Below are 117,001 nucleotides of genomic sequence, written 5' to 3' on the forward strand. Positions count from 1 at the left end.
AAACACAAGTGGGCTTCGCTGGTGGCGCACCTGCACCTTGCCTTGGTGGTGTACCAGAGCAGCCCTGATCCTGGATGTATGCTCCTAGGGTCATAATATCAAGCACCAGAAGCCTTCCACAGCCTGTTTGGAATAGATAACTATCCCCTGGGTGTCAATTTCTCATCCGAAGGCAGCCCAGATATTTGAGCAGTGTGCACAAGGGCCTGCATAGAGCAGGAGAAACATACCAGTTGGAGGAAATCAACAAATCTCCTTTCTACTAACCACTGTCAGGGGCAGGTCTTCTGGTTTGAAAGGTCACTAACAATTCCCTTTAAAAAACGAAACTTACCGTGTCACAAACTATGGTGGAGGTGTCAAACTTTTAACAGTATTTCCTGGGCAATTACTGGATGGGATGGGATCAGATCTGCTGCTACCTTTGAGGGAGACTAGAGAAGGGGCAGAGAAATACACTTGACTGGAAAGAAAAGGGATATGCCATGCCCCTTAACATAATAGGTAGGTGCTCAAAAAATGTTAGTAGTTGACAATTTTAAAGTAGAAAAATGGAAAGTCCGAATTCTACTTGGATTAATTTTGCGTTAGCAACATCCTCCCAGCCCTTTCCTTTATCTCCAAAGGGCGGGGCGGGAATCAAGTTCTTAACCAGTGGGTCTTTCATAGATAAGAAAAAAACAAAAACAAAACACACATAGAAGAACCAGAAAAATCTTTTATAAACTTTAAAAGACTGGCCTTTGGAATTTTTTTCCCTCCCAGCCTGGTAGAATTCCTCTGAGGTGGTATATAAGTAGCTCAGGGCCCTGAGAGAGCTGCTCCCTTGTGTCAGAAAAGAGGTTTTTAGGGCCAAGAGCAGACTGTCTCCATAATTAAGAATAGTAAAAGCTGAAGTTCCTTAAAGGAACAGCATAAGAAGTTCTCAAACTACAAGGTACATCAGACTCCCCTGGAGGGTTTGTTTAAATGCAGAATGCAGGGTCCTTCCCCCCAGAGTTTCTGATTCTATAGGTCTCAGGTGGGGCCCAAGAATCTGCATTTCTGCCACATTCCCAGATGACTGTCATGGTTCTAGTCCCTGAATCATACTTTGAGACCGCCCCCGCCGCGGGTCCCAGCAGCTCGGGCGGCAAGAGGAGCGGCAGCGGCCAGGCAGCCCAGCCCAGCTTCGCGAAGGCTCTCGGCACGCCGCGGCACGCCCGCCCCGCCGCCACGATGCCCAAGAGGAAGGTCAGCTCGGCCGAGGGGGCGGCGAAGGAGGAGCCCAAGAGGAGATCGGTGAGGTTGTCAGCTAATCCGGCTCCTGCAAAAGTGGAAACGAAGCCAAAAAAGGCGGCAGGAAAGGACAAATCTTCCGACAAAAAAAGTGCAAACAAAAGGGAAAAGGGGAGCAAAGGGAAAACAGACTGAAGTGGCCAACTAAGAGACTAAAGAGTTACCTGCAGAAAATGGAGAAACTAAAAATGAGGAGAGCCCAGCTTCTGATGAAGCAGGAGAGAATGAAGCCAAGTCTGATTAATATCACACACCTGGTCCTATCAGTGGTCCCTGTTTCCCTTCTTGTACAATCCAGAGGAATATTTTTATCAACTATTTTGTAAATGCAAGTTTTTTAGTAGCTCTAGAAACATTTTTAAAAAGGAAGGAATCCCACCTCATCCCATTTTTTAAGTGTAAATGCTTTTTTTTAAGAGGTGAAATCATTTGCTGGCTGTTTATTTTTTGGTACAACCAGAAAATAGTGGGATATTGAATATGGGAGGCTTTGATTCTCTTGGGTGTAGCTTTTATATCCTATAATACAAAGCATACTAAATGGCAGTTTGGAGTCAGTTGTGCATTTAATGTCTTAAACACTTTAAATTACTTCTCTTCCCACGTTGTTTTTGGTAGAATTGTTTCCTAAAGCAAACCACTCACCCCTTGATCTTGGCTCTCCTGGGCAGAATTTTGTGCACTCTGTAACATCTTTGGTTGTGGTAGTCCAGTTCTTCTAGTAACTGTTAATGTGCTGTGAACGACTGACAATTTGAGTATGTAGTGTATGTGATTATTAAATTGTGAATTAGTGGGACTTACGATGTAACAGCATATCAATATTTGAAGATATTGGTACTTGATATCCTGTGAAGGAAAATTTGCCCCCAAATTTTAAGCTGGAAAGTCACTGGAATAACTGTTCAGAAAAGAATCACAACTACATGATTTTTTAGGTTTTTGGTACGTATGTTGAGAAGTTGACAAGTTGACAAGTTGACAAGTTGAAATGTCTGTGTACTGATCCTCAAAACAACCAATAAAATCTCAATTATGAAAGAAAAAAAAAGAATCATACTTTGAGAACCAACGGTATAAATACATGGGATTTAGAGTCACAAATATTTGGCAAGACACACCTTTCTGAGCATCCATCCACAAATCATGAAATGCCAGCAGCTTCTGCCACCTGAGAGGCATAGATTCTGACTTCAGCAGTTATCAACACAGCACAGATCCTAATGCTGAACAGGGACACTCCATTTTGGACACATCTATTTCCTCATCTGTAAAATGGGTACAAACCTACCTTCAGAGGCTTGTGATAAGGTTTAATAAAGTACACATAGCAGTTGCCAGATTCAATACTTGTCACTACCCTCTACTGCCCTTTATAGAATTACTAATATCCTAACATCTATTGGAATCTTTTCATGAGAACTACAGAGTAAGTTAAAGTCAATAATGAGACAGAGATGTGAATTTAAACAGCCATGCCCTTGCCAAAAGCATGCTAGGAAAATTCCATGTTCTGATTCCTCTCCTCTAGGACTGTCAATGGCAGGATACCAGCTCTGGTCACCATGGACCCCACCGGATGCGGGCTTCCAATGGCTGCAGCATACAACACCTACACCTTCTTCCAAGCACCCCTTTAGGGCTTCCCCCTGTTTCCCCCACACCCCTCTAATCTTGAAGTGCAGCTGTGCTTTCAAGAGGTCTCTCTAGTTCTAGACAGTCCATTCCTGGAGCCTGGGGTGAGTCCCAAGTTGCCCTGCCACACGTCAGAGCTCCGAACCATGAACAACAAGAAAGGGCTGGTCAGGAAGCTTCAGCCTGTCTGTCTCAATGGAGTGGATTCTGTCTTTGGCAGGGTCATCACGGCTCAGCCGCCAAAGTGGACTGGGACCTTCAGAGTTTCAGACAAGTCAGCCGTTTGCAAAATCATCAGCCGGGAGCACCAGGGGCCCACTGGACTTAAGGAAGCCTCAGATTCAGATGACAGTGACCATGTGCAAATAGATGCTGTGCTCCATCCTCTTGCTGTATGCGACATACAATAAGTGCACCTTTGCCTTGCAACACTCCAAGTAAAGTGTCCCCATCTGATCCCCATTCCTCACACCACGCCTTTTGCTATGTGCCTGAAGCTTACATAGACCTTTCTGTGTAAAGGAAACTGTGTTTGCCCCAGCCATCTTGCTTTTCAGGCAAACAGTGACAATTCAGGAGCCCCCCTCCTCTCTTCCTGTCCAAAAATAGGCCAGTGACAGAGCAAGGGAGAACATTTCTATTGTAAAGCTGAACAACCATTTAGAGTCAAACTAGCATTGACATGTACATGTAATAAAGAACCATTAAACAAACCATATAAACCAATGAGCCTACCGTGAAGTCTTTTCAACACTGAAGACCACAATGAGTTGGGGAAACAAAGAGTGTCAAGGAAGGAGATTATGGATTTTTATGTACATGAGGATGAAGGGGTCAAAAATCTGTATGTGGGTCAACAATTAATTTAAAAAAACAAAAACAAATAACCTCCCCCACCATAAAACGAACAAAAAAACCTAACCAGCCACACCCTAATACTACCAGAGAGTACAAAAGTGGGTACAAATATAACAAATATTAATTAATATTTACAGCCTGGCAAAAAAGAACTTGGTAGCAGCACTGAAACTGGGCTTTCTGGCAGAAGACATGAGAGTTCTCCATTTTAGCTGAAATGTACTCCTAATGTTCTATTTTTAATAAACTATAAGTAATTTTGTAGCATTGTTCTAACTAGATTATAGGTATAACTCAGAATAATGTGGAAATAAAATAAAAATTATATATGCAAAGTTAACATGAATTTGATGCTGCCTTTTTCTCCTTTATCATATCTACATGACCACCAAAAATTTAAAAAGCAGCCAAACATTCGACTTTCTTTGGGCATTAAAAGAAATTCGTCACTCCTCCAAAAAAGATCACAAAATATCTTCGCATCTCAAATAATAGGGTCCTTGTAATAGGGAACAAATGATTGTAATTGGTAGAACTGATGTGTTGTACCAGTCTCCATTATTTCTCTGCACAAACACCAATTCAGTTCCATTTATGAAGGAAATTCGAAAATAGGAATGAGGTAGCTGAGGCAGAACTTAAAACAGAATTTATTTGTAAGACTGGTACAAGCCTAAATTCTAGAATAAATCCAGAGTTTCAAAACTAGCTCCTGAAGCTCAGAGTCACAGCACTGCCCTGAATTCAGGAGGCTAGCACAGCACTGCCATGTTTGCCTAAATTGGTAAGTAACACTACATTCGAATTCTGAGCCACGGTCTTTGATGTTAGTAGACAACCTGTGAAATCCACAATTAAGTTGATTCAATAAAGCCCCTTCTTTAAGGACAAAATAGGATGCTTCCTGTTAGAAAGGCAGACAGCAGATTTGAAACCCTGAACACAAAATGGTAAGTAGCTGGCAGAGATGGGGAGGGAGTATCATTCTGTGGTCTAATCAGAGTCATCATCACTCTCTTGCTCCTTTTCTCCATCACTTGCTTCATCTTCTTCACCGTCCTAAGAGGCAAAGGATGATTAAGTATTTTAGGTCATCCGGGCGACGCCATGACTTGCAACACTGCTCCCACAGCATATATGACTGTATTGTATCGTTGTTAAAAACAATGATAGGTTTTAAACCATTCTTTTGAGAATGAATCAGAGGCTCCCCCATTCTTGTATCATGGCCTCTAAGCCAAGACGATGGAGGGAGCCATTCTGATACTGACTTATGCCATTCTGCAACCCAACCAAATATGCATGATTTGTAAATAAGCCACGGCCCTCCAGCTCCACTGCATGTGTGTGACATAGGAACAAAATGGGCATTCAATATAGAATAAAATGTTTGTTAAATTCAAAATCCAATAGGAATCCAGAGTAAAATTCTCTCTGGTTTGTAAAATCTCATCTGGGAGGCTTGCTTATGACAAAGCACCAAACTAATAGGATACTGTCTGCCTCAAAACTATTTTATGGGGACTTCCCTGGTGGCGCAGTGGTTAAGAATCCACCTGCCAATGCAGGGGAGACGGGTTCGAGCCCTAGTCAGGGAAGATCCCACATGCCGCGGAGCAACTAAGCCCCGTGCCACAACTACTGAAGCCCGTGCTCTGCAACAAACAGAAGCCACCGCAATGAGAAGCCCGTGCACCACAACGAAGAGTAGGCCCCGCTCGCCGCAACTAGCGAAAGCCCGCATGCAGCAACAAAGACCCAACGCAGCCAAAAATAAATAAATAAATAAATTTATAGGGAAAAAAAGAAAGCCATAAAACTTTTTTATCAGAACAAGGTGGAGATATTCTATACAAGTAAAACAGAGGACCATGTAATAAAAGAATTTTTCATACTAAGTAGTCCTTACGCATCAGCCTCAAATTGCATTACAAACTGTATCCACAGCAGGGGTTCTTAAATCTCAGCTTCTCTGTATCTATAACCCACCTGAATTGTAACAAACGTTAATAAATATATACATTTTTCTTTAGCTCTCTTTAAAGTCTCAAAAGCATTGGTAGTAGCCCAAAAGAGCATAAGGACTCCTACTCTTACTTTAGTCCTCAGTGGTAGCAGCTTTTGATTCTGTGCTTTAGCTTTCACATTTCTATTTTAGATATTCAAACAACATGTTTAAATGGTTTAACTCATTCTTCTCAACACTTAGAGAACACTTTGACCTCTTCTTATCTCCCCTCTAAAATGGTTTCAGATATGAATTCAGGAGGCTATAATGGAAGGGAACTTTCAACTCTATTACATATGCTACAAACAACTCCAGATACTCAAGTTGTGATTAAAATATTGAGTGATTATAATATCGTGTGGGTTTTTTTCTGGCCCCCACAGAATTCACATCAGCACAGAAGCTTTTCTGGAGGGAATGGAGATGGGCATAGAAGTATCTGATTATAAAATCAAGCAGGGAAAATTCTGCACTCTCTACCATCAATGCCACTCTGGTGCCTTTTACAGACATACCTCTGTTCCTTTGCTCTTAGAGACCTGGGATGACGTATCATCCTCACTCTCATCTGCTGTGCTCTCCTGGGAATTCTGGGATATAATCTCTTCACCCTGAATGTGAATGGGCCAGGACAAACAGTGGGTTATAATGATCACATATGGGGTCTCAAGGGGAGAAAGGCTTAGTTTATAGACAAAGCAAAGAAAGATATTCAGTCATTCAAATATGGTCAAACACGGACACCAACCTGTGATCCAGCATCTAGAGAAGTGATAATCAACCCAAGATTTCTAAGATGCTTGTGGCTCTGATACAATATGTAGTTTTAAAGGTTCATCTTTGTATTCTAATATCATACTAGTTTTACAAGGCCAGACTGTATTGGTGACTCTTTCAGGTAATGCTGAATATGGTTCTAAAGTTTCCCAAATACCTTAAGGTATGTGAGCATGAACACCAACACACCAATCACAAATGGCCATGTAGAGGCTAAAGGATGGTACACTAAAATGGTTTAAGAACATCAAATCTGGATCAGGACTGTTTGGACTCAAACCCTTGCTCCACTCACTTATGGCTGAATGATAAGTTTACTTAACTTTGCTGAGCTTCAATTTTCTCATGGAAGCAAGAGATTGAAGTGAAGAAAGGAAGCTAATTCTCTGGGGAGCTATTCTTTTCATACATAAGATTTTTTCTTTTCTTTTCTTTTTTTTTTTTGCGGTACGCGGGCCTCTCACTGTTGTGGCCTCTCCCGCTGCGGAGCACAGGCTCTGGACGCGCAGGCTCAGCGGCCATGGCTCCACGGCATGTGGGATCCGCCTGGACCGGGGCACGAACCCGTGTCCCCTGCATCGGCAGGCAGACTCTCAACCACTGTGCCACCAGGGAAGCCCAGATTTTTTTTTTTTGTCGTATATAAGATTTTAAGACTCAGATGTTGTAAGCATGAATGAGGAGGGCTTGCACTGTATTTGAAAAATGCTATAACTCCAAAGTAGTAGTATAAGCAAAACAAGATTTCAGCCAGTCAGTCAGACAATTGAAAGAACTAAGAAATGCTCATTTGTTAAAATTAGCCAGAGAATAATTTCAGGAACAAGACAGACTGGTTTTAGGGGAAAAAAACCAAAATAACTAAACAAAGTTTTATATACAAAGATATTCTAAATCTACCCACATCAGGGCTTAAAGGTATCCCTCTAGCTATGGAAGGAGGTTTTCCTGATCTGCTCCTGTATGTCTGAGGCCTTGTTGATATCAATGGTATGTTTTAGTGCCTTCGCTGCCTGGGATGAGGAGTGCAACCTGCAACCAGGGCCCAAAGGCAATGTACCCTAATGTTAAGAGCTAAACAGTCACAGATTTGAGAAAAGCAGTTTTGAGTATTGAGAGAGTGGGGCTTAGGTGACCTTCCTTAGATACTTTCCAATGCTCTCACAAAGAAAGGAAGTAGGAGATTACTACTGGCGGGCTCCCAGGCTTACCTGCAAGTCCCGGTTTTTGAGATTGCCCAGCCAAAAAGCCTCTCGGCAATTGTTGAGGATGAGCATGGCTTTCACTCTGCAAACTAACAGCTCCAGGGTCTTTTTGAGCAAAGGCACATGCTTGGTGAGTTTCGTGTCCTGGTGAATCTGAATGGAAACAAATGCATCCAACTCATCTGGGTTTATCATCATGCTTTCACATTTCCTATACAGAAACTTTTGAATTCCTGACACCTTGAACACTGAACAAGACCATATGCCCTGCCAGTACAGGCCAGAGACATGTTCCATCAAAGAGCAGTAGTCCGGCAGAGTATTCCGAAGAGAATGGCAGCTGTCCTTCAAGCTAAAAGAGCCTAGAAGACATACCACCAACACTTCACGGTTCCTCTTCATAACCTCTTATTGATCAATTATCAGTGAATTTACGTAAAATATTCTTGAATGTATATTCTACTGATATTAAACAACAGAGAGTATCCCTGTTTAGCTGAGGGAGTCCTTATAAAATTCCACTGTTCAGCACCTTAAAAAGTTAGAACCAGGGTAGGAAATGAACAACAGGAACTGGGCTTGCCGGTGACTGCAGCACTCCATGGCTCTGTGTTCCTTCACACAAAAAATGACTGGCTCAACTCCAGGCTTCAAGTGGAAAAGTCCTTTAATGCTAAAATGTTCTCACAAGAGACAGATGTGTTCCTTGACAAGTAAGTAGTACAGCTGAAAAGCTCTAAAAACAGCTGCTTTTAGAACTACCTCTTGTCTCCAGCAGAGTCATCACTTACATAATATTCCTCCTGCCCAGAGTACTTTGTAGCAGTTACACATTCACCAACATTCTCTCACCAAAGAAGCGCTCCTGGAGGAAACAGGGCTATGGAGTTTGAGTCAAATTTCAGATGCAGAAATTCCCCTCTAGATGATTACCCAATCTCTGCCAGCAACTGAGGATTTGACCACTCTGAATAAACTGCCTTTGGACAGACATAGTCCCAGAAATAAAGGCTCAAGAGGGGTAAAAAAGGAAGAAGGCACTGGAGCCCACAGATCTCCAAAATCACAACCACAGATTAAACCAACAGGTGGGTTGGTGGTGTGACCTGCTTTCCATCTTACCTTGGAATGCCCACACAGGTGATGAAGCAGCCTTGTATTCAACTGGAAGGTTTCCAGTAAACTCAGAACATCTTCCTATAACCAACAACATTCGTAAGTGCCATATGAAACGTTCTCATTTCATTTTATATGCAAGATATTCTTGCAACCAAGGGTTCCAAAGAGGATCAAGCCTGCGGGTTCCAGCTGTATATGGATAATCATCTCTTCTTTTTTTAAAATTGAGGTATAGTTGATTTACAATATGTTTCAGGTGTACAACATAGTGATTCACAATTTTTCAAGATTATGCTAGACAATTATCTTAATTTGGCCCTCAAATAGGAGGAGGAGTGATCACTGGCTATCCTCCCCTTTATCTTTCTGAGTTATGAGGGACCAACCAAATATTGTGAGAGTGTTTTGCAAAGTTCAACTTGCTAAGTATGTGTAAGAAGTAATCATCTCTGTTTCTGTTCTTTTTATTTTTAAATTAAAATTTTTGGCTGCACTGTGGGGCACGCGGGACCTTAGTTCCCCGACCAGGGATGGAACCCGCACCCCTTACAGTGGAAGCGTGAAGTCTTCACCACTGGACTGCCAGGGGAGCCGCTGTTTCTATTCTTATTTCACTACTCTAGTCTTGGATCCCACTTGGGTAAAAAACTCTCAAGACTCCGTTATAACAAGAGTTTAAGACACAAATGAGGTTTTTTTCGTTCGTCTGTTTTGTTTTTAAATTCCCAAGACCAGAATTAGAGAAGCACACAGGAATAAGCAAATGACACACTAATATGTGAGGTCCTGGGACTGCAGTAGCACAATAAAATCAAGCTAAAAAGAACAACCATCCTCAAGTCTGTAGGAGAAGTAGGAAGGCGGACGTACTATGGAACATTCAGTCCTACATGGGCATCTCTGGGGATAGGTGAAGTGGCCAGAAGTACCTAAGCAGATCTGTGGCCCAGAACCTGGGCAAGGGGACCACCCCCATGCCAGCCCAGGAATCGCCGTGGACATATCTTCTGAACAACTGTACAGGGCATATTTTTGCTCTCTGTTCTCAGTTCTTACCCGATGTTTTCTAAAACTGAAGTCTAGGAGAGGCATACACTGCTTCAGAAATGCTTCCACAAAGAGACGCCCGTACTGAAGAAGAGAAGAGACACACTGGTGATGACCTCTAGCTGAGGTCTTTTACCTGAAAGGCCCCTGCCTCAGGCAGCATAACATTTCCCAGACCAGGGGGTTTATTTTCTTATTTTTATATATAAAAAATAAATTGGAAAGGGTCCAAAAGGTTAATTTGGAGAATGTAGCTTAATGCAAAAGCTAAATGGGCCTGCTAACTAAGCCCCAGAATTAGGCAGACTTACCTACCCCAGACACAGTCAATGCACAGGGGTGTTGCTCAGCTTGAGAATGAGGGCACAGAGGAACAGAGGGGAACCCCAGCTCCCTGAGGACACCTTACTCTCAAGAGGAAAGAACTGCGTAGAGCTGAGAAAGCACATGACCACTTGCCCAATTTACCAATCAGGTAAATGACTCCCCCTTCTCACCCATCTCCCATAATGGCACCAGGGTGGAGTGAGTGAAGAGGAAGAGAGAAGCCAGGAGATAATGAGAATGGGGCACCATCCACAAGAAGGAACTGTCAAGAGTGGGCTTGGAAGCATTCTCCCTATAGTGTTCTTTAGCTCTTAAGTTATCAAAGATTTGATGGGTTTACCATCAAATCTATGGCTAATCTGGGATATCCCCCGGCAGAGGAGTTCAGCAGATACCAGAACACCAGCTCCCACATTGATAAGGCCATACATGGGCTTTAAAAAGAGCAATCACCCACTCCTCCTTCCTTTCTATTGCCTGGGAAGGAATGGCAGGGAGTGACTACTGCTCCTGAAGCCACTAATCCTATTTCTAAGACTAAGTTTTCAAACTCATAGTAAAATTGGTTTCTCTTGTCATCCAACTAGTATGGGAAAACATATCCATGGTCTTTTCTAGACTACCTGATAGCACAGATTCTGGAGACTGGCTTTTGGGCAAGGTATTAAGCAATTCCACTCAGTTAACTCACAGGAAGGATAAACACTAAAGAGGGCCGGTCTCACCTTCAAACATACATGCAGAACAGGACGGCTGTCAAACACCTGTAGAGATGAAGGACAAGAAACCAAAGCTGAAGCCTGCTCCTCTGAGCACCCCAGCCTCCTCCCCACCATGCAAAGCACAGCTCTGAGTGTTGCAGAGACGTCTAAAATGAAGAAGGCAGGCCAATATGTCAACAAGTCAATTACAAAGCAGAACGAAGGAATCTCTGTAACTGAAGTTCAAGAAAAGGAAGAGGGGAGCTGAGAGGAACAAGGAATTGATTCCAACTGGGAATGTTAAGAAGATGGCATTGCAGAGGCCCCAAACCTTGATCTGAAGCCTGAAGAAAGAGTAGATGAGGCAGAAAGGAGAGAGAGCAACATTCTAAGCTGGAGGAACAGTCTGAGCAAAATCATGGAGTGGGGGGGAGCACAGAGTATGTGTGAGGGATAAAGAAGGCACTCAGGTGGGAAGACGGACACAGTGGGGAATGTGCTCAGACCCACGGCGGGGTGGTGGTGGCGATGACACGGGGAAGGACCCATTAAATAGTAAGTGCTGTGGCACAGATGGGAAGGAGGAAGGCAGAGAAGGAAAAGACACTGCTCAGGAAGAGGGGAAGGGGTTATCCAGGGTGGGTGGGGCATAGGGAGGAAGATGGGGGAAGCAGATCCCCAAGGGAGGCTGGGGAGAGTCCAGTTTGGAAGCCAGGCCCCTTGGTGGTTCCTGCAATTAGCCAGTGAGATGAGATAAGGAGCTTCCATGCTCACCTTTATCAGGTTGATGAGGATACTGAAGTCTCGAACAGCCATGTTCCAGTAGAGGAGCTTCTCTTCATGAATCTAGAGGCAGCCAAATATACACACACCTCTGAATCACAGCCAAATACTTCTCTTACTGTACTCCTACTAATATATGGTTCTTGAACTACACAGTTATACAGAGCTTTAAGCCAATTATCCTCCTACAGAAATGTGGCAACCAGTGCACCCACAAGATGGTTCTGAGGCCTGCATGTATGTGGTAACATTAGGGTATCTTATAGAGACTTTCTAATAAGAGGACCTCTCTTCAATAATTTCCAAGTAGGAAAAAGCCTCTGCAACATACCTCTGGGCCATCAGCTCCCTGTGGCTTCTCTGATTCCCTAGGCAAGCCCTATCTCCCAGCAGGCTAGCTCGGTTCTGGTTAGCAGGCTACCAAGGCCCAGGCTACCACAGCATCTCAAACAGGCTTGCTCACCTCATGCCAGATCACAAGTTGCAGCCCGGTATATGAGGCTGCAACCAAAGATATTTTTTTCCAGACTAGGTCTATGGAGTCCCAAGTCCCCTGGGAAGTAGCCAGGGAAAACAGAGCCCAATCCTCACTTCCAACCAGAGGGAAAGGAAATTAAACCAGAAGCTCTTTGAAAAAAAAATCCTGGATCTTAGTAACTCGAAGGAAATAGCTTAGGAGAAAATTCTGGACCCAAGGAGTAGAAGAATCAGCAGCTTCCAAGTAATCCAGAGTCTACTTCTTGGGGTGGGAATATCTGACTTACCTGCTCCGAGTCTGCTGCTGTTCCAGCCTGAAGACCTTTCACTGTCTTCTCTAGTTCAGCCATCATCACATGGAAGAAAATGACAAACGTGTGCCTAGAAGAGAAAAGGATGATGCCCACACAATGATGCACTGCTCAGAAACAAAGTCCTGGGAAGAAGCCAGGGAACCAAAAGTTATTTCCCTCCCCACCTCTCTGAATGTTCTTTCACTAGGGTCCACCCTAAGAGGACGTGAGAGTGGGAAGGATTTAGAAATGAGCCGAGAAGATGACCTGTAAAATCAGAGGATTAAGTTCATGAAGGGTGAGTGTAGTGGTAAAGAGCAGGAAAGTAGTGGTGAGAAGATCTGAGTTTAAGTTCCTAGTTCCATATTCACTTTATTGCCTGTATCAATTGAGCTAGCCCCCTAACACTCATTTTTCTCATCAGTGAAACAGGGGTAATGATACCTACCTCACAGATTCATCAAAAGGATCAAGTGAGATAAACGATGTAAGAGTGTGTTATAAACTGTGAAGACCATACGAGTGTCAGATAACCACTGATATTATGAGACACAAAACCCATTAAGTGAGACATATATGATTAGATACAACAATCACTGTATCCTTCTAAAGATGGCTAAAATACTGGAAAAGTAATTTCACATTTAAAGGATGAAAGCACTGATAGAAGTCTGGTGATTAAATATCCAGTGCCGCTGAAGACTGTAACTACTGAAAATTCATTCCTCAGTAAGGTCCTTTCACATGGGCTGGCTAAGAGCTGCTTGGAGAGAATGCACAGTAGACACTGTGTGTGTTGAATGAATGATTGTACCTATCCTCTGTATCAGAACTAGATGAAGAGTAAGGTAGTTATTTGGAAACTACATACATTAGACAGTGTGATTCTAACTTAGGGAGAGAACAAGAGGAGAGTACTCCCTTACCTGGTCAGTGTAGGGAATGTGGAGGAAGATGCCTCTTTAGGAGAGCTGATCAGCTCCGGGACACCAACACCAGCGATCTCCTCTATGGCCTTCAGAACACTGTCTGTGTGCTCCAGGTAGATGCTGCATTGACAGCCATAGGAGTATGAATGCATGTTACAGAATTCCTAAATCAAGATTTCTTTCTTGAGACATTACCAGGTACTAAGCTTTAAAACAACTATTAGCATTTATTTTACTTTATTTTTTTTTATTTTTTGGCTGCACCACGTGGCTTGTGGGATCTTAGTTCCCCAACCAGGGACTGAACCTGGGGCCATAGCAGTGAAAGCGCCAAGTCTTAACCACTGGACCGCCAGGGAACTCCCAATACTTATTTTTAATAAGGATTCCAAATACTTGTCAGGAGGTAAAGGAAATGATGTCTCAGTTGGAAATACAGTTAGACACCTTGAAAGTGATGGCTGTGTCTTGGATATGGTAGGCAATAATAAATATCTGACTCACTGGTTAACAAGGCAGGATACAACAGCAGACTCCCCCACTTCCTCTATGATTTGATTTAATAAAGAACTAGCTGACAGTATAAAACAGAACAAGAAGATCTGACAATCCACATATTCCAAATTATGTTAATTTCAAACCTACTTCACTGCTTCCAAGTTACCCCTAACCAAGGTAATTTCTCAGTTTTTGACCAGACAAGGGATCTGAACAGTGGCAAAATGGAAGGCTATTTGGCTTGTGGACAGAAACTGAGCCTCTCACCTAAGCAAAGCCTGGAGCTGGTCATTAGGAATGCCGCTCTTCTCTTTCTCCCCACTTGGCCACACCCGGAAAAGGAACTGTCTGGCCAGGGAAGCTGTTGGAGAAACAAGGCAAAGATATCTCATTCATGGAAAATGAACTTCACTCTTGTTTTGCAGGCTTTTGGGGATGATTACTGACCAAAGGGATTATTCCTTTATATTTACTATGACGTTCCTGGGCTAACAGACAATTTGAAAAAAAGCTGTCATGAATTCCTGCTCTACTGGTTCTTCTACCAGAAATAAACCCATTTCTCTAAGACTCAACATGTCGCACCCTCTTACCCTGTCTTGACACAAACGTGAACCACACAGACACACAGAGAAAAGGAATGCTGCTGGGCAGTGGGAAGTCCATCTCAGCTCCTCCTTGGCAGGCCAACAAGCAGTGGCTGCTTCCTAGATTCATACCAAACCCTCCCCTTTTAAACAACAGGGAATAATAAAGGTTTGTTTTGCATGTTCTCCTTGCTTTCTGTCTGTGCTGCCAATTAAGTTGTATCAGTGAGATGCATTCCAAGAGCTATGTCAAAAGATAGTTAAAGAAAAAGATCAGGGGGACTTCCCTGGTGGTCCAGCAATTAAGAATCCGTCTTGCAATGCAGAGGACGCCAGTTCGATCCCTGGTCGGGGAACTAAGATCCCACATGCCACGTGGCAACTAAGCCCGCACACCACAACTAGAGAAAAGCCCTCGCGCCACAACTAGATAGAAGCCCGTGCGCTGCAACGAAAGATCCTGCGTGCCACAACTAAGACCCGACGCAGCCAAAAATAAATAAATAAAAATTTTTAAAAAATAAAAGAAGGAAAGAAAGAAAGAAAAAGATCAGGGATGGGGCCAAACCTTTCTTTACACTTAATTCTTATTTCTCCTCTCTCTCCCATTTTATTAACTTCACGGTTTATGTCTTTCAGTCAAATGTCTCAGATACTTAAGGGGAAAAAAAAAAAAAAAAGAAGGACACAAACAAAAGCCAAACAAAATCTAGCCAACTGAACTAACCACACTCAGTCCAGTCAATGTCAGCAGACATCAGACATAGCTCCTTCTGGAAAAATGTCCTTCTTGGTATAGCAAGAGAGCACATCCAGAGTTATGGACAGATTTGCTTATATAAATTTACAAGGTCCTAGGAAGCCCTAAGTTTACAAGTCTATTCATGAAAGAAAAAAGAGGATATGGCCCATCACCAATTTTTCCTTTGTTCTGAGTAGGAGCTGTAGATTTCTCCAAAATGACCATCAAAAGTCTGATGAGATAAAGAGCACACTGGAAACTGGGAATGCTGAGATGGAAATTCTGCAAGTAATGGAAGCTCTGGCTGTAAGGAGACAAGAAAAAAAATAAAAAACAACACCACAAGTATTACAGATGTGTCTAAATCCATGAGTTATCCAAGTCCGCTTAAATGCTTGATAGTCTAATCAGAATCCTCCTCATTTGCAGGGGCTTTAGTAGAACCTTCTTTCAAGACCTTACAGAGACTATAACTTTGTATAAAGAAAGTTAGGGCATGGAGGCCAGAGCTCAGCGGATGGAATGATGGCCTTGAAGAGGTCATATATGCCAAGATACCCAAATGCTAGCATAGGCCATGCTGACTATATTATTCTCAGTGTAGAATAAATTACTTGCTCTTTAAGGCATTATGCAACACACTGAGAATAATGTTTAAGTTCTGGGTTCATAGGGACAAAGTGAAAGGAAATGATAAGGCAGAGAAAGCAGAGCTTCTAATAAATGTACAATAAATGGCTAGCTTTCAATGCTCTGAAGTAATGGCAGATGTGAGTCACAATTAATCCAAAACTGTAGGTGAAATAAAACTAGAGTCAACTCCTGATTGATTGGTGGAAAGGAATTCAAACAAATTTAAAAGTACTGTATTGAAAATGAAATAAGGCTCTATAGGCAGGAATGACAAGCATTGACTGTGGACCCAGTGATGGCCTAGGCTATCAGGGGAGGTAAGGGAAAGACCAAGGTGCTCTGGTTGAAGCTGGGGTAGAGGCTGGAAGCTGTGCCCCTTAGAGCTCCTTCTTACCTCCTGTGCCCTTGGCCTAGGATCCTTTTCTTCCAAGATGAGGGAAATGGACAGGTAATCAGTGGTAACTAACTGCTACCTAATTACCCAACCCTACTAGGAGACAGAGTAGGTCCCTGGATAATCAAGAGCTGACTACAGATGGCCAGTGCTTTCATCAACATTACCTGAAAAGGCGAACTTTACAGGATGAAGGGTGCATAAAGATTTAGTTTGATTAATTCAACAGTTTCTAATGCTTCAGGATATATCTGAATACACACATGAGAAAGCTCACAAAAATGAGGAAAAGTCACTGAAAATACCAAGTTATCTCCAAGAAATCTTGCCAATCTTATTCTTAGGAGTTTCTTGGGACAACACTCAGGGATATGTGGTCTGACCCACCTAAGCAGCTCCTCCAAAGCTTGGTCAGGCTCTCCTGGCTTCAGTCGGTTAGCAAGGACCTCAAGGGCTGAGTATAGTAAATTAATATTTTCAGGTTGAAAAAATCCGTTCCTAAGGGAAAGTCAAGGAAAGGTAGTTTAGCTCAGTTTCAGGAAGATTACGTGGACAGCAGTTGAGGATCCTGGCCTCCAGTCTGTACCATCGATAAAACAGAAGAAAAAGGAGAACTGAAGTACTGAAAGTACTCAAGTGCTAAATTCAGTCACTGCTGTATCAGACTAGAAGCTGAAGCGTATCTGAAAACGTCTTTCCTTAAGGACCTAACAGTCCTCCTAGGATTATTTTCAAGGCAAACAAAGCTCTCCTTCATTCTTTACATTTTAGAGATAACTATCAGTCTTCTCTAAAAAAACAGGAATAACTTTGTGAAATTGCTTAAATCCATGTCTAATCCATAGTAGATGTTCAGCAAAGAACTTATTCCTTCTTCTGTATTAAGTCAAGTCTTGACAATTCTATCTTCAGATTATCTTTCCTATTGTCCCTTCCTTTCCAAGCCAGGGCCATCACTCTAGGCCAGGCCCTTATCATCATCCCATGCACAGATCACGTCAACTTTTTTTTTTTTTTTTGGTGGTACGCGGGCCTCCCACCGCCGCGGCCCCTCCCGTCGCGGAGCACAGGCTCCGGACGCGCAGGCCCAGTGGCCACGGCTCACGGGCCCAGCTGCTCCGCGGCACACGGGATCCTCCCGGACCGGGGCACGAACCCGCGCCCCCTGCATCGGCAGGCGAACCCCCAACCACTGCGCCACCAGGGAAGCCCATGTCAACATCTTTTGACTGGTCTTTTTGATTGCCTTTCCAATCCCTTTGTCCTGCATGCTGCTGCCAAAAGGATTTTCGTAAAACACTGCTTTCACTATATCATGGCTGTGATCATAAAACTCCAAAATTGCTTCCCTGGACAACATTCAAATTCTTCTGCCTGACCTTCAAGGCCCAGCACAATCTGACCCCCTCGATCTTTCACTCCTCTAGAAACATTTCCACATCACCAGTGGTAGCCTCTTTTCCTTTCCACAAATGAATTCTGAGGGCCTCTTATGGGCTGCAGGTTTTTCAGGGGGGGAGGTGGGGGGTGGGGATGGCTTTATTAAAGTATAATTGACATACAATAAAATGCATGTATTTAAAATGCTGAATTTGATCAGCTGACTTATATATAAACCCATGAAACCACCATGGCACTGAAAATAATAAACATATCTATTACCCCCCAAAGTTTCCTCGTATTCCTTTGTAATCCATCCCTCCTTCCATCCTCCCGCCCAATGCGAGGCAACCACTGAACTGTTTTCTGTCACTAAAAAATTATATGCTTCTTCTAGAATTTTATATAAATAGAATCAAATACTACATACTCTTACGGTCTTGGTTTTTCTTCACGATAATTCTTTTTTCATCCATGTTGTTGCAATGTAGTATTCTACCACATCAACATACCACAATTTGTTTATCTGTTAACTATTCGATGGACATTTGAATTGTTTCCAATTTGGGGCTATTACAAATAAAGCTGTAATAAACATTCATTCACAAGCCTTTGTGTAGACACATGTTTTCATTTCTCTCGGATAAATACTAGGAATGAAATGGCTGGGTTGTATGGTAGGTGTATATCTAACTTTTTAAGGAACTGCCAAACAGTTTTCAAAAGTGGGTGCACCATTGTACAGCTGCACCAGCAGCATGTGAGAGCTCCAGTTACTCTACATCCTCGCCAACGCTTGGCGAGGTAAACCTTTTTAATTTAGCCATTCTGTGATTTTTACTTGCATTTCCTTAACAACTAATACTGCTGAATATCTTCGCATGTGTTTATTTGCCATCCATTTATCTCCTTGTTTCAGCATCTGTTCAAATCCTTTGTCAGGCACTGTTTTTAAGTACTGAGGATATGACAATGGCTGGTCTCTGCCTTCATGGAGCTCACAGTCCAGCAGGGAAGACAGATCAACAAGTAATTATAATAAAATGTGATCAGTTTTATCGTAAGAGTATTAGCAAAGAAGTGGGGATAAGAGAGGCAGAAAGGAGACTTACCTGGCCTAGGGGGTCAAGGAAGATGCCCCTGAGGAAGTACAGTTTAAATCCAGATCTCAGGGATGATTTAGAAAAGACTGGGGATCAAGGAGGGTGAGGATCCTGGTAGAAGGATGGGTATGTGTGGAGCCTTCCAGGTAAAAGCTATACAGGGTGCTGAAATTAATTCAGTACAGCTGGAGGGCAGAGTGCAAGACAGTGAGTAGAATAGCAGGAGTCAGATAATAAAAGGCCTTAGAAGCTGGGTAAAAGAGTTTGAACTCAAGAGAAATCTAACGGCAATCAGAAGCCAAAGTTGCGCTAGGATAAGATCGGGTTTGTGTTGGGAAGATCGCTTTAACTGCTGCGTGAAGAAGGGACCGAAAGAGGACAGCTGGAGGCAGACAGACCAACTGTGAAACTAATCCAGTCCTGGTGACAGACGACAGAAGTCTGGAAGCAGTGGAGGAGGAGAGAACAGGTGGTCATTTAGGTGTTATCTAGAAGACAAACTCAGCAGGATTCTGTGATCAGATGTGGGAGAGAGAAAGGGTAGACAGTAGAGGAAGGAACAAAGAATAACTCCTGGTTTCTGGCTCAACAACTGGTGGCGCCATCTATCTGGCCAGGGAAAGCCGAAGGAGATGTGGGAAGGAAGAAACACTTGTTTTGGATGTGATGAGTCTGAGGTGTCAATGACATATCTATAACGGGGTGCTGAGTAGGCAGTTGGAGATAAATGCCTGCAGCTCAGAAGTTAAATTTTAGCACGAATTTAAGCTTGGGTGAGACTGCCCAGGAAACCTGTATAATGAGAACAGAGAGGCCAGGACCCAGCCCTGAGGAACAAAACCATTTAAAGGACACACCTCCCTCGTTTCTACTTTTGTCCATGCCATGCTTTCCAGTTTCTTCCTTTACCTCCCAAAAAGCCATCTACCCTCCAAGGGCCCCGTGAAGTCCCATGATTTCATGAAGGCACCCCTAAACACCCCAGCTTACACAGCCTTCAGCTCTTTACCTCATAATCTGGAATTTATCTATAACTTGTTTAATAACAACTTCTTAACTGACAGTCTCTCTGGTGCTATTAGGGAAAGGTTGCCACAGCAAACTCACTAAGAATCAGACGGCCAGATTTGTTACAGGTTAGCCAAAAGCAAGTCATCTGATTTTCAGATGAGTTAATAATAGTGACTCCATAAGACACAGAGCATGCAAAACCAAATGAAATGATGCAGACAAAACCACTACAGAAAGAATAAGCATCATATTTACATAAAATTTTGGAGCCCTTTCCTTCTTTTCTATACCTCAGTGCCTTGGTGACTGTCAAGCAGAAGCAAGGACATACTTGATTATCTCTACCTACTGTACTTGCCACATACTCACCAAGCAAAAAGTCCATGTAAAATCTGCAGTAGCCTCTGATAGCAGGAAGACATTATGTCGTACTCCTGACCTTTAATTCCTGGTCCATCAACTACATCATGATTCTTAGCAGATAAGCACTACAAGGGAAAAATGCTTTTAAGACTGTTGCTTCAGCAATTGCCCTCATTCTCCTTCAATATTTCTCAGCCAAAAATGAAATCTCTTGTTCATTAAGCGATTTCTAAGTCTCTATAATGATAAGATAGGCTTCTGACCTGAAAATAGTTGTGAATGTTCTCCAGATGGTTACACATGGGGCTCAGCAGTTGAACAACACTATGAGCGATTTCTGAGGCAGATCTCTGGTGGAGATGTGAGAATCCAATATTCCGGTTTCCTTTGCTCTATAATAAATTCAGAGTTACGAGGGAAGGAACTGTTGGATAGCTTCTCTGAAACTAAGAGTTTATTATAGAGTTTAATCAAACCTTGTGCTACCGGGTAGAATGGACAGAAGAAATTAGGGATATATTTTGACAGAGGGAACTCACTCAATCTTCAAATAACCAAGAGATTGGCTTTTAGAGAGTACAGACAGTGTTTGAGAAGTATAGACCCAAAATTACTAATGAGATAAAACTCACACGAAAATAGAAATCATTTAGGCTGATAAGAATGTACAGCAAATACTAAGTATAAGAAGAAAGGATCAAGTAACTAGATATACTAATTTTAAATGTTTACACCTAAAACTTACACATTTTGTCGTTTGTGTCATCCCACTGCTTCCCCAGAGGCTACATGCATTGGTCCATTACATACACACTCGAGATTCTGGACTTCTCTAGACAGCTGACTACTATGCTGAGGCTTGGGCAAGGGCTTAGTTCGGGAGGGTGTTAAAACCAAAACCCAAGCAAAGAACAGGATTCAGGAATGCTCAGAGCATTTAGAAATACATTTTCTGTTTTGGGTGGCTTTTCTGTTTTCTCTGTTTCAGAGTTCCTTTCTAAAGCAAAATGAACGTGGGCTGGCAATGGGGCTACCACCATGCTACCCAAAAACAATACCAGAGAAAGTGACAACTTACTCACTACTAAGACCTCCTTGTTTCCAAATCCAGAGGCCAGGGCCTGTGCTCCTGCCTGTACTAACCTTGAGGAAGGGGACTCTCCTGGTCACAGAAGGTGTTAGCATGTTCTCCAGCTTCTGGGCAAGATCTTCCAGCAAGAAAAGCAGCTCAGGGGGCTGAAGCTGCACAACTTCTGTAGCCTATCACAAAGAGGAAGGAAAGAGTAATTCCCAGCATGTCCTAGCCATCTTTCTGGGGGACACATTTCATGTTTACTCTTTACAATGGGAGAAGAATCTGACCATTACCAAAAAAGGGGGAAATTCTGCCCCACCTCATATAAATGGCTGTAGTACTCTGTCAACAAATCAAAAAGTCATGCACTTCTTAAGTAAAACAAAATTTAAAATTATTAAATGGGAATGAGGCAGTATAGTTTTAGAAGACACACTTTTGCTCTAGAAATAAATGCCTCTGGTGTATCCTTCCACCTATGGACCCGTGATGCATTTCCTAAGTAACTTGGGATAAAAAAAATGACTAATTAAAGGGAATTTTGCTTTTCTCTGTTCATTAAGTAATTCTTTCATATTTTCTTCCACCTAATGTTTTGCTACTATTAATTCTGGGCAGGATCCTTATAACCATATTACACTACCATAAGTAGAATGGGTCAAGCAGTCTCACTTCAAACTTTTCACTCAACATACAGCTATGGAGAATCTCCAAGTACAGGCTGACGCAGAAAGACTGAAAAAAAAAAAAACACTCCATTTTGAAGGAGCTTACATTCTTGAAAAATCTATGGTAAAAATCCATGCATTTTCTCAAAAAAATTTTTTTAACCTGGAAAAACTCTACTCTCTGGTGAAATCCCATACCAAAAGGTACCTTCTCTGTGTAAATGTCTTCTACTTCCAACTTCATTATAAGTACCATTCTCTCCTCAGTTTCACTGGTACTTGGTTCAGACCATCAATATACAATGTACTGCTAGTTGTCTCCTTCCTTTATTAGATTATAAGCTAGCTGAAGGCAAGCATCATGCTTACGTAATACTGAATTGCCAATATCTAGATTTGCATCAAAAACAAAAAAGGCCTCAACAAACACTCATGGACACTGAACAAATGTCACAAAAAAGTGAAAAGAGCATTGTGTAACTATAAATCACAACAGTGTTGCTCCACAAAAGTAATCTAAATAGGTTATTATTAGTAACGTAAAGTAAGGATCACATCATTAGCATGATCTTTTGTAATACCTAATGCACTATAAAAAAAACTTAGACTTATAAACATCAAGATGATGAGGATGATTATTCATCCACACTTGCACATATAAAGGCTTTGGAAGCCAGAGTCCAACTTCTCCCAGGGTCATGGTTTTCTTTTGGAAAAAGGAATAGAGCTGAGGAACTTTCTGAAATAAGATTAAGTTCTGGGATCTCAGCTCTGTCACTTACTTCAGTGTGCATTTCAGTATCTAGGATGAACTTGGTCACGAGCCCACAATGCAGAATAGAGAAGACCTCAAGGTCCAGTTCTCGGAAAAAAGCGTGGTAATTCTGTAATGATACTGATGTCTTTTCTTCTTTCCCTCTGAACTCCTGGGAGGAAAGTACCAGAAACCAATAGAATAAGGCTTCTATATTAATCTAACTTTAAATGAAGATTTCAAAATGCAATTGTGCATTTATTTTATGTAAAAAGTTACAGTTCATCACATCCTTTTACCAACTTCCTTTTACCAAAGTCCCTAAATATTCCTGAAACAGATCACGTATTGTAATATTGGGATATAGGTCACACATCGATACTCAGCTGGTTTCCACTTAGGGATGAATATAGACAAATCAAGGCACTATGGTGTGGTACAGAAAACTATGAGCTTAGGGGCCAGGAAGATTTGGCTTCAAATCCTTGCTCAAGCACTTATTAACTGTGTAACTTTACACAGGTCACCTATCCTCTCTGGATCTTAGTTTCCTCGTCTATTAAATGTAAATATCAATACTAAGCTTGAGTTTTTAGGAAGATTAGAGGAGTTACACATAAATTCTCAATAAACAGTACCTAAAAAACAGAAATAATTGGGATCCATGTGGTTTAGGCAATTTCACAAACCTACCCTGTGGGTGGTACAATTACAGGAAAAGGACCTACTGTTTATTAAGTATCTGTATTAAGAAACTGTACTAATGGGCTTCCCTGGTGGCGCAGTGGTTGAGAGTCTGCCTGCCGATGCAGGGAAAACGGGTTCGTGCCCTGGTCCGGGAAGATCCCACATGCCGCAAAGCGGCTGCGCCCATGAGCCATGGCCGCTGAGCCTGAGCGTCCAGAGCCTGTGCTCCGCAACAGGAGAGGCCACAACAGTGAGAGGCCCGCGTACCGCAAAAAAAAAAAAAAGAAACTGTACTAAGCATTTCATGTTATCTAAATTCATTGAGAAAGAGATAATCTGGGATCCGAAGAGGAAAGAGGCTAAAAGAAGTATATCTTGTACTACATACAAAGAATTTGCTAATTGCTACAAGTGAGAATTCAAAGTACTCCTGGGATGCAAAAAAGGGAGTAATACAATCAAGAAAATAATTAGAAAAACAGTGTGTGGTAGTGATAAATGTTTGGAGTCTAACCCAAACTCTGCTACTGAGAGGGTCACTCCAAGGCCTAAGAGAGTTTGTTCGTCTCTCTTTTCCCTAATCCTTCTCTCTGTAAAATGCATAGGATAATGCTGGCCCTTTGTTAATCTCACCGGGCTGTCACACACCTTGATAGATACCAGTCATTCCAATACCTTTTCCAGCTGGCTCCTATCAGATGGTGCAGGGTCGCATTCTGAATTATCCTCCTTTGAAAGTGGGTCAGGGGAGGATGTTTTGTTGCCATCTGCTTTTCGCTTCCTTCCTCCTTGTATTTCAAGAAGAGAAAAGTGACTCAAATAATCAATAATCATGTTTACTAAATATCACTGCCTTCAAGAAACAACCTGCTGAAGACTACCTAGAGACAGGAGGTAATTTTATAACCCTAAATTATAGTTCATTGATAACCATGCCAAAGAAGGGTTCAATTATATAATCTCTCCAATTACTGATGCCTTGATGCGCATAACCTCTAAGTAAATTCAGCATGGCACATAGGGAGACACAGAATAAGAAGAAAAGAGCATACTCACCTAAATTTCCTTGTATTCTGATTTTTGCTGAAACAGCAGTACTGGTATGAGGTGTTACTTCTGAAGTTTCCAAGTCAAAGTTTGCAAGGGGAGGAACATAGTCTGGAGTGACTGAAACAAACAGCAGGAAGCTCAATGAATACCAACCATATACCACTATTAGACTTGAATTCTAATCACCCGATTAGCTAAAAACTAGTTTCCAGAACTGCCAAGCATGGCTGACTGCCTGTAAGATGCATTCAGGTCATCTGACGTTAATCATTTTGGCATAGTAAAATAGCCAAAGATAACTTACAGGAATATCATATTAATTGATTATGATCAATCAACATAAAACCATTATACCAATATAAAACATCCAAGCAGATAAGAACTAAAAATAAATTAACTTACATTTAAAATCTAAAGATATTAGCAATATCTGGTCACATAGCAGTTTGTTTTACACACAATTATTTAGATGAGAGCCTGAGGGAGGCTCCATGTTTTCCCCAGAGAATCAAGCTAGCACTTTATTTTTATTTATTTATTAATTATTTTTGGCTGCGCCGAGTCTTAGTTGCAGCAAGCAGACCTCCTAGTTGTGTCATGTGGGCTTCTTAGTTGCAGTATGCATGTAGGATCTAGTTCCCCGACCAGGGGTCAAATCTGGGCCCCCTGCATTGGGAGCAGGGAGTCTTACCCACTGGACCACCAGGGAAGTCCCAAAGCTAGCACTCTAAAATGACAAGTTTTCTTAATGGCCAGAAGGTATTAAGAGGCCTCTCAGCTGTATTCCTGGTTCATAATGATGTTCAAGAAGGCAAAGGGCACTGGAAGTTTGACATCCAAAGAAGCAATGTAATGTACAAAAAGCCCAACCAATGTTTTATATCTTGTATTAAACACCAAGGTTTCCTGGAGATAACAATGGGAGGAAAATGGATGTATTCTTTTTTTTTTTTAATTTTCTTTCTTTCTTTCTTTATTTTTGGCTGTGTCGGGTCTTTGTTGCTGCACGCGGGCTTTCTCTAGTTGCGGTGAGCGGGGGCTACTTTTCGTTGCGGTGCATGGGCTTCTCATTGTGGTGGCTTCTCTTGTTGCAGAGCATGGGCTCTAGGCATGGGCTTCAGTAGGTGTGGCATGCAGGCTCAGCAGTTGTGGCTCGAGGGCTCTAGAGCACAGGCTCAGTAGTTGTGGCACACGGGCTTAGCTGTTCCGCGGCATGTGGGATCTTCCCGGACCAGGGCTCGAACCCGTGTCCCCTGCGTTGGCAGGCGGATTCTTAACCACTGCACCACCAGGGAAGTCTGATGTACTCATTTTTTAAAATTTTTGTTGAGCAACCATTTTCTTGTCCCACGAGTCGGGGGCAGCTATCGTTGAGTCTGGCTTAAAAGCTAACTCTGCTATCTCCTCACCACTGCCCAGCAGGGCTGCAATAGAGGACCCTTCCCTCACCTGCTAAGTGCTTTTCCAGGAGTTGCTGCAGCTCTACAATGTGCTTTAACCGGGTGAGCACCTTCACTTTCATCTCGGGTAATGTTTGCCGACAGAAGGCATTTACAACCTGTGGAAGTAAAAATTATATTCTCACACTGTGAACTATTCAGATTTTAACCTTGTTTGCGTTATTCAGCGAGAGCTAAAAGAGTTGTTTGGTGACAGCATCTGTGAGTCTAGTGAGAAATGTCAGTGTTCTCAGCAAGGGGCTGTAAAGAAAAAGCTCTGGGCCAATAGAGGAGATCTAACTTCTAATCCTGGTTCTACTTATTTCTAGTTAAGTAATAAGGTGGAACAACACAATAGCTAGAAAGTATACACCTCGGTGAAACAGATCCTAGTCTGCTACTTACTAGTTGTGTGACCTTGGCCAAGTCTTTAACCTTTCTGAGCTTTTATTTCTTCAGCTATAAAACTGGAATGCAGTCATATGGATTAAGTGTGAATAAAGAAACTAGCCCAGCATTTGGCACATGTGTTTGATAAATTTTAATGACTTTGAACTCTCTGTACCTGCAATTCCATATGTGTAAAACGAGGATAATAATATCCATCCCGCCTACATCATAATATAGTTGTCAGGATAAGAAGAGATATTTCAAGTGAATAAACATTCTCAGAAATAATATGCATGAGAAAGGAAGTGTGATATAGATGTAAGATGTTACCATCATTTTCTGCATTTCATTTTCATTATATTTCATTATGATTGTGCATTTCATTAAGCACAAACATACTGTAAAGGAAAGTGAAAACTATCATTCACTTGATCTCACTAAATCGAAACATTAAGTGCATAGTGATGTAAGGAGGAACAGTATTTTCACAGTGGTGAAGGTGAAGTTATTCCAGGCAGAAGTAGATTACCATGAAAAGGCTTGGAGGTAGTAAAGCATGGGCAACAGTAAGTGAATTCTAAGTATTTTGATTTCGCTGCATCAGGAGGCGCATATGATTAGGGAAGGGTAGGATACAACCTCTGCAGAAACACACAGGGGTTAGTGGTTGGTGAAGAATTTTTAAGGAGCCTCGTGGAACCAAGGAAACTGTTTCCTTTCAAGAGAAACTACAGACAGTAAGTGAATTGTCCTAGTAACTCTGCTCACCTCTCGGAACCAGTTGAGAGTAAGAAATATAAGTGAACATATGAATGAACGCTCTTTAACAGACATGGACTCCAGTCTCTCTCCAGGCTCCAGGTCAGTGAGGAATATAGGACAGTCTGAAAGAGAAGGACAAACATTTCTAATCCCCTTTAGTTCAAGTCAACAGAACATGGATGCTGCCCCTAGAGCTAGCTCTCCTTCTACTTAGTTTCCCCTTTAACTAGTATTTGAAGGTCAAGCTTTGATTAGTCTCAAAAATACTTCCATATCATGCAGCAGTCAATAAATATAATCTAAAATTCTCTGTGAAGTTAAAAAATTCCTTCCCCCACACACATGTACCAGTCTGCCCCTTCCCTAAGTTTACCAAAGAAAGGTTACAAAGAAGAAAGGATCTGATAACTTCATCCTATACCTAATAAACCATCAATCTCCTCCAAGTTTCCATTATGTTGTCTGTCCACACAAAGTCTCAGTAACCTGAAGTAGGGAGCCAGGCACAACGGAGAAACCAATCTGGGAAGGAAAAATCCATTTTTAGACCACGGTTTATAGACACATTAGTCCATGTTTATAGGGAGCCCAACCTTATAATTAAGGAGGTTTGCCCAAAATAAATGTCTACTTTTAAGAACATATAACAAGGAATGTAATGGATGCTCACCAAATAAATAATGAACTGAATTGGAGGAAGACAGAGGTAAGTAGACTGAATGCCCATGTGTTAGGAGGAAGTGGAGATAAGACGGAAGGAGGGTGTTAAGAGTGGCAGAGATAGACAAACACGTACATGGGTGGGAAAAAGGAACAGAAACAAAAGCAGCCTCACAGAATATCTGTTGGCTGTCATGACTCAATGCAAATCCCAAACCCAGGGTCTGGGAGAAAACAAGGAGTCTGCCCCATTCTTAGGAGCCCATCCATATACCACCTGTCTTGGGAGAAATCCTTTTCAATCAAGTTCTCAAGAGACTGCATGAACTGCGGCATTCCCCATGAACATTCAAAATACCAACAGAGGTTTTAGAGAAGAAAAAGTGTACTGACTTTTGGTCTGACTCCTGCGAAGTCAGTCTACCCCCATCTTTCACAAAGTCCCGAGAGAACAACAGTGGCAGGAGGTTGATGGCAATCCCATCACAACTATCATAGTCTTCTAGTCCGTAGAGAGCTTTCACAGGAAATGGATAGTCACTGTGGAGAGAACCCAGAATCTGATACCGCAATTCAAGGGTATGGCAAGTCTATGGGAGAAACCACTAGAACAAACTAATCTCCTCTGTTATGAGGAGAAGTGAGAAAGAGGACAAAGAACAAGTGGGGAATCTTTTAGCAATCCTGGAGCTGGGGGTGCCGGGGTACTGGGGTTGGGAGGAGGGAAGTTGTGGGAGTGGACTAGACTTGGCTGAGGTCAAGACATTCTGAGGTTTGCACCAGCAACTGACATAACTGACATAATTTCTTGACCAGTACAACCATGTCAGTGGGTAAACGGTACTTACCCTTCTGGAACAACACAGATGTCCACCACAAAGGCATCCTGGAAATCATTAAAGATGGTCTGCCCAGCCCATTCCTTTAGGAAACAAACAAAAAAGGCTGGGTAGACCAGGGTATATGTGCTATAAAGCCCTAAATAAACTATTAACCTTTCTAAAGCTTCAGTTTCCTCATTTCTGAAAAGAAAATAACAATAATACATACCTCATCATTCTGATGTGGAATAGACATAATACATGAAAAATGCTTAACACAGTGCTTGGCACAGAATAGATGGTGGCTTTCAACAACATCATTAACCACATGTTCATCATCCTCATCCCTTATTTTTATTATATGAAGGAGGCCTCAGAGGAGAGGCCTGGGGCCGAGTGAGTCAGAACAGCCTTCCCAATTAGAATATGGGAGAGCTCACAGGAAGATCTTTTTATTTTTGCAGCACAACAGAGGGAAGGGTTTGAAGAATGTATAGTAAAGCAGCCCTCATGCTTCATTGCTTTAAGAAAAGATACTTGGACATACCAGCACTTGTGGAGCCAGCTTTCTGCCTTGGATCAGGTTGGCAAATTCATCATAATAAAGTGCAGAGGCCTGAGGAGACTGCTCACTGCAGGAATGAACCAACTGTAGCAAGGAGGTTACCTGGAGCAGTCGAAGAGAAAGAACGGTCCAGCCCTTGGGATGCCAGTGCTTCCTAATTAAACACCATTCACCCCATTCAGTAGTAAGTTTTTCCCTTTCCGATTTCACTGGCAAAGCTCTTATCGCCACCTCTCACCTGAGGTTTTTCCTAAGCCTCCTGACCAATCCATCTCTTTTGAATCTCATCTCTTTTCCAATCCATCATACACATGAAACTGATTAATTTCTCTAAAGCGAAGCTTGGATTATGCCATTTCTATGCTAAGAAACCCTTACGGACTACCTCTGTGGAAAAATTAAATCAAAATGTCTTGATTCACATTCAGAGCTCTCTGTTTTCTATCTCCAAACTAGCTTTAGCTCCAACTCTCCAATTACACACTTACTTGTCCCTATGCTCCAGTCAATCTGCTACTCTCAAACATGACCCACCTTTTTTGCTCTCTAGGAATTTACAATTTAATTAGGAAGATTAGACAGATACAGAACTAAAATACAACCCAAGCCAGTGGATTCTAAAGGACAAAAGAGTGGTACAAATTACAAAAGCTATGAGTTCAGGAAAACATATTTTGAAAAAAAAAGCCTTCTTCCTGGCAAGGTGACAGTGACCAGAAGCAATTCCTCAGTTACTCATAAACATATCCAACTACACGACAAGAACTTACCTGTGTACACTGTTCACTGCTGAGGTCTCCTCTCCCTGGGGTCAAACTGGAAGATCTACTTCTAAAAACATTATTTTAGACCCATTTTTGTAATATTTTGTAACAACTGGCAATAAATTTAAGAAATGTGCCTTCCTTGGGATTGGGGTGGAGATAAAAGTGCACGAAAGCACAGACAAGTTTGTTTGTTTTTAAAATATTTATTTATTTAGCTGCACTGGGTCTTTGATGCAGCATGCGGGATCTGGTTCCCTGAGCAGGGATGGAACCCAGGCCCCCTACATTGGGAGCATGGAGTCTTAACCACTGGACCACCAAGCCAGTCCCCAAGTATTTATTTAGACCATACAAAATGTGGATTAGAGCAAACAATGGTTATCTTAGATTTTTTTAAGGATACATTAAATTAGTAAAAATCATAGGGGCAAGTACTCGGCATTGTTCTATTTAATGCTCTCAACAACTCTATGAAGTAAATACTATTAATATCTTTATTTCACAGATGTGAGAATACAAAGGTACAGAGAGGTAAAGTAACTTACCCAAGATCATTCAACTAATAAATAACGGAACCAGTATTTCACCCCAGGCAAGCAGTATGGCTCCAGAGAATGAACTTTTAACCAGTATACTATGCAGCCTCTACGGATTACTAATGATGACTCTAAGGATGTTTCCTGAGGTGCCAGAAATTCATGACAAATCATTTCCAAGAAGCATGAACTAAATTCCAATCTCATTTTGCAATGGTAACAGCTTATCAAGCCCCAAGCTTCTTTTAGGTGTTACAATTGTGGCATCAAAGTGCAAAGGGGAAAAAAGCCACAGGAGGACTTTATTTATATCAAACATGGTGTTCCAGACAGGAATAACACAGCAGTGGAGAAACCTGTATTGTCTAGTGCCCAGGATTGGAGCAGATGCAGAAGAATGCATCCCAGGGAGATCAGGGTTTCCCTTTTTTAGAAACACTTCTAGAACTTAATTTCTTAGCAATCCCTAGTTTTAAACCATCAGAATGTAATGACTGTTATTGCAATTCTGTAAAAATTATATGTAGTATATACAGTCAAGATTAGAAGGAACATAGGGGACTTCCCTGGTGGTCCAGTGATTAAGAATCTGTCTTCCAATGCAGGGGACGGGGTTCGATTCCTGGTTGGGGAACTAGCATCCCAAATGCCGCAGGGCAACTAAGCCCGTGCGCTCTAGAGCCCATGCGCCACAACCAGAGAGCCCACATGCTGCAACTACTGAGCACGCACACTCTGGAGCCTGTGCACCACACTAGAGAGTCCGCACACTCCGTAGCCCACGCACCACAACTATAGAGAGGCCCACGCGCCACAACGAAGAGTTCACACACCGCAATGAAAGATCCCACGCGCTGCAACGAAAGATCCCACATGCTGCAACATGGAAAAGTGGCAACAAACATTTGCTCACTTCTCTTATTATGGTTTTAATGTCTTCTGTTACAATGATGTCTACACAATGTAACAATTTATTTTTTAAGACAGCAACTTGATTAATTGACCATGAGCCACAGAAATCAGAATTTCCATGCATACCTGTCTGCTGCTATGATGCCAGCCATAGTGACAGCACCAATAATACCAGTGAGCTTGTACTTGAACATGGTGCTAGAGAGCTGTTTTCGTATCACCAGGTGCATGTCATCCTACAAGGAAACAATGATAAAGATGAAGATGTTGGAATGGTACAGCAAAAGAGCCTACGAATATTAGAGCCAAAAACCCTAGAATAGCAAGGGTTCTATCATTTACTAACTGTGTGGTCTTTGGTGAGTCATTTCATCTTTCTGAGTCTCAATTTTTTTCATCTATAAAATGGGAAAGGTTTTTCAAGGATCAGAGACAAATTATGAAAAATTCCAAGAACAGGGCCCAACATATGGTAGACATTCAATAATAACAGCTATTATTGTTACCGTTGTGATAGTTGCTTGATATAGATAATGTAAATTATCATAATGTTGTTGGCTGATCAGGTAGAAGTAATCAAACAGAAAAAAGTACTTAGGAATAAATTTAACCAAGGAGGCAAAAGACTTATACATTAAAAACTGCATAACAGGGCTTCCCTGGTGGCGCGGTGGTTGAGAGTCCGCCTGCCGATGCAGGGGACACAGGTTCGTGCCCCAGTCCGGGAAGATCCCACATGCCGCGGAGCGGCTGGGCCCGTGAGTCGTGGCCGCTGAGCCTGCGCATCCGTAGCCTGTGCTCCGCAACGGCAGAGGTCACAACAGTGAGAGGCCCGCATACCGCAAAAAAAAAAACAACTGCATAACACTGCTGAAAGAAATTAAAGAAGACCTAAATAAATGGAAAGATATCCCATGTTCATGGAATGGAAGACTGAACATTGTTAAGATGATAATATGCTCATTCAATGTAATCCTTATTAAAATACCAATGGCATTTTTTACAGAAATAGAAAAACCCATACTAAAATTCATATGGAATTTCAAGAGACCCCTAATAGCCAAAACTATCTCGAGGGACTTCCCTGGTGGTGCAGTGGTTAAGAATCCACCTGCCAGTGCAGGGGACATGGGTTTGATCCCTGGCCTGGGAAGATCCCACATGCCGTGGAGCAACTAAGCCCATGCACCACAACTACTGAGCCTGTGCTCCAGAGCCTGCAAGCCACAACTACTGAAGCCCACACACCTAGAGCCACAGTAAGAGAAGCCACCGCAATGAGAAGCCCGCACACCACAACAAAGAGTAGCCCCCACTCGCTGCAACTAGAGAAAGCTCTCACGCAGCAACAAAGACCCAACGCAGCCAAAAAATAAATACAAAAACTAGAATTAAAAAAAAAAAAAACCAATGTTGAAAAAGAACAAATTTGGAGGACTCACACTTCCCAATTTCAAAAGTACTACAAAGTTACAGTAATCAAAAGTGTGCTACCGGCATAAGGACACACATTTAGGCCAACAGTCCTAGAAATAAACCCTCACACATACGGCCAATTGATTGTCCACAAAGGTGCCCAGACCACTCAATGGAAAAAGAGTCTTTTCAACAAAAGGTACTAGAAAAAACTGGATACCCACACACACGAAAATGAAGTTGAGGGACTTCCCTGGTGGACCGGTGGGTAAGACTCTGCGTTCCCAATGCAGGGGGCCCAGGTTCGATCCCTGGTCAGGGAACTGGATCCCGTATGCATGCCGCAACTAGTAGTTCGTATGCTGAAACTAAGAGTCCTCATGCTGCAACTGAGAAGTCCTCATGCTGCAACTAAGAAGTCCACATGCCACAACTAAGGATCCCGCACGCTGCGATGAGGATCCCGTGTGCCGCAACTAAGACCCGGCACAACCAAAATAAATAAATAAATAAAATAAAAACTAGCTTGTTTAAAAAAAAATGAAGTTGAACCCTTATCTTACACCATATTTAAAAATTAACTCAAAGTGAATCAATGATTTAAATTTAAGAGCTAAAACTAAAACTCTGAGAAGAAATCATAGGGGAGATTTTTCATGACTTCAAATTTGGCAATTTTTTTAAAGTATGACACCAAAAATACCACTAACAAAAGAAAAAAAAATAGATTGGTTGGACTTCATCAAAACTACGTTAAAGAACACTATCAAGATTAAAAGACAATCCACAGAACGGGAGGAAAAAATCTGCAAATCATATATCTGATTAGGGATTAATATTCAGAGTATATAAAGAACTCCTATACGTCAACAACAACAAAAAATAATCCATTTAAAAAGTGAGGGGCTTCTCTGGTGGCGCAGTGGTTGAGAGTCTGCCTGCTGATGCAGGGGACACGGGTTCGTGCCCCAGTCCGGGAAGGTCCCACATGCCGCGGAGTGGCTAGGCTCATGAGCCACCGTTGAGCCTGCGCGTCCGGAGCCTGTGCTCCACAACAGGAGAGGCCAGAACAGTGAAAGGCCCACTTATCGCAAAAAAAAAAAAAAAAAAAAAGTGAGAAAAAAAAAAGTGAGCAAAGGACTTGAATAGACTTTTTCCAAAGAAGATATACAAGGACCAATAAGCACACAACAAGATGCTCAACATCATTAGTCATCTGGGAAATGGAAATCAAAACCACAATGAGATACCACTTTTCAAAAGGTAGGATAGTTAAACATAAAAAATAGAAAATAAGTGTTGGTGAGGATATGGAAAAATTGGAACCCTCTACTGTTCATGGGAATGTAAAATGGTGCACCCACTGTGGAAAACAGTTTAGTGGTTCCTCAAAATGTTAAACACAGAATCATTACATGACTCAGAAATTCCACTTCTAGGTATGTACCCAAGAGAAGTGAAAACAGGGACTCAAAGAGATACCTGTACATCAATGTTCATAGCAGCATTATTCAAAATAGCCAAAAGATGGAAAAAAAGCCAATATCCATCAATGGGTGAATGGATAAACTACTTGCAGTCTATACATACAATGGAACACTATCAGCCATAAAAAGGAATAAAGTCCTGAGATATCCTACAACGTGGAGGAACCGTGAACACATTATGCTAAGTGAAAAAAGCCAGACACAAAAGGATAAATATTGTACGACTCTATTTAAATGAAGTACCTAGATGATGCAAATTCATAGAAGTATATTAGAGGTTACCAGGGTGTAGAGAAAGGGAATGGGGAGTTATTGCTTAATGGGGACAGAGTTTCTGTTCGGGATGATGAAAAAGTTCTGGAGATGGATAATGCTGGTGGTTGCACAACACTGTCAATGTACTTAATGTCACTGAGTTGTACACTTAACATTGGTTAAAATAGTAAAACTTATCTTACGTATATTTTACCACAATTAAAAAATAAAATAGGGCTTCCCTGGTGGCACAGTGGTTAAGAAACCACCTGCCAAGGCAGGGGACACAGGTTTGAGCCCTGGTCCAGGAAGATCCCACATGCCGTGGAGCAACTAAGCCCGTGCACCACAACTACTAAGCCCATGTGCCACAACTACTGAAGCCCGTGCGACTAGAGCCCGTGCTCCACAACAAGAGAAGCCACTGCCCTGAGAAGCCCGTGCACTGCAACGAAGAGTAGCCCCCGCTTGCCACAACTAGAGAAAGCCTGCACGCAGCAACGAAGACCCAACGCAGCCATAAATAAATAAATTAATTAAAATAAAATAAAATAATGATGTAGTTCTATTATTACTGACATGAAGAAATCGTCAAACTGTACTGCTAAATGAAACAAGCAAGACACAGAACAAGAGGGTAAGGTGTGGAATATAGGTATACAAGTAAATACAAATTTGTTAATTCTCAGAACATCTCAGAAAGCCATAAGCTAATAACAGCGATTGCCTTTAGAGAACCAGATGCCTAGAGGACTGAGAGCGAGGAGACATCTTTCACTACCTTTCTATACCTTCTGAATTTTGTACCATGCGTGTATATTACCCAGCCAATTAATTTTAGTTAAAAAAAAAAGTATTGGTTGTTCAAAGTCACAGGCCAGTATGGATTACTGCCACAAGGTGGCACTAAAGATATAAAAGAGCTATGAGTTATGATTCCAACCTAATCTTTAGTTCTTTTGCCTGGCTTTTTCAATGATGCCCACAAATGAGAGCAGGCCCAGATGGAGTTCACATTAGATGGAGATGTTCCTTAGGGAACAAGGGAATTCCCTGTGTCCCCGTGGCACTCAGTACAGTACCTGAGTGGCTTTTCTTACTCAGTTTCATAATTAGCTGATTACAGACTCATTTTCACCCTAACAGACTAAGTTCCTTGAGGGCAGGAGGTCTAATATATACCTATCATCTCAGTGCTTGGCACACAGTAGACACCTAATGTTTGTAGTAAGAAAAGAATAAACAAATGCTAGGACTACAGCTATGTACTCTATTCCTACCACTACACAGGCTGCAGTAATTTTCAGCAAATTTCAATTGAAGAGGTTTAAAAGATTCTTTCTCAACACACTGCCTCTTACCTGGATGTGACTGCTGGCTTCATGCTGTTTGCTAAATGCCAGTGTGCTGAGAATATAGAAGAGTTTTCGTATTTGCTGGGGTGACATATTATCCAGATAGTCTAGTATGCCCTGGGACAAAAAAATGCCAATGATGAGATTAGCAAGTAACATTTTTTTCCTTTAAATAAAAAAATTAAAATCCTCATAAGAGGCACACACAGATAGCCAAGCATCTGTTCCACAAAAGCTCCAGTTCTCTAAAACTATGCTCAGAGCCCAAAGGGTTGATGTTCTGCTTAGTCATGCTAACATACCTCCTCCTAGTTCCCCTTTTCTTTTTTCTTTTTTTTTTTTTTTTTGCAGTACACAGGTCTCTCACTGTTGTGGCCTCTCCCGTTGTGGAGCACAGGCTCCGGACGCGCAGGCTCAGCGGCCATGGCTCACGGACCCAGCCGCTCAGAGGCATGTGGGATCTTCCCGGACCGGGGCACGAACCCGTGTCCCCTGCATCGGCAGGTGGACTCTCAACCACTGCACCACCAGGGAAGCCCCTCCTCCTATTCTTTTTCTCCACACTTCTCTTTTTCTTAGTGAAAACAATATTCTGCCAAAAGTTATGTCTCTGACCTTATTTCTCAGCTTCTACTCCATGAATTACTTATTCATCCTCTACAGATACGGAAAGAGTCACAGGGGAACTACTTACTTTTTGACCTTGGGTAAAGCCTCAGTTTTCTCATCTGTAAAATGGGGATAACAGGGCCTACATAGTTATCTTTCAAAGCCCAGACTTGATTATGTCAAACCCTCATTATAAACCTGTAACAAGGGACTTCCCTGGTGGGGCAGTGGTTAAGAATTCGCCTGTCAATGCAGGGGACACGGGTTCGATCCCTGGTCCGGGAAGATCCCACATGCCACAGAGCAACTAAGCCTGTGCGCCACAGCTACTGAGCCTGCGCTCTAGAGCCCACGAGCCACAACTACTGAAGTCCGCACGCCTAGAGCCCGTGCTCCGCAACAAGAGAAGCCACCACAATGAGAAGCCCACACACAGCAATGAAGAGTAGAGAAAGCCCACGTGCAGCAACGAAGACCCAACGCACTAAAAATAAAAAAATGAATTAAAAAAAAAACACAAAAACTTGTAACAAGCTCCCTCTTGTCCATAAAATACAGTTGCAACTCTTTAGCATAGTATTTAAGATCCTTCATAATCTGGCCCTGTCCTATGTCCGCATCTCCCATCAGCGCTCACCTTATCCTATCCGCCAACCATGCTAATCTACCTGTCATCCCTCAGGCACACCATGGACGTGGGTGGTGCCAATTTGCTTCTGTTCAAACTGTTCTCTGCCTAGATGTACTTCCCTTACTTTTTCTTGTCAAATCTCTATCCTTCAAGAATCACTCCAATGTTATTTCTTCTTTAAAGACTTCTCCAGTTAATTATTCCTGCTCTGGTATATCTACAGCACGTTATTAGAGAATTCATCATGTATTTATAGTGACTTACTTATGTGTCTTACTTTCTATCATCAAAGGCAAAGACTAACTTTTATATCCACAGCACCCAGAATAGAGCCTGGCACATGGTTAGGTAAAAACAAGTATTCACTGAATGAATTCATACAAAGATAGATGAGTTATTTTTTCTATTATTTGCCCCATCACCCTCACCTCCATTATCACCTGCTTCTACCAATTACAGTGCTCAATATCTAGAGTACAAAATAAATTGCTGTTAACTAACATAGATATCAGGTACCTCTCAAATATATGCAAGAAAAAAAAATGATTCAGTATGTCAGTGGTAGGACTAAATACCTTCACAAAGACAGCATTCAGCCTCATAGCAGATGGGTTTAGAACTACCAAATCTAGGAGGACATCCAATGCAGTATCAACTTCAGCTTCGTTCCCACTGCAGATATGGGTCACCAGGGCACCAATCACTTCCTATACAGAGAAGAGTCAACAGGACAGTGTGAAGCTAAAATATGGTATGGTCATCTAAAGAGGTTCATGCCAGAGGCCATTCCAATCTCAACTTGGTTAAAATCCCAACCCACCCAATCCCATCATCTAATTCTATTAACTAGTTTTCATTAATGTTAGATTCAGGAGGTTTAGGATTATGTCACTCTAACAACACTACCATCCAGTCTTCACTTATTTCCCATAATTTACCAGTGAGCACTGTCTAAACCCTCCTGATTTTGCTCCCTGGCGTAGTCTTTTTCTTTTTCTCATATGGGTTAAATATTACCCATTAAGTTGTGGTTGTACTTAATCTATTGAAATTTACTGAAAAGGTAGCACTCAAGGAGCTAAAGGTTTTTACAAGTTAGACTTGTATGTTTCAAGTAAACATGGGTAATGATGTTGTCTCTACAACATTAAGATGATTCCCCCCAAAAGTTTTAGATGTCATTCTCCCTTTCCTTTATACTGCTGCTCCACACTGAGTCACATGGTTTTCTCGAGTGCAGTAGCTATCTCATGCCAGCTGAGTCTGTAGTTCTGTTTTAAATTTAAAAAATTTTGTCTTCATTTTTAAAAGTTCCATTCAAATGTGCTTTAATGTTGTTAATAAAGGTATAGCATACATAAACAATACAAAATAAGACACTTTGTTTTCATAATCACTTTCCGTAAGTACAGCCCTCCCTGACTGGATATGTGCTACTAAATTTGGCGTCCCGTGTTCATGGGAACAGGGTTAGGCCCTCAGGCATTTCTCCTTCATTTCTTTTCCACCACACTTTTTTCTAGAGAACAACTCCAGGATCAATTGGCAGTTGATTATTTAGAGCTAAGTTTAAAACTGCCATTACTGTACTCTGAAAATTGCACGATAACCCCAGCCCTTTAAGCCAATGTTTGTTTGAAGTTGACTGGAGCTGGACCTTATTTTAGACTCAGAGAATTTTAAAGCTCAAAACACAGAGTTAGATCCTCAAGTCCAATCTCATTTTGAGACTAGGACTAGAATTAAGTTTTCCCAACTCCCAGTTCAGAGTTCTTTCTCCTTCAATGTCTTCCAAACAAGAAGAAATAAAAACATAAGATCACATGCAAGTCACCTGGAATTGCATTTCTTTCCTTTTCCCTGTTCCCTCCTTCCCAAAATAAACATTTCAACATACCTGCTGGCAGTAAGTGTCAAAAAAGTTAAATGCATATTTGTATAGGAGACTGCCAAACAAAATTATGCTCTGGTCTAGGGAGTGCAACAAACTCTGCGCCAGTGACAAAATGGATGGACAAATATCCTTAAGAACCTTGAGGAGGGAAGAGTAGAGAGAAATGAAGCTGTGGGAGAAACTTAGTTATCACAGCATCTAGAGTTGCTATTGCTAACCCTATTAAGATGTCAGAGTTCTCCCCAATTCTCATTTTAACTTAAGGAACTTTAATCTTTGTTTTACTCAGAATAATCCTTCACCATTCTGAGTTTCTCTCAGGATCAGTGAGATTCAACGTACGGGTAAGAATTGACCTGTAAGCTCAAGGAAGTTAAACCACAAGCCTAATAGCTGGTAATCTGCTCCTATCTGCCCAGTTTGGAACTAGAATCCATATCTTCTAAATCCCAATATCCTCACTTAATCATACTGCCTCCCTGGGGATATAGCAGGTCTCCTCTGCCTTGGTTATGATTTGAAATCAGTCTATAAGGTTCAATGCTAATTAAACTGATTTCTTTTAAAGAACATCAAGAGGAGAACTGATCATGTCCTACCAAGAAGGTAGTATAGGTGGACATTAATGGAACCAGAATAAATAATGAGTTGTTATGTCCAGTTTCTTTACTGATATCATCACAATTAAAACAAAATCTTAAATTAAGCACTGAAATGGGTATAATGCTTTACTGAGGAAAATGCAATAAAAATTATATATGGTTTCTGCCCTATGCAAAATTATAGCCCAAAACATGTATCATAGCAGAAATAAGCACAGAAAGAACTGTAAGATAAAATAATACAAACTTTAAATCCATTCCTAAATATAAAGTCTATTTATGTATGTATGTATGTATGTATGTACGTATCTATGGCTGCATTGGGTCTTTGTTGCTGCGCACAGGCTTTCTCTAGTTGCAGCGAGCGGAGGCTACTCTTTGTTGTGGTGTACAGGCTGCTCATTGTGGTGGCTTCTCTTGCTGTGGAGCTCGGGCTTTAGGCGCGAGGGCTTCAGTAGCTGTGGCTTGCTGGTTCTAGAGCACAAGCTCCATAGTTGTGGCGCACGGGCTTAGTTGCTCCGTGGCATGTGGGATCTTCCTGGACCAGGGCTCGAATCCATGTCCCCTGCATTGGCAAGTGGATCCTTAACCACTGTGCCACCAGGGAAACCCATAAATATAACGTCTTAAGACGCAGCTACATATTCTCATTAGTTCCTAAGTCAGGTCCTAAACCTCTGGTTCACCCAGTTTTCTAAGAAGCTATATACACTATTAATATCCTGAATATTCACCTGGAAAACACCATTCCTAGATTATAAAATTCCAATTCAAATGGTTTATATTTCAACAGGAATGATCATCTCAGGGTCATAGTGTTGAATGGCTAAACAGTGATGGTTCAATAGATACAAAATTACATCTCTATTAGCATTCCTCTGATCCTGTTATACTCAGGGGTTTTTAGAAACTACTTAAAAAAGGATACAGAAGGCAAGTTTATCAAAGTTGCAGATCATAGACAGCTAGACAATTAAAATGATTAACATAAAATTAAGATTCAAAAGTCTCAATGGGCTTGAACAATGGGCTGAAACTAAGATGACGTTTTATAAGGGAGCTGTAAAGTTTTCTATTCTAGGTTAAAAATAAAGTTATATAAATATGTCATTAGAAGACCTGAATTGCAATATTTCCTATAAAAAAAGAATTCGGGGTTTGAGTCTAGTAAGTTCAACATAAACCAATTTTGTGACTTTTTTGCTAAAAAGATGAAAACCGATCTTAGTTTGATTTGATTAACATTATAATGTCTCAATCAAGGTAAGTAATAATCCTACTATGTTTTGAAATATACTGAGCTCCCTGCCAAACATCTACACCCAGCAAAGCTGGTGGTGTCATCATTCCCACACTGGGTAGGAAAGGTTAAAACGACCTCTCTAAAACTTTAAGACTGATGCTGTCTTATTCTGACACTTACCAAGTAATGAATATAGAATGTACTCTGTAGCAGCTGTTCTTGAAAGCAGCCTGATCGAATCTTATTTCTTAGCACCCTCTCAATGCACTTCTTTGTCTGAGTGTTGGTACTATAGATGATGAAAAGCATTGCCAGGTCAAGAACCTGTTGTCAATAAATATGCAACAACATGAAAACAGTTTAATAAATCAGTACATTTACTACAACAAAACAGCAGCTCTCAACTTTTTCCCATTAAAACAAAGAATACTCATTTGCTCAACATACTCTCATGGGAGTACCTATGTTTTTATAAAACCCAGAAATATTTTTCAGAGCAATAAAGTGCCACAACTATTAACCACTGGTACCTTTTAAAAAAATATTGGAATACAAGCAAAAGTAGTATTATTACAGAAATAACTTTGAATAGCTTCACATTTATTATGGAAAAAAAGATTAAGTCACTTGCCAACTTCACTATAAATTTTCATTATTATTAGGAAAATTACTTTGTGAAAAGTTGGAGAGTCTGTAAATGTCTGTCAATATGAAAAAGGTTATAAAAATTATGATGGTCATTTTCAGCATATTATATGGCCATTAAAAATGAGATAGGGGACTTCCCTGGTGGCGCAGTGGTTAAGAATCAGCCTGCCAATGCAGGGGACACGGGTTTGAGCCCTGGTCTGGTAAGATCCCACATGCTGCAGAGCAACTAAGCCCGTGCACCACAACTACTGAAGCCCTCACGCCTAGAACCTATGCTCCGCAACAAGAGAAGCCACCGTCATGAGAAGCCCATGCACCACAACAAAGACCCATCGCAGGCAAAAATAAATAAATAAATAAATAAATTTATTTATTTAAAAAAAAGAGAGAGAGAGAGAGAGAGATAGGCTAGAGACTTCCCTGGTGGTCCAGCGGTTAAGACTCCATGCTTCCAATGCAGGGGGCGTGGGTTTGACCCCTGGTAAGGAAACAGATCTTACATGCCATGTGGTGTGCCCCCCAAAAATATTTTTTTAATTAAACAATAAAAAAAATTTTTAAAAATGAGATAGGATATATTTTTTGACAGACATTCACGACATATTGTGAAGCAAAAGAAAGCAACCTGCAATAATCATAGTAATTCTATTTTTGTAAAAACAATATACAAGTACAAATATGTATAAAAGTGAGTGTGCCTGCACTTGCACACACATACAACTTGTATATGAATAGGAAAAAAATCTGGAAGAATGATTATCCATGAAGAGTGGCACAGAGAGTGGAGGTAAACTTTATTTTACACATATTTAGATTACTTGTGGGGTTTTTTCCTCCGCAATTAGCTTGTATTACCTATGTTTAAAAAAAAAAAAAAGAGGGACTTCCCTGGCTGTCCAGTGGTTAAGAATCTGCCGTCCAACGCAGGGGATGCAGGTTCGATCTGTGGTCGGGGAGCTAAGATCCCATATGCCACAGGGCAACTAAGCCCGCGTGCCGCCAAGTACTGAGCCCAATGCGCTCTAGAGCCCATGCACCACAACTACTGAGCCTGCACACCACAACCAGAGAGCCCAAGGGCTGCAACTACTGAGCCTGTGTGCTAAAACTAGAGAGAAGACCGCACAACGCAACAAAAGATTCCACATGCTGCAACTAAGACCTGACATAGCCAAATAAATAAATAAAGAGTTACAGCTGCCAAGTAACAGAAAAATATTTTTTAAAAAAGAGAGATGGGCTTCCCTGGTGGCACAGTGGTTGAGAGTCCGCCTGCCGTGCCCCGGTCCGGGAAGATCCCACATGCCCGTGAGCCATGGCCGCTGAGCCTGCGCGTCCAGAGCCTGTGCTCCGCGACAGGAGAGGCCACAACAGTGAGAGGCCCGCGTACCGCAAAAAAAAAAAAAAGAGAGAGAGAGAGAGACAGAGAGAGAGACAGAAAGACAGAGAAGTTAAAAAGTCAAGCAAGACAAAAAAGAAAAACACAAATTACTTGGAACTCACACAACTCAAAAGGAAAAAAACAAACAATCCAATTAAAAGATGGACAGGGAATCTGAATAGAAATTTTTCCAAAGAAGACATACAGATAGCCAACCTCCATGTAACGATGCTCAACATAACTAATCATCAGGGAAACGTAAATCAAAACCACAATGAGATATCACTTCGCACCTGTTAGAACAGCTATCATCAAAAGGACAAAAAATAACATATGTTGGCAAGGATGTAGAGAAGAGGGAACCCTTGTGCACTGTTGGTGGAAATGTAAATTGATGCAACCACTACGGAAAACGGTATGGTGGTTCCTCAAAAAAATAAAAATAGAACTACTATAGATCCAGCAATTCCACTTCTGGCTACGTATCTGAAGAAAACAAAAAACACTAATTCACAAAGATATCTGCACCCCATGTTCATTAGAACATTATTTACAATAGCCAAGACATGGAAACAACCCAAGTGTCCATTGATGGAATGGATAAAGAAAATGTGATATAAACACACACACTCTCTCTAGAATATTATTCAACCATAAAAAAGAACGAATCTTGCTATTGGCAACAACATGTATGAACACTGAAGGCATTATGCTAAGTGAAATAAGTCAGACAGAGAAAGACAAATAGTGTATGATTTCAATTATATGTGGAATCTAAAAACTAAAACAAAAATGAACTCACAAATACAGAGAACAGATTGGTGGCTGCCAGAGGTAGGGGTAGGGAGTTGGTAGGGAGTTGGTAAAGGGGGCCAAAAGGTACAAATTTCAGTTATAAAATAAATAAGTCATGGGGGTGTAATGTACAGCATGGTGAATATAGTTAATAATACTGTATTGCACATTTGAAAGTTACTAAGCGAGTAGACCTTAAAAGTTCTCATCACAAGTAAAGAAAATGGTAGCTATGTATGGTGATAGACATTAACAACGTATTGTGGTGATCATTTTGCAATATATACAAGTAACAGATCATTACATTGTACACCTGAAACTAATATAAAATGTCAATTATATCTCAATTAATGAGAAAAGATATTTTAATAAATGTTAGATGTTCTAATTAATAAAAGTAAAAACAATAAATTACTTGAGACATCCCTTCACTGAAGGCCCAACTCAGACACCAAAATTCTGACAGATTATAGCAGAACACAATACAGTTATTAAAAATGACAATAAAAGGACTGCCCTGGCAGTCCAGTGGTTAAGACTCCATGCTCCCAATCCGGGGGCATGGGTTCAATCCCTGGTTGGGGAAGATCCTGCATGTGGCATGGCGTGGCCGAAAAAAAAAAAAAAGACAATAAATATAATGCAGAAGCATGCAAAATGTTTATGACACAATGTGAAGAGAAAAAAAATCAGAATACAAAATTATATTTATACAATGATCAGAAATCTGTAAAAACAGCTATGCAGGAGGTCAAGGGTTATGCAATAATAAAACCGTTGTCTTAGATATTCTGATTCCCTACCCACCCTCAACCTGGCAACCACAAAAAATTATTGAGTTTCTCATTGTTTTATTCAGTATCACAGCAGCTTTTAAAATAGTCATCTAACAACTGGATAATCCAACTAACAAAACTCTACAAAACAAGAGATTCCAACTAAAGAAAATCCTTAAAGGGAACCAATCAGTACACAAGAAATTCAATCATCTGTCTTCTTGACTGAAGAAAGTATCTCCAGATTTAAGACAGATTCAGTACCACTGCCCTGAGAGTAGATGGAATATTTGATTCAGTTCTGTCAGGTAAAGGAAAGTGAAACATGAAATGCCACTATCTTGACAATTCCATGTGGTGGGAGGAAGGGCAATCAGACAGACAGAGGGGCCTGAATACCTAACTCATGACCCAGGCGACTCTAGTTCTCACCTCCTCATGGGCGGGGGACTCAGCTTCTTTGACTGCAACTCATTATGCCTGCTTGGAATGTTACTATTTCCCCTTATGGATATTTTATTTCATTTTATTGCCAGAATAAAGACCATCTGGCAAGTCACCCCTTCAGATCATCTTCCTCAGGCAGCTAATGTTTATTAGAGCAGCTACAAAAGTCACAGAAGGGATGACTGGAAGGAGCCAGAGGAAACAGCAGGAAGGAAAGCCAGCCAATATCACTAATTTTACATCTGTAAGACTTAAAATTCATAGTACATGAACAGTACCTTGTGTTCCGACACTGAGGTGGTGTTTTCAATTGCCTGCAAAACAAAGGGTTACAAAAATATTACAACACATAAGAACATTTTTCACCTTATTCAGCATGCTCTGTTCTCTGATCTGAGAACCAATCTGCCCATCTGGCAACCATCATCTATTATTTCTACTCGACTGACTTTTAAGACTTTTATTTCAACCTACCTTTACTTACATATCTGTCACTCATTGCCACCCATTTCTTCCTCAATGTTTAAAGATCTCACTCACCTTAATCCAGGCTTCTGAAATGATTTTCTCATATCTAACAGCTGACTTTATTACATCAAAGAGAAGAATAACACAGTCTTGACCGCTGTTTTCTTGATTTCCTGAAGAACTACATGTAGCAGAGGGAAAAAAAAATCATTCTTCCACTTACCACAGAGGAATCTGTAAGATCTGGGTTCCTGCTTACTAGCCACGTGCCTTAAAACAAGTCACAACTTCATGTGTACACTGAAGTAAAACTGTACTAGTAAAACTGTACTGCAGTCTATCTGGAATTGATCTGCCGAGCAAAGGGAGTACGTACACACACACACACACACACACACACACACACACACATACAGATACTTATACATAGAATTATGATTTGAAAAACTATATAGTAGTACACAATTGTAATACTACTACCACTATTTGTAGTTGTTAAGTATTAAGATCTTCTGTCCGGGATTCAGAAGAAACGTCAGAAAACTTTCCTTGCCTATGTGAGAAAAACAGTGATAACTTTCCATGAGTTTATACCTTTTTTGTCCTTTATTTTTCACCTTGCTTTGAGAAGCCTGCAACAACGATGGCAAAATACAATGCTGCAGATCCAATTTCTCCCGAAGCTCAGAAATTACCTACGGCAAATAAATATTAGCTATGTGTTCTGCTCATTCACAGCAGACAGGCACAATCTATTCTTTCAATAGAAAAACCATAACATTTTCCTGAAAGACTGAGGAAGAAGAATTATTAAATTAAATGTATTGTCAGGACTTCCCTGGTGATCCAGTGGTTGAGAATCCACCTTCCATTGCAGGGGACACAGGTTTGATCTCTGGTCAGGGAAGTAAGATCCCATATGTCACAGGGCAGCTAAGCCTGTGCGCCGCAACTACTGAGCCCACACACCCTGGAGCCTGTGCATCACAACCACAGAGAAGCCCACATGCCCCAAGAGAAGAGCCCACGTGCCACAACGAAAGATCCTATGTGCTGCTACTAAGACCTGACACAGACAAAAATATATAAAGTGTTTTACTTATTTAATTAAATGTATTGTTAAACAAGGCATTTTGAAAAAGGCAGCTGATGAAAATAGCTAATGTGAGTATAGTATGCCATGCTCTTTACTTTTTTTATTATTTTTAAAAATATTTATGGGCTTCCCTGGTGGCGCAGTGGTTGAGAGTCCGCCGGCTGATGCAGGGGACATGGGTTCGTGCCCTGGTCCGGGAGGATTCCACATGCCGCAGAGCGGCTGGGCCCGTGAGCCATGGCCGCTGAGCCTGTGCGTCCAGAGCCTGTGCTCCGCAACGGGAGAAGCCACAACAGTGAGAGGCCCGCGTACCACAAAAAAAAAAAAAAAAATTTATTATTTTTGGTTGCATCAGGTCTTAGTTGTGGTATGCAGGATCTTTTGTTGCAGCATATGGGATCTTTCGTTGTGGCGTGTGGGCTTCTCTCTAGCTGTGGTGCTCGGGCTCCAGAGTGCATGGGCTCTGTAGTTGTGGCACTCGGGCTCTGTAGTTGTGGCACATGGGCTTTCTAGTTGTGGTGCGTGGGCTCAGCAGTTGCGGCACATGGGCTTAGCTGCCCCGTGGCACATGGGATCTTAGTTCCCCAACAGGGATTGAACCCGTGTCCCCTGCATTGGAAGGTGTATTCATAACTACTGGACCACCAGGGAAGTCCCTGTCATGCTCTTTAAAATTTCAGAATTCCTTCAGGCATTACACTGAAATAGCAAATATAACCTGTAGTAGCTTATATAGAACAAGTCTGGCTAGTAGCTCCATTCTCTCCCCTGCTGGATTAATCAGCATTATCAATTAGTTTCGGGACAGAGACGAGCAATTTGAACCGATTAATTTAAATAATTTATCTTGATGCATCTTCCTCAAGGTTAGTCTTTTTTTGACTTCTGAGTTTCACAAGGGCACCACTGCTATCCCCTGTACTCTCTAGGATCTAGCTGCCTACAGTGCTGGGACACAGTAGGGTACCTCAAGTGCATCCGTGGCTCTTATGGAATGAAGAATGAACTTGATGATCATAGGTAAATCGTCCAACATGACAGATGACAGCTTACCCATCACTAACTGGCGGACCTAAACATAAAAAGCACAAAAACCTTACATATTTTCATGTTAATGCCTCAATCTAGTACTGACTCGTTAGGTAAAATCAGAAAAATTATTTCTCTCACTCAGTTTTCTCACTTGTAATTTTGGAAGAAAAACGTCTCATTTTATTTTTTTTTCCAAATTACAAGCTTTCAATTTTTAACGCTACAGCTTCTTCAAAAACAGACAGGTGATAAACATGAAAGTCTTCTTCTCTTAATTTTGGAGTCTGAATTTTCCACTGGCTAGAGGAAGGCATAAAAAGTTGTTATTCTTATGGGAGCAGTTTGTAACTATACAGGCAATACAGAAGATTTCCACTAAAACACACTGATTAAAAATGAGCAGTTAATCTATCATAGTATGGCATATGAAATTCACTGAAAAGAAAAAAGAGAGCAAACGTCATTCAGCATTGTTTCAAAATGAAATTTTCATTATATACGATTGGTCCAAGGCAATGACTAATTGACACTGGTTCTGGGAAGCAAGCAAGCTGGCACTCTTTCTGGAGAGCAGAGTCCTCCCTACCTTAGTCAGGAGCTTCGGCTCAAGTTGGAGGCTAGAGAGGACATCCAGGATTGGGACAGTGAGCAAAGTATTCTCTGTTAGAAGGTCACTGTGAATAGGAGAAAGAGAGAAGTTGTGCAAATTTTAACAGAGCTGGGCAAATAATGATGGGAAAATCACTCAAGGTATAGGAAGAGAGGATATACTTAGTTCCAATTAAATTCTATTTATAGTATGTTTCATTAACATTCTCTTGGTTTAAAAAAAATGCTCATTTTGAAAAATTCAAACAATAAACAAAGCAGAAACAAGAAGCCCTACCTTATCATCCCCACTACTCAGAGGAAACCACTACTGAGTTTAGTATATATCCTTCCTGAGAAAAGGAAAAAGAAAACCTACAACAATTACAGTGAAGTGTGATAAACATGATAGACGTAAGTAGTAGGGTTCTACAGTAGCACACAGTAGAGAAGGACAGTGATGGATCCTAAGAAAAGGTTATACAAAAGGACAAGCAGGCAAAGTGGGGTATATACAGTGCTATACACAGAAGGAGCATCCTGCCCAAAAGCACAAAAGCAAGAAATCACTGGACATTTTTGGAGACAGCTTTACAGACAACTATAGAAAAGGAGGTATAACAAATTGGAAGTTTTTAACTACTTCTAGGATAAATACATGGTTGCATTAAAACAGAAATAAAATTATGTAGTGATATTGTTCTCCTCTTCTTCATTATTGCCCTATCAATTAGTATTTTTCACGTAAACGTTAGTAAGCAATGGATGTCTGCAATAGATCTGACACAGCAATGTGCATTAGAATGAATCATTTAGGGACCAAAGAAGTTGATGTTTAATAATCTCCACAAACTATGTGGATGTGCAGTCAAGATGGAGGACACCCTTGGATAGAGAAAATGTTAACAAAACAAAGGAATAATGTTTATGTCTCTGCAGACCAAATTTATACACCTAATCCTAAGCCAGACTTCATATTCATGACAGATACACAGGTCTACTCAAATATATACTCATTATTAGAAAAGAAAGAAAGTATATGGATCTACTCAAATATACACTCATTGGGGCTTCCCTCGTGGCACAGTGGTTAAGAATCCGCCTGCCATTGCAGGGGACACGGGTTCGAGCCCTGGTCTGGGAAGATCCCACATGCCGTGGAGCAACTAAGCCCGTACGCCACAACTACTGAGCCTGCGCTCTAGAGCCCGCAAGCCACAACTACTGAGCCCGCGTGCCACTACTACTAAAGCCCGCACACCTAGAGTCTGTACTCTGCAGGAAGAGAAGCCACCACAATGAGAAGCCCACGCACTGCAATGAAGACGCAACACAGCCAAAAATAAATAAATAAATAAAATTTAAAAACCAGGGACTTCCCTGGTGGCGCAGTTGTTAAGAATCCACCTGCCAATGCAGAGGACACGGGTTTGATCACTGGTCCAGGAAGATCCCACGTCGTGGAGCCACTAAGCCCACATGCTGCAACTACTGAGCCCACGTACCACAACTACTGAAACCTGTGCACTCTAGGGCCCACATGCCACAACTAGAGCCTGTGTGCTGCAACTACTGAAGCCTGCGTGCCTAGAGCCTGTGCTCAGCAACAAGTGAAGCCACCGCAATGAGAAGCCCGTGCACCGCAACGAAGAGTAGCCCCCACTCGCCGCACCTAGAGAAAGCCCATGCGCAGCAACAAAAACACAACGCAGCCAAAAAAAACCGCTCATTATTAGAAAAGCAAGTCAAATTCCACACCCTAGAAAGATGGGTATCATCCTCTTTTATAAAAAAAAGAAACATTATTACTACTCTTTTTATACTGCAATGATAAGGCTCCCAAAGTGAAGTCTTGCTTAAGATGCCAACGAGGTGCTTACCCACCTGAGTTCTTTCCCCACATCAGCATGCTGGGAATCCCCTAGGATCTCAGGTAGGCTGGTGACAAAGTCATGCTGCAGGTACACTGGAGCAATACTGATTAGCTGCATGATCTTGGTGGTGAGATCCTGCAGTGGAGGAGACTATTAGAATTGTAACATTACCCAGAATAGAGAAAGACCTCCTACTCATGAAATGTAGAGCTGGAATTATTTTGTGTACAATACGACAACTACACACACACTCAAGCTCAAAGCCTAAAATCAGAGAGGCAAGTGACCCAGAGATTTTCACACATGAGATGGTACATAGAAAAAAAATAGGCTGGATGTCATATTATTTAATACTTTTTTTTCTTTCTTTTTTTTTTAATTTTTTGGCTGCACCGAGCAGCTTGTGAGATATTAGTTCCCCGACCAGGGATTGAACCTGGGCCCCTGGCAGGGAGAGTGCAGAGTCTTAACCACTGGACTACCAGGGAAGTCCAACAATTGGGGGCTCTTTTGCTTTTTTTTTTTCCCCTTTTCTACTGTCTTTATTTCACTTAATCTTCACAACTGTATTCCCATTTTTAAAATGTAGGGGGTATGTGTTGCTCAAAGATACACAATTAATAAGTGGCAGACCCAAAATTCCAGCCCAGATGAGATTCCAAAACTCATGTTCTTCCAAATAAAGATTTAGCCTTTGAATGTCTGACAAAAATTAGTAGAATGATTTAAGAACTCTGAAAAGAAATGGGCCTTAAGCAACAGGCTCAAAACAGATTCAACTTTACCAAGGTGCTTAATAACAAGTAACATAAACCCAAAGAAATCTTCCTCAATATGTAATTAAAGTAACACATTTGCAGTGAAGTAGGATGGTTTTGGATCTCATTGCTTTTGAGAAATAAAACATAATAATAATCTCTGTACTTTGAGAAGTTAATGAATTCCTTCCAAATATTTATTTAATAAATGACATCCAGTCATCATAATTAGATACACTTCTTATTTTAGAGAAATTTAATGGGTGAAATAACCATGGTTTTCAAATTATTAAAGCTAAAAAAGATAATGGATAGAAAAATATGAATTCTTTGTTTAGAAAGGAAAAAATATCATGCAAATGCCAAAAGTTTGGTTAAGTGTGGAAAACACACTCTCTATAAATCCAAGAGACAGAAAAAGTCCCCAACATACCTTACTATCCACAACTCTGTCAAGCCACTTCAGTTGATTGATGATGAGTCGAGGCATGCTGAGTCCATCACTGTTCACGCTGAATGTTAGGATGTATGAGAAGTCAGGAAAGTAGCCTTTCTGACTTACACAGCAGCAAGCATTAATACTGCATATAACATTTCAGCCATTCAGTTAACATTTACTAAACACTTACCATGCGTTGCACACTGTGCTAAACACACAGGTAATACAAAAAAAAGCATGAGACATATGCTTATGTATGTTGAGAAAGATGTCTGGAGGAAGACGCACTAAACTGTTAGTGGCTATATCTGGGGAGGGTTTAGAGAGGGGAAGAAAAGTCTGGAGAGTATCTCTTAAAATATATGAACAATTAAAAAAAATAAACGTAACAAACTTTAACAAATTGAGTAAGATAAATTGTTTTTAAAGGTAAACAATGGGGACTTCCCTGGTGGTGCAGTGGTTAAGAATCCGCCTGCCAATGCAGGGGACACGGGTTCGAGCCCTGGCTCGGGAAGGTCCCACATGCCGCAAAGCAACTAAGCCCGTGTGCCACAACTACTGAGCCTGCGCTCTAGAGCCCGCGAGCCACAACTACTGAGCATGTGCGCCTAGAGCCCGTGCTCTGCAGCAACAGAAGCCACCGCCATGAGAAGCCCACGCACCGCAACAAAGAGTAGCCCCTGCTCGCGGCAACTAGAGAACGCCTGCGCACAAGGCCCAAAGCCGCCAAAATAAATTAAAAAATAAATTAAATAAAGTTTAAAACTAAATAAATAAATAAAATAAGAGGTTAAAAACTAATTACATCAATTTGATAAAGTACCAAAAAATGCAAGTAATTTTTACCACTATGGAAACAGAAGATTTTCAGATTTAGACTATGTCAAAGTACTGAAAACCATTTATGGATGCAGAGAAGTTGGCTCAGTATTAGTATTATCATTAATATAACAATACTTATTAATTATCATTAATATAATAAATTATTATAAATAACTTTCTAGTATTATTTCCCCTAAAATGACAGTCTCTGCCTTCTTCCCAGCCTCCTATATCTAACTTTTGGACCACCTCCAGCTCCTCTTCTTGACAGCATTCTCAGTCTTTGTTTACTATAGACAAATTTAACTGCTAAAAAAGACTTAGCCAGGACACAAAGCATAGTGCATGCCATTCAGGCAAATCATAAATTTCTAAAGATAAATCTTCAAGTTTACTATTGGTACATACAAGACCTAGAAGCAGCACATATTAAAAAGGAGGAAATAAAAATTACCTAAATCCTCTCTCCCAGAGAGGTCCACCATTGATATACATGCGTATATGTATCTATGTAAATGTGTATGTATGTACCTTTAACAAAATACTGAGTGGAACTGTAAATACTGATTTGTAGCCTGTTTTTTCAATTAATGCATGGTATTAAATAATCCTCTTTATAATTTTTAATGTCCACATGATATTCCATTATGTGGATATACCTAATTTACTTAACCAATCTCCTATAGTTGAATATCTCAGTTTACAATTTTTGTTACTTTAAACAGTAATATTATTCATTACTGTTTTCATTCATAGGTATTGCCTTAGGATAAATTTGGAGGCATGGCTGAACATTAAAGGGTATGCAAAATCTTAGGTTTTGATACACACAACCTACTGCCCTTCAGAGTAATTACACTGCTTTATATGTTTACCAGTGATATATGAGCAGCCTGTTCATCGCACTCAACAAGGGAGATCCTTCGCGAGGGAAAAAAATTCTATTTATTGTTTGAAATTGTTGTATTTGATTATTAATGAACTTGAGCATTAAAAAAAAGTGTTTAATGCTCTCATATTTCTTCTCCGTGAATTGTCTATTCATGACCTTTATGTACTTATCTGTTAGGCTGTTCTTTTTTTCTCTTAGTTATTTTTTATTATTACTATTTTTAAGTAAATTTATTCATTTTTATTTTTGGCTGCATTGGGTCTTCGTTGCTGCACGCAGGCTTTCTCTAGTTACGGTGAGCGGGGGCTACTCTTCATTGCAGTGCGCGGGCTTATCATTGCAGTGGCTTCTCTTGTTGCGGAGCATGGGCTCTAGGTGCGCGGGCTTCAGTAGTTGTGGCACATGGGCTCAGTAGTTGTGGCTGGCGGGCTCTAGAGTGCAGGCCCAGTAGTTGTGGCCCACGGGCTTAGTTGCTCTGCGGCATGTGGGATCTTCTCGGACCAGGGCTTGAACCCGCGTCCCGTGCATTGGCAGGCAGATTCTTAACCACTGCGCCACCAGGGAAGTCCCTTAGTTATTTTATAAAGTAAAAAAGAAAAAAAAAAAGAAAAGTAAAAAAGAATTTTTTGGGGGGGCCACAGCACGCAGCTTGCAGGATCTCAGCTCCCCCGATCAAGGATCAAAGCCAGGCCCCAAGAGAGTGAAAGCCCGGAATCCTAACCACTGGACCGCCAGGAAATTCCCTTAAAGTAAATTTTTAAAAATGGTAGCTCATATGCAGTATAAAATTGAAAAGGTAAAGAACAGTATTCAGAGAATATATAACTCCAGCCAAGTGGCTCCACTCCTGGGAGACAACCACTATTACCAGTTTAGTGTGTATCCCAGGAATACATGGACATATAAATAGATGAAATTTCAAAGAAAGTCACCCCAGTAAAACTTCAGTAGTCATTTAAGAATCTGGAGGCATAATAAATATGATCTTCAGACATACCAATGATGCTTCAGAGCAACCTTTTCAGAGAGAAACCTAAGTACACCAGGGCACTTTGAGCATTCCAGAGTAACTCCACTTACTTTTTGAAAATAAATTCTGGCAACTTTTCAAATAAGATTTTGATAATGGCAGGCTAAAAAAGAAGACATAGGGAGTTAGGAGATTGTCTCGAAATGTACAACAGAAATGTATAATTAGCTGTAATTCTCTCCAACAAGAGTTCTTGGAGGAAAAACCCTGCCTAATTGAAATCCTCATTATAAGAATGTCCACCTGGTGGGAATGTAAATTGATACAGCCAATATAGAGAACAGTATGGAGGTTCCTTAAAAAACTAAAAATAGAACTACCATATGACCCAGCAATCCCATTACTGGGCATATACCCTGAGAAAACCATAATTCAAAAAGAGTCATGTACCACAATGTTCATTGCAGCAGTATTTACAATAGCCAGGACATGGAAACAACCTAAATGTCCACTGACAGAGGAGTGGATAAAGAAGATGAGGCACATATATACAATGGAATATTAATGAGGCATAAAAAGAAACAAAATTGAGTTATTTGTAGTGAGGTGGATGGACCTAGAGTCTGTCATTCATAGTGAAGTCACTCAGAAAAACAAATACTGTATGCTAACACATATATATGGAATCTAAAAAAATATATATATGGTTCTAATGTACCTAGTGGCAGGACAGGAATAAAGACACAGACGTAGAGAATGTATGTGAGGACACGGGGAGGGGGAAGGGTAAGCTGGGACGAAGTGAGAGAGTGGCATGTACTTATATTACAACCAAATGTAAAATAGTGGGAGCAGCTGCATAGCACAGGGAGGCCAGCTCAGTGCTTTGTGACCACCTAGAGGGGTGGGATAGGGAAGAGTGGGAGGGAGACGCAAGAGGGAGGGGATATGGGGATATATATACACATATAGCTGATTCACTTTGTTATACAGCAGAAACTAACACAACATTGTAAAGCAATTATACTCCAATAAAGATTTAAAAACAAAAAAGTATGTCCACATGAATGCTGCCTATATTTTGAATATAACCTGTTGGAATACAAAGATTTATCAATAACCTGTCCTCTGAAAAATTACAAAATGACTATCAAGGCAACATTAAAATAATCAGATAATCAAAAACATTATTAATTATGATGACAATTGTTAACCTATGAAATGCAGGCCTTAACAGATTATCAAATAGTTTGCAAGAAAAGATTTCTCTTTGGAGGAACAAGAGAGCTCTGAGATTTAAGCTAACTAAATTATATTCAAGATTTCCAATGAAAAGGAATTAAGATCAACAGTGCAAGAGAAGAAAAGAGGAAAAATGAAGGACAGGGTGGGAGGGAGACTTTTCATTGTATATACATTTCTATAATTTGAGATGTTTAAAACATCTCACTGATTGTCTAATCAATAAATTAAGAGAGAAAGGAGGAGGAAAAGGGAAAGATCTAGTTAATAAGCAAATACGAAGCTAAATGGGAGATGATGCAGATGTGAATATGGCAGAGATATACAAGGTACTCAGAACACACAGGATGAAGCTTTACAAAACAGGAATCAGAGGCCGCCAGGATAAATGAAGCTTCAAGATGTATTGGGTTTATCAGCTCAGTCCAAAGCCACAGATATTGCCCTACAAGATTCATGTCAGTAACAGGGCTGTGGTAACCTGTTGCAAACCCAAACTCTCCCATTAACCCTGCTCTGCCCTGTGCTCCAGCCACTTACACTTGGGCATACACCACAAATCACATCCATTAAATAAATGTCCACAGAAAAAGTGGCACAGTCTCACCTGTAATATGTCAATCCCCAGAAGCAATTTAATGAGGCTCTTACAGTAAGATGTGCCCATGCTGTAAAAAAAAAAAAAAAAGGAGAGATTGGTTTTCTATTTTGATTTTCTTTTAATATTTTTATTATCCTTTCTCTGTAAAATTGGTTAACTATGTAATTTTTAAGGAGAAACTATCCTGGTAGATAAGAAATACAGAACATGAGAAGATAGCTTTTAAGTCACAGACAAGTGGAGTTGAAACTGTATCAACACAGGTGAGACACATTCTAGAAAACATTCTGGTTCTTAGTCTTGTTATCATAAACTTAATAATTTAAAGGTTAGGTTAAAACTTTGAGGAAAAGAAAGCTATAAATCAAAAGTAAAATTCCAAAAAATCGCATTCTGCCCCAACCCCACCTCCCAATCCAGTTAAGTGTAACAGACTAAATTTCAGCAACAGTCCAGTGCTTCGTCTCCACACCTGGCTTCCTCATCCTGCAGATGTTCGCAAGACAAAAGGCAGTTCCTGAAACTGTTTTGGTCCTCAATGTAAGACTCCAGGCCACTAACGAATTCTTCTATTATCTTAGTGACATTAAAAAAAAAAAAAAAAAGAGTAAGATTTTTAGTTTAACATTTGCTGTCAATTAGCTAAAATCATTCAAGCCTATTCAACTTTATGCTAGTGTCTTTAAACTCCCAATTCCAGAGCACTGCTGGCAAAAACAAAAATACTAAGGAGAAAATACATACTTTGGGATAAGAAGGATGTTTCCTCAGAGTCTGAAAGAGCTTCCTTTGGAAAATGATTTGATCCACAGCTATGAGAAAAGAAGACTAGTTGGTCCCCAGCGTCTTTAACACTTCCTACCAGAGTTTTACTTTCCTAAGACCTAGGTTCCTGTCTGATGAAACCAATAAAGATATTTCCAACCTAATTTCAGAGCCAACTCTTATAAACCCACGGCAAAACAGAATTAGCTTTTATAAAGGATAGCTACTAAGTATTCTTAAAAAATAAAGAAAGCCAAAACCTTAGCTGGATGGAATAATCTATGCCCGCAAAGTAGGGCCTTATATGGCTTTATAAATTTTCTTCTGAAATTATTCTGACACAGATTTAATTGCTCTCTAGGTATTAATTTATTTTTTCACAAGAAAACATAAAGTAATACTAGTACATAACATTCTTCCTTAAAAAAAAAAGGATTAGACATACCTTACTTAATATGCATTAATCAGTACCAAAGAGAATAACAACATTCTCTAAAAAGCAATTTCAGTTTCATCCTTATCTCAAGACAGATGGTGTTCCCATTTCTAATCTTCATTGCCTCTCTAGAAAATCCATGATTCAGTTCTGAGCCCATTCACTATACCCAGACAAAAGATTTTGATTAAAATATTACCTAGTTGATTCTGACTCTCTCCTGTTTTAAGAGTAATTCCTGATGTCTTAAGAAGCTTTACAAAGACACTGTTATTTTCTTCAACTTCATTATGAACATGAGATTTCTTTGTCTTTTTGGAAAGCGGCTGTTTCCTGGCTTCTGAAAGTAGACAAAATTTTCAAGAATGTGACAAATAGTAAAGCAAAGGTTAAAATGTAAACCCTAGAACAATAACCCTAAGAGGAAAGTTGATGGGTTCCTGAAGAACTATACTGGAACTGATGCTGCTGTGCAATTTTCTCTCTAACAAGTGTCAGCAATAATGGCTTGCAAAGAAACAAATAGAACAATCAACAAATTGAATTATTTTCACTTACTGAGTTTTCATTTGAAGAATTCAAAATGTGCCACCTCTAACAAGAATGACCAGAGAAATGTTTTCCAGCCAAATTCTAAAGCAGTCAGGGTGTCTCATGTGGTCTACAAACCACGGTGTTGGAATCACTGGGAAGCTTACTAAAAGCATATTCTTAGGTCATGTCCCAGAGCTACAGAATCAAAATTTCAGGGATGGAGCATGGGAATCTGAATTATTAATATGCTCTCCAGGTAAAGATCCTGACGCACACCAAAGTTTGAGAACCAACGATCAGGATATAGAGGTAGAAAGAATGCAGCAGGTTCTCCTACATCATATCTTTGAGTACAAAGCCCAGACTGATTTCATCCCAAGGCTTTCAATCCATAAGAAATAATAAAAAAATAAGCAAACAAAAACAAAAAGGTGGGCTTCCCTGGTGGCGCAGTGGTTGAGAGTCCGCCTGCCGATGCAGGGGACACGGGTTCGTGCCCCGGTCTGGGAGGATCCCACATGCCGCGGAGCGGCTAGGCCCATGAGTCATGGCCCCTGAGCCTGCGCGTCTGGAGCCTCTGCTCCGCAACGGGAGAGGCCACAACAGTGAGAGGCCGGCGTACCACAAAAAAAAATAATAATAAAAAATAAAAAGGAGTATTTGCAATTTTAGAGAATTTAACATTTAATAAAAAAAAAAACAAAAAAAACCCAAAAAGGTACCTGAAGTTAAGTATGATTATCTACTCTTCTCCCTTAATGAAGCAACGTTAGAATTGCCTTAATAGAGTGGATGAGTGTGATGAATGAAAGACTATCAACCTCTTCTCATTGGAACTCTTAGGGCTTCTGTCAACTGCATTCTCACATGGACAGCTTCTGTACTCTTTCTTTGCCTCTGGTGTGCTTGCTTTGATATGATACTTTTCCTTTATACATCGCCATCATAGCATTTATCTAGATCATCATTTTTAAGGCAGGAAAGAGGACCATAAGATTTTTAAAGGTAAGGGACTTCCATGGCGGTCCAGTGGTTAAGATTCTGCCTCCCCATGCAGGAGACGTGGGTTCGATCCCTGGTCAGAGAACTAAGATCCCACATGCCAAAAGGTAACTAAGCCCATCCACTGCAACTACTAAGCCCACATGCCACAACTAGAGAGAAGCCCTCACACAGCAGAGGAGGATCCCACATGCTGCAACGAAGATCCTGTGTACCAAAACTAAGACCCAATGTGGCCAAAAATGAAAAATAATAATAATAAATAAATATTTTTTAAAAAGTGGTGGGAAGTGGGGGAGCTTGTTTAAAATACAACCCAATCCAGAGATCCTTTAAAAACAATAAAAATAAAAAATAAAGGGTATAGACTATGTCATATCTTTGTGCCCCAGCACCTAAAGGATGTACAATAGTTAAGCTCTTATGTATGTAGATTCCTCCTACGTATGTAGAGACTGAAACTCACAGACTATGGGCATGCCCAAAGTCATACATGCAATTAGAGGCAGAAATTTCATTCCAAATCTCCTGATGCTAGATTCTGTGTGCCCCATCCATTAAGCCTTGGTGACTCCAGCACTTGAAAACAGGAACTTTATAACCTTTTAGTGCCTCACACATTTGCTACAGGAAATAAAGCAACAAATGACTAGACACTTACTAGAGGCATCTTCTGTCAGGTTCTCTTTATCCTCAGATGTTGGGAGTCTTCTTTTGGAAACCATTTTGACCAAAGCCTTTTTCAGTTAAATTGCAAATCAGAGAACAGAAATAACCTGTTAGAAGCTAAATTCTGAGAAGTTAAAGCTATTAGCTCAAAGAAAACTAACCAAAACCAAAGACTTTGCAAAATGCTATCTAAATCCAGGTGCTGAGAAAATTTCAACTCCTCTATCTGCTCAAAACTCCCTTGTTTTCAAGACTTGTTTACCTAGTTGCCTCTTTAGCCACACCGTTTCCCTCTTGCTGAAAGATAAAACCCACAGTTCTCTGACATTTAAGATCCTTCGTCATCTAGCCACAATCTACTGCTCCTTTAACTCATTAACCCCATACTATATGCTAGGGACTGTGCTAGGTGCTGGGGTTACAACTGTGAACCAAATACAATCCCTGTCCTCAGGGAGTTTACTATATAGTACCAAGTAGTCCTGATGTAGTTATAAAAGAAAAGTGCAGGGCTTCCCTCGTGGCGCAGTGGTTGGGAGTCCGCCTGCCGATGCAGGGGACACGCGTTCGTGCCCCGGTCTGGGAAGAGCCCACATGCCGCAGAGCGCCTGGGCCCGTGAGCCATGGCCGCTGAGCCTGCGCGTCTGGATCCTGTGCTCCGCAATGCAAGAGGCCACAACAGTGAGAGGCCCACGTACCGCAAAAAAAAAAAAAAAAGAAAAAGTGCAGGGTGCTATGAGGAAATCTAGTCTAGTTGGCGGTGATGAAGAAAAGCAGGGACAATTTCTCAGAGATAATCTCTTTGAGAAAGTGATTTTTAAGCAGAGACCTGAGGGTTAAAATAAGAGTTAGCCAGTAGAAGAGGTATGAGAAGAGTGGTCCAGGCAGAGAAAAACTCAACACTGAAACAGGGAGAATGTAGAGTGAGAAATGAGCCTCCAGAAGTAGAGGAGGGCCTGAACCACAGTGAGTTCTATTTTGTAAGCTAGAACCTTCCTGGTTTCAGTGCTTTTGCATAAGATGTTGTTTTCACCTGAAATGCTCTTATCCGCCTGGAAATCACTCCTCCTTCAAGACTCAGTCAAATGTCATCTTCCTCCTATCCCCAAGGGGGATTACTACTCCAGCTTCCCTGCTCCAGAGTAGATGTAGGAGCCCTTACAATGCACTAGACTGTGGGGCTCCTTGAGAGCATGAACCCAGTGTCCTTTATTTCAGGTATACCTAGTGCCCAGCACGGTACCTGGCATAAAAAAAATTTCCGAGAATATTCGCTAAATGAGAATGGCTGGCAGGCAGGTAAATACTAACAGCTAATAAAAACTATTTTAAGTGCTTTACATTTGATACTTCATTTATTCCTCACAAAACTTTTTGAGGTAGCTACCATTATTCTCACATTCAGTGGCAGAGCTGGGATTCCAATTTAGCAATCCGGCTCCAGGATCTGCCTCTTAACTACCACCTACACTTACTCTTGATTATAATAGTCCCTTCCAATAATATTTACCATTTACTATGTACCAAGCGTCATGCTAAGCGTTTTCTTTATCCGTTGCCTCGTTTACTACTTATAACCATTACCGGCCATTCTGTCGATGGAAAACCTAAGGCAAGTCAGGGCCTCCTGGCTTCAGGGCACACGCCCGTAACACGTGCTAACCGGTCCCGCTTCCAGAGAAGCCTGAAAGCCGGGGAGACCGGACGGGCTGCCCGGACCAGGTCCTCCGGGGAGGGGGCAGGGGTCAAGTCCTTCCTCACTTCGTCATTTTAACGACGCAAGGAGGTACCTGGGAGGATCATCCCACGACAAGACAGTTGAGGAAGCTGAGGTTCGGGGTGCGGAGCCCCAGAAGGAAAGGCCGGGCTCTTCCGGGGCCTAGAGACCGGGCCGCAGAGACGCCGAGCCTCTCGAGGAGACAGCCGCTGCCCCACTCACCCGCCGAGAAGCCGTTGTTGCCCCTCCTTTTCGACTTTCCCGCGCGGCACAACGTCACACTGACGCCACCGAAGCGCGCCTCGCCGTGACGTCAAACTTCCGCGCCGGAAGCCGGCGGCCTCGCGGCCCGACGGGGGACAGGGCGCAAGGGCAGAGGCTGAGGTGGGGTTCCGGGCTCGCCTGGCTGAGGGGCGTGAGAAGGCCCGGAGGCGAGCTCGACGAGCAGACCTGCGCCCCGGTGAAGATCGACCCGGCTACAGCTGGCCGGGAGCCGGCTCTCTGTGAAGATGGCAGGGCCGGAGCTGCTGCTCGACTCCAACATCCGCCTCTGGGTGGTCCTGCCTATCGTTATCATCACCTTCTTCGTGGGCATGATTCGCCACTACGTGTCCATCCTGCTGCAGAGCGACAAAAAGCTCACCCAGGAACAAGTCTCCGACAGGTCAGCTCCCTCCCCTCTCCGACGATCTCACTCTCTCGTGACCTTGGGCAAGAAAGTGCAGGGGTTATGTCGGTTTGCCCGGGTTCACATCGCGCCCCCGCTAGCTGACTGTCCTTGGCTGAGTTACCCCTGTGTTTCACTTTCTTCATCTGCAAAAGGACGATGATACCAGGTCATGCCTCATAGAGCAGGCGTGGGGATTAAATTTTAGGTGATGTCTGTAAAACATTTCTCTAGATACAGTGTAAGTTTCCATGAGCCTGAATGATCACAAAATGGGACATTTGGTTTCATAAATTAAGTTTTACTGCCTCAAAAGTTACTAAAATTTTTCTAAAATGTGTTAAACCAAAACTGAAAAATACACATATAAAAAATATTAGACAATATTTGGGAATAGAATGTATGTAAAAAGTGGTTCTCAAGATTGAAGAATACACTGACTCTTTGGAAAGGAAAAAAAACAAAAACTAGAGTTTTATTTTAAGAAAATGTTTTTCAGTTGCAAATTACCACTGCAAAACAGAAACTTTTCCTTTATAACCAGTACAAGGACTTATTTTTACATATTAATGAAAATGCAAAATTAAAAATTTCTTGTAGAATTTGCAGACCTTAGAGAAACTGAGTGTTTAGAATGTATAGGATAATTTAAGTTTGCCTTGCTTCAGGGTTTAAATGCCTCAAGGTCACTGATTCTCAACCCCACTTCTGCAAAATTGCTCAGCAGTATAGAGACCTAGCCGAATTTCTGTTCAGCCTGTGGAAGTCCTGAATTATCTATAGTGAACAAGGTTTTCTTGATGACCAACCATGTGCCCTGCACTGTGCTGTATGCTCTGGGGTACAAAATATGACAAGGTCAAGATCCTACTCTCAGGGAGTTTCAGTCCAAGTGATAAAACATGCACAAGGAAAATAGGAGATACCATTAACTTAGTGCTTAGGATATGCCAGTACAGTGGTAATCACTTTAAATGACATAATATATGGGAAGAATTCAGCTTAAAGTCCTTCAGTATTTCCTTTTTGCTCTTTAAAAAAAAATGTGGTACAAACACACATAACATAAAATTTTCCATTTCGACTGTTTTTAAGTATACAGTTCAGTGGCATTAAGTACATTCACATTGTTGTGCAACTGTCACCACCGTCCACTTCCAGAATATTTTCCTCATCCCTAACAGAAACTCTGAGCCTATTAAATAATGACTCATTTCCTTCTCCCTCAACCCCTGGGACCCACCGTTCTACTTTCAATCTCTAGGTACTTCCTATAAGTGGAATCATACAGTATTTGTCCCTTTGTGTCTGGCTCGTTTCATTTAATATAATGTGTTCATGGTTCATCCATGTTGTTGCAAATGACGGGTTTCCTTCTTTTTCGTGGCTGAATAATATTCCTCTGTGTGTGTGTCTATATATATATATCATGTTGTCTTTATCCTTTCACGGTTGTTTCTATATCTGGGCTATTGTGATTCATACTGCAATGAACATGGGGATGCAAATATATATATATATATTTTTAATGTGATTCTATTCTATTTTTAATTTTTTGTGGAACCTCCACACTATTTTCCATAAAGGTTGTACCAGTTTACATTCCCACCAGCAGGGGTTTCCTTTCCTCCCCCTTTTGCTTTTAAGATAAAGACTAAAATACAGTGGAACCCTTAAAAAGAAAGGAATCATGTTACATGGTACAACATAGATAAACCTTAAGGACATTAAGCTAAGTAAAAGAAACCAGACCCAAAAAGACAGTATCTATATGATTCCACTTACGTGAAGTATCTAAAATAGTCAAATTCACAGAAAATATTGATAGAATGGTGGTTACCAGGAGCTGGGAGAGGGGGAATGGGGGAGTTACTGTGCAATGGGAAGAGTTTCAGTTTTGCAGGATGAAAAAGTTCTGGAGATCTATTTCACAACAATGTGAATATACTTAACACTACTGAACTGTGTGCTTACATGTGGTAAAGATGGTAAATTTTGTTACATGTTTTTCACCACAATTTTTTTAAAAAGCATTCAGACTCACATGGCCTTGCATAGTCTGGCTCTTGCCAACCTCTCAAGCCTTGTCTCACCACATTTCTGTAGTCCTCTTTCTTCCAGCCATATGGCCTTTTCAGGTCCTCAGAGACAGTGCTTACTCCTCCCTCACAGCTGTTGCCTCCAGCACGTGGCCAAGGTAATCTCTACTCATCCTTAAGATTTCAACGTCATCATACTGCCTCAGCAAAGCTTTCTCCAAGACCTCGACTTACTAGACTCAGTCACATCCCCCATTCATCTCTCCTTCCTAGGACATAACAGATGAATTTCATATTTATTCCTGTGGTTATTTGATTAATGTTTTTCTCCCCCACTAAACTTTAATTTTCTGGAGATACTTGCTTTTTGATCACTGTTGTTCATGTCACCTAACATGGCACTCAGAAGCTCAAGAAGTATTTCTTCAATGAGAATAAATCTGTTATTATACACAATATGAATGGAGCCATAGGGAATTTAAATGACTCACCCAAGATCACATAATTAACAAGTGGCAGAGCAAAGACTTCAACCCATCTGTCTAACATCAGAGCTTAAATTGTTACCCATTATTGCAGACCCAGTGCTGCTTATACTGTCAGTGGTAAAGGACCAATTTTTTTGGTTTTTCAATTTCCAGTTTATCTCAGACTGGTGCTTTTGTAAAATTTTTTGATCACATATTTGGATGTTGTGACAATGTCAATTTACTATAAAGGTTTCTAAACCCTAACTCTCAGTGACTTTTCTTACCTCGTCACAGACCAGTGTTGGTACACAAGCCACATTGTGAATAGCTTTATTTATGTATTTATTTAAAACATGTCTTTATTTATTTTTTTAATTTATTTTTGGCTGCATTAGGTCTTCGTTGCTGCGCATGGACTTTCTCTAGTTGTGGCGAGTGGGGGCTACTCTTCGTTACAGTGCGTGGGCTTCTCATTGCAATGGCTTCTTTTCTTGCGAAGCATGGGCTCTAGGTGCACGGGGTTCAGTAGTTGTGATGCGTGGGCTCAGCAGTTGTGGCTCATGGCCTCTAGAGCGCAGGCTGAGTAGTTGTGGCACATGGGCTTAGTTGCTCCGCGGCATGTGGGATCTTCCCGGCCCAGGGCTTGAACCCATGTCCCCTTCATTGGCAGGCGGATTCTTAACCACTGTGCCACCAGAGAAGTCCATGAATAGCTTTAGACTAGCTCCCAGGGAACGAAACATATCATCTGTCACCTCTGCAGGCTGTGTATAGAGCAGTCAGCTGTACAGTATAATGAGGTCAAGAGGAGGAGGACCAGAGAGAATTCCATGAGGCCACCGGGCATCAAGAAGAGTTCCATGGAATATTACCCAGCCATAAAAAGGAATGAAATGTTCCCATTTGCAGCAACATGGATGGACCTAGAGAATATTATGCTTAGTGAAATAAGCCAGACGAAGAGAAACACTGTATCACTTATATGTGAAATCTAAAATATAATACAAATGAATCTATATAGAAAACAGAAACAGACTCACAGACATAGAAAACAAACTTATGGTTACCGAAGGGCACCAGGAGGCGGGGAGGAACAAATTATGAGTATGGGATTAACAGATACAAAATAGATAAGCAACAAGGATTTACTGTATAACACAGGGAATTATATCTAATATGTTGTAATAACCTATAATGGAAAATAATAAGCAAAAAAAACCCTGAATCACTATGCTGTATACCTGAAACTAATGCAATATTGTAAATCAACTATACTTCAATTAAAAAAAGAGTTCTAGGGCTTCCCTGGTGGCGCAGTGGTTGAGAGTCCGCCTGCCAATGCAGGGGACACGGGTTCGTGCCCCCGTCTGGGAAGATCCCACATGCCGCGGAGCGGCTGGGCCCGTGAGCCATGGCCGCTGAGCCTGCACATCCGGAGACTGTGCTCCACAACAGGAGAGGCCACAACAGTGAGAGGCCCGCGTACCGCAAAAAAAAAAAAAAAAGTTCTATGGAGAAGGTGGGATTTGAAAAGGGTGTTGGGGCATGATGAGGTAGAATTGGTGAGGGAGGGGGCGCTAGAGCAATCTCAGCACATGGAGAAGCTAGAATATGCATAAGGTGACAACGGGACCCTAAGCATACCGGCTGACTGCTTAGGGCAGGTGGGCTACACTGTGGAGTAGACAGAAAACCAAGAACAGTTTTCTTATGTTCATTTCTGTATACAGTTTTTTTCACTTTTCAAGAAAGATTTCCATTAACTTAAGGAGGTTTTTTATTCCCCTCATTAAAACAACCTTTGAAAATCTAGAAAAAAATTAGCATTTTTATCTCTTCTGTGTGATGTTTGTATCTTAGCACTGCCTACTTGTGGCATTACACTTTGTTATCTGTAATGATCAATTATGTTCAAGTATCAGATAATTTCATTTATTAATTCAATAAGTATTTATTGAAAGCTTACTAACAGCCTGAATCCTGAGTACAATTTCTATTTGTTTTCTGTGAGGTAAGAACCCTGTCAAGTCTTGTACTCACTTCTCTATCGGGTTTAAAAACTTTCTTCATTTATCCTCACCCTTCCTCCCTCCTCCTGGCCCCAGGTCTTCTGAGTAGCATCCAACTGCTACTCTTTTCACTCAGAGAAAGTTCCTTCTTAGCTCATTATAAAGTAAGAAAAAGCTGAGCGTAATGTCCCAAATGTGCCTTCCTCAGAAATCTTTGTTCAGGAACAGTCACTTCTGAAAAATGCTCTTTTGGAAAGCTCATTGTTGGGTTAAATATGTTCTACTGGTTTTAAGGACACTGTATTTTGAAAAGTTTCCGCACAGAGCTATTGCCAAATAGGCCCTGTCGTGTTTAAATAGGTGTTCTACTTTATTCTCTCATTTTCTTCTAGTGTTTCGCTTTTAAAAATCTCATTGTCTTGGTTGTATTTTTCAGTCAAGTCCTAATTCGAAGCAGAGTCCTCAGGGAAAACGGAAAATACATTCCCAAACAGGTACTCGTAAATGAGTAAAAGCTCCACGATTCACTGTTGAGGGCAGTGGATATCTGAGTGTTTTATAAGGGGACTCTTGGGGGAAAGCTGAAGGCGGGCAAGTCAGTAATGAAGCTGTGTCCTGGTGGTGTTTGCCGTCATTGTGACCTTGCCCTTCTTGGGAAATTGTTTTTAAATGTGACTCAGCTAAAGTGTCAGGTCGGCTGCCAAGTAGGCTGCCAGCTCTGAGTGTAACAGCATATTCCAATGGCCTTCTGACTAAACCTTGGGGGAATAATTTGACAATGTGCTATGTCACAGTTTTAAGACTTAAAAAGTTCTTTTTTCTACTAGTCTTTCCTGACACGAAAATATTACTTCAACAACCCAGAGGATGGATTTTTCAAAAAAACTAAAAGGAAGGTTGTTCCTCCTTCTCCTATGACTGGTATGTTTATTCCCTTCTCTCATCTTTAAGGAAGACTTTTAACATTATTGGGGGGAGGGGCAGGGAGGATGTCGTTTTATTTGAAATTTAAATTTTACAAGACAGTAATCTAAGGGACCTTAGGGATCATCGGATACAGGAATCTACAGAAGTGGGGTTCCCTTTTTCCAATAAATCTTCAGGGAACCCCAGTGTATAAAGTGGATTAAAAAAAGAGCTCTCAGGGCTTCCCTGGTGGCACAGTGGTTGAGAGTCCGCCTGCCGATGCAGGGGACACGGGTTCGTGCCCCAGTCCAGGAAGATCCCACATGTCGCAGAGCGGCTAGGCCCATGAGCCATGGCTGCTGAGCCTGCGCGTCCAGAGCCTGTGCTCCACAACGGGAGAGGCCACAACAGTGAGAGGCCCGCGTACCACAAAAAAAAAAAAAAGAGCTCTCAGCTGAGGGGGTGGGCACTAGAGCCATTGTCCCTGGGTCTCTCCCCTTTGCTGTTCCTCAGGACCCGGGGCTCTGAGAAGCACAGCTGGAAAGCATTCCAGTCCCGGGTCCCATCCAGTGCCTGGATCCTACTGCTGACAGATGACCTCCAGATTCTGCCTGACTGTTCCCTAGACCATCCATTTCTTTGTCAGACATGATTGCTTGGCCCGTCCTACAGTTTTTCCTCTAACAGATTTCTTACTTTCTCTGATCCCAGTCATGTGAAAAATACAACATCTTTAAGGTAAAACAAAATAACTTATTATTCAGTGTTGCCTATCCACTCATTTCAGTACCTATTTCTTTAGGTGAGATAACCAGTTATTTAAAACCTAGACAAAAGATACCGGAATTGATTTTAGTAAGTCTTTTAGAAAACCTACAAGAAAAAAAAGACCAGTAAGTATATGAAAAGATACTTGACATCACTAAAATCAGTGGAATGCAAATTAAAACAAGACGTCGTTTTTAGCCCATTAAACTGGCAAAGATTGAAGAGCTTGACCAAAACTGCTATTGTCAAGGTCATGGGAAGTTAGGCCCTCTCACTGTTGCTGAAAGTCAGTTTTAAATTTAAATGGTCAAATCCCTTGGCCCAGAAATTCTTCTAAGAGTTTCTCTTACAGAAACACTTACATAAACATGCAGATTTATGTACAAGGAAGTTGTTGGTAACACTGTTTACTGGCCAAAAAACCAAACAAACAAACAAAAAAACAATCTATAGGCCTACCCAGAAGTGATGAATGACCACACGGTGGACTCCCATGCAGACATTAAAAATAATGAGAGATATTATACCAATGTGGAAACATCATTCACAATATGTTAACTTTTTAAAATTAAGAAGCAGAATAGGGACTTCCCTGGTGGCGCACTTGTTGGGAATCCGCCTGCTAGTGCAGGGGACACGGGTTTGAGCCCTGGTCCAGGAAGATCCCACATGCCGTGGAGCAACTAGGCCCATGTGCCGCATCTACTGAGCCTGTGCTTTAGAGCCCACGAGCCACAACTACTGAGCACTTGTTCCACAACTACTGAAGCCCGTGCGCCTAGAGCCCATGCTTTGCAACAAGAGAAGCCACTGCAATGAGAAGCACGCACACCGCAACGAAGAGTAGCTCCCGCTCGCCACAAGTAGAGAAAGCCTGAGGGCAGCAACGAAGACCCAATGCAGCCAAAAATAAATAATAAATTAATTAATTAAGTAAAAAAAAAAAAAGAATCTGCCTGCCAATGCAGGGGACACGGGTTCGAGCCCTGGTCCGGGAAGATCCCACGTGCCATGAAGCAACTAAGCCCGTGCGCCACAACTACTGAGCCTGCACTCTAGAGCCCGCGAGCCACAACTACTGCCCATGTGCCACAACTACTGAAGCCCGTGCACCTAGAGCCCATGCTCCACAACTAGAGAAGCCACTGCAATGAGAAGCCCACGCACCACAACAAAGAGTAGCCCCCACTTGCCACAACCAGAGAAAGCCCGCACGCAGCAACGAAGACCCAACACGGTCAAAAAACAAAACAAACAAAAAAGTAGCAGAATAGTAAGCATAGTAGTCCTTTATATGTATATATATAGAGAGAGAGAGAGAGAGAGAAACTGTTGTGTGTATATTCATGTATAATTGCATATGTATGTTTTTATAGATACATAAAGATGGAAGGAGATAAAACAAACAGCTAAAAATGTTCAGAGAGTAGGCTCAGAGGAACTATCTGCATCCTGTGTTTCTATGGCGTTTGAATTTTTTACAATGAGCTTGTATTACTTTAATTATCAAATAAATTTAAAACTTACAAAAATAGGAGTAAGTTCCTGCCAACAGTGGTAACAGGTATTGGTTTCTTGTGTTTTTGTCTTAGATCCCACTATGCTCACAGACATGATGAAGGGCAATGTCACAAATGTCCTCCCTATGATTCTTATTGGTGGATGGATCAACATGACATTTTCAGGCTTTGTCACAAGTAAGTTACAGACCCAGAAGACTTAAGGTTTACTTCATCTGTGATCCTTTCCCATGACCCTATTCAGAAATCCAAGGGCTGCTGAGACACTACTATCATGGGTCCTATGTTCTCTAGTGGAAACTGCTAAGTCTTTGAACAAAAAAATTTAGTATGATCTGATTTTATGGCTCTTATCCCAAAATGATCATAAGTTCATGATGTGGTTGCTTTTTTACTAATAGGGACTCAAACAAGTGGCTTGCTAGTTTATATCCGAAACTAGTTTGGTATTCTAGTGAGTAGGGAAAGGGAAGCCTATTTCTGTCTTCACTTCATTTTCTAAGTGTTGGGGTGAGTTGTTGGTCAATTTGTTTGTAAGCTGCTTTGATTTAAATGAACTAGGTTTCTCAGTAATGTAGTTCTTTGGGTGTATGTATTCCACTTTGGGCTTAACAGATCAGTGCAAGTTTCTTTTCCAGATTTTGGGACACAGCTCAGTTTGAGTCCCTGCTTCTTAAGCACTAGAGAAGCTGGTGTTCAAGGAACTAGAGCAGAGTGACATTTGACTGTTAATTCTTCAGAAGGTGACACACATCTCCTTGTGGAAATCATTTTCTAAACACTTTATGGTACAGATTTCCCACTTCCTCAGGGAAAGAATATGTGCATCACACTTAAACTGTTCTACAAAGGAAGCTGGGAGTGATTCTGAATTTTTTCTTTCTTCTCTGCAGCCAAGGTCCCATTTCCACTGACCCTCCGTTTTAAGCCTATGCTACAGCAAGGAATTGAACTACTCACATTAGATGCCTCCTGGTAAGGACTTTCTTCTATTTAATAAAAACACCAACCAAAATCTAAAACAGGGATCTCTTGAATAGGATTTCCAGTTTGCCTGCTTCACTGGAATGGGTTTTTGGAGTTTTTCTCATTGAAACTTCACTCAATGCCACAGGTGGATTATGGCAACTTTTACATGAGTCTTGCAAAAGGAGAGAATGTATCAGCCTCTTTAATTAATTAATTTTATTTTTGGCTGCATTGAGTCTTCGTTGCTGCACACGGGCTTTCTCTAGTTGTGGCGAGCGGGGGCTACTCTTCATTGCAGTGTGCGCGGCCTTCTCATTGCGATGGCTTCTCTTGTTACGGAGCACGGGCTCTAGGTGCGCAGGCTTCCGTAGTTGTGGCACATGGGCTCAGTAGCTGTGGCTTGCGGGCTCTAGAGCACAGGCTCAGTAGTTGTGGTGCATGGGCTCCGTTGCTCCGCGGCATGTGGGATCTTCCTGGACCAGGGCTCAAACCCGTGTCCCCTGCATTGGCAGGCAGATTCTTAACCACTGCACCACCAGGGAAGCCCTGTATCTGCCTCTTTTTCCCTAGCATCGTGGGGCTTAGGAGTCCAAGAGCAGATGTGTCCACCCCAAGAAATTTAAAAGATAAAGCCAGGAACTCTGGCCAAGGCAGACTTTTTAGCAATACATACCCTGGAGCTTATGGAAGTGGATGTTGGTATTCTTTTTTCCAAAATACATTACTGCTAATAACAACATTAATCTTTTTCATTGGTACCAGTCACTGTTCTAAGGATTTTCCATATATTATTTTATAATACATGGAAACCCTATGAAGTAATTGGAGACATTGAGATTTGACCACAAACCTGTCCAAATCCAACATCGTGTCTTACCATTCTGTTTTTTATAGCCAGAGTAATAAAACCCAAAATCTGAAGAGCTCTTAGAACACTGCTACAGCCTCTGGAATGCAGCAGTGCTTCTTCATGTGGTCTCTCCAGATTATTTTGTCTATGGCTTCCCAAAGACTAGCATCTAAAGGAAGCCAAACAGTAGGAGGAGGAGGCGAATGGGAAACAGGGGTAACCAGTGCTGATCTTGATTCACTCCCCAGTTGGAGCAGAGCAGTCTCTGGTTTTTTGGGAGGGACAGGATAGACCCGGTGCTGGGAGAGTCTTGGCTATGCACCCTTACCCCAGAGGAGAAAAGCTATACTTAATATGAGTAGCATGACTCTATTAAACCTTGACCTTCCAGTCTCATGGGGGCTAAACAAAAACTTCATGGGCTGGAGAAAAGCTTTCTTGTCTTTTCTCAGCATGTGACATACTCGCATGGACAAAGGAGCCTAGAACCGGATATAAACTAGCTTACCAACCTGCAACATTATGTACAGATAGGTGTGACCCAAGTATTGGAATGAAGTGTGGGTTCTTTCCATCTCTGTATCATTTCTTATACTCTTTAGTTTTTATTATATGCGAGCATATTAACTTTATTGGGGTAAGGTGGGAAACCTAAGCTAAGGAGAGCTTTGATGATAATAGTTCAAAACTTGGAATGGCTTTCCCAGTTGCTACAGTCTTCAGTATGAAGCCCACCAACACTTGTGATTCCTTCTAGAGAATGGAATTCAGGACAGGAGGCCTCTTTCTATTTATATTTTATGTACTTAAGTATTGTTTACATTTATTATATATAACAAGTGTGTGTTGTTTTTATGATTACAAATAATAAATGGTTTGAAAACCCATTATGTATGAAGGAAAAATTAAATTAAACAAAGCTTGCATTCCCTGATAAAATGAAGCACACCAGTTGTGAGTTCAGTTCCTGCTACTGAATGCCAAAGAATTTATCACATAGCCGGAAGGAGCAGTTTGCCTCCATATATTACCTTATTCTATCCTCATGGCAGCTCTGTGAAGTGAGTGGAGGAATTGAGATTTGACCCCAAAGTCTGTCCAAATCCAGTGCTCAGCTTTTCGCATGCAGAGAGCTATAACTATTTGTAACGTGGCCTTCACAACTTGTGTTTCTTCTTTGGTTGTGCTTTGGGTGACTACAGCCTGCCCCAGGTGATTCCTTTACATACTCTGAACAACTTTGGTTGGTAGAAAAGTGTGTGAACTACATTAATTCTGAAATAACTTACCTACATTGTTTCACTTTTGCTTCCTAGGGTGAGTTCTGCATCCTGGTATTTCCTCAATGTCTTTGGGCTTCGAAGCATTTACTCTCTGATTTTGGGCCAAGATAATGGTAAGAAGCAAATACTTCAACAGATGAGTCATTCATGCCAGGGCCAGAATGATCATGTAGGCTATGCTGTTTGTGAACACAGTCAAATACAGTGCTTCATTCCTTAAACGTATTCATAAGTTTCTGAGGTATTCTGAGTCTTAAAAACCCCAGGGTCAGACTGAAGATCTGAATTCTCCTTGGTAATCATGGGGACAGTATTTAGTTGCGCAGAGTCTGATGCCCTCCTGTGAGGGATCCAGCACCAGCAATACAAGCCTGTAAACCTGAAGCTGAAAGAAGGCTGGGTTTGATCAGTTTCCTCATTGCCTAGAGTTCCTGCTGGTATCAATCCTGGCTCTCTTACTTAATAGCTGGGACCTTGGGCAAGTTACTTACCCACTCCAATCCTCTGTTTGCCTATCTTAATAATTGACTTCTGGGTTTGTTGTTAGGAGTAGATGAGGTAGATACATAAAGTACTTAGTGAAGTACCTGGCATGTAGGAGTTGCTCAGTAACTGATGGCTGTTGTTAGTGTTACTTAAATTTGAAATAAAGTTTAGCACTTCCTTTAGTTATCTTCCGTCTCCTGCTATTATCATGTCCATTTTTCAGAAGAGGTAAAGTGCTTTCACATAGTGCGTGACAGGGCCAGTGAACTGTCATATGGTTCCCTAACCCACTACCAAGCATCTGTAAGTGCCGTGTAAGGACCGTCCTTCTCCGAGGGTCCTGGGTGCTTTCTGCGCCCTGGCACTCATGCGGATGTGTCTTACGCTGCAGCTGCTGACCAATCACGGATGATGCAGGAACAGATGACTGGAGCAGCCATGGCCATGCCTGCAGACACCAACAAAGCTTTTAAGGTACACTCACTTCTCCTCCGAGCTTCACTGAAGCTCGGAAAGGTGTTACCAGAGTTACCTTTAAAGATGAATTTCCTGGGCTTCCCTGGTGGTGCAGTGGTTGAGAGTCCGCCTGCCGATGCAGGGGACACGGGTTTGTGCCCCGGTCCGGAAAGATCCCACATGCCGCGGAGCGGCTGGGCCCGTGAGCCATGGCCGCTGAGCCTGCGCGTCCGGAGCCTGTGCTCCGCAACGGGAGAGACCACAACAGTGAGAGGCCTGCGTACTGCAAAAAAAAAAAAAAAATGAATTTCCTGAAGTGAGTGTAGTATGTATGGTTCCATCCTTTAAATTCAGCAAAAATGTATTTCCATTTACATGTCTCTTATTCCAGAGACAGAATCATCTGTTAAGTAAATTAGAGATTCTTGGTACTTTTCCTGGTTTTTAAATGCTCACCCCATTTAATCCACACTGTAAATAAAGTTATAAAAACAGCCCAATCAGAGGTACCAGCTAAACATTTGGAATATTTTGAACTTTTCTGGACCACGATATAAATTTCATTCAGTAAAATCTAAATTGGGAATTCCTTGGCGGTCCAGTGATTAGGACTCCGTGCTCTGACTGCTGAGGGCCTGGGCTCAGTCCCTGGCCAAGGAACTAACATCCCACAGGCCACACGGCACAGCCAAAAAAAAAAAAAAAAAATCTAAATTACTTACAGCCTTTCATGAAATGATTCTGGAATTTGTAAAATCCAATATAATTTTTGTACAGCAAACTCTCACTAATTTTTCATGATAAAAACTAGAAATAGAAGGGAATTTGCTCATCTTGATGCAAGATATCTATGAAAGACCCACAGCTAACATCCATACTCATACTGAAAGCTTTTCCCCTAGGGTTAGGAACAAGACAAGGATGTCCACTCTCACCACTTCTATTCAACATCGTACTAGATGTTCTAGCCTGGACAGTTAGGCAAGAAAAAGAAAGAAAAGGCATCTAGATTAGAAAGGAAGAAGTAAAACTATCTTTGTTTGCAAATAACATGGTCTCATATATAGAATATCATAAGGAATCCACAAAAAAACTATTACACGTAATAAGTTCAGCAAGGTTTTAGGATACAAGATCAATATTCAGAAAGCAGTCGTTGTTCTACACACTGGTAATAAAGAATCTGAAAAATTGAAATTAAGAAAACAATTCCAAACCATAATGGAAAAGAATGTAAAAAAGTAATGTCTATATGCGTATAACTGATTCACTTTTCTGTATAGCAGAGATTGGTACGACATTTGTAAATCAACTATACTTCAAATAAAAAAAAATTTTAAAAACCCAATTCCACTTACAATAGTATCAAAAAGAATAAAATAAGAAGAAATTTAAAACACGCAAGACTTCTACACTGATAATTGTAAAATACTGCTGAAAGAAACTAAAGAAGACCTAAATAAATGGAAATATATCCATGTACATATTATCTTGACTTAATATTATCAAGATGGCAATAGCCCTAGATCTGTTGATCTACAGATTCAACATAATCCCTATCAAAATTCCACCAACCTTTCTTGCAGAAATTGGCAGTCTGATCCAGAAGTTCATATGGAGATGAAAGGGCCCCAGAACAGGCAAAACAATGTTGAATAATAACAAAGTTGGAAGACACACACTTCCTGATCTGAAAACCTACTTCTGAGCTACAGTAATCAAGACTGTGTGGGATTGGCATATGGACAGACATCCAGATCAACAGAATAGAATTGAGAGTTCAGAAATAAATCCATACATTTAGATCAAATGATTTTTGACAAAGGTGCCAAGACAATTCAGTGGGGGAGAAAAGATTCTTACTGCTTACTGAGTACAGAGTTTCTGTTTCAGGGGATGAAAAATTTGGAAATAGATAGTGGTGATGGTTGCACAGCATTGTGAACCTAATAAATGCCACTAAATTGTATAGTTAACAGTGGCTAAAAGTGGCAAATTTTGTATTGTATATATATTTTAACACAATAAAAAAAGTTTTTTGAATAAAAGTTTTTAAATGGGTCAAAGACTTAAAGAACTAAAATTATAAAGCTCTTAAAAGAAAACATAGGTGTAAATGTTTGTGACCTTGGATTAGGCAATGGTTTCTTAGATATGACATCAAAAGCATTAGCAGCAAAAGGAAAAATAGATAAGTGGAACTTTGTCAAAATGAAGACTGTGGGCTTCCCTGGTGGCACAGTGGTTGAGAGTCCACCTGCCGATGCAGGGGACACAGGTTCCTGCCCTGGTCTGGGAAGATCCTACGTGCTGCAGAGCGGCTAGGCCCATGAGCCATGGCCACTGAGCCTGCGCGTCCGGAGCCTGTGCTCTGCAACGTGAGAGGCCTGCGTACCGCAAAAAAAAGAAAAAAAAAAAAAAACCACAATGAGATACAAAGATGGATAATGAGTGTTGACAAAGATGCAAAGAAACGGGAACCCTCATACCTGCTGGTGATTGTGCAGCCACTTCGGAACACAGTTTTTAGCCTTTCCTCAAAGAGTTAAACATAGTTACCATATATGACCCAGCAGTTCTACTCTTAGCTAAGTACCCAAGAGAATTGAAAACACACATTCACACAAAAACTTGTTCAGGGACTTCCCGGGTGGTGCAGTGGTTAAGAATCCGCCTGCCAATGCAGGGGAAAAGGGTTTGATCCCTGGTCTGGGAAGATCCCACATGCTGCGGAGCAACCAAGCCCATGAGCCACAACTACTAAGCCTGTGCTCTAGAGCCCGTGAGCCACAGCTACTGAAGCCCGCATGCCTAGAGCCCGTGCTCCGCAACAAGAGAAGCCACCGCAATGAGAAGCCCACACACTGCAAGGAAGAGTAGCCCCTGCTCGCTGCAACTACAGAAAGCCCGCGCAGCAACGAAGCCCTAACAAAGCCAAAAAAAAAAGATACAGAAAGTAAAGTAGTAGTTGCCAGGGTTTGAGGGAGGGGATAGTGGGGAGTGTTTGCTGTTTGGTATGGAGTTGCTTCTGCAGTGACGAAAGTGTTCTGGAATTAGGTAGTGGTGATGGTTGCACATCTTTGTGAATATACTAAAAACCACTAAATTGCACACATTAAAGGGGTGAATTTGACGGCCTAAATTATATATTTAAAAACCCACACCCATGAGCTAACATTTGTATTGCACATGAAGTTTCACACAACATTTTTTAAAAACCTACTAAAGGCGAAAGTAGTCAGCATTAATAGAATACTTGAGAAGTGTAATTAGTTGCCAGCGCCAATGACTTTGAACAAATTCTTTCTTTCTTAGCCTAGTCTCCTAGTCTGTCACTTGGGGGCGGGGGGTGGGTAAGGGGAGAGCAGCACCTACCTCATAGGATTGAGTGAGCTTCACGTGTACATAGCTGAACCCAGCTCCTGGCCCAAGCAGGTCAGTGCTGCTCTTATAACAGCCCTTCTCTCCCTGCCCCCACGTTCTCTTCCTCTGCAGACAGAGTGGGAAGCTTTGGAGCTGACGGATCACCAGTGGGCACTAGATGATGTCGAAGAGGAGCTCATGGCCAAAGACCTCCACTTTGAAGGCATGTTCAAAAAGGAATTACAGACCTCTATTTTTTGAAGACCAAGAGGGGGTCAGCTGTGTCAGGAACTCGGAGTAGCGCTTAACCTTGTAACTTTTGTTTGAGCTGGAGCCTCTCGGAATAAAAAGGGGGATGCATGAGCTGGCGGGTGTGCAGCAAGGATTGTTCTTGTCTGAGCTGGGTTCCCCTTTATGTTTGAAACCAGAAGAAACATGAGGAGTGTGTGCTGCATGACTTGCCCAGAAACAACTAGTTTTGAAATATTTAAAATTTTCCTTTTGGTGACTCTAGTAATAAAAGTAAGAGAGGGGGGAAACTCAAGCTAGTGGTAATATATAAAACTTACAAAAAATTCAGGAATTTCAGAAAAAGTGTTGTCAATTAAACCTAATTATTATGTACAGTCACTCTGACTTCTAAACCATAGTAAACTCCTGTTTTCTTGGGATCCAAACACCCCGCGTTTTACCTTTAATTTTTTGTTAGTATTTTTATAACTTTCCTTACGCAAATAATACATTTTCACTACCGAAAATTTAGGACCGATGGATAAGCAAAACGAAACTCTCTGTGTTGTTCATTTTGCACCTGCAGAATGACATGAAGAGCCAATCTGTTAAAACCTTATTCAAACAAACTCTTTTCAGAGTGAATACCCAGGGCCAGGACAGACTTAGCAAACCTTCTCTCTGTCTTAATACTGTCCAGTGAAAATTGGTGACCCTGAGACACTGCCAGATTCTCAAGTGCCTTTGGGATCCTCAAAGACTTCAACGGTTAAGTAATGCAAGGTCTTGATCTGGAGTTCAGAGTATATCAAATCCGTTGACAAATCAGTGGTGCTGTACTGTATATGGCTACTCTGTTGAACGAAAGACCCCATGTCCGAGTTATTCTGGATGAGAGAGAGCTTACATATGGTTGTAAGAAGGGAGAGAGGAAAACAAATTTTTAAAATTAAAAAAAAAAAAAAAAGAAGAGAGGGTGATTGCTGGCAGACACATAGGTAAGGGTTGCCCAGGAATAATTCTGCCTGGATTAACTGTCCCAGGGAAGTGGCAGAGGGCCATTTCTGTACCAAGAGGTGAATGTAATTTACATGCTGAACGCTATAATCAAAAACAAACAACTCAACTCTACAAATTAAACCATTCTGTTTTCTTTGCCTGTAAAAATGTTGCCTCTGTGGGTCACTAACAGCCTTCTGCTAGCAGTTATGAGTGTCTATCATGGACCAGTGCTGGAGAGTCTAAGATGGAAAAAGATGTAACTCTTGCCCTCAGGAACTCATAAGAGAGACACATAAGAAATTGGTGGCTCTTAATCGTTCACTGGGTCACAGGACCTCTTTGAGACTCTGATGGAAGTTCTGACCCTCCCCTCCTGAGTAACACACATGGGCACAGACACACAGACCTCTCGGGTAACCCCAGGAGCATTAATAGACCTTCCAAAGCCTATTCATAGTGACCCACTGACCCAAGGTAAGAAATGCTAATATTTAAAAGAGCTGCTAAAATAAAATATTAAAGGAGCAAGGGTTCCCAGGAGAGCTAACCTTTGACCTGGGCCTTGAAAGAGTTCTGCAGTGTAGAAGGGCCTCCCAAGCAAAGGGAACAGAACCAGCAAAGACCTTCAGATTAAAATGTCTACAATTCACTGCTCCCTGACAAGTTGGGGGGAGTTGTATGGTATATACCAAAAGGTCCAGGTAGGGCAGGAATGGGAACAGTAACTGATGATTGAGTGATGTCACCCTCTTTCCTACAAGGCATCCTCAGAGCATTTCAGTCTGCCTCTTGATCCACACACAGTTTGTCCTTTTCCCTGTAGCAAAGTTAGGTGGGTAAAATGTGTGAGACTTTTCTGACCCATCACAGTGGTGAGTGCACATTTCCTTGGCACCAGCAAGTCAAAGGAAAAAGCCAAGTTTGTTTTAGCAGGCTCTTCCCAGAACCAGCTCACAAGTTCAGGGAACAGTCCTTATCGTGTGTGCTTCTTGGAGTTTAATTTGGGTCAGACTGCTAGATGAGCGTTCTACCTTTTCCACCAACCTGGACTTAGAACCTGAAACCATTTAGGACAACCTGAAATGTCCACTTACTGATCGCGGTATGGAAGGCACCTTGCGTGGAAGGCTAAACATTGACAGTTGCACAACACAGCTCAGAAAAATAATGATGACTTAGATTTGAGGACAGTAGGTAAACCTGTACTTAGAGGCAAAAGTCAGTGTGGTTCCTCTGTTTGGTCTGTAAGGAGTGTGATGGGCATGGATGTATGTGTGAGACACGGGGGATTACTAACTGAAGAATACTGCAGTTGCAAGTGATAGAAACAGAACTCAATCTGGCTTAAGCAATTTTTTTTTAAAGGAATGTAAGTTGGTTCAGTAACTAAAATGTTCAGTGGTCAGTGTCTTCACTGTAGCCAGGGCCTCACTGATATCATCAAGACTTGGTTGCTTTCTCAGGTCTGCCTTTTTCTACAATCAGGTAGTTTGTCTTCTCATGGAGACACCAGCTTAGTAACCCCAGTGAAAAGCACCCCTTAAAATTCCAATAAAAGTCAGGCTACTTGATTTGGGTCATGTACACATTCCAGGAAATGCTTAGCCCTACCTAACTATAAGGAATGAAAATGGGATAAGGATGATTCCCTAAAGGAAAATAGGGGTGTTGCTGCCAGAGGAAGGTGGCATGGGTACCAGGAAAGAAAAAACAATCATGTTTTACCCTTTAATAACCTGGAATGTTTCCCAAAGGAGGTACTGCCCTATCTTAGTAGGCCATGAAGTCTGCAAATATTTACTGGATTTCTACAACATGCCCCATGCCATGCTAGATATTTTCAGATTTTCCTGCTCACTAAACAAGACATTCATTGACCATCTGCCCAACACTGTGCACACGAGCAAGCCACACTCCAGACCTTAAGAGCTCAGAAAACTGTCACATGTCGTGACACGGATAATCCGAGGGAGGCTGTGGGAATGTCCTGCAAGTCATCCAACCTGGGAGGCCCAGCAAAGTATCATCTCAAGATGTGAAGGATTACAAGGAATTAGATACAGAGCCAGGGGAAGATATAAGGGAAGATTATCCCAGGCGACGGAACAGCGTATGCAAGGTCCCAAGAGCTGAGGTGGTGGTGTTTTCACGAAACCGAAACAAGACTTGGGTGACCCTGAAGTGTAGAGAATAAAAAGATGTAATGAGCGCCGGGTTACTTTAAATGAATAGTAAGGCATTTGAATTATATCTCTATAAAGCTGCAGTTAAAAAAAAAAAGAAGAAAAAAAAGACGTGATGAAGCAAAGGCAAGCCCAGATGGCAGAGAGCCTGTAAGTCACCCCTCAGACACGAACTTGATCTTGACGTGGCTTCAGGAGCCTTGCGGAGGGACTGATGGGAAAGGATTTGCTACTGGGCAGGGAAAGGAGTGGATGGGGTAGAAGTGGAGAGTGAGACGGTAGTGAGGTCATAGTGGGGTGGACTTGAGGCCATTTAGATGATTAGCTCCTCCTTTCTTGCTCTGATTCAGTGTGTGGCTTTGCATAAGACACTTCCCCTCTCTGGGCCTCAGTCTCCCCATCTGCCAAAAGGAGATCTGCAGCCACTTTGGAAAACAGTCTGGCGGTTCCTCAGAAGCTTAAACAAAGTTTCCATATGATCCACTCCTAGATAGACATCCCAAGAGAAATGAGAACGTATGTCCACACAAAAACTTGTACACCGTCGCTCACAGCAGCATTATTTACAATAGCCAAAAAGTGGAAACCACCCAGATGTCCATCAACCGATGAATGCATGTATAAAATATGGTATATCCATACAATGGAATATCATTCAGTAATAAAAAGAATGAAGTCTGACAACCTATGATGCGATGAAGTGTGGAACTAAATGAAGACAATCACAAAAGATTACATATACGATCCTATTTTTTATGAAATGTCCAGAATGGGCAAAGCCATAGGGTCAAAAGATAGATTAGTGGTTGCCAGGGCTTGCGAGGAGGAAAATGGGGAGTGATTGCTAATGGGTACAGGTTTCTTTTGGGGGTAATGAAAATGTTCTGGTGGGAATGTAAATTGGTATAACCACTATGGAGAACATTATGGAGGTTCCTTAAAAAACTAAAAATAGAATCACCATATGATCCTGCAATCACACTCCTGGGTATATACCCGGAAAAAACTATAATTCACAAAAAATACATGTACCCCAATGTTCACTGCAGCACTATTTACAATAGCCAAGACATGGAAGCAACCTAAATGTCCATCGACAGATGAATGGATAAGAAAGATGTGTTATATATATACAATGGAATATTACTCAGCCATGAAAAAATGCAATAATGCCATTTGCAGCAACATGGATGGACCTAGAGATTATCATACAGTACTAAGTAAAGTAAGCCAGATAAGAGAAAGACAAATATATGTTATCACTTGTATGTGCAATCTAAAAAAAAAAAGGTACAGGGACTTCCCTGGCGGTCCAGTGGTTAAGATTCCGTGCTCCCAGTGGAGGGCACATGGGTTCTATCCCTGGTCAGGAAACTAAGATCCCGCATGCTGCATGGCACAGCCATAAATAAATGAATAAATAAAATGAATAAATAAAAATTTTAAAAGGTACAAATGAACTTATTCACAGAACAGAAATAGACCTACAGACATAGAAAACAAACTTATGGTTACCAAAGGGGAAAGGGGTGGGGGATAAATTAGGAGTTTGGGATTAACATATACACACTATTATATACAAAACAGATAACCGACAAGGAACTACTACTGTGTAGAACAGGGAACTATACTCAGTACTTTATAATAACCTGTTAGGGAAAAGAATCTGAAAAAGAATATATGTGTATATATATGTGTGTGTGTGTATATATATCTGAATCACTGTGCTGTACACATGAAACTAACACAACATTGTAAATCAATTATACTTCAATAATAAAAAATATAATAAAGAAGAAAATGTTCTAAAGTTGTGGTGATAGGGACTTCCCTGGTGGCGCAGTAGTTAAGAATCTGCCTGCCAGTGCAGGGGACACGGCTTGAAGCCCTGGTCAGGGAAGATCCCACATGCCGTGGAGCAACTAAGCCCGTGCACCACAACTACTGAGCCTGCGCTCTAGAGTCTGTGAGCCACAACTGCTGAGCCTGCGTGCCACAACTAATGAAGCCCACGCACCTAGAGCCTGTGCTCTGCAACAAGAGAAGCCACTGCAGTGAGAGGCCCTCGCCCCACAACAAAGAGTAGCCCCGCTCGCCACAACTAGAGAAAACCCACGCGCAGCAACGCAGATCCAACAGCCAAAAATAAATAAATAAATGTATTTTTAAAATGAAATAAAAAATAAAATTGTAATGATAGCTGCACAACTTCGTGAATATAATAAAACCCACTGAATAGTATACCTTAAATAGGTGAATTTTGTCATGTGAATTACATCACTGTTAAGTGGGAGAGGGGGATCATAAGCCCTTGGCAGCTGACATCAAGATCTCTCATGGTCATGGCTACGAGAGGTTCTTGTAGACTATCCAGGCTGCAGAAGGAGGGCATCGAGGAGACATCTGCGACTGCTGGGTGCAGAGGGGTGTCGGGGTCTGCCAGCATGTCCCTGAGCCTCTCCTGTGCTTTAACCCCCTGCCCTGCCACCCCTCCTGCTGACCCTGCTCTCACCTTGGTCCCACCTCCCCATCTCCCGGGCTCTGGGGCAGCCTGGGAAGGTCAGTGGGCTTCAGAAACCTGAGTTCTGTATCGCTGCCCCTCCAACGTGGGCTAGTACCCAATACCTAAAATGTTTTACTTAAATTTATTTTTGTGAGCAACCAGCTCACAAAATGCACAGCCAACCCTGTGCAATCTTTTCCTTTCTTCCATTTCTTTGTGAATTTCTTTTTCATTTAAAAGTTCTTATTATGGAAGATTTCAACCATACACAAGAGTGGAGATGATAGTATAAGGACGTACCCATCTCCCTCCACTGATAATGAATAATTCTCAACAGTTTGCCAGTATTTCATGTATCTTCCAAACCCGCTTTTTTGCCTGGAGTGTTTTAAAAGTAAATCTTAGATACGATATCATTTCACACATAAATATTTTAGTAAGTAGCTCTAACAGGTAAGGAATTTTTAAAACATGACCCACTATGCCGTTATTCACCTAGTCCAAACATGTTTATCCTTTAGTCTGCTAAGGACCAACCAATGTTCAGACCACCCCCAGGCATCTTAAAACGCCTCTGTGCAGTTGGTTTGTTTGGGTGAGGATCCCAACAAGGCCCACATGTGGCATTTGACTGCTATGTCTCTTAAGTCTCTTTTATAACGTTTTCCCCTCCCCCTGCTTTTTTTCAAGCTGTTTATTTGTTGAAGAAACCACGTATTTGTTACAGAAGTCTGTGAGTCTTTTTGAAAGTATTCTTATCTGGATGGGAAACCAAATCTTTAGATTATTTTTCGCTTCAAGGAAAGATTAAGGGGAATTAACGATAGATAGATGAATTAGTGATAGATGCGTAGAAAATTAAGCAAGTAAAAAACCAAGCAACACTTACCCCAGGAAAAACGGAACATCTAGCAAAGGAATTATAATCACGGTACACTCCTGACTCAGCCTGAATAATTTGTCTCGTGGTTCTTGTAAATGCAGACTTATGATATAAACAAAGGCTGCGCAGAAAAATGTAGAAGGCAGTATGAGAGCTAAATCTTCACGTTCCTTTGTAGTAGTCAATAGGTAGAATCTAAAAACTGAAAAAAAAAAATTTAACATTAGCAGCATAAATCTGAAGCTTAGAAAATACATATAAAAACCACAAGGAATAATCAGAAATACCAGAAAGAGTTGAAGGGAATTGGGAGTGAGAGGGAATGAAATAAGGAACAGTTGATTTTAAAGTGTGTACTGGATAATCAGACTTATTAACAACAAAAATCTATGTTTTTTGAAAAGACTGGGTTCGTTTAGTTGGTATCCGTGGAGGCTAAAATCTGAGAAGGAATGAGTTAAGACTGCAGGAACCCTTGAGGCTTAATTTGGCCAGTTGAGTGAAAGGGTGTAATTGTTCCTGTCCTCAGAGATAGGACAGCGGGCAGAACACAAAGAATGTCCTCCAGGCGGCAGCATCTCGCCCACGCCCCACCGCACCCGCCACCCCACCCACCCCCCACCCCACCCCACCCCACCCCCGTGCTGCCTTTTGTTCCTCTGCTCCTGCCCGCCAGAGCTACCAGCCAGAACAGAAATGCCAGCCAATTGTCCTGTCTAAGCAGGAGACGTCATCATTGCTGTGACTCACCTTTGCCTTTTCCTTCTCTCTCCCTTTCCTTGGGAGCTTCCCAGGTACTCTAGGTTAGGAGCTCCCAACAACTCCCAACGCTGGTGGTTTGCTGTCCTTTCAAGAGATCCCAGTTGGAGGCCTATTTTCAGACTCAAACTCCTAGCACAGTTGGAGCCACCTGGAAGGCCTGGGTTTTTCATCTCCCCTTCTCTCTCTGAGATGCCTCCAGAGGGGCAGGATGGTGTCATCACTCTTAAGATCACTGGCTCTTATGGTTTGGCTTCTTATTTGCTGTGTGTCCTTGGACAAATTACTTCACCTCTCTGAGCTTGGACTTGCTGGCTGTAAAATAGAGAGCATAATAATATATAGGGTTGCTGTCAGGAATTAAAAAGAATAATGCATGTACGCTGTGTAGCACAGCTCCTGGCAGACTAAGCACTTGGTAAACAGAGCTACTGACCATCCCCCATAAGCTTGGAATCATCCCCTGCCCATTCTTGCTGTCCCAGAGTCTCCAGGATGATGCTAGGAGCTCCTCTGAGAGTCAGGATACTCCCCACCTACACCTGGCACCCCATGCTCCCCACTTACGTTCACCTCCACCCCCCGTCAGTCTCCTCTTTCCATTGGATCAGCTTTCATCTTGGCCTCTGGGCAAAGGGATCATAATATCCCTTGCCTTTGTGTGTGATCTCAAAAGCCCTACCAATCCATGGTTTGGAAACACAATGGGATTGGGGCTCCTGGCTCCAAAGAGGTATCCAGGGAGCAGTGAAAGGATCCTGAGTGGATTGGGGGGTTGGGCACTGTCAAGGCAGTGAGACTCTGCAGGGGCATGAATGGGTGGTCCACGCACACACACCCTGCCCTCCTCGGGGGAAACTGAGGAAGGGAACCAAGCCGGCTCCAAACCTGCTGAGGGAATCTCGACATCTCTAAGGAGACTCATTAGAGAGTTCACAGGAGGCACTGAGAAGAGGGACCTGGACCCCGCAGCTTCTGTAGTGCGCCCCTAGAACTGTCCTCCCACCAAGACTGCCCACAGGGGAAAAGACAGAGGTCCCTCAAAGGAAATTAGGATACTGTCAGGAAGAGAGATCTTGGACAATGCCAAAAAATGCCAATTATCTATTACATATAGAATCAGGATCTAGATAACTTCCCACAAGATCAGAACAACTGGTTAGATCTAACAAGATAAAATAAACAACAAATAAATGTAGCATCCTACAGTGAGGGGTCAAGAGACCAAATGCACACAACGAGATGAGGAAGACCTAGTCAATACTGGGCAATAAAGTGATGTGGCTGCCAGAAACATTACTTTAGGGTGAGGTCATATTAATAGAGGAGTAGAATCTAGGAAAGGGGAGGTGAAAGTTCAGCTTTATTCTCAACTGGGTTCAGTTCCAAGAGTTATACTTTAAAGAGGACATCGTGGACCTGGTAAAAAGGAAACAGAGGAGAGATGTCACAATGGTGAAATCCCAGAACCCTGTCCTTCGAGGAAAGACTAAAAGAGCTGGGAGCGTTTGGCCTGGAAGGAGAAAATTCTAGAGAAGTGAGAGATGACTTTACAATCCTGAAGGGGTTCCCACAAGAAAAACAGTAAAGCTAGTCAGATGATATGGTGAAATGGGAAAAGCCTGAACCCTCTCCCAGAGTCAGAAAAGCTGGATTCAGTCTCCACCGTTTATCAGCTACTAGGGACTGAACACCCTTCAAACTGCAACATGTCAGACACAACTAATGGCTGAGTATTGCTCTTCTGTGAGAGACGCAGGTAGGAAAACACTGGGAGAGAGATTTCAGCTCAAACCTAGGAAGGATCTTTCTTTCTTTTTAAAATGATATTTATCCTTCTTATCTCTGATCACAAAAGAAATACATGATTGTATTAAACATTGGTAAACAGAAAAGCAAAATTAGATAAAAATCACATCACCCACTATTTACCTTCTAATATTTACGGATAGGATAGATGATTGATTGATTGATTGACAGATGTTAACAAAAATGGGATCATACAAATACTTATCTGAGAGAATTTAGAGTATCAGCATTAATGATGTATATATTAGCAGGTAAGGATGCTTACTGCAGTATTGTTTCTAGGAGAAAAAAAAAAAAGCTGTCAACCACCTGATTACTTATCAGTAGGGGAATACTGGGAATGTTTGCGAAACTAACGGTACATCCACAGCATACAATACTGTGCAGCTAATTGAAAGAAAGGGTGGAGCTAGTATGTACTGCCTTCGAAATGTTTCCAACATATATCTGCTTAAGGCAAAACAAAGTTATAGAATAATAGGCATAGTATGATCCCATTTTTGTAGAAATGCATGCACATATATATTTTATATGATGCAAAGAAAACAGAATGGTGTTAACAATGGGTATATCTGGGGGGCAGAGTTGGAGAGACCAAGGATAAGACAGTTCATGTGTTCTTTGAACATTTCTATGTTGCTTGAATTGGGACAATCAGCACATATTACTTTTATAATTCAAATGACTGAAATTTAAATAAACAACAATCTACTCTGGACATGTCTCCATGCCATTAAAGATTCTACATCATATTTAATGACCACATGTATTCCTTGTGTGGATTCCTCTTAATGTGTTGAACCTAATGGTGGAGATTTAGTACATCAGGAGCTGTCCAAAGAGGGACCTGGAGCATTCTGACAGACAGACCTGAAAATGTGCAGACCCGCTGACCTAACCATGCCTCAGGGAGGAAATTATCTGATAGGTATACTAGTGCATGTGCACAAAGATGTCTATGCGAGCATGTCCCTGCCTCATTATTCCTGCTAGCAAAAGGCTAGAAACAATCTACATGTCCAACCTCATGAACCAGATAAATAAAAATGACAGGCTGATCATATGCTGTAGTTCTCAACACTGAATACAAGAAATGAGATGGATCTGTAGAAATGTACATGGAAAATGTGCCAGGATATATTGCAAAGTGAAGGGGAAAAAGGCAAGTTACAGAACGACATGTACAGTATGATCTCTTTTCTATTTAAAAAGTATATATGGCTGTGCCTTGAAAAAGCTGAAGGATACACATCAAGCTGTAGGTAGGATTTACCTGTAGGTCCGTATGTAGTATGTATGTAGCCCTATAAGGATATAGGTCTAGAGACATTAAGGAAGTGAGCTCCCCGTCCCAGGAGGTATGCAAACAGATTGGCTGCCCCGTTTTCGGGGATGTTGCGGAAGTGATTTCTACATCCCTCGGAGGTGACCTCAGTTCCCTTCTTAGCCCTGAGAATCTCTCAGAGAGGGGTGGTCAGGACTGGGAGAAGAATCCACCCCTAAGGGGAAAGGGTTAAGCGGAGATGGCGCTCCTGTGGGCGGGCTCCGCCATCGGCAGCGCCGGGCTCTGTTAGCCAAGTCTGAGCATCTCGGAGGATGCGGCGCGGCAAGCGGCTTCAGGGACGCGCGCAAGGTGAACGCAGGGGCTGCCAGCTCGGCGCCCAGGTGAGGAGCTGGACTAGGGCGGGGGTGATGGCGGGACCCAGGCAGGGTGCATGGCCTGCAGCCCCCCTCTCAGGTGCGAGCGCCAGGGCCTGCACCAGCGTGCACCCCCCACCCAGGACACTGCGGGAAGGCGCGGAGCCAGGGGAGAGGAGATGGAGGAAAAGGAGAGGTAACCTGAGATGGACCAGCTCCTGGAGGCTGCCCTGCGGCGGCCCTCGCCCTGCCCCCAGGCCGGCCTCTTCCCAGTCCCTGAGGGAGGGAGAACACCCCCACACACACACAAAAAAATCTCTTCAGCAGCAGGAAACCAGGACTGTGCGGCCCCCTTCTCATCCGGAGGTGACTACATCTCTTGGATTGCGGGTGGTGAGTAGATGGTAGATGCTTATCGCTGAAGGCCCAACTCTGCTTTTCCTGCTCTGCAAAGCTTTTCGGACCCCCCCTGTGTAAAATGAGCCAATGCGGGTTTCACAGCCCCTAGTATGGCCATTTGCAGCCTGTGTGACCTTGGGCGAGTTGCTCAACCTCTCTGAACCTTGCTTTCTTCCCCTATGAAATGAGTATACCCACACCAGCTTGTTTGGGGAGGGGTGGATAAAATCGAGGACAAGCAGCTAAGCTTAGCACAGGAGCCTAAGTGGGTAAGAGCTCAAAACAGGAGTACTATTATTAACCAGTGCCTGTGTTAGTGGCCTTCCAGTCTTTCCCCCTCAGCTCACCACCACTCCCCACACTGGAACTGAGCCTTCTCTTTGGGTCCCCAGCACCTAGCCTGGGCCAGGAGCAGAGCATGAGCTCGGTGAATGTTTGAGAAACGAACTAATGAGGCAGATTGGGGGGAATGGGTTTAAGGGGTCTTTGATTCCCCCTAAAATTACCCACAAGCTTTGGTGAACCTGGACACTTTCCTGGGGAGCGCACCTGGAGTTTTCTTCGGCTTCTCAAGGTGTCTGTGAGCCACCAAGGGTCTTTGAGCATAACTGTTTCCCAGAGAGGAAAGGAGCAGGGCCTCTGCCCCTAAACACACCCAGGCACGGGCTCTCACAGCCAATGGCACCCTCTCCTGGTCCCCCTTTCCTGGCCGTGGGGTCCCGTCTTGCCTCCCGGTTCCATTAGGGACTCTCAGGAAGCGGCACCATAAGGGAATATCCACCTGGGCCAGGCATATGCAGTGGCTGGAGACAAGAAATAAAAGACGCAGAAGCCCCAGGAGGGTGGGGGAGAGAGGAGATTATTATACTATGTGACTGGTGTGACAGGAGAGGGTGGAGGGAGTGTCAGGGAAATAAATACTCAAGCTGAAACAAGCCACCATCATATCCTACCTGGATTTCTGCACTAGCCTCTCTCCCCCTTTTAAAACACTTCTCAGATCTCATGACTCCCATGCTTAACATCTCCATTGGCTTCCTGGGACACTTAGAATAAAATGCAGGTGCCTTTTCGTGGCTTTTGAGAAAGGCCCACCTTCCTGATTTCATCTCCCTCTGCTCCTTTCTCCTGAATCTGCTGTGCTCCTCATTCCTGCTGAAGGGCCTCTGCACTTTCTGTTCCCTCCTCCAGATGCTTTTTCTGGATATCATCAAATGGCTGACTCCTTCTTCCCATTCAGCATTTAGCTTAAATATCACCTGAGTGGCCTTTCTAGCACTCCTGGGTAAAGTAGCCCCCCTCCTTCTATCTCCTAACCCTGTTTTATGTTCTCCATAGCTCACCTTATTTAAAATTATTCATTGTCTGTCTCTTACTAGAACACCAGCTCCATGAGGGCAGGTATCTTGTCAATCTTGTTCACTGCTTTATCCCCAAGGTTTGGCACATAGTATGTCCTCCAATTATTTGTTGACATAGTTAAGGGGGCTGGTGGGAAGGAAACCTTTCTGGACAAAAGGAAAAGTAAAAGGGCTCTAATGCTTATTAAGCTCCAATTATGGGCCTGGCCCATCCTGTATTTTGTTATGTCTTATAAGAGCCCCTTTGAGTTAGGTACTACTATTATACCCATTTTACTGATGGGAAAACGATGATGCAGAGGGGAAAAGTAACTCACTCAGGAAATGGTGAAACTGGGATTGAAACCCAGGTCACTCCTCAAAGGCACGGGTGTATTTCTCTCCCTCTCCACCTCTCTGATATTTGACCTGGGCCCTCAAAAATAGGATTTTTAAAAAAAAAAAAAAAGAATAGGATTTCAGCAAGTGAAGGAGAAGGGAGAGGGCACTGCAGCCTGAGGGAAGAGCAGGAGCAAAGGCGGGGCGCCAGGCAGTTCCGTGGGTGTTGAGGGTGAGGTGAGCACCCTGGTGTGGCCTTGGAAGGCCAGGAGAGGAGCTTATATTCTCTCGTGAGGGCGATGGGGGCCATTGACGGTTTAGAATTAGGGCAAGTGGCATGACCAGAGATGCAGTTTTAAAAGGTCACTCTGGGCAGCATGAAGAGGTTGAAGAGGAAGGGGCGGGTAGAGGAGGAGGATTCTTCCTTTCTTTCCCACCAGCTTCCCTGGGGCAGCCATGGGAGACCCATCTCATGCCAACCCCCTCCTTTTTTTAGGCTCATCCGGTGAAGACTGGAAGCTGAGGGCTCCAGGCCCAGGCATCAGAGCGGACCATGGCTCCCAGCCCCTGGGGCTGTGTGTATGGCCTCCTGCTGCTGTTGCTGCTGCTGTCCCTGGGGGCTGGCTCTGCCCTGGGCCGGGGCCTTCCCGGGCCACTTGAGGACTTGGAACCACACTTGATCCCGGGAGCCCACCCCAAGGGCCCTGTTGGCACAGAGCCCCAGGCCTTTGACTTCTTCTGGGAGAAGCCCAGAGATGAGAGCCCCTGGAACTCCAATGTCCCCCAGGTCCCTGCTGAGGAGGTGCCTGAGAGGCCCACAGACTCCCTTGGCCCAGCCCTGCATGGACCTAAAGCATCCCATGGGGTGCAGAGAGAAGGACTCCCAGTAACTGATGACCTCCAGGTGGCTCGAGGGCCAATTTTTCAGGGCTGGACAGGACCTCCTGAATCACAGGAGTCTATGGAGCAAGAAGCACCAGCCCCCTACCCAGTGGGCACCCCCCGTCTCACTTTCATCCCCACAACTCCCAGACTCCAACTCGGGCTAGCCACAGTTCCTCCCACCCCAGGGCAGCCTGGAAGCCAAGTGGGACAGCGACCACCTAGAGATGAGGGTCTTGTGGCCAAAGCCAAGATCAGGGTCTCAGAGACATCCCCCTGGCACCACAAGGGCCCTCCCCACACTCTTGCGCCACGCCCAGGCACTGTCCTGAGGCCAGGGCTGAAAGAACACGGTGGGAGTGAGGAGGACTTCCAGGAGGCAGCTCAAGGCCCCCTCCTCACTCAGCAGGAGCCAGCAGCCCCTGATGCTGGCTCAGCATCACCAGCGGAGGTGGCATCCTCTCAGGAGCCTGGGTCCCAGCCGGACCTGGCATTGGCCAGAAGCCTTCCTCCTGCTGAGGAGCTGCCCATGGAGCTCCCCAAGAAGGCTGGAGGTGGGGAGACCTGGGAAGTCAGTATTCCAAGTCCCTCACCCAAACAGACTGACCTCCCTGATGTTAGGGGCTCATCAGGACCCCAGCCCTCAGGTCTCCCAGCCTCAGAGACTCCTCATGGGCAGCCCAAGCCAGGTGGGTATCAAAGTGAGGGTGCTGAGCAGGGCTGGGACGGGCAGTGTTCTAAGGCAGCTGGATGCCCCAGTTTCTGTGTGACCTCTGATCCCTCTGGGTCCTGCTTTCCTCATTCTGGCAAATGAGGGTGACTGTGCCCCCCTCCTGGGGGATTAGATTTGGGGGAATGCTGGAGGGTCAGGCAAAGCGATGACTGCTTTTGTTATTTCAGAGATAGCAGCAATGAATGGAGCAGACCCCATCTCCCCCCAGCGGGTGAGAGGAGCAGTGGAGGCCCCAGGTACCCCCAAGTCCCTCATCCCTGGCCCTTCGGACCCTGGCCCAACTACAAACGGAACAGAGAGCCCTGTGGGAGCCCTGCAGCCAGGTGAGGGCATGGCTCAGGGGTTGGGGAGATCGGGTACTCTAATACCTAAGAACTTGTGTGAGGTATATATGCGAGGGGTGGGGAGTGAATGGGGACAAACACCTCCTTAAAGGAAATGGCCAACAACTTCAAACAACTTAGGATAATAAACTACTACTCACTGGGTACTCTGGGAGAAGTCATTTGCACTTTGGGGGCTAGAAAATTCTTAAATATAAATTCTTAAGTATACGTGGGTATATTTAGTGCAGTGATTCTCCAACTCCCACAGTTCGCCAGAGGAGCTTTTAAAAAATTCCAATGTCCAGGCCCCAGCACAAGGAATTCTGATGGAGTTGATCTCCAGGTGATTCTAATATGCAGTCCCCGTTGAGAGCTGCTGGAATGTTAATAAAAATGATAGGTCACATCCATTTAACACTTATTGGGTGTTGGGGACTGTGCTAAACATTTAATCCTCACCACAACCCAGTGAGGAGGGGTGCTGTTACCATCCCCATTTTACAGATGTGCTTAGAAAAGCTAAGTAACTTGCTCACCACACCGGAGGATGATGGAAAATCAAAAGTACCTTTCAAAGGGCTATTTTAATATTATTATTGTTGCAGATGAAGCTGAGGAGTGGCCGGGGCGCCCCCAAAGCCATCCCCCAGCGCCCCCTGTCCAGGCCCCCTCGACGTCACGCCGGGGCCTCATTCGGGTCACCACGCAGCGTGCCCTGGGCCAGCCACCCCCTCCGGAGCCCTCCGCCAGCTCCGTGGCATCAGTCCCAGCCTCCAGCCCCCCGGCCAACGCCACCTCACCCCCCCTGCGCTGGGGTCCCCTGCGGCGGGTGCTGAGCTTTTCCTGGGAGCTGCACGTCTACGGGGTCGGGGTGCTCTTCCTGCTGCCTGCGTTGTTGGCACTGGCCTCGCTGGCAGCCGCCCCTGCGGGGCCCCGGTTGGCACTGGTGGCGGCAGTGCTGGTGCTGGTGGCGTCGGGGCTGCGGTCCGCCTACATGCTCACCGACCCCTATGGCTCGCAGGCACGACTGGGTTTACGCGCCGGCCTGGTGCTCTACAATCTGCCCTTTCCCTTGCTACTCACCGCGCTGGCGGCCCTGACCCTGCTCGGCCTGGGCGCGGGGCTGCCACAGCAGCTGCAGAACCCTCTCCTCCTGGGAGCGCTGGCGTTGGCGCACGGCTTGGGGCTGCTCGCCACAGACCTGCTGTCGGCGAGGCCTGCTTTCAACCTCCTGGCTCAGGGCTTATCGTGCGCCTGGGGCGCGTCCGTGGCTCTGGGCACGCTCTGCCTGTGCCGTCGCCGCCTGCTGGACGGGCCGAGGGGCTGGGATGCCAGTCCGGGCCCGAGGCTGCTGGCCGTGGCGGGTGCGCTGGGGCTGCTGGCCAGTGGCTTGCAGCTGGCGGCCGCGCTCTGGCTGTACCCAGGCGCCGGCCGGGTGGGCCACTTCTCGTGGGCCTGGTGGGGCGTCCACTTCTGGCTGCGCCTGCTGGAGCTGACGTGGGCGCTCACCCTGGCGCTGGCCGCTCTGGCCGCCGCGCGGCCCAGGCCGCCCACAGAGCACGCCTGCTGGGCTAAGCTGCTGCGCCTGGCGTGCCCTGCGCCCTCCGGCAAGAGCGAGGTGCCCGAGAGGCCCAACAACTGCTACGCGGGGCCCAGCAGCGTCGGCGCAGGTACCTTGGACATTAGCAAGAGCCTCATCCGCAACCCGGCGGAGGGTGGGCCTCCAGCCACGCCCAGTTCAGGCGCCTGGGGTTCGGCTGCGTCGCTGGGCCGCGGTCCCCTGGGTGGCCCGGGACTGTCCCGCAGCAGCATGGGGCCGGCGCCATCGATGAGCGAGCTGGACCTGCGGCCGCCATCACCCATCAACCTGAGCCGCAGCATCGACGCCGCGCTCTTCCGAGAGCACTTGGTGCGAGACAGCATCTTCCGGCGCTGCGGCCTCCGTGGCCTGGCCTCCCCGCCGCCTGGGGCCGCGCTGCGGCCGCGCCGGGGCAGCCACCCCGACGCCGAGTTAGACGGCGCAGGTTCTTCGCTCCTCCGCGGCCGCAGCCGGTCGCTCAGCGACGTGCGCGTGCGCGGCCCGGTCCCACCACATGTAGCGGACGGGCCTGAAGGGGCGGCTTCCGGCAGCTCCGTGGACAGCTTCTCACGGGGCTCGCTCAAGATCAGCTGGAACCCCTGGCGCCACGGGCTGTCGTCGATGGACAGTCTGCCCCTGGATGAGCTGCCCAGCACGGTGCAGCTACTGTCTGCCCCAGCTCCTGCCCCGGGTCCCGCCCGGCCCGGGGAGCCCCAGAATGGGATCCAGCCTCAATGCAAGCCCGGAGACTCCCGCAGCGCCTCCAGTGACACCATCGAGCTCTGAGGGGGTCCAGAAACTCAGAACCAGGGCCCCGCCCTCGATGGCCCTACCGCGGCATGACCTTCTGGGATGCTGAGCATTTGAAAAACATTCCGGGAGTATTCCTGGGCCCCAACTGACTGCAGCCTCCGGAGACAGCCGGACACGAACCCACCCCCACCCCCAGATTTTTGTTTTTTAAAATATCTCTATTTTTCAGCGGGTATTTTGCACAGAGGCCATGACTTATGCGGAATACAGGGTGGACATGCACGTATTTGGGAATGGGGAACAGGGTCCAGGTGCCCTAACATCCCATCCAGACTCTCCAGTGTGAAGATGAGGCTCGACTGTCCAGACTGTCCTCTTTGTGCCAAAGAAATAAACCCTTAGGACTTGGCTCAACCCTCCCTGCGGCCATGCCAGGATCTTGTTTAGAGGATATGCCCACCCCCAGTGATTTCAAGTGCTGTGTTTATTGCGGAGGGGAGGACTTCCAAAGGAAAGGGCCCTCAACCCTTGGAGACTTTAGAAATAATGGCTATCAATATTTCATGGAACATCCGTCTGCTGTACGCTGTCTTCAGCTTTTCACATCCATCACCTTAATTCTCACATTAAGCCTGAGTGAGAAGCGTTGTCATGCCCATTTTATAGATGCGAAGAGTGAAGTTCAGAGATGCAAGTCATTTGTCAGGGTCCTTTGGCAAATGATAGCTGGTACTGAACTGAGAAAGTTCCACTCCTAAGCCTGGTTCCTCCACCCCATCTCCCTTCTCTTAACACTACTTCAGGGCCAACCCTCTCCTTTGCCCTCCTTCTACTGCTCCTCCATCAGGATACCCTCAGTTTCCCAGGGTGTTAGGAAACTTCCCCAAGGGTGGTGAAACTTCCCCTAAGCAGTAGCTTAGGCCAACCCATGGTGGGTGGGGGCAGGTAGTAAGACAAGCTTCTCCACTTTCCAAGACCTTTCTTTATTTCCTGAGATGAATAAATAAATCAGTGGCTGAGGGGCAAGGGGGTGAGGACAGAACAGGAGCTGACAGCATGCAGCTGGCAGGAGGGGGTTGTGAAGGGACACCCTCCCCCCACATCCTGGGCAGGGGCCAAAGCTCACGAGCAGCCACGACGAGGAGACACTTTTTAAAAAAATTCACAACACTGTGAAGCCTGACCAGTGCCCCAAGGCCCAGATCTCATGGCACCCACCTATAGGGCTACTTTTTCACCCAAGGGCCGCACCTGCCCAGGCCCAGGTGTCTGCGCTGCTCCATAAGGTGGGTAGAGGGTGCTTACCGCACTCAAAGCAAGTGCCTCAAGTGTCCAGGTGGGAGAGTCCCGACCTTGGGGGCAGCCTGGGCAGGAGGAGATGCTGCAGGTGTGGCAGGGATTATCTGCCCTTGATGAAGCCCTCCAGCACACGGTCACTGCGCTCTGACAACCAGTAGCCGGTCATGGCTGCCACAGCCCCAATGAAGATGGCGGTGAAGACCAAGTCACCCTTGGCGGCCAGCGTAGCCAGTGCACAGATGATGACACCGAAGAACATCTGCTGCAGCACCACCAGCTCGTCCTCTGTCATCTCCGAGAAGAAGCCTGCTGACTCTGGGCAAGAGAAGCGCCCGTCACTCATCCCCTGTTCCTGGAGCCTCCCACACACCTGATCATCACTGCCAACACGCCTGCCTGGCACGCCAGCACACAGTGTCATTTACTGCTGAGAACAACTCCAAGACGGGCATTTATTATTCCTGTCTTACTAGATGGGAAACTGAGGCGCAGAGAGGTGAAGAGGTTTGCCCAAGGCCACGTGGGAGAGTTGGGTCAGAGCATGTGTACTAGCCCCACTGCAGAGCCAGAGTGCCTGGATATGACGCCCAGCTCTGCCACCTGCTTGCCATGGGACCCTGGACAAGTTTTTTCATCTCTCTGCATCCCTGCTTCCACTATGCAAGATGGGGATGAGAACAATAGCTACAGCACTGGATTTGTTTTAGGGGTGAAATAAGTTAATACATGCAATATGCCTGGAACAGCGTGTGACACACAGGAACTGTGGAAGTGGTCACTATCGTCACCACTGTGATTGTCCTTCGTCTCATCACCCCCACGGCCTACAAGAGCCCTCGGGCGGGGCAAGGGCAGATGAAGAAAGAGGCTCGGCGGGCACAGAACGATATGACACCAAGTCCGATTTCCTTTCTACCCTGGGAGGTGTGAGGTCACCAAAAGCCACCCTGGGGGTCAGAGGTGGGGTTCGGGTCCCAGTGCAGCCTCATGAGGGCTGGGTGGCAGTGCAGGTGGGCCAGGGCCTGCAGCTGCCTGAAGGAGGGGTTTGCCTGCCCTCCCCCTGGATAAGGACCTCCCCTCCCCAGGTTTCTGGGGCCGAGCTGGGGCTCACCTGGGATCTGCTCCTTCACACAGATGCCCTCGATCTGTTTGTAGCCCTCAGCACAGACACAGCGGTAACTGCCCTCGGTGTTCTCGCATTGCTCGTTCTCTCCTGGACACACCGCCATCTCACACTCGTCCACGTCTTGACGGAGGCCAAGGAGAGGTCAGAGCCCTGACCGCCAGGGTCCCACAGGCAGCACCCCTGACTCTGGTCTCACTCACATCCTGACACCCGCTCTGTGCTGACGCAGGCAACATTCCACCCTTCCTTCCCACGCCCCGTCCACATTTCGGCCCCTGTCAATTTGTGGTGGATGAGACGCTCCCAGGTGGCAGGACACTCACCGAGACACTTGGAGCCCACCTGCTGGTAGCCAGGGCTACACTTCTTACAGCGGCCAGGCCCTGCCCCCATGCAGCCCAGGCAGGCCTTGGCACAGTCTGGAGAAGGGAGAGGACAGACAAGGGTGCGAGCTGCCCGTATGCCTGGAGGAAGCCCTGCTCCAGAAGAGGCCTAGGGCAGGGGGTGGGGTGGGGGGCGGTGCCAGCACCTGGGAACCCGGCGGTTTTGGGGGAAAGGCGTGGAGCAGTTCCTTCTACCCTCCCCACACCCCTCCCCCGCAGGAGCGGACAGTTACCTCGGCACTCATAGGAGCCCTCCGTGTTCACGCAGAACTGGTGGGCTCCACAGCTGGCTCGCTCTGTGCCACACTCATCAATGTCTGCAAAGAGGCCGGTAGGGTGGGGATTTCAATCCCTATTTCACTAACAGGGAAGCTGAGGCCAGGGTTGTTGGGAATGGACTTGCCCAGGCTTAAACAGTGTGGCTGATACTGCAGGCTGTCCACCAACACAGATGCAGAGGTGCAGCTGGACTCAGGGCTGTCGAGCTAGAGACTGTGTTTTTCAATCTGCCTTGCAGCTAAGTGTGGCCTTGTGATTCAGTTCTGGCCAACGTGTTGTAAACAGAAGTGATGTGCTCCACTTTTCACTTGGCCTTAATACAACAGACTTGGATCCTCTGTGCACTTTCTTCTCTTTCGCACTTCCTGAATACCAGGTCATGATACATAGAGGTGACCGTGATCCAGCCTCAACACCCAAGGGGATGACTGTCCAGTAAGACAGGATGAATCTAGGTCTTTAATGACTATGACAAGCAGAGCTTTTCTGCCAGTCTGGACCACTGGCTTCCAGACTGTGATATGAGATGAAAATAAACCTCTAAATTCATTAAGCCACAGTCTTTGGGGATCTTTCTGTTACAGCAGCTTAGCTTTTACCCTCGTCTCAAACACAGGTTTCTTGACCCCAAGTTCAGTATGCTCATTCTCCAGGTTAACCCTTCTTCAATTTTCGAGACTTGACCCAAGTGACACCTCCTCCAAGAAGGCTTCCCTGATTCCCCACTACCACTGAATTGGAAGAGAGACATTTCTCACTGTACAACGATCAGTCTATACTGTAAGCACCTGGTTACTTTTCTGCCTTCCCAACCAGGCTGATATCTCTATGAAGATGGGGACTGGACTGGTCTAGCCCAGAGATGTGTGTGTTGATGGGGGACCAAGCCCAAGACCTTGCCCACCCCTCCAGACCTAGGGCAGGGTCCCACTCACCTACACACTTGAGGTGATGCAGGGCCCAGCCCTTCTTGCACTGTAAACAATTTGATTCCTCAGGTCCTGAGCAGCGGGCACAGGGGCCAAAACAAGCTGGGTAGAATGGGGGAAGTATGAGGGTGGGCAGGCAGGTACCCCACACGCCCCTGCCCAAGGCCACGGCTCTTGACTACCTACCCGAACATACCAGATGGCTGGCATTGCGCTGTGCCTCAAAGTAGCCGAGGCCACACTGGCCACAGGCCTCACCCCCATAGCCGGCTTGGCAGTCACAGTGCCCGCTGCCCCCTCGAGTTCCTTCCCCTTCACACTGCCCGTAGCCACCGCAGGGCCGCTCCGCACCCCCAGGACAGGCTGTGGGCAGACACCAAACCAGGTGGGATCATAAATACAACCTTGTACGTACAGAATATTTTCCCCGTATTAGTAAGCATTTTTAGAGAGGAAACAATTTTAACGACATCATAATATTTTGTCATAAAACTGTATGAAATTTACTTAACCAACACCCCATTGTGGAACAGTTAGGTTATTTACAAATCTTTTCTTTTATAAAAACTGAATTGACCATCTTTGTTGCTAGCTCTTTGTATCTGCAGCTTTGAGAGAGATTTTTCTAAAAGGGGCTGGTAGTTAAGTTCAGCTCCTGCCTCAGGACTGTGTGTAGAAAAAGGTGGTGACAACAGGGCCTTCAGCAGCACCTGCCCGTCCCTAGGAAGGTCACCTTAGTCCAGACATGGGAAATGCCTGGTGAGGGGGGCATTTCTTAAATACATGACAGAAACCACGGCCGCATCTGACTCAGTCTAACCCCATATCCTTTTTCAGAGCCGTTCCCCATGGATTTGTGCATCTCACCAGCCCTGTGAGGCAGGCGAGAACAGAGGTCCAGAGAAGTGATATGAGCAGCCTGAGCTCACACAGCCAGCCAGGGGCCGAGCCAGGACTGGATCCCTGGCCCCAGCAGTCCCCTTCCATCCCCCAAGAGGAACTTGAAAAACTCACGAAGGCAGGAGGGCCCAAAGGTGCCTGAGGGGCAGCAGAGCTTCAGGGAATCTGAGCAGAGCCACTGGAAGAGGTCTGGGGCTTCCTGCTGCCTGAGGCGGAGGGATGGTGAGGGAGGGGGCTGAGACAGTGTCAGAGGTGCTGCCGTCTCCCGCAACCTCCCACAGGATCTGTGATACAGCCCGTCTTGGGCGTAAGACCCATAAGGCTGCCCTTTTCCCGTCCGACAGAGGGGCAGTCTGCAGCTCAGAGTGAGAGCTTGGGCCCCCCAGCAAGTCCTCAGCACACCTGGGTTTGGAGGAAGGAGCTGAATGAGGACACAGCCCCTAGCTCGCCACCCTCTGCTTTACCAGCCGGCCCTGCCTGAGCCCCTCCCAGGAAGGCCCCCGCTACTCACTTGTGAAACCACCAGCTCTCCACCAGCTCCTCACTCAGCTCCAGCAGGCGGTGGCACTCGAAGTCCGACTTGCTGCACACGCCCTCGAGCACCTCTACCAGGCGGGTCTCACTGACCAGACAGGGATGGGTGGTAGGAACACACTCCAGCCCACCCACCACCCTCTTTACAATCTCCCCCCTCCCCACCTCATGCCAGATAATGTCAAAGGCCAGAGGCCACAATGGAAGGGGTATTGGTTTGGGGAGACCTGGGTTCCAATCTAGTAGTGTGACCTTGGGCAAGTAATTTAACCTCTCCTGAACGTGTTTTCTCATCTGTAAAATGGGACAATGGCTCTCCTCTAGGTTGGCTGGAAGATAGCTCAGTCCCTGCATCTGTACAACAGAATATAATACCCTTGCTGGGTAGATGTGGTTAAAAATATATCATATAACAAGTGTTAGCAAGGATGTGGAGAAACTGGAACCCTCCTACATTGCACGTGGGAATGAAAAACGGTGCAGCCGCTGTAGAAAACAGTTTGGCAGTTCCTCCATAGATTAAACATGGAATCACGACATGACTCAGTAATTCCACTCCTGGATACATACCCAAGAAAATGCAAAACAGGTGTTCAAACTTGAACACAAATGTTCATAGCAATACTATACACAGTAGCCAAATGGTAGAAACAACCCAAATGTCCATCAGCTGATAAACGGACAAACAAATGTGATCTATTCATACAATGGAAGATTACTAAGCCTTAAAAAGGAATGAAGTACTGATATTTGTTACAAGATGGACGAACCTTGAAAACATTATGCTAAGTGAAAGAAGCCGGACATAAAAGGCCATATTGTATGATTCCAACAGAATCAGCAAATCCATAGAGATGGAAAACAGATTAGTGGTTGCTAAGGGCTGGGAGGAGGGAGAATGAAGAGTGACTGCTCAATAGGGATGGAGTTTCTTTTGGGGGGGATGAAATCAGTCTGGAACTAGATAATGGCAATAGTTGCCAAACCTGAATATACTGACTATCTCTAATGGTAAATTTTATGTTATTGCATTCTACCACAATAAAAATTTTTTTTAAAATACATTTACACATAAAATGTATTATATTATATATTTAAAGGGTCTGGCACAGTGCCTGGCATATAGGAGGTGATTTAAAACAAAACAAAAAAACAGTAACCATTATAGACCTAGAAGTGCCCTTAGGGTTATTTTGGTCAATCCCCTCATTCCCAAATGAGGCAACTAAGCCCCACTGAGGGAAAGGAAAATGACCACTGTTATGTAATAACGAAACTTTTATTTCTAGGACGTATCATAGTTTAATCCTTACCACGATTCTATGAAATAGGATTGGCATTAATACTCCCGTTTTACAGATAAGGAAATTGAGGATCAGAGAGGTTACCCTAAGGTACAAAGGGTCAGAAATGACAACCTGGTCTAATTCCAGTTTGACATGGAAAAGCTAGAGGGCCTAGGACTCAGGCCTCTCCTCTCAATAAAATCTCATCTTGTCCCCTGGCTTTATACACTGACTATACGCTGATAACTGTCAAATTCATGTTTCCAGCCCTGCTTCTACCCTGAACTCCTGACTCCTAAATCTAACTCTACTTGACTGTTTAACAGACATCTCAGCCCAACATGTTCAGTGAGAACGTCTGATTCCACACCCATTTCTCCCATCTCGGAAGACAGTCCCACGATTCACCCAGTTGCTCAGGCCCAAAACCCAGTGAGCACCTTTTATTCCACTTTTTCTCTCACACCCCATAATGATTCCATCATCATGTCCTATCAGTCTATCTGCGAAATATACCCAGAATCTGATCCCTTCTCACCAGGTCCACCACTACCGTCACGCCTAGACTGTGCACTAGCCTCCCAACTGGTCTTCCTGCTCCTCCACCTTGGCCCCCTGTAGTCTGTTAGTGTAAGTGACCTCTTATAGGTACAAATAATACCACATCACTTTCCTGCTCCAAACCTTCCGATGACTTCCCGCTACACTCGGAACGAAATCTGAATGCCTTTCTGCGGCCTTCAAGACTCTCTGCCTTCACCTTCCACCACTCTCCCTTCTGCTCACTCCAAATCCAGCCACTTCTCAAATACACCAAGCTCAGTCCCGCTCTGTCCAAAACCCTTCCCTGACTGTCGCACAGTTTGCTTCTGCACCTCAGGTCTCTGTTCGAATGTCATACCTTGAATGCCACGCCTCCCACCATTCTGCTTTACTGTTCTTCACCTGATAAGACATCATTTACTTACTTATTCACTGTTTCCTCTACTAGAATAGAAGCTCCTTGAAGAAAGAATTCTGCTTGGCTTGTTTAGTGCTCTCCTATAGAATTCAGTGACATTTGTCGAATAAGTGCTCCCCAAGTGTCTCTAGGCTTCCACCAGCAGAGCACAGATTGGGATGTCAGATATACAAATCCACACCTTCAGCCTCTTCCTTACCTGTCCTTGTATTTGGACAACTTCTCTTCCTCCCAGGCAGTGTTTCCACCTCCAAAGTTATCCCGGATGGTTCTCTCCAGGCCCTGGAAATGGAGAAAACTAGTAAGAGCTAAGTACAGTGTTTGGCACATTCTAGCACTTATATTTCACTGACCAGGAAACTGAGGCACAGAGAGGCACCTACCCAAGGCCATACAACCAGTAAGTAACCAAGCTGGGACACTTGAGTCTATGCAGACTTGTATGCCAGAGCTCCCAGCTCTCAACCCCTGTGCTAATAGTAGCTAGCCCCCTCCTCTTACACTGCTGGTGCACCCACCTTGTTGAAACTGTCGACCAGTCCCCGGCAGGTATGACATGGATGGGGCTCAGTGGGGAAAGAAGACTTGGGAGGCGGAGAAAGCTGGACCCAGACCGGGCCTGGGAGGCCAAGGAAGAGGCTCAGGCCCCAGAGCAGAGCTGGGGCTAGGCCCCTCGGGGCCCGTGGGGCCATCTTTTCCCAGGCTGGGGACCTGTAGACACAGGACATGGGGAGGGTTCGCTGGAGGAGCCAAGTGGGAAAGAAAAGCGTGGGTTCTGAGGTGCCGCGGGTCTGGGAGCCCAGATCTGTGTTATAAGAAAAGAAGGTCTAGACTGGGGTAAGGCAGAGGGAGGGGAGATAGTTGGGGAAAGGAGCCTATTCTGCAATTCCTGCACGGGAACAAGTTATCCTCGTCACCGCAGGGGGAGGTGGCCTGGATCCTCGGCAAGGGGGTAGGAGTCAGCCCATTGTTTTAGGGTCGGGATATGGTTCTTAGGGGCTGGATCAGCGGAATTAAGGAGAATGGATCAGATTTCTAAATACTGCGGGAGAAGACGTCGGATGGACGGTCTTGGGGGGAGGAGTCCGGAACCCCGGTCTTGGGGAGGAGGGGAGGAGCCCGGATCCGGATACGAAGAGAAGGGGTCAGGTTCGGGGTCTGCAGACTGCAAACGCACGGCCCCCGAGCGGGCAAGGAAGGATCCAGACCCACGAAGGCCGCGGAGGAGGAAGAGACAACCCACCGAGCCCGCGGACGCCACAGGCTCAGCCTCCTCAACGCCGCCGCCGCCGCCGCCGCCGCCGGCTGCGTAAGACGTGCGCCCTCCGCCGGCTCTGCAGTCCGGAGGGCGGAGCCCGCGCCACAGCCAATGGTAGCAGGCCATGTGCCATTGCGTCACCCCACGCCAGCCAACCAGAGGCGTCGCCGTCCTGCACCTGTCCGGGTGTTAAAGGGGCGCGGGGATACCAGATACGGGGACAGTTCGGCCCAGCGGCTGGGGCACTGAGACACACGTGGGAGACACGGGTAGAAAAATAGCCTCTGCCTTTATTCAAGTCCTGTCCTCTGCCTCAGGCCCCATCCCGCGTCCCGTCCCCGGGGCCCGGAAGCAGCTGTCCAGGGCGGGCTGCAGGGCCCGGGATACCTGCTCCGCTCTCTCCGCGAGCCGCCAGGGGTGGGGGGCTGCGGGCCCCTGCAGGGTCCCCAGGAACTCGGGCATCTGTGAGGGCAGTGAGAAGACCGGCACGCTGCGGAACAGGGCGGGCACGGCGTCCGGGGACAGCAGTCTGTCGAAGTAGGCCCCGACGTAGCGGCCGGGCGCCCGACCCTGCAAGAAGTCTGGCAGCAAGCAGCTGAGCGAGGCGGCGAAGGCGTCGTGCGGGCCGTGAGCCCCGGGCGCCGACGTCGCGTCCTGCAGCCATTCGCGGCACAGCGCCACAGCCCCGGGCGAGAAGAGCAGGACCACCACGCCGCCCTCCTGCAGGGTCTGGCGCCGCTGCGCGTGGAACCAGGCCAGGGGCCCCTGCGCACTCAGTTCGCGGCGGCTCCACAGGTCCACGGCCACGCGCAGCGGCAGCTGGAACAGCGCCGAAGCCAGGGCGCCCACCAGGCGCTCGAAGCCAGCGTCGTCGGCGGAGTAGAGGAGCAGAGCCGCGCGGCTCCTGGCGGCCGCTGTGGAAAAGAACACAGTAGGAGCGGAGACGTGAGCTGGCCCGAGGCCCGGCCCTCTGGGGGCCGCCCCCCGCCCGGCGCTGGCTCACACTCACCCCCCGCGCGGACGTCCTCCTTCAAGAGCCTCAGCCACCCTGTGAGGGGAGAGGAGCGGAGGCAGCCGGTGAGCCCAGCCGCCGCCTTCTCCTAGCCAGCTCCCAGGTCCACTGGAGTCCTGCCCCTGGGGAATGGGGAGCCGGGAAGCGCTCACCTTTCACGTGGTTCTTTTTGAGGAGGAGGAGAAGGAAAAGCACAGCGGCCAAGAGTAAGCAGGCCATCCAGACCAGGGCCCAGCGCCGGTGGATGTCTAGGAGACCCAGGGGAGAAGACAGGCTTGTTAGAGACCCCCACTTCACGAAGGAGAAAAACGAGGCTCAGAGAAATGAAGAGATTTGCCCGACGTCCACAGCTCACAGGGTCAGTGTATGAACATAGATCCATTTACTTGGGTGACCTTGGATAAGTGACTTCCCCTTCTGCCTCAGTTCACCTCTGTAAAATTGGGATAACAATAATATCTACTTCACAGGATTGCTGTGAGGACTATATGTATTAATACACATAAAGCACTGAACAGGGTGCTGGGCATATTAAGTGCTCAAATGTCAGCTAAGATTATTGACTCCTAAGGGACTTCCCTGGTGGTCCAGTGGCTAAGGCACCGTGATCCCAATGCAGGGGGCCTGGCTTGGATCGCTGATCAGGAAACTAGATCCCACATGCCCAACTAAGAGTTCACATTCTGCAACTAAAGATCCCGCATGCCACAGTGAAGATCCCACGTGCCACAACTAAGATCCAGCGCAGCCAAACACATAAATAAATAAATGTTTTTTAAAAAAAGATTATTGCCCCCTAAGCCTAGGGTTGCTGGACCCTTGACCTCACTCTCTTGGATGACTGCAAGAGCCTTCTAACTGGTATTTCTGATTCTTTTATGCCTCTAATTCATTACAACATGGCAGCCCCAGAGATCTTTTTTTTTTTTTTCAATAAATGTATTTATTTATTTTTGGCTGCGTTGGGCCTTTGTTGCTGCATGCTGGCTTTCTCTAGTTGCGGCGTGCAGGGGGCTACTCTTCATTGCGGTGTGCGGGCTTCTCGTTGCAGTGGCTTCTCGTTGCGGAGGATGGGCTCTACGTGTGTGCGCTTCAGTTGTTGTGCAGGGTCAGTACTTGTGGCGCACGGGCTTAGTTGCCCCGCGGCATGTGGGATCTTCCCGGACCAGGGCTCGAACCCGTGTCCCCTGCATTGGCTGGCGGATTCTTAACCACTGTGCCACCAGGGAAGTCCCCCCAGAGATCTTTTTAAAATACAAATTTGGGGGCTTCTCTGGTGGTACAGTGGTTAAGAATCCGCCAGCCAATGCAGGGGACACGGGTTCGAGCCCTGGTCCGGGAAGATCCCACATGCCGCGGGGCAACTAAGCCCGTGCGCCACAAGTACTGAGCCTGTGCTCTAGAGTCCACAAGCCATAACTACTGAGCCTGCATGCCACAACTACTGAAGCCCTCGCTCCTCGAGCCTGTGCTCTGCAACAAGAGAAGCCACCACAATGAGAAGCCCGCACACCTCAATGAAGAGTAGCCCCCGCTTGCCACAGCTGAGAAAGCCCACACGCAGCAGCAACAAAGACCCAATGCAGCCAAAAATAAATAAATAAAAAATAGATAAATTTATTTAAAAAAATACAAATTTGATTATAGCCTTTTGGGAAGCTCCTGCTACTCTTAACATAAAATCCAAATTGCTTACATCGGCTCCCAAGGCCCTACATGGCCCTTGCATCCTAATCTCATGACAGAGGCCTATCTCTCAAGACCCTCCAGCCACATTGGCTACCTTGGAGTTCCTCAAAAAAGCACCCCAGAGTCTTCACAAAAATGCATCTCTTCCCCCTTCATCTAGCTCAGCCTTCAGAGTTCACCTCCAACCTTTCCCCTGAACTAGGTCAGGTCCCCATTATATGCATTCAGGGCTTTGGACACTTTTATAGTGAATGCTTCAATAGCCCACACTTCCTAAATGATTGTTTAGCTAATGTCTTTCTAGCTTCTATGGCTGGCATGGAGACAGGGAACGTGTCTCTTTGGTGATGCTGGGATCCCTGCAAGCGCCCCTTGTGGTGTTTGAATTAATGAAGGAATGACCCTCTGATTGAAAGGCTAAGGCCATTGTGTATGCTCCCCCCAGGAATGGTCCCTGTCAAGATTCCAGCTCCTGGTACAGAGAAGAAGGGCAGTTCTTGTAATACTCACACTTTTCCATGGGGCAGGCCCACAGTGCTCCCAGGTCATCGTCCCACAGCTGTAAGACACAAACAAAACCAAATCCAGAGCCCCCAGCTTGGTATTCAACACCCATCAAGTGTGGTCCCAAATTTCCAGCCTCAGCTGTGCATATTTCACACACACACACAGCAGCCGCAAGCTGCTCTGCCTTTGCTTATGCTGTGCCTATTTCCTGGACTGTACCTTGCTACTGGTGCCAGATTGGGCCCACATGAAAAGACCCTTCCTTGAAGCTCTCCCTGGAACCCAAACCTTAGCACATTGGTTATTAGCTGTCTTAACCCAATGGTTATCTCTTTGCTGGTCTCTTCAGCCATGAGCAACTTGGGGACAGGAACTATGCTTCTTCAACTCTTAGCTTCCCCGGGGCTGGACACAAAATAAGCACACACAGATGGTGGGTGGATGCTAGAGGGCAATGAGGAGGCCCCTGCCCCTGAAAAGTGACAGTTTTCCTGCTAGGCACAGGAAGAGGTAGAAGAGGTTGAAGACAGGGTTTGAGGCCTGTTGCCTTTGGGCATTGGGGAGGGCCCTCCTGCCACCTACTCACCTGAAGACACTGGCCTGACTGCACATCTTGTAGTAACGGCCCTCCAAGACGAGCTGCCCTCTGCCAAGCCAAGGGATGGGTGCTGTCACCTAGAGGCACCACACCTAGGAGGCCACCAGGCTACAGCTGGGCAGAATAGTAGGGGGGAGGGTCTGGGAGACTTTTCAGAGGCCACTGAGAACAAGACCCAGGTCTGAGTTACCCCTACATTCCCAGAGACCAGCACAGGGCCTGGCACAGAGGAGGGGAAATTGAATAGTGAAAATTTGAGGCCAGGTTTGAAGTGGAGCTGGAAAGGGACATGAAGGAGGGTCCCCCATCCCTCACCGTGGACGCCCTGCTAAGCAGTGGAGTGCAGCCACTGGGTTCCAAGGCGCAGAGTGATCTGTTGTCCTGGGGGCCTCGTGTCTCCACGAGCAGCATGTCATCCTTGAGGGGCCCCAGGGAGTCTGGAAAGGGTGAGAGCCCACTCTGAGTGAGACCCAACCTGGTTGAGGGCTGCCACTCCCCTGCCCCATGCCTGACTTTCACCCCCAGGAGCTGGCACCTCCAGGGTCCACCCCTATTGCAGTGGCCCTGCCCCAGCCTCCCCCAGGTCCCACTCACCAGCCCACAAGCACTCTTGTAGCTCCTGCTTCTCCCAGGTGCTCACCTGCTCAGAAGGGGCCAGGGTTAGGGGCACGAGGAAAAGCAAAAGCTGAAGCCAGAAAAACCAGAAGAGAAGGGACAGACAAGGGGAGGCCTGTCAGGTTGGGGGGTGGGGTCTGGACTCTGGACTTGACCTTAGGCAGAACTGGGTTCAAGGCTGAGTAATTAGGAATCACTCCATCTTTCTCAGCCTCAGCCTTGTGAGGTCATCTGTGCTAAAGGGTCTTACGGCCATAAATTAACTCTTTTCAGTTCTGACAGAACACTTTATACACTCCCTTCTCACCTAACCACCTTCTCAAAGAGGCTTCATCTGACTGCCCCTCTTGAAATTGCAACTCCAACCCTCCTTTATCCTTCCCCACCTTTTCCTATAGTATTTATATACAATTTTAACATACTGTATAATTTACTTATTATGCCTATTGTCTGCCTTTTTCCATTACAACATGAACTCTTTAAAGGTGGGAACATTTATTCGTTTTATTCACTGACATATCTATTCCAAGAGCCTAAAACAGTGCCTGAAACATAATGGCTCAATAAATCTGGAATTAATATTTTTATAACTACCCTTCGAAGTTATAAAGCAACCCATTTCTACAGGTAGAGAAATAGGATAATTATAGCAATAATCAAAGCAGTTAACATTTATTGAGAATTTAGTTTGTGCCCGTTGCTAAGATGAAGCATTGTTTAATCTTCATAACCACTCTATGAAGTATTCAATAGTTACTATTATCATCCCCATTAAACAGATGAGGAGACTGATGTTCAGAGAGGTGAAGTGCCCAGGGTCCCGCACCATGCACCGGTAAATAAGTAGTGGAACCCCTAAAGAGGAAGCTGGTAACCACTTTGCTCCAGGGACCCAAGGATAAAGTGGATTCAGAAGACAGTGACTGTCTGGGAGTCCGCGGAGGTCCTGACCCCAAGCCTGGCTCTCTGGCGCCCCTTTCTTGCCTGGACACAGATGTTGGGGTGGCCTTTCAGCAATGGGAACTCAAGAGCCTTCTGTGGAAAGAGGGTAATGGGTGGGGTCATTAAATTTGGGCCCCTAGGTTCCCCTTCCTTCCCCAACCCCGGGAACCTCCTGCCGCCTCGCTTACATTCACAGTGACATTCTCTCGGGGCAGCGGTGGGACCAGCGGCTGGCAGGGGCCCCCATCCGGTGCCTGCCAACACAGTGTGGCCTCAGCGGGTAGTGAGCACGGCGCGTCCAGCCGCCAGGCCCGTGGGGGCAGCAGCTGCAGCCGGGCAGCACGCCAAAGGTTCCGGTGTGCACGGGGGTCTGCAGGGAGAGGGTCTGGTTACTGCGTGCCACCAGGTCCCGCCCGCACCGCTCCCGCCCTGGCAGAGCCGGTCCACTCACCCTCCCTAAAGGGGCAGATGCTGGTCCTGACAGAGTCGGGCTCTAGACGCCATACCTAGAAAGGAAACGGGGCTCCACAGGTCAGTTCAACCCAGCCAGCACTCTGCTAAGCCCTGGGGATGCATTCACTCAGCCCATACAGTCAGTGCTCCTTGGCCCTCCGTATTCGCTGTTCTGCATCCTCGGATCAAAAATATTCCGGGGAAAAAAATTCCAGAAAGTTGCAAAAAGCAAAACTTGGATTTGCCTGCAGGAAACTGTTTACATAGCATTTACATTGTATTAGTTATTATAAGCAATCTAGAAATGATTTCAAGTATACAGGAGTATGTGAGTAGGTTATGTGTAAATACTACACCATTTTATATTATATAAAGGACTTGAGCATCTGCAGATTTTGGTATCCACAGAGATCCTGGAACTAATCCCTCTGGGATACTGGATATGGAAGGAGGATGTATTTCACCAACATATGCCCAAGTCTTTTTGCCCTTTACAAGGGCGTAGAATTGCACACATTTATTCTTCCAGCAAGCCCTATGCCAACATCTGGCAACATCTTCACTCGACAAATTTTTAATGAGTACTTACTATGTGTCTTAGCACTGTGGTAGGCATAGGGACTTTTAACAATTAAATCCACAATCACTTTGTGAGAACCTACTTAGCACAGGTTCTCAGCACAGCGTTAAGGACACGTCCATTTATTCATTTTTTCTTCCAATAGACATTTTTTTTTTTTTTTTGGTTGCGTTGGGTCTTCCTTGTTGCGTGCGGGCTTTCTCTAGTTGAGGCAAACAGGGGCAACTATTCATTGTGGTGCACGGGCTTCTCGTTGCGGTGGCTTCTCTTGTTGCCGAGCACGGGCTCTAGGCGCACAGGCTTCAGTAGCTGCGGCTCGCGGGCTCTAGAGCGCAGGCTCAGTAGTTGTGGCACACGGGCTTAGTTGCTCCATGGCATGTGAGATCTTCCCGGACCAGAGATCGAACCCGTGTCCCCTGCATTGGCAGGCGGATTCTTAACCACTGTGCCACCAGGGAAGTACCCAATAGACTTTTTAAGTGCACCCATTCTTGGCTTAGCCCTGTTCTAAAGCACTAGAGATAATAAATTAATTTATACAACAAATGTATAAGAGCACCTACTACGTAGCAGGCATTGGGCTTGGCAGTGAGGACATTTATATCACAGCAAACATTTCATGAGTGTCTGTTATATTTCCTATCACTGTGCTAGGCAGTAGAGTTTCACTCATTCACTCATTCATTCACTTAACAAACTTAATTAGCACCCACTACATACCAGTTATTATGCAAGGCTCTGGAGAAATTACTAAATTAGAATAGATATCATTTCCTTGCCTTCAAGGAAATTACAAATTCACAGTTGTAGTAAGGATAAGACATGTATACAAATTAATAAATCAATCACTCATTTATTGAGGATTTGTGGTATGCAAGAAGAGACAGGTGCCCAAATAAGAAAACAAGTGATAAATGATAAATAGAAAAGAAAAGACAGAAATGCAAAAAGATTTGGAGACAGAAGAGGCCAGGAGGTTGGGCAAAAGCTTTGGGAAAGAGGTGACTGGAAGGATTGAGGTGTATGGAAAAGAAGGATTGGGGTGTATAGAAAAGAAGTGAGGGCATTTCAGGTAGTGGGAATGAGAGACATTAATGTCAGAGTAAAACAGATGGGACCTGATGACCAATTAAATGTATAATCAGAGGGAGAATATATTATTATAACATATATAAGCTGGAAGTGGCACACTTCCTTATAACAGCCCTGTGAGGCTGGTACTGTTTATTCCCATTTTACTAATAGGAAACAGGCTCAGAGAGGTGAAGTGACTTGTCCAAGGTCACACAGCTAGCAAATGGCAAGTCAGGATTCAAATAAGTCTGAGTTCACAGCGCACGCTCTACTCTCCAGGGGAGCACAAAGAAGGAATTGGAGGAGTAGTGGAAGCCTTCAAGGGGGAGATGACATCTGAAGGGGGCCTTGAAGCACAAGTAGAAGTGCTGGGGATAGAGGTTCACGAAGAGCATTCAGGGCATGTACAAGCAGAAAACATAGGACAGCAAAGTGCAAGGGAGGGCCAGTCCCCCTAGGGAGCCACAGTTTCCATCTCAGAGAGGAGTGTGGAGGGTGGGGAGACCAGGAAGGTGAGGGCCAACCGTCTCACCAGTTCCCTAATCCCTGTCCCCGGGCACCCAGCTGGACTCTGCTCCTACCTGAATACAGAGGCAGGGAACCAGGTCTGTGTGGTTCAAGGTAATGGTCTGCGGCCCAGTCTGTGGGAGAAGCAGAAGGAGAGAAGTTGAAGAAGATGAGGAAGAGGAAGGCTGGAAGCCAAAGTTAAGGACACCGGGCAGGCAGCCGTTCCCCCACCAATGTTCCTTGCTTTGGGTGTGGGTGGCTGCGTCCTTTTCAGAGGTGCCCTATGATAATGCACTTGCAACTTTAGCACAAGCATCGGCCTGCAGTGGGAATGGACTTGGGGAGGGAGAGGCCTCACCAGGTTTCTGTGCCACCAGGGTTTTGCAGGGCCCGGGACCTGGTTCCAGTACAGGGAGAGGCCAAAGCGCTGATCCTCAGGGATGTCCACCACCAGGTGCACGTCGTTGCCATCTGCAGACACGTTGAGCACGGGCAGGGCTGCGGAGGAGGCAAAGAGAGAGACTTCCTTCACCTCTTCTGGACACCCAAGCCTGGGTCACATCCACCCACTGCCCCTTTGGAGTTTCCTTCAAAGCCCTTAGACTAGGAGGCCCCTGGAGGGCAGAGCCTGTGTCTCCATGTCAGACCAGACTTCAGCCACGGCCCAGGACTGAACCCATGTAGGCCCCAGTATGGGGTCTGGAGAGGGCTCTTCTTGCTTCTCCCTCTGCAGCCAGAAGTACCTGTAACCACTGTAAAATAAAACATTCTCCTCTGCTCAGAACCTTCTGATGGCCCCCACATCACCCCAGAGTAAAAGCCAGAGTCATTACAGTGGCTTGCAAGTCCCTCCCCAGTATGGCTGCTGTGAACACTCTAACCTCATTTCCTAGCACTCTTGTCCTTAATTAACCTGCTGCAGACACACTGCCCTCCTTACTAATACTTAAAAACACTAGACACACTCCTGCCTCAGGCCCTTTGCACTGGCTATTCCCTTCACATGGAACCCTCTTCCCTCAGATACCCCATGGCTCCTCCCTCACCTCCTTCAGGTCTTTTGCTCACTGACCACTCCAACTCCCAACCTCTCTATCCCCCTTCCCTGAAATTTCTCCATAGCACTAATAACCATCTAACTTATTGCACATTTCACATCTCCATGTGTTTATCGTGTCCTCCATCACCCCCACCCTGACCCTGACTCCCAGCTAGAACGTCAGCTCTGTGAAGGCAGGGATTTTTGTCAGTTGTTGTTGTTTTTTTTTTTAATTGGTTTGTCTCCAGTGCCTAGGGCTATTCCTTGAGCAGGGTAATGACTCAATAAATATCTGCTGAATAAGTGAATCAGTGTCTACCAAATGAAGAAAGACATGAAATCCATGATGTGTATCTGTATCCTCAAACCTCTGGTGCTGAGTAGTCTTTAATGAATTACCAAAGAGGCATCAAGCTTAAGTTTAAGAACCCAAATAGAAAATGAAGTTGAAATCATTTGAGTTCAAAAGCATCACAGTGTTTCTATCTCGATGTGGCTGGTAGTTATGCAAGTGTATACATATGTAAAAATTAATTGAACTGGACATTAAAATTGGTGCACTTTACACACTTTTCTGTATGTATGTTATACCATGATAAAAAAGAAAATACAAAACAAAAATATGAACAAAACAAAGTCCAAATAGTACATGAGAAAAATCATCAGAACCTTGAGTTTCTTAGCCCTTATTTTATGATTTAATATTATTTTTATTTTAATATATGGGGGCGGGGTGCACCGTAATCTTGACAATGTTTTGGGCCACTAGATGTTCCTGGTACTAATAAATATTTGTTCTAAGAAGTGAGAGATTCACCTTTATATTCTAAATGCCTGGCACTGAGTAAGAGCTACCGCAGTTCTTTTGTGATAAATGAATGAATGAATAAATGAGCTCTGTGAGCCTCTGGGATGTGGCAGCCAGACCTGAAGTTCACTCCAAGGGTCCCTCACACTCCAGACCCACCCCCACCCTCCTCCCAGCCCTGCTGGCCCTAGCTCCTACCCCAGCAGCTCTGAATGCTGTCCCGGACTTCAAGACCCCTGCAGTCTGGGGAGAGATCACAGAAAAGCCTCTAGTGGGGTTGGGGGCAAAGAAAGAATGGGGGCAATCCAACCCATGGGGAGCCCTGGGAAGGGCTCCCTGTCCCCTCAATACCACCCATATATATTCCAGTGCCCAAAGCACCTTCCCCAGACACTGGGAAGCAACGTCACCTGGGGAGAGGAGGCATGAGGGACTGACTATGGGCAGCTGGGAGTGAGAGTGCCTGAGAGCGGCCGGGACGAGGAAGGGGGTTAAAGCAGAAGGGCAGTGGCCGGTGGGGAGAGAGACTAAGGGGCCAGCACTCGGGGCCCCTCAGGCTGTGGGGCCACTTACCAGGCAGCTGCTGTGTGAGATTGAGTTCCTTCTGGTACCGGGGCTGAGTGTAGGACCAGATTCGCACCTCAGCCCCCAGGGCAGCCTCGAAGCACTCAAATACTACAGAGCCCTGTGAGGAGAGGGTGGCGGAAGGCTGGTGGTATAGGGCTCAAAATTGAGGCTCCTCTCCATGGTCTGCTCCACTCACCCTCTGCCCTATTCCCAACCAGTGACTATTCATACTGTATGGCCCCCAATTCTGCTGTGAACATGTCCTCAAAGGCCTCCAGTTCTAAAGCACACAGCCTCAGGAGGGGTGGCAGCAGGGCCAGGATTAGTGCCCCCACTCTATTAGTCCTTGCCTCATCCCTGCTGTTCCAGGTCACGTGCCAAAGCTAAGGTGATCAGAGACCCCAGACCCCAGCACAAATGTGGGAGGCCCTCCCCACAGAAGTCATTCTCACTCCCAGTGCCTCAGTGGGCCTCATTATTGCCCTGTGAGGGGGACCAGCAGGTGATCTCCCATTATTTTCCAGGTAAGACGATATAGACTGGGGGCTGGGGACAGGAGGGAAGTCAAAGTTTGAGTGACTTGGCCCAAGTGGAGATACATATCCCAACCATGAGCAGCCCCCTGAGGCTGGGAGAAGCTCCGCGGGGGGACAGACATGGTACATGTGGGGCAGCCACGGACAGTACGGCAGGGAATCCGGAAAAGTGGATTCAGCCCACAGACCTCCCCTCTGCAAGCCTCAGCTTCTCTATCTGGAGCATGAGGGCAATAATAATGTCTAGTTCATGGGGGTAGTTTTGAGGATTACAAAAGAAAGGAAAAATTAAACTTTCTGAGACTCTTCCGTGTTGGGTATTATACCAGGTGTTCTATACATATCAACTCATTTTACTCTCACAACAGCTATGTGAGGTAGGACTATTCTTTTTTTTTTGGCCACACCGGGTGGCCTGTGGGATCTTAGCTCCCCAACCAAGGATCGAACCCGGGACCTCAGCAGTGAAAGCGCAGAATTCCAACCACTGGACCACCAGGGAACTCCCGAGGTAGGACTGTTTTTTTTCCCACTTTACGGACAGGAAAACTGAGGCATAAAGGACTGAAAGAACTTGCTCACAGCCCTGCTAGAATCAGGACCTAAAGAGATAATGCACGTGAAAACCCTTCATAAATTCATTATTATTTCGCATACCACAGACTGACCAGGCTGCACGAGGGCAGCAGGCACTCGCACCTCCAGTAGGACACAGCGGGCAGTAGGGTAGGCCTGGAAGGAGAGCACGACGTGGGCCTGGAGAGAGGCTGTGAGCAACAGGGCAGGGGGTCGGTCAGGCTCAGGGACCCTGGGCAAGGCTCTGGCGAGGGGCAGTTGGGCCAGCCGGCTTCTCCTCACCGTTCCTAGGCTCCTCGATCGCTGGGTCCTCTGCAATTCCAAACTTCTCTTCATCTTCAGGCTCTTCCCAGTACCCTGGAATGCCCGAGAGCAAGGCTCAGATCTAGCCCCAGCTCTGGTTTTGGGTTCCTTCCAGGAAGCTCAGTGCTAGGAAGCAGAGGCCAGGCTTGGGGCTGGGGATGTGTGCGGGGAGACCAGTGTGACCTGGGGGTTCCGTTGGCCAGTGCCCTCCAGGAGAATACTGAGGATGCCCCGTGCTTCCTGACAGACACCCTCCCTGGTCTTCGTGCCCACTCCAGACACACTCACATGCACCAATGCCCAGTCATGGGATGACAGGCTCACCATGCACAGCCAAGTGGACATCCACACGCACACAGAGGTCACAGTCGGTATCCTTGTAGCACCTTAGCACCAGCTCTGTCTGCAGGCCTGTGGGCACCAGCACGGGGCCTGGGGCAGACACGAGGCTCCCAGGCAGGCAGAGCACATCACCATCTGTGTGTGAAGGGTGGGGTGGGAGCTGAAGCTTCTCAGACCCAGAATCTGGTTGCACCTGACAACCCCAGAGGGCCAAGGAGTTTTGGGCTCTTCCTGGGCTGAGAGTAGGTGGTGAGGGCATGGGACTGAACAGCTCCCCTCCCTTCTGCCCACGTGGGAAGATCTTTCCTCTCTAAAAATAGGGCTACTTACCCCAGAGGTGGCAGGAAAGGCCCTGGGAAGGAGGTAAAGACAAGTTAGAGTTTATGCGTCCAAATGTAACCACCTTTTCCTGAGGCCCCCCCACCCGCCTACCTCTTTCTAGGGCTCCCTTTTCCAAGTCCCTCCCAGAAGAGCTCAGGCCCAGCTCTTGCCCCCTCCCCATTCTTCTCTTACCCCATCAGCACCCGACAGACCAGCCAGGGCAGTTCTGACGGTGATGGCAGCGGCAGGAGCCAGGCTAGGGCCTCAATGGCCGCAGACCGAGCCCTGAGCCTTCCTCAACACTCCTACAGTCCCAGACTCACCGGAGAGCAGCGGGCAGTGTCCTGAGGCCCCGCAACCCTCTCTAGAGAGAGGACCACAGGGTTTCGGCCCAGTGCCAAGGACAGAAAGAACCAGGGCACAGGCATCTTCCAGGTGCCAGGCAGCACCCAGGCCTGAGGCCCTGTCCTGCCCGCCCCCCGAAGGGGGGCTGACACCACACCTCTTCTCCCACTCAGCTGCGTGCCTGCGGGCAGGAGGGGCCGGAAGCCCTCCCCAGTCTTGGGGTCCCGGCGCTGGGCCGCTTGCGCACGCCCTCTCCCAGGAGTCGTGACTCCCATCCAGTCCCTGCCAGAGTGCTTTCGTTTTGGCTCCTGGCAGGCAGCCGGCTGTTCCCGCCCCGCCCAGCCCCTCCCACCAACACCAGGCCTGGGAGCCAGCAGCCTGGACCTGAGTGGTAGCCTCACTCCTTCCCTCTTTTCCTCTCCTCCTCTTCCCCTTCTCCTCCTTCTCTGCTGACACCTGGCTGGGAGGGGCCCCTGGAGAGGGTGGTGGCCTAATGGCTGAGTGAGGGAGCTCTTACTCACTCTGGGAGTCCCTAAGGAGGAAGGCTCCATTGAGACAACCAAGGCCCTAGGCAGTCCTGGGGCATTTGCACTTCCCATGTGACTCTGGGATCTTGGTGTCCACGGGACCCCTCTTACTGGCCACCTCAGGTCCCTTCAGACATTCCCCTTGGGCCTCACTGTGGGACACGATCTCTAAAGACAGGGACAAGGGGCACCGTAACGTGAGCTTTTCGCCTCTTCCCGGCCTATGCTCAAGTGAGGGGTAGGGGTGGATGGGACCCAGGACCCAGAGCCAGGAAGACAGGGTCCTATTTGTGCTGTTGCCATGGGCTGGCTGCGTGACTGTGGCCCCACACCACCTTTCTGAACCTGTGTTTTCTTCTCTTCTCTCTGAAGAATCACAGTGAGGATCAAGGAAATTTCCAGGGAGACATTGCTTGTGAGAATATGACAGACATGGATGTGGATTTGGGCCCAGAAAATGATGCATAACAACCGCCAGGCAGGGTCTTGCTGACCCTTCCCCCAACTCAGCACCCCGGGCACACTGGAAAAGCACCTTGTGTTTCTTAGTTTATCCATCATGTTCACCTTTATTCAACTTTCTCTATCTCAGTCTCCACTGTCCCACCTTTGCCCCCATCACCCAGGGCCAAAGCCTCCTTCCCTGGGTCCAGAGCCCTCCCTCCCTCCCTTCCTCCCACTCTGGGCAGGGCCCCGGTCTGGAAAAGGGGGATCCCTGGCTCCCAAAGGGGTTTCTGTCCCCCCACCCCCTCTGCAGCCACCTCCCACTCAGAGCTGCCATGTCTCCTGCCTCCCCAACCCCTGTCCCAACCTCTCTGGCCTGGACTGGAGCACGTGCAGACGACTATTCTCTGGAATTTCGGAGAGAGGAAGTGG

General features: G+C 44.7%; 6 protein-coding genes and 1 pseudogene across 14 annotated transcripts; 4 read left to right on the forward strand and 3 right to left on the reverse strand.

The window, feature by feature from the left end:
* The first annotated feature begins 1,218 nt into the window (after positions 1–1,218).
* On the forward strand, positions 1,219–2,222 carry LOC309967445 (non-histone chromosomal protein HMG-14-like; annotated as a pseudogene). Its single transcript has one exon. The product of its transcript is annotated as a non-histone chromosomal protein HMG-14-like (transcript).
* Positions 2,223–2,782: 560 nt separating this feature from the next.
* On the forward strand, positions 2,783–3,354 carry FANCD2OS (FANCD2 opposite strand; the record flags this gene model as incomplete). Its single annotated transcript, XM_082848617.1, is given in 4 exon segments — positions 2,783–2,944; positions 2,947–3,245; positions 3,247–3,279; positions 3,283–3,354. Coding segments are annotated over 4 exon segments (531 nt in total). The 5' UTR covers positions 2,783–2,817.
* Positions 3,355–4,764: 1,410 nt separating this feature from the next.
* FANCD2 (FA complementation group D2) lies at positions 4,765–59,023 on the reverse strand (the record flags this gene model as incomplete). 6 transcript variants are annotated; one of them, XM_082848868.1, is made up of 43 exons in its annotated part: positions 4,765–4,830; positions 6,295–6,390; positions 7,768–7,914; positions 8,884–8,958; positions 9,937–10,011; positions 10,980–11,018; positions 11,730–11,801; positions 12,503–12,596; positions 13,435–13,557; positions 14,203–14,296; positions 15,438–15,568; positions 16,679–16,789; positions 20,155–20,273; positions 20,412–20,540; positions 21,292–21,408; positions 22,674–22,817; positions 24,008–24,120; positions 24,389–24,499; positions 25,832–25,940; positions 26,980–27,095; positions 27,395–27,495; positions 28,027–28,173; positions 28,482–28,555; positions 29,002–29,121; positions 29,790–29,844; positions 31,361–31,470; positions 35,754–35,864; positions 37,563–37,694; positions 38,885–39,019; positions 40,907–41,050; positions 45,055–45,090; positions 45,317–45,425; positions 45,839–45,939; positions 47,308–47,412; positions 47,959–48,046; positions 49,845–49,969; positions 51,026–51,104; positions 53,829–53,881; positions 55,568–55,628; positions 56,034–56,137; positions 56,306–56,373; positions 56,962–57,102; positions 58,960–59,023. In XM_082848868.1, the coding sequence occupies 43 exons, from the start codon at positions 59,021–59,023 to the stop codon at positions 4,765–4,767; spliced, it is 4,344 nt and encodes a 1,447-aa protein (XP_082704994.1). The 6 variants fall into 6 exon arrangements, with proteins under 6 accessions (XP_082704994.1, XP_082704995.1, XP_082704993.1 ...); XM_082848869.1 differs by having other exon boundaries at positions 22,674–22,814; positions 29,790–29,847; XM_082848867.1 differs by having other exon boundaries at positions 29,790–29,847.
* A 1,999-nt stretch (positions 59,024–61,022) lies between these two features.
* Positions 61,023–76,838, forward strand: EMC3 (ER membrane protein complex subunit 3). The gene is made up of 8 exons (XM_082848876.1): positions 61,023–61,348; positions 66,306–66,363; positions 66,697–66,790; positions 69,136–69,240; positions 69,957–70,038; positions 72,199–72,278; positions 73,043–73,125; positions 76,603–76,838. The coding sequence occupies exons 1-8, from the start codon at positions 61,194–61,196 to the stop codon at positions 76,729–76,731; spliced, it is 786 nt and encodes a 261-aa protein (XP_082705002.1). The 5' UTR covers positions 61,023–61,193; the 3' UTR covers positions 76,732–76,838.
* Positions 76,839–87,436: 10,598 nt separating this feature from the next.
* On the forward strand, positions 87,437–93,862 carry PRRT3 (proline rich transmembrane protein 3; the record flags this gene model as incomplete). Its single annotated transcript, XM_082847363.1, has 4 exons — positions 87,437–87,505; positions 90,053–91,127; positions 91,339–91,494; positions 92,103–93,862. The coding sequence occupies exons 2-4, from the start codon at positions 90,110–90,112 to the stop codon at positions 93,860–93,862; spliced, it is 2,934 nt and encodes a 977-aa protein (XP_082703489.1). The 5' UTR covers positions 87,437–87,505; positions 90,053–90,109.
* A 1,027-nt stretch (positions 93,863–94,889) lies between these two features.
* CRELD1 (cysteine rich with EGF like domains 1) lies at positions 94,890–102,830 on the reverse strand (the record flags this gene model as incomplete). 2 transcript variants are annotated; one of them, XM_082847909.1, is made up of 11 exons in its annotated part: positions 94,890–95,443; positions 96,240–96,374; positions 96,578–96,673; positions 96,871–96,954; positions 97,852–97,947; positions 98,032–98,208; positions 98,860–98,951; positions 99,257–99,367; positions 101,726–101,808; positions 102,045–102,237; positions 102,770–102,830. In XM_082847909.1, 10 exons carry the CDS (start codon positions 102,216–102,218, stop codon positions 95,229–95,231), a joined length of 1,263 nt encoding a protein of 420 aa, XP_082704035.1. In that variant the 3' UTR covers positions 94,890–95,228. The 2 variants fall into 2 exon arrangements, with proteins under 2 accessions (XP_082704035.1, XP_082704034.1); XM_082847908.1 differs by lacking the exon at positions 102,770–102,830 and having other exon boundaries at positions 102,045–102,254.
* Positions 102,831–103,078: 248 nt separating this feature from the next.
* Positions 103,079–115,904, reverse strand: IL17RC (interleukin 17 receptor C; the record flags this gene model as incomplete). Of its 2 annotated transcripts, XM_082849206.1 has the most annotated exons (19): positions 115,577–115,904; positions 115,263–115,284; positions 114,915–115,067; positions 114,570–114,644; positions 114,369–114,478; positions 113,182–113,293; positions 112,807–112,851; positions 111,120–111,259; positions 110,836–110,895; positions 108,599–108,653; positions 108,336–108,517; positions 108,190–108,240; positions 107,185–107,230; positions 106,906–107,027; positions 106,579–106,638; positions 105,996–106,044; positions 103,949–104,044; positions 103,794–103,832; positions 103,079–103,698 (listed from the first exon to the last, which is right to left on the reverse strand). In XM_082849206.1, the coding sequence occupies exons 1-19, from the start codon at positions 115,871–115,873 to the stop codon at positions 103,079–103,081; spliced, it is 2,334 nt and encodes a 777-aa protein (XP_082705332.1). In that variant the 5' UTR covers positions 115,874–115,904. The 2 variants fall into 2 exon arrangements, with proteins under 2 accessions (XP_082705332.1, XP_082705333.1); XM_082849207.1 differs by lacking the exon at positions 112,807–112,851 and having other exon boundaries at positions 115,577–115,879.
* Positions 115,905–117,001: the final 1,097 nt, after the last annotated feature.

This window comes from Leucopleurus acutus (assembly GCF_964270905.1).
Source record: "Leucopleurus acutus genome assembly, chromosome: 10".
In the NCBI taxonomy this organism is placed as follows: domain Eukaryota; kingdom Metazoa; phylum Chordata; class Mammalia; order Artiodactyla; family Delphinidae; genus Leucopleurus; species Leucopleurus acutus.

Coding starts and splice junctions, on each gene's coding strand:
- EMC3 (XM_082848876.1), top strand. CDS start 61,194: ATGGCAGGGCCGGAGCTGCTGCTCGACTCCAACATCCGCCTCTGGGTG. Junction 66,791..69,135: donor TCCTCCTTCTCCTATGACTG/GTATGTTTATTC, acceptor TTTTTGTCTTAG/ATCCCACTATGCTCACAGAC. Junction 70,039..72,198: donor CTCACATTAGATGCCTCCTG/GTAAGGACTTTC, acceptor TTTGCTTCCTAG/GGTGAGTTCTGCATCCTGGT.